Source organism: Leuciscus leuciscus, assembly GCF_965113295.1.
Source record: "Leuciscus leuciscus genome assembly, chromosome: 10".
NCBI lineage: Eukaryota > Metazoa > Chordata > Actinopteri > Cypriniformes > Leuciscidae > Leuciscus > Leuciscus leuciscus.
In genome coordinates, this window is record NC_138734.1 from 43,439,169 (window position 1) to 43,563,743 (window position 124,575).

Sequence of the window (124,575 nt, forward strand, 5' to 3'; positions counted from 1 at the left end):
CATCTCTTATGATTGTGCCAATGTAGTTTAGAAACAGTGATAACACACTTTGAATTAAATATAGCCTAATATTTTTGTTTGATTTTTACAGCTGTTTGGGGATTATTTAATGGCGCCAAATCTCTTTTTTACTTTACAGTAGGCTACCGAAAGGCTTAATATATAGCCTAATGTCTACTTCTAATGTATTATTTTAACAGTTAAGCTAATCAAAAGCAAAATAAAAATATGAGTGTGTGTGTGTGTGTGTGTGTGTGTGTGTGTGTGTGTGTGTGTGTGTGTGTGTGTGTGTGTGTGTGTGTGTGTGTGTGTATATTACATGATACAAATGTTGTATTTTTGACCAATTTGACCAAAGTTTTACTGCATTTTCTTCCTGGAATCCACCTTGAAATCCTACCCCTGTTGGGATCAGGATAATCCTGTTTTTTTTGGATCAAAGTTATCCAAATCCTACTGACAATTTTTGAACAACACAAACTGAAGGTTTGATCCAGATTAAAACTAGGATTGGATTCCATGATCTAATCTGATTTCAGATTCCTTCTTTCCCTTTTGAACAACCCATTTTCAAGATTTGATCCAATCCGATAACCAAAATCCGATCAGCTTACCTTTGAACAACTGGCCCTTCAACAGTCACAAAAATGGGATTGATGAAACATCTGCATTACTGTAGACAGATTGTCCTGCATCAGTACAGTAAAGCTGAAATACACCATGGCGTACAGTAACTGTTCTCATTCTGAATAAGCCTGAGAGATGCCATCGTGTTTCGACTCAGAATGTGTTGAACCCTTCGTCCAGCCTCTCTACAGGACAAGCCATGATTGATCACATGGTCAATAATAATGTGCCTTTGGCCTCTATGATCCATGCTTGCAAATATCAAGCATCTTTTATCGATGACTGAGGACTGATTAATGATTGAAGAGTTGAAGTTTCACACAGGTGCATTAGAGATTCATAATTATGCATATACTTTCTATCAGCTGTGAATAGATGCTTTCCTTTTGTTCAAGTTCATCCAATAGAGTTTGGGGTCTTTCAGTGAGATCTGTGATAAATGTTTTGACAAAAGGGTGTGAAAAATGTGTGAAACAAATGAAAAAGTGTTAAGACATTTGCCAGGGAAGACTTCTGCTGTGTTAAGAATGTGAGGATGAAGTTCAAGTGGATCCCAGTTTCATTAAGCGAGTCTTAGCAAATGAGAAAAACTGTAAGCTTTTTTGCAGGACACCCCAGTGACAGGATATGATGTCACACTGTATCCATCCATCCGTGTCAGTGTAGTTTTATTATGTACTTATTTTACACAACAGCTATTAGTAATAGTGTATTACTAAATAATAGTCTATTACTAACACAACATGTGAAAACAAGCATTTATTTAATATGATATCAATATTAATATGATACTTCATACTGAGATAGTCCTGTAGAGTTTCCCTCTGGGACAACTAGCCCCGGTCTCATAATATTTTGATAATGTTCTTATGTTTTTTTTAATCGCAAGTTCCTTATGTATTACCTCTTGATAGAGTGATGCAATCCATGTAAATAAAAAGTGACACAGTAAAAATATTTTACATGCAGATTTTGAACAGATGCACAAAGTATATGGTGGAATTAATCCAGGTAATCCAAGATAAACACTTTAATAATAATGAGAAAAGGAAGAAACTCTTACCACTACAGATGACGATGAGAAATGACAAACGAATGAACAAAACAGGAAGTCCTTTACACAGAGAACTGATCTATACATGTGGGAATACTTAAGAGAATTTAGTAACTATAGGAACGAACTGAACAAAGGAAACATTGGAACATGAACACAAACACAATGAAACATAACCTATCTGCAATATACATGTATTGTTCTGTTATAGTTTTCTGTTCCTGAGTTCATTGTAAAAATAAAACCTAAACTGCTGCGTTTTGATCCTTTACTCATTATTTATTTAAATCTCACTGTGACACTGATTCACGATGGGTCACTGTATGTTATACATGACCATTAATACAAAATGCCAGAGACATGAAGGATCAGATGTTAGAAGTATGACTGAAAGGGAAGAAAGGAGACACAGAAGCATCCAGATGTTCTCTTCAGAGTTTATAGACGAGACCGTCTGCATGTTCTGCTCTTCAGACCTCCGGTGGACGCAGACACCATGGATACATGTAACTTGAGAAATTAATCTAATCACTAGGGGATAATCCCTAGAGTTTATAAGTGTGAGCTGGTTAATAACAGGTTTAAACAGGAGCTTCACAATCCTCAAACACCTGCGCAGACTAGAAATGGCAACAGGAGTAGTCAGACACATGTATGACAATTTTCAATTTAGAGAAAGACAAGGAGAATATATAACAGAAAGAACAAACAGGGAAAAAAGAGAAAGAAAAGCACACAGAGAACTACAGCTGAACCAACACCCAAATATTCTCTTCCAAATTTTTTGTGAAGAACATCTGCATGTTCTGCTCTTCAGACCCACGAATGACAGCTGGTGGATAAGAATACTTCGATATCATTATCCTGGCATCTCTTCTCAGTGGACTTTCAAACATGTGGTTAACCAGCCGATTCGGCATGTGATGAATCTCTCTGGTATAGCGGATTTATTGGGAAGATTCTGTGATCAGTTTCAACTAAATCTGGATGGCGATGCCATGGGGGAAGATGAAGCGCTGATTGCAAGAATGACAGATCTTCAATTAGAAAACAGAAGACTCAGACAACAACGTCAAGAGCTGAGACAAACATTAGGTACAACATTCAATACAATCATATTCTTTCAAAACAGCAAATATTGTAGAAATGGTTCAAAATCTTCATAAAATAATCGTATTCATATCAGACAAATATGAATTAAGTGTTAAGTGGTGTTTGTTTGGTTTATCTGTTATCTGTCCATATTAAAAGTGTCTCTAAAAGTTGTTCTCCCCACTCAAACTTTAGTCACAAATTAACAAAATGTGGTTTTGCCACCATGCACCAGAAATATTCAAGAAGTTAAATGAATGCTGAGAAAACTCACATCATACTTAAAGAAGACTAAGTTCTGTATGAATCACTGTTATTAATGTGTACGAGTTATTTCATAAAAACAGCTGTTCTGTTTTACTGAGAAGTGGTTTATTTGTTTAATCTCTTCCAAACAGAGCTCGTATTTTCACCTGACGAGAACCCTTGAAGACCTCAAGATCTGACGCTTTTGAACAGATTTAAAGCAGACCAAATATACATTTCTTGTATTTCTCTTTTCTGTTATATTCAAGATAGACAACTGTGACAAAACTGTGAAATCGGTCACACTTTATACTACAATGAATATTTTCCATGGTGTGTATGCTTGAAAAAAAATTCCTTGTGGAAGTTTTGCATTTGGTGACCTGATAAAATATTAAAACTCAAATCAATATTTTGTGTACAGTTATTTAATTATATCCAGGGGCCAGTTGCGTAAAAAAAAGCCATTATGTTAAGACTGTGTCTTACAGTTTTTCTCGATTGCTTAAACACATTTCTTGAAACTATGCCTCATATTCTCAAAACAGTAAACACAAATCCATAACGTCTCACCCAATTCCCCAAACATCCTATTTTCAGGTCAAAATGAAGCTCTACACTCAAAACCATTCACTCTTGCTGAAAAACCCAACTTTGCCCTCAGACAGGACACACAAGCCCTCAAAATCACACACACTACAACATAGTCTAACTCTAACACACTGGTGCAATAAATTCAAAACAACATTTCCAAAACTGGTAAGTTATGTTGCTTGTGGTTCCCCCATCACAAACCTTTTCACATGATGAACACAAAAGACACAACCAATGGATACATTGACACATTTTTAATCATACACATAAAACACACACACACAAATTTTTTATTTATTTTTTCCTGTTTTACTCTTTTTTTTTTTTTTACTCTCTCCTCTACATTTTTTTTTATATTTACTTATAGTAAGATGTGTGTGACCAACCAACACAATCTCATGAAAGTGCGTATCTAGCACGAATGATAATTCTCGTATAATTTATACGCCAAAACGAGTTTTAGCGTTCAAATGATACGCACTGCTTGCAAACCCCTTGGGTAGGATTAGGGGTGAGGAGGGCGTGCATATTACACGCCATAAAGTGCGTATCATATGCACGCGAAAACTGCGTACCATATTTACGCTAAAACTCGTTTTGGCGTATAAATGATACGAGATATTATCATTTGTGCTATAGATACGCACTTTCATGAGATCGGCTCGACCAACATATGACAGTAAAAGAGCACACACAAACCTTTTTCTAATATGGTATTCAAATTGTATTGGAATGGTAAAGAGTGTTGGGACGTAACAGGAGGGCCTCCACTCAAGGATACAATATGATGGACACGTCTAAGAGTTGCAATGTTCCACATATGGTTGAAATACCATCATTTGCCTAGAAAGATAACATTCTGGGAGTCAAGACTATAAAGGAGAAAGGATGCCCTCCCTTCACTGTCACACTGCAGCCACACTGTCTGACTGTACGACTGCTGGCCTTTTCTTGCAAGAAAATAAACCTCATCAAAGACTATTGGAAATGTTTGTCTCTTATTCAGTGATAGAATTTTGTTTGCCACCACACCTCCCTGAAGGCTCTCGAGGCGACGGTAAAGCGACTCAAATTTGGCCTTACTCGTAGCCCAGCCTCCCTCATAGTCATACCATTGATAAAGGTATGGTGGTGGCGCAATGGATAAGACACATGCCTTTGGTGTGAGAGACCCGGGTTCGAATCCACTGTGAGACACCAATGTGTCCCTGAGCAAGACACTTAACCCCTAGTTGCTCCAGAGGCGTGCGACCTCTGACATATATAGCAATTGTAAGTCGCTTTGTATAAAAGCGTCAGCTAAATGAATAAATGTAAATGTAAATAAAGACATGGGCAACTAGAGTGGCTTGAATTTCATCTGAGACTGCTTGTCTTCTTGTCCTTGCCCTTCCTCCTCCTCATTCTTATCCCTCTTCCTTCATGTCTTTCTGGATCCATTGTTCCAAAACTCAATAAACTGATTTGGGCCCTTTTATATATCTATTGAAGGTTCTGATTGATGTGTGTTAAATTTTGACTCTTAGTGTTTCCATCTGGATAATTGTGTCTAACTGAGCTGAAGCTGTGCTGACTTGAGTGAACAGTATTGAATGCTAGTGCTTTCTAAATGACAACATGGTCTAAGCAATTTGTGTGTAGAGTTTTGCAGTGACAGTTCAACAAATCTGACTCATGTGTCAAAACAGGGAATAGTGTTTATAGTTTAGTGAAATGGGTGTGCTTTTTGATAAATGGCATTATGGTTTTGAAATTTTAGTTCAAAGGCCTGGTTATAGTGTTTAAGCAATCGAGAAAAACTGTAATCCCAGTAATCCAAGATAAACACTTTAATAATAATGAGAATACACAAAGGAAGAAACTCTTACCACTATGACGATGAGAAACAACAAACGAATGAACTTTTATACAGAGAACTGAACTATACATGTGGGAATAATTAAATGTGGGAACAAAGAGAATTTAGTAACTATAGGAACGAACTGAACAAAAGGAAACACATGAACACAAACACAATGAAACATAACCTATCTCCAATATACATGTATTGTTCTGTGAGTTCATTGTAAAATAAAACCTAAACTGCTGCATTTTCAACCTTTACTCATCATTTATTTCACTGTGACACTGATTCACGATGGGTCACTGTATTTTATACTTGACCATTATTGAAAGCCACAATCTTTAATTACACATTACAAGTATTTTATTTAAGCTCAGACATTTTGATGAACTTTTATTTGTCAGTTTAAATACATACAAACTGCCTCAAAAGCTTGTGTCTGTTGCTTTAGTAAATACATACTTATATCAAATGATTTTGAGAATTGAATACATAAGTAGGCTATATGTGACCTAATGAAAGTAAAGGGAATGCATTGGAATGAATGTGGGGGTTTTATGCTAAAACTGCCTATTTGTCTTTGTGTTGTTTAAATGGCATGAACACAAATGTGATTCATCTTGTCCAGGGTTTGAAATTAACACCCGCCGAATTCAGGTAAAAATCAGCGGTGGCAGGAAACGCTGTCAAATCACAGGCCATTTTGGCGTGTTACTTATATATACTCACTTTGCTGGGGAAGTTCCTGTAAGACAAATCTGCGCAGATTAAGCGCAAATACTCAACTCGTGAGTCCTCATGATATATTAAATACAGCGCATGCGCAGAATCTGCTCATATCTGGCGTACTTGAACACACACGTCACTACACAACAAATAACGGCGCGCTTGTTCATTTGTGTTGAAGCAATAGCGAAGATTAAAAGGCATTTGGTTAACAGAAAATATATTATTTTCCTATATTTTTTACGTTCTTTGTACTGTATTGATCTGTCCAGCTAAAACACATTTTTGGTGAATAGGATCAGGATGAAAGAGGAAGGAAGGAGATGCTGGATGACAAAATATATAATATTTTATATTTATATTTATATTTGTATAAAGATAGATAGATAGATAGATAGATAGATAGATAGATAGATAGATAGATAGATAGATAGATAGATAGATAGATAAGCTGTGATTTAATCTGGTTTATTTATTTATTTATTTTTGGCTAGTAGAAGTTCTGAATGGCCAGTAACTTAAAAATTTAGTAGCCAAATTGGCCTTTTTAAAAAGTTCATTTCAAACTTGAAATTGAAATGTATAAAATGGATTTTGTCCATTTCCTCTTTCAATCAATCAATATCTGGGACTTTCAGACAAACTCAAAACAAATCCAGGATTCATTAACCCATTTAAACCCCATGCAGAATAAAGACTGAACAGTGAGAAACATGAAAAAGTTTAGATGGGTTTAGAATGTCTCGGGTTAACGTGTGTAAAAAGCCTATCCTATCCTCCTATAATTGTCCTATTGCAGTGCTTTGGATTACTGTAGATGACATGAATGTTTTTGGTTATCATTTTGTGGCAAATACAGTATTAAAACACCATGGTATTACATATGCACCATGGTTTCAGTTTCAGAATCATGTGGACAACCAGTCCAGACAGACACGTGTAGATCTGGGCAATGAATCAAATATGTGCTGGACTGAACAACAGTTTCTGTCGTCTTCTGTTCGGTTTGCGCAATCACTAGGGTTTATGTGAGCTGGTGAACAAGAGGTTTAAACAGGAGCTTCACAATCCTCACACACCAGCGCAGACTAGAGATGGCAAGAGAAATCAGAAACATGTATGACGGGATGACATTTGTAGAATACCCAGAAGAAAGTGCGGAACAAAGAAAGAAAAGGGAAAAAAAAGAAAAAAAAGAGATACAGAGAACAACAGTTGGAGCGACACCCAGATATTGTCTTCAAATGTTTTCAAGAGGAACGTCTGAGTTGTCTGGTCTTCAGATCCACGAATGAAGGCTTTTGGATGAGAATACTTCGAGAATTTTATCGAAACATCTCTGTTCAGTGGAATTACAAACATGAAGATAAAAAGTATATACTGAGTCTCTCTGGTGATGAAACTGAACTGAACAGATTCTGTGATGAGTTTCGGGAAAATCTGCATGTCGATGTAGAAGTGGGAGAGGAAGTTGATGTGATGAATGCAGGAATAGCAGATCTTCAACTAGAAGGTAAAGTTTGTAGACAAACTTTAAGTTGGCTTAAAAAAGCCTGGCCAGAAATTTTGAAACTTTGAAAGTTTAAAGTTTTAAAGTTCTAGCATGGTTTAACATAATTTACCATGTTTCTATATGGTTTACCACATTGCTATGATTTAGCATGTTTTAACATGACCATAGATGGATGGATGGATGGATGGATGGATGGATGGATGGATGGATGGATCATCAAGATTAGTTATAAAGAAAGAAAGACAGATAGATAGAAAGAAAGATTTGTTAGAAAGATTTGTTTGAAAGAAATTAGATTAGATAGTTAGATGGTTAGATTCACTTGATGGAGATTTACGAATTTACATCAATTCATAAGTGGTCCTTCCTTTAACTTCACATAATTTTGCTAATAATTTTGTTGATGATTCGTAAATATATCATATTATACGCTATGATTGTATGCATATAAATCATACATTATACATACAGTATATATGTGTCTCAGGTGCGCATTGAGGATGATATCGCTGTGACGGCTGACGGCGTGGAGCTTCTGACCTGCGTTCCTCGAACCGTGGAGGAGATTGAGGCGTTCATGGCCGAGGAAACTTCCAAACCCTTCAGTCCCATCAGCAGCCAGAAATTCTGAGATTATGATAATGATGATGATGATTATAATAAAGACACTCCTTTTCTTCAACATATCAGACTTTAAACTTTACGTAAATGAGCATCTTTGATATTTGATTCTATAAAGGGAAACACACAACATGTGACCGCTTCTGTATGACTTCACTTATGAAAATCAGTGTGAAAAATTAATAACCGGATCATTTATGCTTTCATGTAGCAGCCGTGCAACATTTTCAGAGTTTGATTCTTAATAAAAGCAGCTCTGAACTTTATTTAGCCTGACTTAAACTTTACTCAATTCATTTGTATTTTATCCTCTACACTTTTTGCAAGTTTGTAAGAAAATGCAATGCTTATTTTTAATAAATCTCAGCACACAGTTTTGGAGATTGTCTTTCCTCATTCCAGTAGATTAGCTGTACTTGTTTCCACACCTGTAAAGCAATAGTTTGAGGCTGTTACTGCACTAAGATTGCTGTTGAGTCTCCTGACTTCTCTTTAATGAACTTTACAGTAAATCAGCTGAAAGGGAGCTACTCTTCATGAGGGTATGAAACTCATCTGAATGTTGTTGTGCCGGTTTCCATCATTAATTGTGTTCATATCAACTTTATTTGTTTGTCTGCATCCAGAGAAATGAGTTGAAAATGTTGAAAGCTTTTTGATTTTTTTCTCTCTTCTAACTTGAAAGTTATCACAACGAAGGTGACAGATTTCCTGAAACAACAAACAATTTTTCTTACATCTTACAACAAATTATCTTTTTTTGTTTAGAAGTCGGTTTAAAGACATTTCCTATAAATTCTATTTATAAAAAAGAAATGCTCTTGCTTCATGTAGCCTCGCTTCAAGTGTGAACTCGTGAAATCAAACAAATGGCTGAAAAACTCATGGGAACAGGATGATTATTGCGCGCGGTCAAGATATTTTAACATGTTTTTTCTTTGTCTATATACTGTACAGTGGCATTACCACAGTACTCTTTGAAGTGCTTTGGATTATAGTTCACATGATAGATGAATATGATTATCATTCACTACTATAGTACTATTGTATTACCATAATCACTATGGTTTCAGTTTTAGAGTTAAGTGGCCAAACCATAGTGACATGTTGATCTGGAAACCGAATCAAATATGTGCTGGACTGAACAATAGTTGCTATCGTCTTCTGTTTGGCTTGTGCAATCACTGGGGTTTATAAGTGTGAGCTGGTGAATAAGAGGTTTAAACAGGAGCTTCACAATCCTCAAACACCAGCGCAGACTAGAGATGGCAGCACAACCTCTGGTCAGAAAAATTTACCTTAAGAGGGAACTTACATTGACTGATCAAGAACTAGAACAAATCAGAGAACATAGGCTGCACACAAATCCAGATGTTCTCTTCAAATTGTATTTGCCAAGAGGTCAACAAACAATGATGTATCTACACAGCCTGGTCTTCAGACCCACTGTAGATGTCAACTACTGGATAAGTTTGATTAGAGAGGGATATGGAAACCTCAGAGCTGATTCGACTCCAAGAGAAACACAGCCACCAAGATTTGAGATTACCATCGAGGGGACTTGGCAGAATTTGAGAGAATTTATGAGAGATTTTCCAGATAAACTGCATGAGATTAATACCATTGATGACACTGATGACGAAACTCAATCAGAACAGATGGCAGCACAACGTCTGGTCAGAAAAATGTACCTAAGGAGGGAACTTACATTGACTGATCAAGAACTAATACAAATCAGAGAAGATAATCTGCTCAACAATCCAGATGTTCTCTTCAAATTGTATGATCCAAGAAATGAACAAACAATGATGTATCTACACAGCCTGGTCTTCAGAGTCACTGCAGATGTCAACGACTGGATAAGATTGATTAGAGAGGCATATGGAAACCTCAGCCCTGATTGGATTCGAAAAGAAACACAGCCACCAAGATTTGAGATTACCATTGAGGGGACTTTCCAAGATTTTCCAGATAATCTGCATGATATTAATGACACTGATGATGACGATGATGATGAAGCGCTGCCAAATTTGCAAAATCTCCATATGTGAAAAGACACAAGAAGAGCAGCTATAACCATAAGGTACAAAAAATATTGTACAAATTATTCATAATGTCATGCATTAATCAGTTTTTCCAGACAGTGAGTTTAGTTGTTTGTTTGGTTTTTCTGTTTGCTGCTTCCATTTTAAGGAAGTCTTACTTATCACTGTGCTAAATAACCCAACTTTAGTCATGAATAAACAAAATGTAGGAAAAATATTGACTTTTTTTATATATATATATTCATGTTTATGTTCATGTAAGAGTTGTGATTAATCCTCTAATAACATTCATCATCTAATAATTCAAATATTCAGTTTTTCTGTATATTTCCATTAATGTTTACTCTATAATAATATGAGATCATGACTATAATTTTATTACTTTCATCTCTTCCACTCAGAGACCATGTTTTCATCAGGAGTCCATGAAGACCTCAAGATCTGACCAGATTTAAAGCAGACAAAATATGAATATCTTCTCTATCACTAAACCAACTTTCACACTTTATACTCTAGATTATATTTCTCTGGGTGTGTTTATAAAAAGTACATTTCTGTATTAGCTTGTATTTCTATATAATTTCTACATATAAATGCCTATATAAACCTTAAAGTCTTGATTACAAAAACAAATCTAACTATCTAACAAATATAATCCTGTGTGTGTGTGTGTGTGTGTGTGTGTGTGTGTGTGTGTGTGTGTGTGTGTGTGTGTGTGTGTGTGTGTGTGTGTGTGTGTGTGTGTGTGTGTGTGTGTGTGTGTGTGTGTTCACGTGTTTAGTTAAAAGATATTAGTAATAGCCTATTACTAAAATAACCTAAAATAAACCTGAAATTTTAGTATTGAGGACAGAATTCATTAAAAAAAACTGATCCCAACATGGTAGCATTTTACAATAAAGGTACATGAAAAATCATGTACCAGTACCTGAAATAATACTTACTTCAACATGAACTCATGATTAGTGAAGATATGAACTAATCATGAACAAATGAAGCGCCCTTAACTACGACTGGACTGGAGTCATATGGAATTCAGTTCCATTCACATTTATTTGTATAGCGCTTTACACAATACATATAGACATATACATATACAAATAACACAGTTAGCTAACAATGTAATTTGTAATTGATATGGAACTTAATAAGTAGCCAGTGTGGAGATGATAGAATTGGTGTAATATGTTCATATTTTCTTGACCCAGTAAGAACTCTAGCGGCGGCATTTTGGACTAACTGTCGCTTGTTTATTGAGGATGCAGGACAACCAGCTAGTAAAGCATTACAGTAATCTAGTCTAGAGGTCATGAAAGCATGAACTACCTTTCCTGCATCAGAAACTGAGTGAATGTTCCGGAGCTTAGCAATGTTACTGAGGTGGAAGAAGGCTGTTCTTGTAACATATGAAATATGATTTTCGAAAAAAAAGTTGCTGTCTAATATAACTCGCAGGTCTTTAACTGTAGAGGACGGATTATATTCTAAGAGATTCTGTGTACAGGTTTTTGGTTCAATATGTAATACGTCAGTCTTATCTGAATTTATTAGAAGAAATTACAGGTCATCCAATATTTTAAATCTTTAACCAGAGGTGGAAGGAACTAAATTACATTTACTTGCGTTACTGTAATTGAGTAGTTTGTGTGTGTGTGTGTGTGTGTGTGTGTGTGTGTGTGTGTGTGTGTGTGTGTGTGTGTGTGTGTGTGTGTGTGTGTGTGTGTGTGTGTGTGCTTCTACTTCTTTAAGTGGATTTTAAAATCTCTAATTTTACATTTAATAATTTTTTTTTTAAAGTAATATAAATGTTAAGATATTCTTTTGATTACCACTGTTTTTGATAATATATTTATTTGTATTAAATCATAAAAAGAAATGAATTATCTTAAACATTTTAATAAATTAATGATAAAAATAAGATGTTAATCTAATTCATAATCAATTATTGAAATTAGTTGATTAGATGTATTATTGATTTTTTAATAAACAAAACAAACAATTAGTTTCAAGTTTGTTATAATAAAGCATTTGTTCAACCAAAACACCTGTTTTCATTCATTTTCACTGTCATTCTGATAATAATAACCATAGTTTAATAATGCCGTTTCTTTATTTAATAATTGTTTAAGACCGTATACGTGATGTCGTGAAACCGTGATATTTTCTGAGACTGTTATTATGCCGTGAGAAACTTCAGAGTAACTTTTACTCTGAGTAAATTTTAAATGAGATACTTTTTACTTTTACTTGAGTAGATTTTTAGACCAGTAATTTTACTTGTACTTAAGTAAAATTTCATTGAAGTAATAGTACTTTTACTTGAGTAGAATATTTTATTACCCTTTCCATCTCTATCTTTAACACACTCTGTCAACTTAGATAATTTAGAGAATGAATCTGGTCGTGATGAAATATATAACTGAGTATCATCGGCATAACAGTGGAAACTAGTTCCATGTTTTCTTATAATATTTCCAAGTGGCAGCATTTATATTAAAAATAGCAGAGGGCCTAACACAGATCCTTGAGGCACTCCATAATTTACTGACATTATCTCAGATTTTTCCCCATTTAAGTAGACAAAATGGTAACTGTCTGATATATACAATCTAAACCACCTTAATGTCTTTTGTCCTTGAATACCAGTGTAATTTTGTAGTCGATCTAAGAGTATTTTATGATCTATATAGTGTCGAACGCAGCACTAAGATCAAGTAAAACTATTGAGATAAAGCCTTGGTCAGAAGCTAGAAGAAAGTCATTAGTAATTTTAACAAGCGCAGTTTCTTTGCTATGATGGGACCTGAATCCAGACTGAAATTTTTCATATCATATCATTATTTCATATCATATCATTATATTATGACATGGTCAAGAAAGGGATAAAATTAGATTGTAACAGTTGCGCAGTCTCTTTTACTCTCTGGCTCTTTCTCTCTCCTCTTCTCTATCCTTTGACGATGAGAAACGACAAAGGAATGAACAAAACAGGAAGTACTTATACACAGATACATGTGGGATTAATTAAATGTGGGTTCAAAGAGAAATGACAAATAAACCAGGAACATGAACACAAACACAATAAAACATATAACATAACAGTTTCAGAGTTATGTGGACAAACGAACCATGAGACACGTGTTGACCCAGAAAAAGAATAAGAAGGACTACTGAAGATATAATGTGAAACATTTAATTGAATAGCATACGAATAATAATAAATAAATAAATAATCATATAAAGGTCAAGAAATCCAGAAAAAATGTTTAACAAAATTACAAAAATAAGGATAAATTATGTTTGACAGGGAACGCATCTCAAGGTCGCATGTTGCAGTTGGAGCAGTCATCACCGAACAACAGGCACATAAAATATTAAGCTAATTAAAGTTAGAAAAGTTCAGTGAGTGATTTTCTTTTTCTTTTGTTCTCTGATCAACATTAATGGTAGCAGCGAGTATATGCTGTCAGTGCACTGATTCAATAGACATAGGCTTAGGCTACTGTTTTTCTTTCTCAACCATTTAAAGAAAGAAAGGTTGGTGGTTCAATCCCCGGTTCCACTTGACCAAGTGTCGAGGTGTCCATGAGCAAGACGACGAGCTGGCTGGCGCCTTGCATGGCTGACACCGCCGTCGGTGTATGAATGAGTGAGTGAATGGGTGAATGTGAGGCAATGTGTAAAGCGCTTTGGTGGCCATAGGTCTGTGAAAGCGCTATATAAATGCAGTCCATTTACCATTTACCATTTACCATTTAAGACAGGACTGTTTACGGGGATATTTGAACTTGAAAAAAGGTTGAATTTCCGTGGTTGAAACAACAATCCTTTTAATGTTTATTCATGTTTATTTGATGCTATAAATTACCTAGAAGGATAATTCACGAGTTCACACTTACAAATAAGTCAGATAGAATAAAAGCGTATTTGGCGTGCTGTCCGAGGAGAGGGCTCCGGGCTCGGTATTCGGCCCGAACCCAGAGAACTCCCCCCGTATTCCTGGCTGTAAAAGAATGAGCCAAGAGTGAGGAGTCGGGGTGGTGGAGGGATGCTGAAAAACTGTCAAGGAATGTTAGGTGAGCGCTTCTTGTCATGCTGATTAGAGTAGACGTAATTGTTTGATGACAAGTAGATTGGATTGATTATCTGAACGTGCTCCTCCCGAACTTTGTTTATAAAACATCATTTATGAGATATAATTGTGTATGTCAAGTCAAGTCAAGTCAAGTTTATTTGTATAGCGCTTTTCACAATACAGATTGTATCAAAGCAGCTTCACAGTATTAAATTAAAATAATACAATAAAGTTTGTTTCAAGAGGAATTTATTGATTGATAAAATTAAATTAAATATCCCCAAAATATCCCCAACTGAGCAAGCCAAAGGCAACAGTGGCAAGGAACCGAAAAACTTCATCAAGTGACCTAATGGTGTCCTAAAACTCCATCAGGTGACCTAATGGAGAAAAAAAACCTTGGGAGAACCCAGGCTCAGTCGGGGGCCAGTTCTCCTCTGGCATTTATGAGCTAGAGGCCGGATTGTAGTTTGAACTGTAGGATTATATGAATGCCTGGCTGAAGAGATGCGACTTTAATCTAGTTTTAAACTGGGAGAGCGAGTCTGAGCAACGAACAGTATCAGGAAGACTATTCCAGAGTTTTGGAGCCAAATGTGAGAATGCTCTCCCTCCTTTGGTGGATCTGGATATCCTAGGTATGACCAAAAGCCTTGAATTTAGTGATCTTAAAGAGCGCGATGGATTATAGGGTGATAAAAGATCCGTTAAATAGACTGGAGCTAAGCCGTTTAGGGCTTTATAAGTCAGTAGCAATACCTTATAATTAATACGGAACTTTATAGGTAACCAATGCAGTGATGATAAAATCGGTGTTATATGATCATATTTTCTTGATCTAGTAAGAACTCTAGCGGCGGCATTTTGGACTAACTGTAGCTTGTTTATTGAGGATGCAGGACAACCAGCTAGTAAAGCATTACAGTAATCCAGTCTCGAGGTCATGAATGCATGAACTAACTTTTCTGCATCAGAAACTGATAGCATATTACGTAGCTTAGCAATGTTTCTAAGGTGGAAAAAGGCTGTTTTTGTAACATATGAAATATGATTTTCAAAAGACAGGTTGCAATCGAGTATAACACCCAGGTCTTTTACTGTAGAGGATAAAGTAACAGGACATCCTATGATGTTAAAGTTGTATTGTGCGAGGTTTTGTGGGCGGTTTTTTGAACCGATAAGTATTACCTCTGTCTTGTCTGGATTTAATAAAAGAAAATTACGGGTCATCCAATCTTTTATATCTTTAACACACTCTGTCAATTTGGAAAATTTTGCGTTTTCATCCGGCCGTGATGAAATATATATTTGAGTGTCATCAGCATAACAATGGAAACTAATTCCATGTTTCCTTATAATATTTCCAAGTGGCATCATATATATTGAAAATAACAGAGGGCCTAATACAGATCCCTGCGGCACTCCATAGTTTACTGGAGTTATGATCGATTTTTCTCCATTTAAATAGACAAAATGGTAGCGGTCAGATAGGTATGATTTGAACCAGCTTAGTGCTTGTCCTTGAACACCAGTATAATTTTGTAGTCGATCTAAGAGTAATGTATGATCTATAGTATCGAACGCAGCACTAAGATCAAGTAAAACTAGTATTGAGATACAGCCTTGGTCAGAAGCTAAAAGTAAATCATTTGTGATTTTAACGAGCGCAGTATGTGTCCGTGCTCTATATGAGAGGCGGCTCTTTTCGTGCTTTGTGAGTGCGCAGCACAGAAAACAGCGGGCATGCAGACGTGCTCTCTCGCGTCTTGCGCTTGAAGAACACTGTAAAAAATGATTTTTTGGTGAAGTAAATACTACTGAAAAAAAACAATGTCATTTACATGAAAAAGTTAGTTCAGGCAAGAATTTAAAAAACGAAGTAAATTCCATATCAGTACTTAATTCAAGCGAGTAGAAATGAAAGCGTAAATATCTACTCAATAAAATTAAGTAAAAATTACTCAACTTTTCTGATACTGGGGTTCCCATCATGCACTGGACCTTGAATAATTAATGAGGTTCATTTTTCACTGTTTTCCAGCTGTATTTACACTGTTTTATCATTGCTTTTGTTGTCAGGATTAGTAACTTGCCATTTTGTGACATTTCGAGTAAATTTTCTGCTCAAAATGACACAATCAAACACAAAAATGATCCATCAAATGTTACCGTCACTGTGTATTGTCTACCAAGTATTGAGGTCTTTGCATTCATATGAGTCTCAACATCTGACATGATGTAGTATAAGTTACTTAGATAATCTAAGCAAAGCACATACTATAAATGACTGGTATAATTCAATATTATTGTTTGAGTGAAATGTAATGCAAAGGAAATTTCAACCAAATCGATATTAATCAACCTTTTACTAGCCAAGTTAAAATTACTTATTATCTTTGTTACTTTCACTTAACTAGGTTAAGTAAAGTTTACTTAATTCCATATTCCAAGTAAATTTAACTTAAAGATTTCTAATTAAAGCTACTGATAAATATGTTTAGGTTTTTACTTGGCAAACTTTGTAAATTTACTAGCATTTTCTGAGTGAAAAAACTTAGCAAGCTTTTTTCAAGTAAATCCTACTCCAAATTTTTTTCAGTGAATGCTATCAAGAAGAACACCTTTCCTGTCCAGTGACGCAAGATCGGCGGCGTTTGAGGGGCCCCTAATTGGCACGGGGGCCTGGGGCGGCCGCACCCAAGCACCCACGCTATCTCCACTATACTGGTTTATAAGGATGAGCTGGTAAACAAGAGGTTTAAAACAGGAGCTTCACAATCCTCAAACACCAGCGCAGACTAGAAATGGCAGAACGACCTCTGGTCAGAAACATGTACGGGACGCGGGATGTTTCAGGCTTGAGTATCCCTGAACGGAAACTAATTAGAGAAGCTGAGCTGGATGCAAATCCTGATGTTCTCTTCAAAGTGTATAGTCCAGTTTATCCACCTGATTATGAAAAGCTATGTGCTCTGGTCTTCAGACCCACTGCGGATCCCATCAGGTGGATGACATTGCTCAACAGATATAACAACATCACGACTCAGTGGACTCACAGACAATTTACACCACTACCCCGAAATGTGATTAAAATCTCGCGTCGAGGGGATGAAATCAACACAATCTGTGTCGAGTTTCCAAAACATTTGGAGGAGATAAATAACCCTGCCAACGACATTGAAGATCTGGGAGCAAGACTACAACGACTCAAAGTAAACCAGGAATAAACACGGGCTACTGAAGATATAAGGTAAAACATTTAATAAAATCACATTCTATCAATGCAGAAAAAAATATACAAATGCTTCAAAATATCATAATTAAAAAATTGATTTAAAAAATTATGATATCAGACAAATGTGAGTTGTTTGGCTTCTCTGTTTGTAGCTTCCATCTTAAAACATTCTTTAAAAGTCATCTACACATTGTGCATAACTTTACAGTTTTTCTCAATCAATTTGGTACATTTCTCCAAACTCAGGTAACAGCTCTCAAAACAGTTAACACAGCAAACTAAACACACGCTTATGTTGGCGAAACAGTTAAGTATTCACTGCACAATGAAACACAGCATTTTATTCTAGTAATGCATTTATTAAAATTCATTATTACAGTTTTTTACGATTGTTTACACACAAAAATAAAAATTTCCACACAATTTGCAAAATTCTACTCCAAGGAGCAAAACACCTCCACAGATTTGCACAACATTACACACAATGTCTGCTTCACCCTTTTTGCAAAACATTACACACAGTGATTTGTAAAACTCTACACACATTTTCACACCTTAGACACAGATAAGGATTGTGAGGTTACTTCCTTGTCATTACAAAGCACCGGATTGCCAATGACCACACTAATGAATGAATTGGATAAACACAACCACCAGGTGTGGAAGCACACATGTGCTAATTTGAAAACGTGTGCTATAAAAGGTAGCAGGTGAATTCACCTGTCTTCAACGAAGATGGAAGGAGCTAGAAGAAAAAGAAGAGTGAGAATGAGAGGGGGAGCTCAAAGAGGAGATGAAGGAGGTAGAGGAAGAGGAGAAGGAGGTAGAGGAAGAGGCCTAGGTAGAGGAAGAGGTAGGGAAGGACTTATGCCATTGAAGACATAGCCTGTGATGTGGATGAAATCTTATGGCCTGATCCAGCCAGACGGAGAGATGATGAATAGTTACAGTATTCTTGTTGCTTTTACAGTAGTTTTTCTTCAGAGTCGAAGTGTATGTACTTCATGCAGTAATTTTTATTTGTCTACATATTTTATTTTGTTTCATTGATTTCATTGTTGGTTGATTACTGTAACTGATTATGGTAAGAAATACTGTGTAAGTATTGAAATAAATACTTGAAATATTCAGTCACAGCATCAGTGTTGTGCAGTGCTTTGTAAGTTTATAGTAGGCCTATTTGTGTACATTCTCCCTATATCTCAAACTAATCATGAAGAATGTTGTGGGTATGTCACTATTTTTTTTTTGTCATCTAAATTATCCCTTACATAACAATGTCTGGCCAAAAATCTAGCACATGCTATTTCCTAAAATTAGTTTTTTTACAAATGTGTTTTATATTTATCACAGCTGTGTGTAACTGGCTGCAATAGTGTCTGATCATTGAGGACTGTGTTGGTCAAATGAAAACTAATAGCATTTTCACAAATATGTGTTTATGTTTTGACTGAAGTGTGTCATTTTGCAAACAATCTAGGAATTATGCAAATTGAGTGTGGTGTTTGGATAATTGTTATTCTGTTTTGAAAAAAAGAACCCGATTTTCAAAATTGCGTGTAAACAATTGAAAAAAACTGTAACATCAAAACTAAATGTGTGTTCTCTGTTGATTTGATAACAAATTCAGCTGAAGATACACAAAGAAATAAATGAAAATACATGTTTTTCATTAAGTTCTTTAATGAGGAGTTCAGGTGTATAACAATGAGTTGTCACCCCACAAAAAAAAAATAAAAATGATGCAAATAAGTACATAGGTAAATAATAATAATTAAAAAAAAATGTACTGCATTCATTGAATCAATTAATTTATTGATCATGCCTCTCAATTACATCTGGCCAGAGAATTTCATCAACATCACAGCAAATATTTTCACGAGTCATGCATCGTGGGAAAAAAAACGCCTTGAATGCTGTTTCCATCCTTGACATGCTTGTGCCCCAATATCTCCACAGGCCTCTTCCATCAATTGAAGAAGACTTACTTGGTTGTAAGGGTTGCGATCATGTACTTTCCATCTCCAAGAGGAGAAGAATTCCTCAACTGGATTCAGGAAAGGAGAATATGGTGGAAGGAACACCATCCTGAAATGTGGGTGATTCTCAAAATGAAGTTTTATTAACTAAGTTCGGGAGGAGCACATTCAGATAATTAACACGAGTGGAGCACTCACACAGCAATCAATGATAAGAGGGTATATATAGACTCAGCAGTCTTACCTCGATCCATTGACAGTTTGCAGCATCCCCCCACCACCCCTTCTCCACACTTCTAGTTCTAAACACTTACATGCGGGGGGAGTGCTCTGGGTTCGGGCTGAATTCCGAGCTCGGAGCCCTCCCTCCGGACAGCACGCCAAATACGCATTAAATCTTACTCCCTCAAAATTGTATGTAAGTGTGAACTCGTGAACCACTCTCGCACTAGTGCGAACTAGTGAATGGTGGAATTGGACATTGTCCCAAACAACTACAAAATTTCGCACCATTTGCTCCTGATCACCCTGCGGAAAGAGGATTTCATTGAGGAGGTTTAAAAAATGTAGAAGCCATGCTGTGTTGTATGGTCCCAAGATAGCATTGTGTGCCACAACACCAGTTGTAGAAATTGTGGCACAGAGAGTGTTGTTGCCTCCTCGTTGGCCAGGGACATTGACTGGCCAATCACATTTCTCCCTCTTCTCTTCTGATTGCAGTCAAAACTACTGTGAAACTGTTGCTGAAGTTTGAGTTCACACTTTGAAGCAGCAGTATACATAGATATGCCTAAATCTTTTCACTTACAGTGGCATGGAATAGTTTATGGACACATACTTAAAATTCAGGAAAAATATATCTTTGTTTTGACAGTAAAAGTGCAGTAATTGGGTTGCATACACTTGAGCAAACTGGAATCGCAACTCCTTCACTCTAACGGAGTTCCTCTCAAAGGGCACTTTGTATACTTGCTTCATTCGGATTGCATTTCTCCTTAGAACATGATCAATTGTGGAGAGATTGCATTGGTGGATATTGTGGAACAGTTGATTGTCCTGTGTTATTCTTTGCTGAATTTCTTTGAGGCGGAGGGTGTTGTTCTGGACCACCATGTTAACAATGGCATGCTCTTGTTCAATTGAAAGAAGTCTTGTTCGTCCACCTGAATGTTCTCTAACTTCAATTCTGAAAAATGTTTGGACAAGCAGGAACATTTACTGTAGAAATCTAGACCCATGTCAAACATGGACTCTCATTGTAGAAGTAGAATGATATAGTTACTTACAGGTTTATCCCTCTGAAATGTGCGGATAATTGAAGCCACTGTGGATCTGTTTATATTGGGGTGAACTCTCTGCCCAGCTTCTCTCAGTGAGAGACCATGATTTATGACATTGTAAAGGCCCAAAGACGGAATCCAACGGTCTGGGCGAAGGGATAATGCGTGTATGTCTTTTCAGTGCTCCAGTGAAGTTCAGTATTACTTTAGCTCTACGCTTAATCTGACTCCAATTTCAAATCATAATCAAATTTAGATCATGTTTCTTATTAGAAAATAGTCATAAATATTGATTATTAATTAATTTAGATCTTTGATTATTCTGAGTATCCCATACTTTCAATTATTCATTCATTGATCATTCCGATGCCACAAAGAGTCACACGCCCCAGGTTTATGTGGATTTCACGGACACAGCCTCGCCAGTCTGATCTTGGTCAGAGAGTGTAGAGTTTGCTAATGCCTCTTAAGTCGGTTGCCTTCTGCTCACTCATACAAAAAAGTGTCGTTTATTTACTCACTTCCTTACAACTTGCCAAGTCAGTGATAGACAGAAATGAAAAGGTCTTCAGATGACGTGCCTACTGCTCCGTTCATATGCGCCTTTAGTTTGATCTATCCTGGACACAGAGCTGCGGTAGCGCCAGCTTCCTCATAGTCTACTAAAATAATGATTTCAGAAAACTTCAGAATAAATCAAGATGTAACATTTATTTATTATCAGGTAAAAATGTATCATGCCAATTACACAAGTAAATACCTATCAAATTGTTTGGCCCTGAACATTGTGCTTTCCCTTTGTTACAGTTTTTTCCAACTGCTTACACACAAAATCTTTTCATGTCACACGATTTTGGAAACCTCTCACTCAAAGTGCAAAACTTTACAAAATAAGCTATTTCTCAGCCTTTGACTCAGTTTTCAATTGCATTAAACACTTTTTTCAAAACACTACACACAATTCTCTACCTAAAACACAAAAATCTAACAGGAAGTGACTTGCTTTCCTTTTCCAAACACGACCAATCAAAATGCTACACTTATAAAAAGGAGTGTAAGCAGGAAAAAAGGAGACATAGTTTTGAAAACGTGTGTAAGCAGTTGGAAAAAACTGTAACAGCACTGACTGCTCAATAGATTTTGACTGGTTGCAGGTTCATATCAACAAAAAGCAAGAATTACAGTATCACAGAGACAAAGGACAAGTTTGTGAGATGCAGGGTACAGTACTGTAAAAATAGGGTACAAGGAGGAGGAAGAACAAAAACAATTTGCAAAGAGCAAAGCAGAGTAGAAATTTCTGATCAATTTTGAGCTACTGTGATAGAACATGTTTTCGTTCATCAAAAGACAATGACGGAGATTAAATATTTACTTCTCCCTGAGAACTATACAGTGGGTACGGAAAGTATTCAGACCCCCTTACATTTTTCACTCTTTGTTATATTGCAGCCATTTGCTAAAATCATTTAAGTTCTTTTTTTTTCCTCATTATTGTACACACAGCACCCCACATTGACAGAAAAACACAGAATTGTTGACATTTTTGCACATTTATTAAAAAAGAAAAACTGCATGGTCCTAAGTATCCAGACCCTTTGCTGTGACACTCATATATTTAACTCAGGTGCTGTCCATTTCTTCTGATCATCCTTGAGATGGTTCTACACCTTCATTTGAGTCCAGCTGTGTTTGATTATACTGATTGGGCTTGATTAGGAAAGCCACACACCTGTCTATATAAGACCTTACAGCTCACAGTATATGTCAGAGCAAATGAGAATCATGAGGTCAAAGGAACTGCCTGAAGAGCTCAGAGACAGAATTGTGGCAAGGCACAGATCTGGCCAAGGTTACAAAAAAATGTCTGCTGCACTTAAGGTTCCTAAGAGCACAGTGGCCTCCACAATCCTTAAATGGAAGATGTTTGGGACGACCAGAACCCTTCCTAGAGCTGGCCGTCCGGCCAAACTGAGCTATCGGGGGAGAAGAGCCTTGGTGAGAGAGGTAAAGAAGAACCCAAAGATCACTGTGGCTGAGCTCCAGAGATGCAGTCGGGATATGGGAGAAAGTTGTAGTAAGTCAACCATCACTGCAGCCATCCACCAGTCGGGGCTTTATGGCAGAGTGGCCGGACGGAAGCCTCTCCTCAGTGCAAGACACATGAAAGCACACCTGAAGGACTTCAAGATGGTGATAAATAAGATTCTCTGGTCTGATGAGACCAATATAGAACTTTTTGGCCTTAATTCTAAGCGGTATGTGTGGAGAAAACCAGGCACTGCTCATCACCTGTCCAATACACTCTCAACAGTGAAGCATGGTGGTGGCAGCATCATGCTGTGGGGGTGTTTTTCAGCTGCAGGGACAGGACGACTGGTTGCAATCGAGGGAAAGATGAATGCGGCCAAGTACAGGGATATCCTGGACGAAAACCTTCTCCAGAGTGCTCTGGACCTCAGACTGGGCCGAAGGTTCACCTTCCAACAAGACAATGACCCTAAGCACACAGCTAAAATAACTAAGGAGTGGCTTCACAACAACTCCGTGACTGTTCTTGAATGGCCCAGACAGAGCCCTGACTTAAACCCAGTTGAGCATCTCTGGAGAGACCTGAAAATGGCTGTCCACCAACGTTTACCATCCAACCTGACAGAACTGGAGAGGATCTGCAAGGAGGAATGGCAGAGGATACCCAAATCCAGGTGTGAAAAACTTGTTGCATCTTTCCCAAAAAGACTCATGGCTGTATTAGATCAAAAGGGTACTTCTACTAAATACTGAGCAAAGGGTCTGAATACTTAGGACCATGTGATATTTCAGGTTTTCTTTTTTACAGTTTTTCTCAATTGTTTACACACATTTTCTGGTACTTGAGACACAATGACCACAACATGTAACTCATTCACCAACCCCCTGAACCAGTTCTGCTAAACTACAAGCACAATTCCTGCTTTACACTCAAATTGTACTTCTAAAACACACTTTTCTCATAACACTACACACAATTATCTGCTTTTGGCACAATTTTCATGCAGAAAATCTCTTGTTTTCACAAGGAACACACTGCCATTCAAATATGCACACTGACTCATCACATGGGCAAACACCCGTCACACAGTTTTACAATTAGCAATCAGAGCTTTAGCATAAAAGGGCCACAGGTGAGCTCTTCAGTGGAGCAATGGATGCCAACATTGGATTTTTATTTTTATTTATTTTTTACTGTAACTGTATACAGTAAATTCTTCTGTTGTTTTGTATGTAGATCACTGTATGTGCAACTTTGTGTTGGTTGGGATGTACACGGTGTACATTGTTTTTGTGGGGAAAATAAAATATATTTGTTATCATGTATTTGTGTGTTCTGAGTATAAAAAACAATATTCTCAAATATTTTACAACACACTTATGTATGTACTGTCTGTAGTAAGTGTAACACTGAACAAAAAAAAGGCCTAAGTCATTATGATGAATGGAGAAGAAGTGTTTTACATTCATCATAGTGTTTTACACTGAGCACATCAGTGTTCAACTGGTTCTTATAAATGTCTATTCATATGATGGTTTGTGTGTGTCATTTGAAAACAAAATACCATTTTGAGAAGAAATAACATTGTTTTGAATGTAAAGTTTCATTTTGCAGGAGAATTGAGGGGTTTTGCCCATTGTGTGTGTTTTTTTGGATTTGTGTGTAGAGTTCTGAGAATATGAGGCATGCTTTCAGAAAATGTGTGTAAACAATCGAGAAAAACTGTAATAAATGTGCAAAAATGTCAACAATTCTGTGTTTTTCTGTCAATGTGGGGTGCTGTGTGTACAATAATGAGGGAAAAAAATGAACTTAAATGATTTTAGCAAATGGCTGCAATATAACAAAGAGTGAAAAATTTAAGGGGGTCTGAATACTTTCCGTACCCACTGTATGTTTCGAACAATGTGTTTTCTGTTTTTTTGGTGTATTGTTTACTGACTGCTTGATAGTGTATATCATTTTGATCACTTTGTTTATGATTTGAGAGCAGTGTTTGATTTTGAACACCGGTAAAACTGTTCTGAGGCGAAAGTTTCATTTTGCGAGAGGAGTCAGAGGTTTTGTGAATAGTGCTTGAAGATGAGGTTTTGTGTTTAATGTTTTCAGAAAATGGAGCAAGGTTTCAGAAATTGTGTTTTAGCAATTGAGAAAACTGTATTTTATCTCTTCCACACAGAGATCATGTTTTCATCTGACGGGAGACATCGAAGATCTCAAGATCTGCATCTTTTGACCAGATTTAAAGCAGACCAAATATTAAACTCTTGTGTTTCTCTTCGCTGTCACACTTAAGCCAGACAACTGTGATTAAATCTGTCACACTAGTTTATATGTATCTGCATATGCGTGTTTATTGAAAATCAATTTCTGGATAAAGCCTGTATTTCTATATAGTTTCTATATATCACTTTCTATATAAACCATAAATTCTTGCCTACAAAAAAGAAAAATCTTAATATATATTATTGTTCTCTTCTTGTTTTCTGTTCCTGAGATCATTTTAAAAATAAAACCTACACTGCTGCGTTTTGTCATTTTGCTCATCATTTATTTCAACCTGACATTTTAATGAACTTTTATTGATGGTTAAATGTCAGAATAAAAAGCTAGAATTGAATAAACTTTAACAAAAGCGTATGTGACCTAATGAAAGTAATGTATAGCCTATTGAACAAGACAAACAGGCAGTTTGCATAAAAAAAACCCAACCCAGTCACACTAAATGCGTCTCTATAGCACACTGTGTTTATCGTGCAAGTTTTACGCGAACATTAGTTTTTACGTGCATAGGATACGCATGAGTAGGTAAAGGGTAGGTTTAGTAGTGGTGTGGGGTGCGTGTGTATTACACGCAATAAAGTGCGTATCATATGCACGTAAAAACTCATTTCGCGTATAAATTGCAAGACAAACACAATGCGTGCTATAGAGACGCATGAACACAAATGTGATTCATTTTGCCCATTTCCTCTTTTTAGTTTTTCCTGATCCCACCCTCTGTTCTCTCTTCTCTGTTCTCCTGTCTAAACACCTTTGACTATAATGTTGCTACATCCACAAAATCTGATATATTGACACTTTGAGCTTTGTGTTTTGAGGTTTGTACTTTGTTCACTGCGAACGGAGATACTGTTAGTCACGTGACTAAACCCTTCTGGAAAACATGAACATGTTGATTCATTTTCATCTTGGCAAATCTGTGCTGGGTTTCCGCTGAGCAAGTTCCTGCCTTCTTCCCTGACTTGTCATTGTGAAAGAATCTGTCTTGTAATGGAGAAGAACAAATGTCGTAAGGGAAAAGTAGAAGAAATGGCAGCGGTCAGAGACATGTATGAAGGACTGAATGTTGGAAGCATGACTGAAATGGAACAAAAGAGACACAGAGACACCCAGCTGAACCAACATCCAGATGTTCTCTTCAGGGTTTATAGACGAGGCCGTCTGCATGTTCTGCTCTTCAGACCCACGAATGGCTGCCAGTGGATGCAAATGTTCAGAGATGGACATCAAAACCTCTTCGCTCAGTGGAGTATCAGACATGTTTACCAGCAGGTTCGGGATGTGATCAATGTCTCTGGAAGTCTGGAGGAATTGCAAAGATTCTGTGACAGGTTTCCAGATCAGCTGCAGGAGTTTCATGACAGTGAGGAAGAAATTGAAGATCTGAGAGCAAGAATTCAAGACCTTGAATTAGAAAACAGAAGACTTAGAAAAGACATCAATAAAGGTCTGCCAAAGATGTGAGGTAAACAAAATAATAATAAAATTCAAGCTTATTCTTTTTAAACAGCTTAGAAAGTGCATGTTGTGTTTTGTGAATAACGGGAGACTGGAGTTGGTTGGCACAGCTGGTTCATTTCTGATACGATCCGCGGCTGATCGAGTAATAAAAAATAGCATTCCAAAAATCGCGAGTGGATATGAGAGATAAATCATTAATGTGTTGATTTTAATGAAAACATGAACTCGCATTTCAGGTGAAACGCAACGAACGAGCGCGTCACTATTTTACTTTCATTTTCAACAACAACAGCAACGCCGGCTATCTCTCTTCAGGGAAACGATCAAGGAAAATATAATCCTATATTTAAAACCTTCCACACATGCTAGCATGACTAAACGTAGTGTATTTACTAGTTGCCATATCAACAATATAGCCTAGAGAAAGGGGAAAAAATGCGCCAAAGTTAAAAAAAAAAATCTTTGGAAGATATCACTACATTTATTTAGCGTTTATTTAAAATGAGACAAGCTGCTATTATTTTAATCTTATATCTGTTATTTCACAGTTGAGATAGTCCTTTAATGCTGATCTGACCAGGAGAAGACACTCGCAGAGTTTAAATCCCAGTTGTTCAGGCGGGGCATGTTGTCACACTGCGTTACAATGAGCCGCTATTAGAACTATGCTATTCTATTCTACACTTTTATGAATTCTATTGAGAAACCATTAGAAAAGATGAATAAAGACTAAGAGTCAGAAATTATTAATTATTATTATATGTTTTGAACTATGCTGTATAGCTGTGTTTCGCAGTGTATGTTGTCAAACTCAAAAATTACTTTATTTTGAATTAATAAAAATGCCATTAGGCCTATTTTATATGAAAAAAGTTGATGTATTTTATTGAGAAAATATTTTAGTTTGTCTTTAAATTGTATATTTTTTTGATTAGATCAGAAAACATTTTATTCTGTAATATGGTCATGTTATAATATACCCCACCTATGGGGCATGTGTTGTCACATTTCACTTATTCCCTTCTTTCAGGGTAAATCAAGAAAAAAAAGTATAAACCGTATTAATGAAACAAAACCACATAATTGTACTAAACGTGTGAAAGTAATGAGAAAAAAAAAAAAATACTCTGAACCCAAAGTGAATTAACACAAACTGAGAAATTCAGAAAGTGTCAGGTTGTGCCCCGCTCTCCTCTTCCTCCTAGAGGTCATAAAACATAAAGGAACCTATACTTGAAATAATAACTTGACAGCTTTAACTAAATTTTCCATAATTTGGTTTAATTTATGCAAGTTCAACTGAGTTCAAGTCAACGGAAGCAACATAAAGGGCTTCATTTTATTTAGGCTATCATCAGATAATTTGAAGATCAAAGACATCAGCACTGTAATATAATCTTTGCACTAAGTTTAAAAAGGCGATAGATTCTATTTACACTAAGAGAAAATAGTGATAGATTGATCCGTGCATCTCTAGTAACATCTAAATATAGAGGGGGTGGGATGGTTTATTCATTTAAACCATCTTCAAACTGTCTTTTAACGTGCGAGTAACCGGCCACATTTGCCAGAGCTACAGTAAATATGCATTAACAAAGATGAAGTTAAACCAAACGCTCATTCAAGAACACTAATACTAAAACAAAGAGTTCAGTCCTGTAGACCGTATGAGCCAGAGACACGGATGCGCCGCCATCTTTAGAATATTTGTCTTTGAACTTCCGTTTTAGCGGTAGTTCAGTATATCTCTATGGCATCGCTGTGGAAGAGAAATTAGCTGGTGAAGTGGATTTACTTATTGTAGAGTTAACGAGTTATCGCGAGCATTGTGATGTTTAAAGCAGATGTCTTAACATATGTCAGACCGGGAAGATTTTAAAATGGGCAGTTCATTCATAAATTCTTAAAGGGGTCATATAATGGTACATGCACTTTTACAAGTTGATTGTATTGAAATGTGTGTTGGCAGTGCCTGTACACAACCATCATAAAATGATAAAAATCCATCCAGTGTTTTTTTTTTAATCTTCTTATATGTTTTCCCCTCTCTCAAATCAAGCCGTTCGACTGTGTGAGGTCACAAAATCGACGCCCCTCCCACGATTGTTGATTGACAGCAGCGTTTCAACACAGACCCGCCCACGCTCGTGAGCGATCTGTCAATCATAGTCCGCGCGTCATTGTTGATACGCTGGAGCACTGTCTATGAGCAGAATGGCGTCTAAGCGATTGTGGTGTTCTGTTCTTGGGAGTAATAAGGAACACAGCATCATTTTGATGATGTTCCTAAATCCGAACCGCTGAAGACGCAGTGGCTGAGTTTTGTTTTCGAAGGGAATATTCCCCACGATCAACGTCAATGCTGTCATGTTTGCGCGAATCATTTCACACACCAGACTGCTTTACACACAAGGGTCAGTAAAGCTGGTTTTGCTAAGAAGCTGCTCCTGAAAAAAGGATCGGCAACTATTCGTGCTCCTGCTGCACCTCCAGAAGAACTGAAGTGAGTGTACCGTTTTATTAACCTTTATATTAATATTTATATTAATCTTTGCAAATCGCTTGCACGCTTCACATTACGTCATGTTTTCTATGTACAATGTTCTCAATATAATTCATAATCCCACGTTTATAATGAACGACGCGTTATGGTTATTGTGTTATGGTTATAACAAACGGTGTAAGCACAGAACAGAGGGGCGGGGTGAGCAAAGCTCATTATCATTTAAAGACACATGCACTTAAACGGCGTGCTGAAAACAGAGCTGTTTTTGACCAGGTAAAATTAGTGTTTTCTTACAATACTAATGAGAATTTTTAATTAAAGTATATTACAAACTTTTAATTTAGACCCTAAAGAATCATATTAGCTTGTACAAAAATGGCATTAAATGACCCCTTTAAGATCGCTGTGGAAATACAGACCAGAGCGCACTGCTGAAAACGGGCAGGGCTACAGAAGGTCTTACAGATAACACGAGTCAACATGTGCATGTGAAAGCTGTAATTCATCGTCTATTCGCATGCATATTTTCATGCATGTTTACTCTTTAATGATAGACATAAAATAATGAATATATTAGCTGTTGATTTGTTTTAGCTACATCTTCCACACAGAGAGCATGTTAAGAGGAAGGCCTGCTTCATTTCAGCGTTTCTCTGAAGGATCGAAGGGTTTTCAATATCAACCTGTGTTTTACTTTAAGAAAGCAAGCATTACATTGGTGATGTTTCCTTTTCTTTTGAAGGAGTGTGATCTGGAACGGGAACGGCCTACGAACTCCTTGTGAGTCTTGAAGCTGATTTCTGCCTGATGAAACTGCAAACTATCTTCAGTAAAAAAATATCTTCAATTTATTATAATTCTGACTCTAGTCTTATACTGACTGCACTTCTAACTCCTGGTCTTCATTAATCATATCTGGTCCTAGTCTTTAACTGAAAATTCCCTAACACTTTGTTTTATATTTAATTTCATAATCATTTATAATCATTTATCATTTATGTAGTTGTCATTAGATTTATCATTTATTCATATTATCATTATTATTATTATTATTCAGTTTACATCATTTATTAATTTAGTCATATAATCATTTTATTATAATTCATGTATGTCATTTTATGTTTTTATTGGCAGCTGCTATTTGCACTAAGTACAAATAAACTAAAATATAAAAATACAATGGGGCATGTTGTCACAATGGGAAGCTGCCATTAAATTGTCATATTATTATTGTTCATTTGTTTATCAACAAGCTTGTATAACATATGGTGATATTGAAATTTTAGTTTAGTTTCAGACCAAAATTTGTAGTGATATTCTCATTTTCTAATAAAGATTTCCAGTTTTTTAACAACATCATGATCATGCACTCTTCATTACTCTGGACGACAACACTGTAAACTGGTGTATACATATCAAGTATATTAGTGGAAATGGGTTGGGGAGTTCAGGAAGTAATCCAACAATGAATTCCTGTGACTGATTCTGTGTTTGTTTTTGTGACCAGCATGAGTCTGTGGCCACATTTGTTCCTTTGGCACAATATATTACTGTAAAAAGTGTTCAGTTCACTTACTTAAAACAAATGAGTAAACCTGTTGCCTTAAAATTATTAAGTAAATAAACTCAATGCTTAATTGAAAAAATAAGTTATGTGAACTTGACAATTCCACATTTCTGAAGTTTATTTACTTAATAATTTTAAGGCAACGGGTTTACTCCATTTTTTTAAGTTACAGGATGGCTGTAAAGTGACATGAAATAACCAGTAAGAAAGTGATGTGTAAATATAAGGGATCTAAGATGAGAAAGAGGACAGTAGCTGTATTTAGAATGAATAAAAAGAGAAAAAACACTAAAACATGAACACATCATGAAGAAAGATGTCAAAGTTGATGAACTCTCTCACAGCAAGAACATTCACATGCAGAACTTGCACATTTTCCCAGAGAATTTTAAACACACAGTATAGTATGGAGATCAGAAGCATTTATTTTGAATAAAAACATAATTTCAACACTGCAAAGTAATATCATTGTGTTATACAGACCAACGGTAAGTTACGCTGTTCATTTTTTTCATGCATAATGGCTGGTGAAATATTATTTTAGTGATATTACTGATTATTTATTATATGATAATTAAAGAATAGGAATATCATCCTTCCTGTAGCTAATAATGGGACAGTGATCAGATCTCGTGTCTTTCTTTAATATTTTTAATATAACATGTTTGTGCCTGTCAGGTGTCTGTGGAAAAGTGCTGGTGTTTCCATTGAAAGGAACATGGAGACCCTCCTCTAAACTCTAGTATCCAGACATTAGAGTATTTGTAGCTCATGGAGGAACCTATTGAGTTTAGCCATTTATCATGATGTTAAAGTGGTTGGACTGACACTTTTTTAAAGCAATATTACAATCTCAACTAAAAGAGAAGGGCTGCAAAGATACTGTCCTTAAGTGCTGTCAGTGAGGATATCTTTTCTGAAACAGAGCTTATAGAGCCATCCTACAGAACAAGCATGTCTCCTCCACTCCATCAAATCCATTAGACAGCGCCCTCTTCTGGATGGAGTTTGTCATGAAACAGAGGCGCTGCTCACCTCAAATGCCCCGTAGGCAAGGCTTTTTCCTTAACATTGAGTGATTCCATTAATAAAAAAAAAGTAAGCCCTCAATACCATTTGATTGAGGTATGTTTCATGAAGCCAGAATGTTAAGCTATTAAACAAAATATTTTTGTGTCATATCTGTGGTTTGTTTATTTGCAATAGAGTAAAACAATCTGGGTGTACATCCTTTAAGTGTGGTGATTCCAGGTCAAGAAAATATGATCATACAACACCAATTTTATCATCTTTACACTGGTTATCTATTAAGTTCTGTATCAATTATAAAGTATTTTCTACTGACCTATAAGGGCCTAAATGGTTCAGCTCCTGATATTTAACTAATCTTCTATCTACAATCCATCACGCTCTTTAAGATCATAAAAACTCTGTGCTTCTGATAGTACCTAGAATATCTAAGTCCATAAAGGTGGGAGAGCGTTTTCCCATTTGGCTCCTAAACTCTGGAATAGCCTTCTGTCACAGTGTCTGGTTTGTGTTTCCCCGGGTGTCCACTAGAGGTCTCTTTCCCTCACTGTCACCTTTACTTCTGGAACTGCATTTCCCACAATCCTTTGTCTGTTCTCATCACTCATCATTGCACGCAGCTGTTCCTCATTACATCATTAGTTTCTGTGTATTTATACCCTGTCTGGTTAGTATTTGTCACGGAGTCATCATATTGTCACCACACGTCTGAGGTCAGGTTCTTGTTTTGTTTCTTGTTTTGTTTCTTGTTTTGTTTCTTGTTTTGTTTCGCTAACATGGATTTTGAACCTTGCCTGGATGACGACGAATTGGATTACGCTTTAATAAATCATTACCATCACACTGCTTTTGGACCTATTTTCCTGTGTGTCCCCGTGACACCTTCCTGATGATGTTCAAGGCTCAGACTCACTCTCCCAGTTTAAATCTAGATTAAAGACGCATATCTCATACTGTATAATGCATCTCAAAACCGTATACTCCAGATATCAGATCAAATGCACATGATTATCTATGCTTAATGTTATGAACAGCAGTGACGCTAATTATTTTTGACTTGCTTCTGTTTTATCTTGGGATGCCCATCCTGAGGTAACTAGAGAATATGTCAGGTCCAGTTTGGATCCTAACCGTATTATGAAGACTTCAGATGAAGCAAACTCTGAATCAACATGCACCAATGCTATTTTTTTCTATATATCTTAATCAATTGTTAAGATGTATTCCCTGCCTCAATGAGCTCATTGTTTCTGCCTTAAATTAATGCATTGTTTAAATTAATACGTTATTAGCTAACTGTGTGATTTGTATGTACATTTCTTAAATAAATAACTTGGACCGTTGTGCACACCGGATTGCTCCTGTCTGCCTCGCTGCCTGCTGTGAGTGTGTTTGTTTGATTCGGTGCGATAAGCTCCGTCTTAGCCATATATTTCTTTGTTTTGAACCATCATTTACTACCATTTCTAGTTGTTTATACTACTACATTTTACCCAACATCTCAGATTAACCTGACATCGCTAGCTTCTGTTATTAGTACTACTAGCACAAAACGCTAGTAATTCGCTAGCCAGCGAACACGCCACCCGTGCGCTCAGTTATTTTTATTTATTTGTTTTTCTCTCGCGCGTCCGCGCCTTTGAGTTCATAAAAGCTCAGGTGAGTAAGAATCACTCAACAAACACGGTGAGTAATGTCTTGTCCTGTTATTGTCACCTGCACTTCATGTCACATGTTTAGTATAGGCTTCTCTGTCGGCAATATAGGATTTATATGTGATAAATGTAAGGAGACCGTTAGGTTGACAGAGAAGATTTCAGAATTAGAAACACGCATCCAAACTTTAATTGAGGATAGTAAGAGTGCTAGTGCTTTAGATGTTTTGGATGCGCATAGAATAGTGAACACTTTACATGAGTCGGTTCTGGCTGAAGAGCCTGTGCAGCCGGGCAAATGGGTGACAGTGAGGGATCGCTCTAGTCGCGGATCTAAAAACCACTCTTCCGTTCCGATTATCATAACAAATCGATTTGCCCCGCTCAGTGAAACACCCACTGAGAATGATTGTGCCCTAGTTATTGGCGATTCTATTACACGGAACGTGAAGATAGAGACACCAGCCACCATAGTCACATGTTTGCCGGGAGCCAGAGCGCCTGACATCAAAGCAAATTTAAAAGTGCTGGCTAATGCTAATCGTAAATTCTCTAAGATCATTATTCATGTCGGCACTAATGATGTTCGACTCCGCCAGTCGGAGATCACCAAAATTAATTTTAAAGAGGTGTGTGAACTTGCAAGTACGATGTCAAGGACTGTAATTTGCTCTGGCCCCCTGAGATGGTCCTCACTGCAGAGCATAAATTCCGGGGGGAGGAGTTGGATAAAATTCAACTCCTCCCACCTTACATACCTAAACCTACCAATCTCCACCCCCTGATCCCTAAACCCACCCCTAAACCTACCCATCTCCACCCCTAAACCTACCAATCTCCACCCCTTATATAAGATCCGACTCCTCCCCTCGGATCTTGTGTACTGCATTGAGGTGCTACTGGGCCCCCTTCCTGTTCGCAGGAGTGATGAGATAGTCAGTAGATTGTGTTCTCTTAACGGTTGGCTGTCTCGGTGGTGTCCGCAACATAATATAGAATTCATAGACAATTGGAAAAGTTTTTGGGGCAAACCTGACCTGTTGAAAAGAGATGGTATTCATCCCTCCTGGGATGGTGCTGCTCTTCTCTCTAGTAATATGGCTCATAGTCTTAGAGCTCAAACATGACAATCTGGGGCTCAGGTCAGGAAGCAGACAGACTGGCTAAACCGACCGTCTGCTAGCGGCCTCGCGTCACCAAGGTCAGATAAATCAGATAAATCCTATCACATAGAGCCTCTTTCACCTAGCTATCATCATATAGAGACTGTGTCTGTTCCCCGAAATTGGAAATCCAAAAAACGTTTTAACCCATCTAAGGTTAAAAATTTAATTGATGTTCAACAAATAAAAAACAGCTGTAATACAGATGAGCAAATGCTAAAGCTTGGGTTGCTGAATATTCGATCGCTTACTTCAAAAGCACTCATTGTTAATGATATAATTTCAGATAATAATCTAGATGTGCTGTGTTTGACAGAAACCTGGCTAAAACCAAACGATTACATTACTTTAAATGAATCCACCCCGCAAGATTACTGTTATAAACATGAGCCGCGTCTGAAACGCAAAGGGGGAGGTGTTGCTGTAATTTATAGTAATAGTTTCAAAACCACTAAGAAATCAAGTTTTAAATATAATTCTTTTGAAGCATTGGTGCTTAATGTAAATATATATAGTGTAAACGATAAATCACGTTTGAGATTTGTGCTGGCTACTGTATACAGGCCACCAGGGCACCATACAGACTTTATCAAAGAATTTGCGGACTTTCTATCAGAATTAATATTGACTGCAGATAAAGTACTAATTGTTGGTGATTTTAATATACACATCGATAATGAAAAAGGGATTGGCATTTAAAGACATTGTAAATTCAATTGGAGTTAGACAACACGTGTCAGGACCTACTCATCGTCGTAATCATACTCTAGATCTAATATTATCACACGGAATAGATGTGGATGCCGTTGAAATTCTGCAGCAGAGCGATGACATCTCAGATCATTACCTAGTCTCGTGTAAACTTCATTTAGCCAAGGCTGCAAAGCCGACTCCGTGTTTCAAATATGTTAGACCTATCACTTCTGCCACTAAAGATTGCTTTATTAATAATCTTCCTGATCAGTTTCATCATCTCAGCATCCCAGATAGCTTAGAAGAACTAGATATTGCGACAGAAACTCTTAACTCTCTCTTTTCCAGCACTTTAGACACAGTTGCTCTGTTGCGCTTAAAGAAGATTAAAGAAAATAGTCCAACGCCGTGGTACAACGAGCACACTCGGGCCCTTAAGAGAGCAGCCAGAAAAATGGAGCGCAACTGGAAGAAAACAAAACTAGAGGTATTTCGCATTTCATGGAAGGAGAGCTCGATTACTTACAGAGAGGCTTTAAAAGCTGCTAGATCTGCTTATTTTTCATCCCTATTAGAAGAAAATAAACATAATCCTAGGTATTTATTTGAAACGGTGGCTAAACTAACGAAAAATAAAGCTTCAAGCCCAGAAGTTTCCAAGCAACACAGCAGTAATGACTTTATGAACTTCTTCACTTATAAGATTGATAATATCAGGGACAAAATTATAACTATGCAACCGTCTACTACAGTATCGCATCAGGCAGTGCATTGTAGTCTCCCTGAGGAAAAATTTGATTCATTCGTTGCTATAGGAGAGGAAGAATTTACTAAACTCATTAAATCATCTAAATCTACAACATGTATGTTAGACCCTATACCGACTAAGCTACTGAAAGAGATGCTTCCAGAGGTCCTAGATCCTCTTCTTAATATCATTAATTCATCTTTGTCTCTAGGATACGTACCAAAAAAACTTTAAGCTGGCTATGATTAAACCGCTTGTTAAAAAAACGCAACTTGATCCTACAGAATTAGTCAATTACAGGCCGATCTCGAATCTACCTTTTCTGTCAAAGATATTAGAAAAAGCAGTATCTTCACAACTGTGTTCCTTTCTTGAAAGAAATGATATCTGCGAGGATTTCCAGTCAGGATTTAGACCGTACCATAGTACCGAGACAGCTCTCGTTAGAGTCACATTGATTTGCTCCTATCATCCGATCGTGGTTGTATCTCGCTATTAGTGTTACTCGATCTTAGTGCTGCGTTTGACACCATCGACCACAACGTTCTTTTAAATAGATTAGAACATTATGTTGGCATTACGGGAAATGCACTAGCATGGTTTAAATCATACTTATCTGACTGTTATCAGTTTGTAGCAGTAAATGATGAGATGTCTCATCAATCACAAGTTCAGTATGGCGTACCACAAGGCTCAGTACTAGGACCGCTGCTGTTCACTCTGTACATGCTACCATTAGGAGATATCATTAGGAAACATGGCATTAGCTTTCACTGTTATGCTGACGATACTCAGCTCTATATTTCCTCAAAACCTAACGAAACTTATCAATTCACAAAATTAACGGAATGCATAGCGGATATAAAAAAATTGGATGACTCGTAATTTCCTACTTCTAAATTCTGAAAAAACAGAGTTTCTAATTATTGGACAAAAAACGTCTAGAATACTGTCTAACACTTGATGGCTGCTCTGTCAAGTCTTCGTCGTCGGTTATGAACCTGGGTGTGCTCTTTGATACCAATCTTTCATTTGAAAGTCACGTGTCTAGTATCTGTAAAACTGCATTTTTCCATCTTAAAAATATATCTAAATTACGCCATATGCTCTCATTGACAAATGCAGAACAATTAGTTCATGCGTTCATGACCTCAAGGCTAGATTATTGTAATGCTCTACTGGGTGGTTGCCCTGCACGCTTGATAAACAAACTACAGCTAGTTCAAAACGCAGCAGCTCGAGTTCTTACCAGAAGCAGGAAGTATGACCATATTAGCCCGGTTCTGTCAAAACTGCACTGGCTCCCTATTAAACATCGCATACATTTTAAAATATTGCTGATTACTTACAAAGCACTAAATGGTTTAGCCACAGTACTTGAGCGAGCTCTTAACGCATTATAGTCCGTCACGTCTATTGCTCAAAATTCCGGCCAGTTGATAATACCTAGAATATCAAAATCGACTGCTGGCGGTAGATCCTTCTCCTATTTAGCACCAAAACTCTGGAACAGTCTTCCTACCATTGTCCGGGAAGCAGACACATTCTGTCAGTTCAAAGCCAGATTAAAGACACATCTCTTTGACCTAGTATTCACATTATACATTATAGACTTCTATAATTTAATGTTAGGCTGCATAGATTAGGGCTGCGTTTCCCAAAAGCATCGTAAGCCTAAGTTGATCGTAAAAATGATCGTACGACTGATCTTAATATTAAGGTCTGTTTCCCAAAAGCATCGTAGCTTAAGTAGCACTTGAAAATCTTCGTAGATCTACGAGTGCTCTGGAGTAATCGTACATCCTCAAGTTCATCGTAAGAAGACAGATTTATGAGGACACCTGCAGGACAAACGGCAGATTACACCTTTAACTTTATTCAAATGTAGCCTATGTGATTATAATATAAGGTTTTGATTGTACTTTATTGTACACTTTATTACTCTTTTTTTGTTGTTAGTTAAATTAATGTATAAATTAAATAATTAAAAAGGTCAGAAAACAAAACCAAAAAATAGAAATAATTTAATAATTTAATATAATAATAATAATAATTTAATAATTTTTATCAAAATTAAATGAATGAAAAAAAATAAAAGAAAAGAAATCCTTTAAATCTGCTAAAAATTACATCTTTGTTTCGCTCTATCTCCTCTAAAAGGACATTAATTTAATCTTTTTGAAAGGTATCTTTTCGTCTTTTTTTTTTTTTTTTTTTTTGTCATTTTGTCAGTGCCTCCGCCTGTAGGTGCTTTATATAAACTTGTCTTGATTGCTAATCCACAACAGATGACAATTATTAGGTTAAACGTTCAGAATACGATTCCATATAAGGTTATGTTTCAGCACTTCGCGAATGGACAGCGACTCTTAAGTAGCACGTAGAGCGCGTTCTCGCGCGTTCATGTTAAGTGCATTTTTGGGAAACGCTCGTGGAATTGCTGCGAGCGTTCGTAACTTTGCACGTAGAAAGCGCTCTTAAGAGCTAAGATACATCGTTATCGGGAAACCCGGCCCAGGTCAGCCGGAACCGGGAACACTTCCCAAAAATCCTGATGTACTCGTTACATCATGAGAAGAATGGCATCTACGCTAATTTTAGTGTCTGTGTTTATCCCAAGGTTTTCCTGCAGCCTGCCGGATCCAGGCCGTATCCAGATCTGACGAAGGACCTTCGCCTGGACCGATGACAACGCAGTGCTGAAGTGCCAACTAGTCTCTCCCTATGGAGGATCCCACTACCACTCTACAGATAAAGCGTTGTCGGGAAAATTCGTTTCGCGTTCCTACCCCAAAGCAACAAAATAAAAAATAAAATTCTTTATCAAAATTTATAAGGAAAGACAAGTACTTTGTTTAGGCTTGGCTTGTAGGGAATTCCAAACCTGCGTATTTTCAAATGCACATTACTATAGAACCCATTCTAAATGCGCATGTGAACGCCATCAGCGTTTCTCACAGGTTCGCGTTTAAAGTCTGTGTAGAGGGAATGGTGTCGTCTTAGCGGCCCCTAATTTAATAACAAATGATCGTTCCGACGGAAGCAAATCAATCAAAACTAACTTTAGATGGAAAATAACTTAACTCTGCTATAAAGCCAAAACAATCTCTGTTACCTTAAATTATACGCTTATCTCTGTGAAGCTGCTTTGAAACAATCTACGTTGTTAAAAGCGCTATATAAATGAAGATGACTTGACTTGACTTGACTTGACTCAAAGAGCGCTTGATTTGAATTAGTTTACAACAAAGATGACTGCCGCTGGAGAATTGAGATCTCACGAGTTCACACTTACAAATAAGTCAGATAGAATAAATGCGTATATGAGATTTTACGAGTTCACACAAATAAGTCAGATAGAATAAATGCGTATATGACGTGCTGTCCGAGGAGAGGGCTGTGGGCTCGGTAGCCATTTAGCCGAACTTTGTTTATGAAACATGTGTAGATTCCGCCATCGCGTCTGTTATAGAAGATATCCACAGCGCATTCATTTTAAAAGAGGAACAGAGAGCTGCGACTGCGACATTTTGTTGGTTGAAAATATGAACGAAGAACATGCGTCATTTACTCCGTTGCTCTGACTAGAATATGAGTATGACGAAGTCAGGCTAATTAACTGAGTGAAATGAAATCGAATATATCGTCCTGTGGAATCATTCATTCACAGACAGCTTACGAAGATGTTCAACTAATAAAGATCTTCATCGCTGGCAAAAATATGATGCATTTGAAGATTTGCTTTCACTTGACTGTATCCTACTGTAACGTTAGGTCCACGGCCACTTCATCCAACGCTCTTGATGTTCAATCTTCCTGTTACGATTCCGAGTCGAGTGTGAATTGAAATCACTTCAGACGATTCAGTGCGTGCAGGAACTGAACAGGGGTGCGTTTCCAGATAACGATGGATCTTAGCACTTACGAGGATTTTCTGCGAGCGACTTTACGAACGTTCGTGTTCATTTCACGTGCGTTTCACAAATATGCACTTAGCACGATCGTTCGCAGCTGTGCTTTAAGTGCTACTTAAGAGTCGCTGTCCGTTTGTCAAGTGCTGAAATGTCACCTTGTAGAATGGCTTGTAATTGCAGCACACGCTTGCAATTTTAAATGTTTAACCATAACTGTTTTCACCTGATGTGCATTTTCCACGAGGTCAATAATCTATAAAAGCACAAACCTACGAGTGGAGACACCAGCAAAATGGCTGAACCAAAAAAAAAAGAAAATACCTTTTTTTTTTTTTTTTTAAGAGGAGATTAAGGTAATTTTAGAGGAGGTGGAGCTATACAAACATATTATTTTCAGGAGGTTTAAGGGAAGTCATTCAAATAAACAAAAATAAAAAATCTGGGAGGATTTTGCTAGATAACTGACTGTAACTATAGGGGCATTAAAAGATCAGGGAAGGAGGTCAGGAAGAAGTGGGAAGACTTGGAACTTGGACTTGGAGGTCAGGAAGACTTTGCCAGCCTTGCTAAAAGGAAAAGGGCTCTGCAGAGGACAACATTTAATAAAACAGGTGGTGGGACCAATGATGGCCAACCAAGAAATGCCCAATACATGGCTGGTTTTCGTGCATCAATCATTTAATGTTCAATAATTTAATTTTGATTAAAATTATTAGATTAAATTATTTCTATTTTTTTCTATTTTTTTCTTTTTTTAGATTTCTATTTTTCTTTTTTGACCTTTTTAATTGTTTAATTTATACATTCATTTAACCAAAAAAAATAGTAATAAAGTGTACAATAAAGTACATTCATAACCTTATCACATTGCATTTGAATAAAGTTAAAGGTGTAATCTGCCGGTTGTCCTGCAGATTACCTCATAACTCTGTCTTCTTACGATGCACTTACGATTAGCCTACTCTAGAGCACTCGTAGACATACATGCCAACCCTCCCGATTTTTCCGGGAGACTCCCGAATTTCAAAGCCCCTCCCGAAAATCTCCCGGACCGACCTTTCTCCCGAATTTCTCCCGATTTCCACCTGGACAACAATATTGCTACACCATCCGTTAAAATTAAGTTAATTCGGCCAGCGCTCATACCTGTGTTTACATCCTGTTTTCGGTTGAAGTCCAAAGTAGTCGATTGTCGAGTTCACGCGCGTGATCATAGGTAACTAAACATATGCGCGTGAATTCGACAATCACCTACTTTGGACTTCAACCGAAAACAGGATGTAAACACAGGTATGAGCGCTGGCCGAATTAACTTTATTAATATCCTTCACATCTACTGCAGTCAGATTCACCCGTGTTAACTCTAAAGGAATCACTCACATGACCTGTGCACTTGTAATGTAAACTTGCACTTGTAAAAGCAGGTTTAAAATATGGCCCATTGAAGTCAACAGGGTGCACATTTTAAAAAGAGGATTTATGAGACGGTGTAGGCAACACCGATTTTTGTCATTGTTCTCTGTATTGACAGCACTCCAAATTTACAACAAAATGAGCTCAATGTTAAAATTGACCGGAGTTAAAATTGTAAAATGAAATATGACAACAAGTTTTTCAACATTTAATTCAAATAACTTTTCTATCACTGTCACATATATAATTAAAAACAAGCATTATTATTAACATAAACACATAAAAAGACAGAAATAAAAAAAGAAAAATGTACATACAAGAGTTAACCTCAGCTCAAATCAGCTGACACTAAAACACTTTCACTTTCTTTCTTCCGTCACATGAATAAAAAAATAAATAAACAAGACAACAGCATTCCACGTCACAACCTTATAAATAGAGACAGCAGCCAGAGAACATTCACTCGCTCCTAACCGAATTGAAGATACAGAGAGGGAAGACTTCCACACTCAGGTTTGACTTCATTACTCATTATTACCAGTATTACTCATTCATTACTGTGTGTGTGTATATAAATAGTGGGTCATATATCCAATGCTTTTTGAAAACTTAAGGCTTCTTCATAAAACGAGTCGGACATCATCACATTTTTGTATAGGCCTACATTTGTATTTATTTACATTAGTAAGCTACAGGACATCGTCTTTCAAAACATGACCTGCGCGAAAGAGAGAGAAAAAATTAATGCGTCATATATATATAAAGAGTTCAGATGCAAAAGCCATATATTTAAGTTCAGTAATTTCACTTAAATGACAATTAATAGATAATTTGCATTGCCATTTAAGTGAAATTACTGAACTTAAATATACGAGCTTGATAAAAATGATCATTCTAGAAGAAAATTTCAGATGGCACTTAGAGGCTTTTGCATCTGAACTCTTCATATATACCGCATGGGCGTCGGTTTGGTTTGAAATGTGCTGGGTACAATGACGCATTCAAACCGACGCCCATGTATATATATATATATATACAGTAACAGTCAAAAGTTTGGAAACATTACTATTTTTAGTAGTCTCTTATGCTCATCAAGCCTGCAGTTAAAAAAAAAGTAATATTATGAAATATTATTACAATTTAAAATAATGGTTCTCTTTTTTAATATACTTTAAAATGTCATTTATTTTTGTGATGCAAAGCTGAATTTTCATCAGCAAGTACTCCAGTCTTTGGTGTCTTATGATCCTTCAGAAATCATTCTAATATGATGATTTATGATCAATGTTGGAAACAGTTGTGCTGCTTAATATTTTTTTTATAACCTGAGATACTTTTTTCAGGATTATTTGATGAATAAAAAGTTAAAAAGAACTGTATTTATTTAGAATAGAAATCTTTTGTAACAAACAATATACACTACCGTTCAAAAGTTTGGGAACAATAACTATTTTTTTTTTAAGAAATTAGTACTTTAATTCAACAAGGATGCGTTAAATTGATAAAAGGTGATGGTAACGATTTATATTGTTAGAAATGTTTTTATTTTGAATAAATGCTGTTTTTATGAATAAATGCTGTTAACGTTTTACTCATCAATGAATCCTGAAACAAGTATTCCAAAAAAATATATTAAACAGCACAACTGTTTCCATCATTGATAATAACTGAGTATCAAATCATCATATTAGAATGATTTCTGAAGGATCATAAGACACCAAAGACTGGAGTACTTGCTGATGAAAATTCAGCTTTGCATCACAAAAATAAATTACATTTTAAAATATATTAAAAAGAGAACCATTATTTTAAATTGTAATAATATTTCATAATATTACTGTTTTTTTTTTTTGTTTTTTTTTAACTGCAGGCTTGATGAGCATAAGAGACTTCTTTCAAAAACATTAAAAATAGTAATGTTTCCAAACTTTTGACTGGTACTGTCAAAAACCGACGCCCATGCGGTATATAGGCTATAGTCTATATGTGCTGGGTACAATGACGCATTCAAACCGACGCCCATGTATATATATATATTTATTATGTACATAGCCTATATATATATATACATGGGCGTCGGTTTGAATGCGTCATTGTACCCAGCACATATAGACTATAGCCTATATACCGCATGGGCGTCGGTTTGAATGCGTCATTGTACCCAGCACAGGGGCGCTGCCAGGAATTTTGGGCCCCATGACAAAAAAATCTAATTGGGCCCCCTCCGCGCAGCTGTTGTCACCACATCTCTAGGACCTAACTGTCCCATCAAAAGCTTTACATAACCCTAATCAAAGGCTTGCAACTGTTTTGCTTCTTGTAGTTCAATACTAGTACTAGCACAATATTTTATGCTGTGTAAATGCAAGTCTGCATACAGTATGCAGTTCACTATTTGATACAAGATTAAAAGCCAACATAAAAATGTCCTTAAGGCAATCCTTTACAGTCTCAATGTATTTTTATTGTAAAATTAATGACAGATTTAAAAAAAAGAAGAAAAAACTAAACATATATTAACTTTTTAATTAAAATAAACTAACATCATCATATCAAAACAATGAAAACAGCAGATTTTTTAACTTAACTGCACATATAGGCTATGCCAACAACAAAATAAAGTTGACGTGTAAAACGGAATTTCCACACCAGGGTTATTATAGTGCTACAAAACAGATCAAGTGATCACTAAATCAATAGGTTTTGAGGTTTGGAATGATGGGAATAATAAAGTCTGTATCTATAGATGTCATTTAATGGGCAAAATTCAGTCTAAATGAACGCATCAAACTGGATTATTTTAATATTGTCTGTAACACACGCAGGTTGAGGTAAGCTACTCATTGTTTCTAACTGCATCCAGTACAGACAGGAGGTTGTTGTTGTTTTATGTCATAATGGTCATTATGTGAGAAAATAATTTGTGTTTGATTTCTGTCATTAATAAATTTTCATTTTCTTTTTTTGTTATGGTAAAAAGAGCAAGAGAGACAGTCAGGGAACCCCACACAGACTCCCTGGAATGATGCTAAGTCATTACCACAGTGAAAGTGAAAGTGAAAGTGACACGTGATGGCCAAGTATGGTAACCCATACTTGGAATTTGACCTCTGCATTTAACCCATCCAAGTTAATGCACACACATTAGGAGCAGAGTAGTGAGTAGTTAACACACACACACTGCAAACGTGGATACACACACCCAGAGCAGCGGGCAGCCTTTGTGTGGCGCCCAGGGAGCGATAAGGGGTTAGGTGCCTTGCTCAAGGGCACCTCAGTCATTTCCCACCAGTTCTGGAATCGAACCAGCAACCTTTGGGTTACCAGTTCAACTCCCTAACCACTAGGCCATGACTGCCCCCAGTGTTGCTCACCTTCTTCACTGGGACAGGGAGGGGGGGTAGTTATGGGGAGACTGGGGTGCTGCTGACTCGTCTGTTGTTAAGTCTGCAGGGGCATGGACAATGATTTAATATGAATATCTTGCTAAACGTTTCCCTGCACTGATTAAATGTTGATGAAATGTAGGCTAACACTAGCTAGCTTATTTCACTATGTATGGACAACAGGTTAATACCACGCACAGACTAAAGGCTACTCACCTTTCTTGGTGAAAAACTGGGTTACAGATTGACACCCTTTCTTTTGTCTTTCCTTTTTTGAAAACCAGATTTTCTTTTACTATGCAACATTGTGGTCTCTGTGTTGCTGACGCGTCGCATCGACTAAAGCCTGTTTTATGCTTCTGCGTCGAATCGACGGAAAAATTTTAACTACGCGTCGCGGTGACGCAGACCGCAGGGGCTGTGATTGGTCAGATTATACATCATTTCCGGAGTAAAATATATTAAAATAGAAAACAGTCATTTTAAATTGTCATAAAATATGTTTTGTTTTATTGTTTTTTATATACTAAACACAGCCTTGGTGAGCAGAAGAGACTTCTTTTAAAAACATTAAAAATCTTACCGATCTAAAACTTTTGACCGGTAGTGTATATGTATATATTTATATATATTCTTTTCTTTTTTTTGTTGTTGCTAGAAATAAACTTCAATCAATCAAATCAATGTTTGTTTTGAAAAAAAAGTTTGTTGTTTATTTACAATACAATGTTCACGGGTACATCATGGATATCAAGTAATTAACCAAGTCTGCCACGGGACACTACATTATCCTGCCATGGCACCGTGGTCGAACCCATTTTGTAGCCCAACCCGGTGATCTGTTGGTTTGCACCCGAAGATAAAATCTTTAAAGTCACTGCCAGTCTCTGAGCGAGGTCAATAGGCATACTGTGTGTAGTCTGATGCTGTATTAACGGCTTTAAACGATGAACAAGATCGTCAAATCGACCTTTCGACATCCGAAAATACTTAAAGTGCATTTCTTCGTCCAAGTCCCTCAGCGGTCGAACAACCGTAACAAATTCGCCAATCCTTCCCCTGTCTTCGTGCACTGGTCGTACAGACCACCTTCGCTGACGTCTTCTTTTTCTTCTACGATTAAACATTTGCAATAAAATCATTTGTTGTTCAACGTTGATTAGCTCCAGCTGCGACAACACTCTCTCTCTTTCGCTCGCCATTGTCGGAAATGAAAAAGCGGAACCGGCGCATGGAACCAAAACAAACTAGGAAAGAGATTCGCGAACCACACCACCCCCCTAGCGTTCTGGCGGTGAAGTGACGGCGTAGCTACGCCGTGGAGTTGACGCAGAAGCATAATGAGGGCTTAACTGTCTGCAACTACAACTAACTAAACACAAACACCGCGCACGCTAACGCAGGACCAAACCATTTCATGCAGATACAGGGGGGTGGTCGGTCAAAATGAAAGTTTACTTTTTGATCAATGGGGATATTTAACTTTTATTGCCAAAATAAGTAAAATCAAAGACATCATTCATTGTATAATTATTTGAAATATACTTAATGATGATGATTTGTATAGTGTATAATATATATATTTTTTTAAATTAGTTTTTACTTATTTGTTGGGGCCCCTGTCAGTCAGGGACCCTTGGAATCGTCCTAACTTTTCCCCCCTATACGGCGCCCATGACCCAGCACATATAAGGCTTGTTCGACTTCATGCAGCTCTGTGCAGACCGATCGGCGGCTGACTTGAAGCAGTGCATGCCGGTTAGAAATTTTGTCCGACTTGATCCAGCGCCGACGCCACGTGACTGTGACGTATGCCATCAAAGTATCGCGAGAGCGATTCGAGAGTAGCCGGAGAACTCAGCCAGCGCAGCTTCTCAAGAGCGACTGCACTGGGCTGCAGGAGCTCTGATGACGACACAGCTGTTCCACGATTGGCCAAATCCATTGCATGACAACGATCACATGTGTTGCGTGTTTATTCAAACACCTTTAGTTCCTCTAAAGCGCACAAATCAGTTTTTTATAACAGTAAACACTCTTTTCATGTAGTTGTGATGTTATATTGTGTCATGTTTATCAAAGTAAAACTGATTAAAAAACGTAGACTCCACTTCATTTACATTTACATTTATTCATTTAGCTGACGCTTTTATCCAAAGCGACTTACAATTGCTATATATGTCAGAGGTCGCACGCCTCTAGAGCAACTAGGGGTTAAGTGTCTTGCTCAGGGACACATTGGTGTCTCACAGTGGATTCGAACCCGGGTCTCTCACACCAAAGGCATGTGTCTTATCCATTGCGCCACTCCCACCCCTTAATTGATAGTAGCTTTTAACCGACGGTTTCCAAACCGACGCCCATGCGGTATATAGGCTGAAAATGTCTCTGAAACATTATTTGGCAAATATTGCATTTATTTCACTTCAGCTGTGGTAAAGTATGCAAACACCACGTGAGCGGTCACTACGGGAACCAGAAAGTGTCCGACTTCACATCTCCGTTTGCAGCTCCTCCCCGCCTGCACGCGGCTACTCTCGCCGATCGGATACATCCAGCCGCAGCCGATGTCGAACACACCTATAGCCTATATACCGCATGGGCGTCGGTTTGAATGCGTCATTGCACCCAGCACATATAGCCTATAGCCTATATACCGCATGGGCGTCGGTTTGAATGCGTCATTGCACCCAGCACATATCCGATTGTTAAGTCTGACGTCACGCGTGACGTTTAGCCTTTTCCGGGTCCAAGCGCTCCTCTCGTCCAGAAATAACAATGGTGGAACCTGTACATTTATTTACGATCACGTCCTTCTTAGTGAGGCACCCTTGGCGGTCAAAAAGGGTTTAAATTCCTTTAACACCAACAGAATGGTTAGTGTAGCTCATCACTCAGGTGGCATAATTAAGGGTAGAGTCCAGGCATCAATGAAAAAGAAGATTTACGAGGTTGAAGTGAGTTAGCTCGGGACACGGGACACAGCACTGCGGCATTGTAAAAACACTCAATAATAACCAAAACACTAGCGAAAGCGGTAGAGAGGACCTGGACTTTGGACCCGGAAAGAGAATTATCGGAGAGTGGTTACGTCACGACTTAACAACCGAATAGCCTATAGCCTATATACCGCATGGGTGTCGGTTTGGTTTGAAATGTGCTGGGTACAATGACGCATTCATTTTTTTTTCTCTTTCGCGCACATTTCAAACCAAACCGACGCCCATGCGGTATAGGCTATAGGCTATATGTGCTGGGTGCAATGACGCATTCAAACCGACGCCCATGGCTGGGTATATATATATATATATATATATATATATATATATATATATATATATATATATATATACGAGTATATATGAATTCGTTTTGAACGAATCGGTTGACTCAAATATTCAATGATCAATCCATAAACATCTGTCTCAATCAGGAATGACTCAGTCATTTGAACGAATCGTTTGAACGAATGAATCATTGACTCGCTCATTAAGACGGCCGTCTGGCGACACCTATTGGCGGTTTAGTGTTATGTTTAAAAGTATCATTCTTATATATACATGGCGTCTGTTTGAATGCGTCATTGTACCCAGCACTTTTCAAACCAAACCGACGCCCATGCGGTATATGTGCTGGGTACAATGACGCATTCAAACAGACGCCCATGTATATATATATATATATATATATATATATAAAAAATAAAAATAAAAATCTGCCTGCCTCTATGGGAATTTAACATAGGGGTGTCCAAACTTATGCACCCTGTATTTTAAGGAAGAACATTTATTTATTTACGATACATTATTCATTCACAAAGAAAATTGGTGTCCTTAAAGGTTGGATTTTTCCTATTTTTTTAAATTAAGGCATTAAGTTGAGTTTCCAAAAGATGATTTTTTATACCTCTTTTTAGTCAACTTTAGTATGGGTGTCTAAACTTATGCATAGCACTGTATATATATATATATATATTTATATATATATATATATATATGATATACATATTATATATATCAGAAAAAGATTATGCATGTAATAATACATGTTTTAAAACTTTTTTCAGTGTAAATTTGGCGTAATTAACTGTCAGGATCTTCTTCACCTACAAAGTACTGTTATTTTTACAGCTTTCACTGTAAAAAATCATCTGGTAATTGATCTGTAAAATGCTAGCAGCACAGTTGCACTAAATTAAAAGTCAAGTTAATTTGTTTAATTTGCAGGTGAACAGTTTGATTTAGTTGGGCTCTTGTCTTGACCTTTAATTTTATTACATTAGCTTTTTTGTCTGCCGTAAAGTGTTTATAAGACACGTTTGCAAAGGCAAAAAAAAAAGAAAAAAAGTCATTGTAGTCAAAAAACAGTGTAGGTCCTATCAGTCGTTTGTTGTAGTCCTTAAAAACAATTTCTTAAAAGCAAAAATCTCTCTTTGCATTGAACCACTGTCTCATCCGTTATTGAGAGTGTTATGTTGTTAATGCACTTTAAAGGGAGTTCACCTAAAAATGATAATTCTGTCATAATTTACTTACACTAATGTTGTTCCAAACCTGTATGAGAAACTCAGTTAAAGGGATAGTTCACTTTGAAATTAATTTTTGATATGTTTTAGCTTACCTCAAGGGCATCCAAGATGTAGGTGTCTTTTTTTCCGCAGTAGTTTCAATTTTGATATTTTTAGGTCAAACCGTTCTTGTCTGTCAGTCATATAATGCAGGTCGATGGTCACTGGCTCAAAACACAAGCACAGAGTCCAAATTAAAACAATTCCCCATCGTCCAAATGAAACAATTCCCCATCGTAAGTACACATTGATGGCCTAAGACACGAAACGAGCGGTTTGTGTGAGAAAACGAACAGTATTTATATCGTTGTTATCTCTTGAAAACAGCACACGTCTAAATGATCTGACGGCGCGGGCGGGTATAGATATATACATAGATGTCGCCTTGGATGCACCAAGGTGGAGACAGTTCAGTTTGTAACATGAGGCCAGAAGAAGTGACAAGTAAATGAGAGACAGGTACAAGAAAAATACGCACACTTTATACATACATTATATATATGCTGTATATATATATGGTCATGTTTTAGTTTAAATTCCAATAACACTAGTACTCCACTTTACTTAGTGTATGAGGCTGATGATCCTTGGTGTAAGGGAGAGGCAGAGAGGTATTAGGGAAAATGAAGAGAAGGAAAAGGGAAGTGAGTGTACGTTCAAGAGAAAGCCTTTAATTATTTTACACGGCCCCAGCCTAAGGATTTAGACCAATAAATGTAATTTAGGAAAAAATAGGGTTGTCCGTGTTTCTAAATTTTATTTGGGTGCATAGGATGGCCTGGATGGTGCAGAATTTTCTTATCAGGCCACTATGAAGTTGAAATTCAGAGACAATTGTCTAATTCAACCTTTTATAAAAAATTGAGTACAAATCCTGTGATTAATTTTAAAACATCTGTACATAACACTTTAAAATTGTTTGTAGATTCAGGTTTGTTGACGAAAGCTGAATATGAATATATGTGTGTCGAACATCCGATTACACCGGTGTTATATACACTGCCCAAAATTCATAAACCTTATAGTGATATTCCCTCTGGGAGACCTATAGTAGCAGCAATTGGGTCTCTTACAGAAAAAATTTCAGCTTTCGTCGATTTTCATTTACAACCTTTGGTGATGTCTTTGCCTTCTTATATTAGAGACACGATGCATTTTATTGAACTTGTTAACAATGTGAAATTACCGGATTGTCCTGTTCTTCTAGTCACTATGGATGTTGAATCGTTGTATACCAATGTTCCGTTTCAGGGTGGGCTAGAGGCAATTGAATTTTTTCTGAATCAACGGCTTTGTCAAACTCCTAGTACTGTGTGTTTGAGTGATTTGGCAAAATTGGTACTTTCACATAATTATTTCTTGTTTGGGTCTGAGTATTATTTGCAGATTTCGGGGGTCAGTATGGGATCTAAGATGGCCCCAAGTTTTGCATCTTTATTTTGTCGCATGTTTGAACATCAATTTGTGTTTAATCCGGTTAACGATTTTTTAAAGCACATTCTTTTATGGAAAAGATACATTGACGATGTTTTTCTATTGTGGAGTGGCACTGAAGCGGAGCTATTAGAGTTTCACAATTTGGTAAATAATAAATGTACTGCGTTAACATTTACCAATGATTTCCATCAAGAGAAAATGAATTTTTTGGATGTGCTTGTTCTTCATACCACGTCGGGCATGGAGACCACTTTGTATCGGAAACCTACTGATCGTAACACTATCTTGCACGGACAATCCTATCATCCGGTGTCATTAAAACGTTCGTTACCAATTTCTCAATTTAGTCGGATTCGCCGTATCTGTAGCAGTGATGATGATTTCCAACAGCAGTCACATATTTTATCAGAGAGATTTAGACATCGATCGTATAAAGAAGAGTGGATTCAGTCTGCAGCGAGTCGTTTTAAAGATGTGTCACAAAAAGAGAGTCTAGTTAAAAAAAAAAAAAAAAACGGAATGTCGTGTTAATTGTTATATGCAATATTCGCCTGTTACCAAGGATGTTAATAATGTTTTATCTAAACACTGGCATATTGTAGAGAGTGATCCCAATCTTAAAAAATGCTTCGAAAAACCACCTCGTTTAGTGTATAAAAAAACACCTAACCTTCGAAATATTTTAGTTAGAGCGGATTTAAAACCAGCTCCTCACTTCTTGAATAAAATACCTCATGGTAATTATAGATGTGGTAACTGTCAACAGTGTAATTTTACATATACGACATCAACTTTTACACATCCTCATACGGCAAAAACTTTTAAAATTCGAGGCACCATTTCGTGTAAGACGGCCAACATTATTTATATGCTGCGTTGCCCTTGTGGCTTATGTTACATTGGTAAGACTAGTAGACCTTTGAAGAATCGCATTTCTGAACATCGATGTGCAATTAGACACCATGATCCAAAAAGTCCAGTTGCACAGCATTTTGCAGCTTTTAGACATTCAGTTTCTACTCTTCAATACATAGGCATCGAGGTAGTTAAGTATCCACGTCGTGGAGGTGACATTGATAAATTGCTTTTACAGCGTGAGGCTTTTTGGATTTTCACATTAGACATGTTGTCCCCTAGAGGACTTAATGAAGATTTTGATATTCGTCCATTTCTTTGAATTGTCATATAGATGTGTGTGTGTGTGTGTGTATTTCTCTTTTTTATATATATATATATTTGTTTTTCTTTTTTCGTTTTGTATTGTTGTATTGATTAGTAACATGTTTGGACGTGATCACCTGGAGATATAAAGGGTTGCACATCTGTAGTCAATTTGTCTGATGAAGAGCCTGCGTGCTCGAAACGTCACATACGCTATGCGATAGTTGTCTTGAAAATAAATATTTTTGATAATTTTGGAGCTTAGGTGTTGCCGACTTTATACTTTATCTTTTCACTTGTTGTTTTTTAGTCGAGCACCCTTTTGAGACTGATGTGCGTGCTTTTGTTTCATTTTTCTTCATAATTTGTTGATTGCAATAAAATAAACACATAGTTTATTAAATTTAAAAACACCACACATAGTAAAATTGTTGTTATAAAATCAAGGGTCAAGAACCCAACTAAAGCAAACACTGATCACCATCGTGAAACATCAAATGAAACTCAATAAACCATCATCATATAAACCTCTGCTAATTCTCAATAACAACTTTTGTAGACGTCTTACAGAAATAAAGTCAGTCTGGTTAGTAATAAGTAAAGCTGGTAATGCTGTTTGTGGAGTTCTTAAATCCTCCTCTGCTGAGATCTTGAGAGATGTAATGTCTTTTATCTTCAGCTGATTTCATCTAAGGCTGTGGTTGAAGTCAGTTGTAGTTTGTGTTTCTCTTTGCTTCAGTAATTTTGCTCATTAACAGCAGGTGTTCGTCACTAATGCTCAGTCATTACTTAATTAATCACTTAATTTATCACATAATTAATCACTTAACTTCTTGACTGCAATGTATATCTAATATTAAACAAATTAAGGTAATCAGTGTCCTCAAATGAAATGAGTTAGCTTAACTTTTGGGGTTTTTCAGTGTGAGGAAAAATGCATTGTCGATCAGCGCCACCTTGCGTGAATTAGCCGAAGGAGATCTATCGTTTCGCGTTCGGTGTGAAAGCTCCATTCATCAGCGATTCGCCTTGTTGTATTGCGTCAAGTTTAGTGTGAAAGGGCTTTTAAAAGGGATAGGTCACCCAAAAATTAAAATTAGCCTATGATTTACTCACCCTCAAGCCATCCTAGGTGTATATGACATTCTTTTTTCAGACGAATACAATCAGAGTTATATTAAAAAATGTCCTGTCTCTTCCAAGTTTTGTAATGGCAGTGAATGGTTTCTGTTTTGAAGTCCATAAAAGTGCATCTGTCCATCATAAAAGTGCATCTGTCCATCATAAAAGTGCATCTATCCATCATAAAAGTACTCCACATGTCTCCAGGGGGTTAATAAAGACCTTGTGAAGCGAAGCAATGCGTTTGTGTGAGAAAAATATTCATATTTAAAACTTTATCAACTAAAATAACTAGCTTCCGACAGACAGCTGTGTGCATCGATTTACGGCGAAAGACTAACCCTTGAACTTGACGCACAACGTAATGACGAACCCGAAAGTGCAGAGGATAGAGCAAAACAAAACATCAATCACGAATTAGAAGTATAAATCTAGAACTTTTTGAGAGAAATGTCGGAGGAACTTGAGTTTGTTGCCCAGCCCTGCTTGTTTGAACCGCGAGAGGCATCACAGCTTACGCTACTCCTACGACATACATCGCCAAGTGTTACTCTTTTGGCGTGAGTCGACTTGCGTATTTTTCTTACACAAATGTGTCGCTTCACTTCAAGAGTTCTTTATTAACCCCCCAGAGCCGTGTGGAGACCTTTTGTCATGGATGGATGCACTTTTAAAGACTTCAAAACAGAAACCAGCCAAAAATACAAAAGATATAAAAAGAGTTAAGAGCCCAACTAATGTAAACAATAATCAGTTATGGTGACTTCAAATCAAATAGAGTTAAACCTCTCTTAGTTCTCAATAACAACTTTTGTAGACTACTAACAGAAATAAAGTCAGTCTGGTTAGTAATAAGTAAAGCTGGTAATGCTGTTTGTGGAGTTGTTTAATCCTCCTCTGCTGAGATCTTCAGAGATCTTGTGTCACATGGGCACATAACCACTCTGTGGGAGGCAGAATTATTGCTGGTTGGTAGGGGATCAAATACTCAATCAACTGCTAATCATTTTATAACCTTTATATGATGTGTTTTTCTCTGGATTTACTTGTTGATATTTCGTCTCTATCAGTTAAAATAAACCTACCTTAAAAACTATAGACCCTTCCTTTCTTTGTAGGTGGGCAAAATCATCAGGGGATCCAATCACTATTTTCTCCACTGTATATTTGTTCTGTATAAAAGTTATTTCTCTAAATAAATTAAATATTTGCTTAATCAACAGGGGAAACAAGGACTGTGGACAATCAGGAGTCTGTCCTGATCAACACCATCATTACAACAGGAAAATACTGAAAAAGACATGGAAAAAATGAATAATCTACAACAGGAAAATACTGAAAAAGACATGGAAAAAATTAATAATCTGTTTCACAAACTTAATCTTGAAGGCGGGAGTCTTAATAACCTGAGACCAGCAGATGTTCTTCAGATAACTACACATGCTTTACAGTCCAATGAGTCTTGTGCTGAGGAAGAGCTGGTTCAGACTTTCCTTCAAAAACTATTGATGATGAACTACAGAGCAAGATACATCAAAAATAAAGAGACCAGTAAACAGGATCAAACAAAACAGGGAGACTTGTTTGAAGCCAGGAGTGAAAATGTTCATGATGTTTTTGAAATAATGTCTCTGTCAAACAAAGGAACGAATCGATCTGATCGAATTCATCCGATGGATGTTCAGATGGCTGTGTTTCTTTGTGCTGATGATTTCCTGAAGCAGCTGATGGTCACTAAACTATCTCAGTGTCAGTACGCTCTGCCTCTGCTTGTTCCTAATCCATTCACACAACAGATTGAGTTTCCTCTCTGGACATTCAGACAAATCAACAAGAGCTGGAAGACGAGAAACCCCAAAAATGAAACCATCAGTAAAACCCAGCTGATCTACACGGCACAAACTCCAATGGTGTCATTCTTCAGGTTTGACTCTGTGTCTTCATCCAAGTCTGAGCTGATGAACAGTCTGATCAATGAGAAACACAACACATTCTTCCACAGGAACTGCCCAGGCAGCAGCAGATCCAGAGTCCTGATGGATGGAGTGGTGGAGATCGCCTGGTTCTGCCCCTCTGGGAAAAACACGGATCAATTCAATGACTGTGTTGCGTTCTGTAATCTACACGGTGATGCAGGAGACCATGAGAAACAGCGGCTGATCCTCACTGAAATGTCCTCAGTCAATGTTGTCCTTCTAACACAACTTAACAGGAATTCCAGAAGTGCAAAAACAATCCAAAACCTGTACACAAACACGAAGCCACTCATATTTCTTTTCACTGAGGATGAATCTACTATGATTAAGACAGGCAAAGGAAAATACAAGATTGGTATGAAAGATAGAAATCAATCAGAAGTATCTGAAAATCTCAGAAGAGCTATAAATGATTGTCTCTCAGAATCATCTTCCACTTTCAGACTTGAAGATTTGTCCAAACACTCAGACATCAGAGTAGATGAGAAAAATAATGAAGACTGCAGCAGAGGAAGAGAAGCAGCACAGTCGATGATTAGTTTGCTGGTGAAGAAAGATCTGATAGGAATCAAAGAATCAATTCTGCCTCATCAGGGAAAACTGTGGCATCAGTGGAGTCAGAAGAACAAAGAACTACACCGACTTCGAGGAAAGGAAATAGAAATGGAAAACAGTAAAAACCAAACAAAGCTGAAGAAAATCCGTAAACAGCAGCATGAATCCAACATCAGTGAGTTTATGAAGCTCTTCATTAGACAAATGAACTCACATGATAAACATGAGAAGATGTTTTTCATTAAGTGGCTCGGAAACCTCCTGGATGAATATACATCAGCTGATCTTTCTGATATACATCACAAATATGATGAAAAGTGGTCAAAAGTCTTAAAACTGAAAGAGAAACATGATCAATCTAAACAACTCATAGCTGAACAAACTGAACTTGAGAGAATATCTGAGGATCTTCAGGCTGCAGGCTTTGGTTTGGAGCACATCATGAGGGAGATCGGTCAGATCTATGAATCATGTTCATCTGTGAAGGAGAACAAGAAAGGCCTGCAGGTTCACTTCTCTTCTCTCCCGAGTCTTGCAGCAGAGATGATGATCTCTGGATTTCCACTGGAGCTGATGGATGGAGATGCTGCTCATGTTCCTGTGATCTGGATCTCTGCTGTTCTAGATGAACTCGTAAAGAAACTGGGAGACCAGAGGGTCTTTGTGCTGTCAATTTTAGGGATTCAGAGCTCTGGGAAATCCACCATGCTGAACGCCATGTTTGGACTCCAGTTTGCCGTCAGTGCCGGCAGGTGCACCAGAGGAGCGTTCATGCAGCTGGTCAAAGTCTCAGACGAGATGAAAACACAAATGAAATCTGACTATATTCTGGTCGTTGATACTGAAGGTCTTCGTGCTCTAGAACTGGCTGGAAAATCAACAACACATCATGACAATGAATTGGCCACATTTGTTGTAGGTCTTGGACATCTGACCTTGATCAACATCTTTGGAGAAAACCCATATGAGATGCAGGAAGTTCTTCAGATTGTTGTTCAGGCCTTCCTGAGGATGAAGAAGGTCAGACTGAATCCCAGATGTGTGTTTGTGCATCAGAACGTCTCAGACGTCACAGCTGGAGAGAAAAACATGGAGGGAAGAAGACGACTGCAGGAGAAACTGGATGAGATGACTAAACTCGCTGCTAAAGATGAAGTCTATGATGCAGATCGTTTCAGTGATATTATTAGATTTGATGTCCAGAATGATGTGAAGTATTTTGCTCAGCTCTGGGAGGGAAGCCCACCCATGGCACCACCAAACCCAAACTACTGTGAGAATATTCAAGACCTCAAGAAGACTATTATATCTCATGCATCACAATCAGATGGAATAAAGTCTAAAGACTTACAATATCGTATTAACGATCTCTGGGAGGCTTTACTGAATGAACGATTCGTCTTCAGCTTCAGAAATTCTCTGGAGATTTCAGCCTACAGGAAACTGGAGACTGAATACAGCAAGTGGTCCTGGAGTCTTCGCAGCGCCATGATGGACACTGAGAGTAAACTGCACAACCAAATAGAAAATAAAGCAATTGATAAGGTTGAGGAAACTGATCTTCAAAGAGAACTGAAGAAAACAAGTGAAGAAGTGAAAAAATCAATGGCAGAATTCTTTGAGAAAGACCCAGATAAAGATACGCTGATTCAGTGGAAAACATCATTTGAGCTCAAAATCAAGGATGTTCAGGAAAACATTGTAAGAGAAACAAAGAGGAAATTAAATGAGGTTCTCCAGCAGCGAGACCTGAAGAAAGAGATTGATGATAAGAGGAAAAAGCATGAAGACACTCTCTATAAAAAAAGTGAAGAACTTGCCTTAAAATTCAAAGGCAAAGGTAACAATGAAGAAACACTGAAGAAAGAGTTTGATTTGTTTTGGAAAGAGTGGATGGAGATGATCATCACAGACAATCCAAAAATCAAAGACATTGATATAATGAGAGATGTGAGAGAGATGCTCAGTAATGTGTATGAAAGTGCTCCTGTAGACCACTGGAGCGAGAGCAGTGAGAACAACAACATTTTCACTGTGCCAAGTTACTCAGATTATGCTATTTATAAAACGTCCAAAAAAGGAAAGTTTGAGGCTGTAAAGGGTGTTTACAAAGCAGTTAAAGAAACACTTGGATATACTCAAACTCTGTCTCCAGAAGATGAAGCCCAAATAAGATCATTAGTCGCAGATGTTGCTCAGAAGACAAACGAAATGATTAAGTCATTTAAAATTTCCAAGATGGGCTACAACAAGAGCTACATTCAACAAGTTACAGATTACATCAAGGCTAGAATATCAGCCCATGAGAAAGGAGTAAAATATGTGTTCAAGAATGAATTCTTCATGGATTTGTCTTACTGCATCTTTAAGAAAGAAACAGAGATGATCACTGAACAACAGAGAATGTTCAGGGAAGCCAATGATCCTGTTCTCTATTTGGAGAAGAAGAGAGAAGAGTACTATAGTATTTTCCAGAAATACTGCAAGGGATCTACTTCAGCGGCAATTTTTGGTGAGATCATCTGTCAGAAACTTAAAGAGCCCATTGAGCAGAGCGTCTACAAGAAGACCGCCAAAGATCTGACAGATGAAATTAAATCAAACTCTGCAGCACTGAATGGAAACAGATCAAGTCTGGAGAAACATATCCTGAAGGTACTGGCAAAAGAGGAGGATTTTGGCAAATACATTAACTACATTCATAATCCCAGAGATTACTTCAAGAGCTTCATCAGAGATGAAGTCAGTCAGTACATCAAGGATAATTTCAGTGTCAGTGTTTTACCCAAGATGAAGGAGAACATTGAACTCCTGCAGCAGAAAATAATAAAAGCAGCACGTGAATCTACTGAATGTGTTCAAGCGAACAGAGGAGATTTTGGTTTGTGGAAGAAGAATTTCACACAGAAGCTCTCAGCTGAGCTGATCTTCTCTGAACAATACCTCAGTGGAGTGACACATCGTGATGTTGAGGATTTCAACATCCTAAAAGATGTGATAACACAAGAACTTCCTGCTATAATGTCTGACATCAGCAGAAGATTCAACACAAATACATTTCCTGTAAATCTGGACCAAGATTTCAGACCAGAAGAGATTCTGATTAGTCACTTCTGTAAGTGCTGTTGGGCTCAGTGTCCGTTCTGTGAAGCCAACTGCACCAACACCATAGAAAACCATGATGGAGATCACAGTGTTCCTTTCCACAGAGTGTATGGAATAATAGGGGTATGTTTCTGGAAAACAACAAACTTGTCTCCTTGGGTCTGCACATCATGTGTAGCAAGCAACGATCGATCATTTCGCCATGATGCCTCAGATAACACAGTCCTATATAAACAATACAGAACAGCAGGAGGAGAATGTGCAAAGTGGAGCATCACCCCTGATACCTCTGAGCTGCCCTACTGGAAGTGGTTTGTGTGCAGATTTCAGAAAGACCTGGAAAAACACTACGAGAAAACATTTGCAGGGAGTGGTAAGATACCAGATGGATGGAGAACATGCACAAAACAGGAGGCTATTAAGAGTTTGGATACATACATCTAAATGTATAAATGAAAGAAGTTTAAAGGTCTTTGATTTGCAGTTTGAAAAAAATAGTTTGTTCATCACCACAGTGAATATGTCAATACAGTGAATATCAATTCATTATACTTTACAGTAGTTTAAATAGTTTATTTACAACAAAAGTGATAGTTAATATGTGGCACATTTGTTATTTGCAAACTAGTCTTCACTGGTAGTGGTAAACCTGTAACACACCTTTGATAACTGACTGTTTGAAAGACACTTCTGTGGAAAACCAAGTGGCATCATTGAAGACTTTCAGATGCAAAGATAATTTACATGTAAAAAAATAAATAAATTGGACACACTTGCAGCATGTTTTCCAGAATTGTGATGAAGAAGTTGTGAAGTCGGACACTTTCTACTTTCTGTAGAGTCACCTGATCTACATTAAAGTCACACAGTTTGTGTTCATGCAGGCGAAACCAAAAGCCTTTGCTTAACTTTTAAATTGCCGCTACATTTTCTTGCCAATACACAACTGAGCAGAATGTTGTTTCTAAGCTGAATTTGTGCATGTGTGTAAAAATGTGAGCAGTCATGTAATCTACAGAATATTTCATAAAGTATATGAGGATACAGGGTGTGATATACGATCATGTTGTGCATGTAAATGATACCACTTTAGATCTTATATAAATATTATATATTTGATTCTACATGTAGTACAATTGTGTAGTCAGCAGAACTGACTGAAAGGTGTTAGATTAGGAATTATATGTTTAAAGGGGACATATCATGCTAAATGCACTTTTTTAGCCCTTAAATGCATTTTGTTGTATATTTGGAGTGTTTAGAAGTACAGAAAAGATGAAATTATTCTCTTCAGGTGCATCGTTGATATCTTTATATTCTGTTTTGGCCTTATTTTTCAACCTGTTCCGATTTTTCTGTTATCTATGACGTTTTTTGAACTATAACGTCACAGTATTTGCAGCGGAACTGCCAAATAAGGACATTGACTTCCGGCCCAACACTTAGAGCAATCCGCCATTATTATTTCTCGCTGCAATTTTGTAGTCCAAGCTAAAGGATGCAGAAGTTACGAGAGGGTAAGTTAAAATGTTCGGTTGTTGGATGTAGTAACCCACGCGCTTTATTACACCGTCTAATGTAGATGAACTGCCGCGCTTGTGGCGCATGTTTGACTGAAAGAACGAGCAGAGAGAGAGACCCGGTCGCGCGCGCTTGCACTCTCTCTCGGAGCCAGGCGAAAGTGTAAACAAGACATCACCGTCTCCAAACTAGACGCTGTCTTGCTCTCTCTCCCTCGCACATACTAATCAAAATAAATCGACACGGTGGTAAAAGGTCGGAAGACCAAAGTTTCATGTGTAACAGTTAAATACAGTAACACACCATTGCGATACATCCATATGAAGACGTTGTTCTGCAGGTTCGTCGTCTTCATTTTTATCTCGCTCCGGCTCCGACTCTGGCTCGAACATGTAGCACTAAGGCTGGCTGGACAAGTCTTCCGTTGTTGACATTTTGTTAATAACGTGTGAATAAAAAGTTTATGTGCCGCTAGATAATCCTATCTCTGCTATCAGACTACAAAAATGGCCGAACGGGGTGGAGTTGAACCTCTGCAAACTGGAGAGGGGGCGGGGTATGAAGTGTCTCAATTGTATTTAAAGAGACCGCACCAAAACGAGTTGCTCTCAGACACACGTCAGAAAAGGGGTATAAAAGGGGCTTCTGGAGCTATAATAATGAGGAATTCAGACCCAAGCATTGCAGTTCCGCTTTATATAGACTACAAATGTATGATTTATATGTAAAAAGGAACAATTTAAAAGCATGATATGTCTCCTTTAATGGTTGTTGTTAGAGCATTCAAAAACAAAATGTTATCAGGTATCCTATACACTGTTAACCCTTGAGAGTAAAAAAAGGCAAAATTCTGACAGTACCATTTTACATTAAAACAGTAATATACCTTAAAAAGCAATGCATTCTGGGTTATATTTGTTATTTTCAAGAAAATAGCCTACAGGAATATTCTGTGAACTAGATAAAAAAAGTTTCTCGACAAACTTTATGTTGGCATGAAAAAGCTTTGCCAGAAAGTTTGAAGAAGTTTTAAAAGCTTGAAGTTTGAAGGTTTTTAGTTTTAATTAGTTCCAGTTTTAGTTTAGTAGTTTTAAAAGTTTGAAGTTTGAAGGTTTTCAGTTTAGAAATATTGAGAGAATGGAAAATGAGTCAAGTTAAGTCATCTTCATTTATATAGCGCTTTTAACAACGTAGATTGTTTCAAAGCAGCTTCACAGAGATAAGCGTATAATTTAAGGTAACAGAGATTGTTTTGGCTTTATAGCAGAGTTAAGTTATTTTCCATCTAAAGTTAGTTTTGATTGATTTGCTTCCGTCGGAACGATCATTTGTTATTAAATCAGGGGCCGCTAAGACGACACCATTCCCTCTACAAAGACTTTAAACGCGAACCTGTGAGAAACGCTGATGGCGGTCACATGCGCATTTAGAACGGGTTCTATAGTAATGTGCGTTTGAATATATGCAGGTTTGGAATTCCCTACAAGCCAAGCCTAAACAAAGTACTTGTCTTTCCTTATAAATTTTGATAAAGAATTTTATTTTATTTTGTTGCTTTGGGGTAGGAACGCGAAACGAATTTTCCCGACAACGCCTTATCTGTAGAGTGGTAAAAGGATCCTCCATAGGGAAAGACTAGTTGGCACTTCAGCACTGTGTTGTCATCGGTCCAAGCGAAGGTCCTTCATCAGATCTGGATACGGCCCGGATCCGGCAGGCTGCAGGAAAACCTCGGGATAAACACAGACACTAAAATTAGCGTAGATGCCATTCTTCTCATGATGTAACGAGTACATCAGGATTTATGGGAAGTGTTCCCGGTTCCAGCTGACCTAATCTATGCAGCCTAACATTAAATTATAGAAGTCTATAATGTATTATGTGAATGCTAGGTCAAAGAGATGTGTCTTTAATCTGGCTTTGAACTGACAGAATGTGTCTGCTTCCCGGACAATGGTAGGAAGACTGTTCCAGAGTTTTGGTGCTAAATAGGAGAAGGATCTACCGCCAGCAGTCGATTTTGATATTCTAGGTATTATCAACTGGCCGGAATTTTGAGATCGCAATAGACGTGACGGACTATAATGCGTTAAGAGCTCGCTCAAGTACTGCGGACCTAAACCATTTAGTGCTTTGTACGTGATCAGCAATATTTTAAAATTTATGCGATGTTTAATAGGGAGCCAATGCAGTTTTGACAGAACTGGGCTAATATGGTCATACTTCCTGCTTCTGGTAAGAACTCGAGCTGCTGCGTTTTGAACTAGCTGTAGTTTGTTTATCAAGCGTGCAGGGCAACCACCCAGTAGAGCATTACAATAATCTAGCCTTGAGGTCATGAACGCATGAACTAATTGTTCCGCATTTGTCAATGAGAGCATATGGCGTAATTTAGATATATTTTTAAGATGGAACTTTCAAATGAAAGATTAGTATCAAAGAGCACACCCAGGTTCCTAACCGACGACGAAGACTTAACAGAGCAGCCATCAAGTGTTAGACAGTATTCTAGGTTATTACGTGAGGAAGTTTTTTGTCCAATAATTAGAATCTCTGTTTTTTCAGAATTTAGAAGTAGGAAATTACGAGTCATCCAATTTTTTATATCCGCTATGCATTCCGTTAATTTAGTGAATTGATAAGTTTCGTTAGGTTTTGAAGAAATATACAGCTGAGTATCGTCAGCATAACAGTGAAAACTAATTCCATGTTTCCTAATGATATCTCCTAATGGTAGCATGTACAGAGTGAACAGCAGCGGTCCTAGTACTGAGCCCTGTGGTACGCCATACTGAACTTGTGATCGATGAGACATCTCTTCATTTACTGCTACAAACTGATAACGGTCAGATAAGTATGATTTAAACCATGCTAGTGCATTTCCCGTAATGCCAACATAATGTTCTAATCTATTTAACCCTTGTGTGGTGTTCAGAACCCTAAAACCCCCGGGATCTTCCCGGTCAAAAATGACCGGACTATAAAAAATAGCTTATAAATCTCTCATTATACTATATTTTCACCCAATATTGGATTCAATCTTTTTGCCAACTTGTTCTCTTTCAATTAGGACTGGTTTTATATTTCTATTTGTATCTAATTAATCGTAGGCCTCATTTATTTGACAGTAGGGATCTCATTTTTTGAGTAAAAAAAACATTATTTTTGAATAATTTTGGAAATATTAAATAAAATCTGAAGAAAATTGGCACTGTTTATCACACTAGTCTACTTTAATTTTTCACCAGGAATTTTGTTTTGAAAAACTTTTATTTTGTACAAGATGGCACATTGTCACACTTGTGGTCTTCCCGGTCAAAAATGACCGGCCTACAAAAAATTGCTTATAAATCACTCGTTACGCAATATTATCACCCAATTTTGGATTCAATATTTTTGTCAACTTGTTTTCTTTCAATTAGAACTGGTTTTATATTTCTATTTGCATCTGAATAATCGTAGGCCTCATTTATTTGACAGTAGGGATCTCATTTTTTGAGTAAAAAAAACATTATTTTTGAATAATTTTGGAAATATTAAATAAAATCTGAAGAAAATTGGCACTGTTTATCAGACTAGTCTACTTTAATTTTTCACCAGGAATTTTGTTTTGAAAAACTTTTATTTTGTACAAAATGGCACATTGTCACACTTGTGGTCTTCCCGGTCAAAAATGACCGGCCTACAAAAAATTGCTTATAAATCACTTGTTATGCAATATTATCACCCAATTTTGGATTCAATCTTTTTGTCAACTTGTTTTCTTTCAATTAGGACTGGTTTTATATTTCTATTTGCATCTGATTAATCGTAGGCCTCATTTATTTGACAGTAGGCATCTAATTTTTTGAGTAAAAAAAACATTATTTTTGAATAATTTTGGAAATATTAAATAAAATCTGAAGAAAATTGGCACTGTTGATCACACTAGTCTACTTTAATATTTCACCAGGAATTTTGTTTTGAAAAACTTTTATTTTGTACAAAATGGCACATTGTCACACTTGTGGTCTTCCCGGTCAAAAATGACCGGCCTACACAAAATAGCTTATAAATCACTTGTTATGTTGTATTATCACCCAATATTGGATTCAATCTTTTTGTCAACTTGTTCTCTTTCAATTAGGGCTGGTTTTATATTTCTATTTGCATCTGATTAACCGTAGGCCTCATTTATTTGAGAGTAGGCATCTCATTTTTTTAGTAAAAAAAACATTATTTTTGAATAATTTTGGAAATATTAAATAAAATCTGAAGAAAATTGGCACTGTTGATCACACTAGTCTACTTTAATTTTTCACCAGGAATTTTGTTTTGAAAAACTTTTATTTTGTACAATATGGCACAGAGTTACACTTGTGGTGTTCCACTGGGCCATTGAGGGCCATTGTTTCAATGGGCCATTGAAAGTGAATGGGAGAGACTGAAAAGTTTTCAGGAGCATGTTCATTGTTTATGTACACATATGTGCATGTGATGGATTATGGTGAGTTTGGGCTCTTTTTAATCTTAACAATCTCATGTAAATAATGATGTGCCATTTTTCACAATTTATGCATGCTTCATTGAGTTATGAGTTAAAACGCAACATAAGTGCTAGGCTACATCTATATTCAAGGCTCTGTGAGCGCCTGTGGGGGTTCGTGTGTTACAACTCCATTAGGAATATCTTTAGATCTCAGTGATGGATTATGCTGAGTTTGGGCTCTTTTTAATTGTGATAGTCTACTGAAAATAATGATGTACATTTTTCTACGATCTGTGCATGCTTCGTGAAGTTATGAGCGAAAACCAAACGTGAGAGCTTCATGAGTATATACTTGGCTAGGTGCGTCTGTGGTATTTTTTGTGTTAAAACGCCATGAGGAATATCTTTAGATCTTGTTGATGGAATATATTGAGTTTGGGCTCTTTTTAATCGTGAGCTCCTGCTGTAAATAATGATGTGTCATTTTTCATAATCGATGTATGTTTCATGAATATACGAGTAAAAAGGCCAAGTCTAAGCTACCTTGCTTGGCTATGTGAGTCTTGTGTGTCTGTGGTCTTTTTTGTGTTAGAACTCCATGAGGAATATATTTAGTTCTGTGTGATGGATTATGTTGAGTTTGGACTCATTTTAATTGTAAGCATCTGCTGTAAATAATGATGTGTCATTTTCCAGAATCGGAGCATGTTTCATGAAGTTACGAGCTGAAATGTGTCTAAAAATTCCATCATCCATATATGGTTTACACATGGGTCTCTTGAAGGCTTCTTTTACAAAAACCTCGCTCAAGTTTAGTAAAAAGCCTGAAACAATTATGCTTGCTGTATTCTACTCATTGAGACCTTTCAAATGACATATGACACAGGACTATCTGAGCTGTATGATGTATTTGACATATTGCTGAATGTAGTACAAAAAAGTAGTTTATAAATTATGAATTTGTTTTTTTCTATTTATCAGCAAATAACTCAGCACTACTTAGGAGTTTATCAAATTGGCTACATTCATTGTAAATTTCAGACTCTAAGCTTTCAAATGACACCTATTTTAAGTTGATCAAGGTAATAGTTTTGAAAAATATTATGATTATTTATTTCGCAGCTAGGTGGCGCCTGCGGGTGGTACACTCTGTTTTAGAGTGATAACTCGGCTCTCATTAGGAGTTGATCAAAGTGATTAGATGCATTAAAAAGCTGAGATTCTAAGCTTTAAAATGATACCTATTTTGTGTTGTTCCATTCATTCTTTGCATTGGTCTCTCCCATTCACTTTCAATGGCCCATTGAAACAATGGCCCACAATGGCCCTCAATGGCCCAGTGGAACACCACAAGTGTAACTCTGTGCCATATTGTACAAAATAAAAGTTTTTCAAAACAAAATTCCTGGTGAAAAATTAAAGTACACTAGTGTGATCAACAGTGCCAATTTTCTTCAGATTTTATTTTATTTTTCCAAAATTATTCAAAAATATATTTTTTTTTTACTCAAAAATTGAGATGCCTACTCTCAAATAAATGAGGCCTACAATTAATCAGATGCAAATATAAATATAAAACCAGTCCTAATTGAAAGAGAACAAGTTGACAAAAAGATTGAATCCAATATTGGGTGATAATATTGCATAAAGAGTGATTTATAAGCAATTTTTTGTAGGCCGGTCATTTTTGACCGGGAAGACCACAAGTGTGACAATGTGCCATTTTGTACAAAATAAAAGTTTTTCAAAACAAAATTCCTGGTGAAATATTAAAGTAGACTAGTGTGATCAACAGTGCCAATTTTCTTCAGATTTTATTTAAAATTTCCAAAATTATTCAAAAATAATGTTTTTTTTACTCAAAAAATTAGATGCCTACTGTCAAATAAATGAGGCCTACAAATAATCAGATGCAAATAGAAATATAAAACTAGTCCTAATTGAAAGAGAACAAGTTGACAAAAAGATTGAATCCAATATTGGGTGATAATATTGCATAACAAGTGATTTATAAGCAATTTCTTGTAGTCCGGTCATTTTTGACCGGGAAGACCACAAGTGTAACAAGGTGACAAAATCCCCCCTAAAAAAGTAAGAAAATTGTCAAAAAACATTTGAGAAGTAGTTATACCATCTGTGAATAAAGTCACTAAGTTTCAGTCCAAAGCGATAACATTAACTAGTATTTTTGGGGTAAAAGAAAATTCTCTCCGGGTCAAAATGACCCGAACACCAAGAACGTTGTGGTCAATAGCCGCGTTTCCACTGTCAGGCCAGGGCCGGGCCAGGGCTTTAAACGGGCCGTGCCGGGCTAGTAGCCTCGGGCCAATAGCACCGGGCATGCGTTTCCACTGTCGGGCCAGAAGCTCCACAGCGCTTCACTAAAACACGCCCGTAACACGCCTCTCTGGGACAACGTCACACTAACCCATCATTTCACCAACAAATGGAAGTTTTATCAGAAAACTAATCAGAAATCACTGGAAACAGCGTTGAAAACAAACACGATAAAAGCGTCCGTTTGCTAGCTTTTTTGTTTGTTTGTTTGTTTGTTTGTTTGTTTGTTTAGCAGCTACTTGAATATTTAAAACCCAAGCATCTATGTTTTACCACAGGTTTACAATAAAAAGTGATACATTGATCATAATGAATTAATTTATGTAAAAATTGCACATTAGTCACTCAGAAATAAATTACCGTTAGGTCTATTTCACAAAAGAAAGAGGACACACTTACTTTTTCAGTCGCGTCTGTTTCTTTATCTGGTAACTTAGTTACAGGACATATTTACATCACATTTAGAAAAAAATGATAATTTCTACAAATATATGCCATACGACCTGAGGAGCTTTAGCACTCTCTCGGTGCTAAACAGATATTTTCAGTCAGAGAAACAGAGGAAGCTCCCGAAAAAAAAAGTTACTTTATTTTTTGATAGTCCGGTTTAAAGAGACGAGACGTAGGCTATGACAGATAAAATAAAAACATGACTGTGATAGCCTTTAAGATTGGTCTGATTTCTTCAAGCGTTCGCTATGTTGTTTTTTTTACTATGCGTATCTTCAAGCGTTTACTATGTTTACTATGGTAACGGCTAGCGTGCATAGTCTTTTGCATCACAAACAGAAGGCATTCAAACATGAACGCGATTTAAATTATTTTATTTTTATTATTTTATTTTTAAGTCTTAAATGCTGACAGAATCATCCGGCGCTGCCGTCTCCCAACGGTAAACTCCTCCTCTGTTGGTAACCACTCCTCTAGCCCGAGCTGGCCCGCTTTGGCCCAAGGTATTCGACGGGCCAGAAATCCTGGCCGTTGGCCCCGAGTAAGCCCCGATCAAGCCCCGGAAGTGACAGTGGAAACGCGACTGGCCCTGGCACGCACTAGCACGGCCCGGCCCTGGCCCGACAGTGGAAACGCGGCTAATGGTGTCAAATGCAGCACTAAGATCGAGTAACACTAATAGCGAGATACAACCACGATCGGATGATAAGAGCAAATCATTTGTGACTCTAACGAGAGCTGTCTCAGTACTATGGTACGGTCTAAATCCTGACTGAAAATCCTCGCAGATATCATTTCTTTCAAGAAAGGAACACAGTTGTGAAGATACTGCCTTTTCTAATATCTTTGACAGAAAAGGTAGATTCGAGATTGGCCTGTAATTGACTAATTCTGTAGGATCAAGTTGCGTTTTTTTAACAAGCGGTTTAATCATAGCCAGCTTAAAGTTTTTTTGGTACGTATCCTAGAGACAAAGATGAATTAATGATATTAAGAAGAGGATCTAGGACCTCTGGAAGCATCTCTTTCAGTAGCTTAGTCGGTATAGGGTCTAACATACATGTTGTAGATTTAGATGATTTAATGAGTTTAGTAAATTCTTCCTCTCCTATAGCAACGAATGAATCAAATTTTTCCTCAGGGAGACTACAATGCACTGCCTGATGCGATACTGTAGTAGACGGTTGCATAGTTATAATTTTGTCCCTGATATTATCAATCTTATAAGTGAAGAAGTTCATAAAGTCATTACTGCTGTGTTGCTTGGAAACTTCTGGGCTTGAAGCTTTATTTTTCGTTAGTTTAGCCACCGTTTCAAATAAATACTTAGGATTATGTTTATTTTCTTCTAATAGGGATGAAAAATAAGCAGATCTAGCAGCTTTTAAAGCCTCTCTGTAAGTAATCGAGCTCTCCTTCCATGAAATGCGAAATACCTCTAGTTTTGTTTTCTTCCAGTTGCGCTCCATTTTTCTGGCTGCTCTCTTAAGGGCCTGAGTGTGCTCGTTGTACCACGGCGTTGGACTATTTTCTTTAATCTTCTTTAAGCGCAACGGAGCAACTGTGTCTAAAGTGCTGGAAAAGAGAGAGTTAAACGTTTCTGTTGTAATATCTAGTTCTTCTAAGCTATCCGGGATGCTGAGATGATGAAACTGATCAGGAAGATTATTAATAAAGCAATCTTTAGTGGCAGAAGTGATAGGTCTAACATATTTGTAACACGGAGTCGGCTTTGCAGCCTTGGCTAAATGAAGTTTACACGAGACTAGGTAATGATCTGAGATGTCATCGCTCTGCTGCAGAATTTCAACGGCATCAACATCTATTCCATGTGATAATATTAGATCTAGAGTATGATTACGACGATGAGTAGGTCCTGACACGTGTTGTCTAACTCCAATTGAATTTACAATGTCTTTAAATGCCAAACCCAATGCATCTTTTTCATTATCGATGTGTATATTAAAATCACCAACAATTAGTACTTTATCTGCAGTCAATATTAATTCTGATAGAAAGTCCGCAAATTCTTTGATAAAGTCTGTATGGTGCCCTGGTGGCCTGTATACAGTAGCCAGCACAAATCTCAAACGTGATTTATCGTTTACACTATATGTTTTTACATTAAGCACCAATGCTTCAAAAGAACTATATTTAATACTTGATTTCTTAGTGGTTTTGAAACTATTACTATAAATTACAGCAACACCTCCCCCTTTGCGTTTCAGACGAGGCTCATGTTTATAACAGTAATCTTGCGGGGTGGACTCATTTAAAGTAATGTAATCGTTTGGTTTTAGCCAGGTTTCTGTCAAACACAGCACATCTAGATTATTATCTGAAATCATATCATTAACAATGAGTGCTTTTGAAGTAAGCGATCGAATATTCAGCAACCCAAGCTTTAGCATTTGCTCATCTGTATTATAGCTGTTTTTTATTTGTTGAACATCAATTAAATTTTTAACCTTAGTTGGGTTTAAACGTTTTTTGGATTTCCAAATTCGGGGAACAGACACAGTCTCTATATGATGATAGCTAGGTGAAAGAGGCTCTATGTGATAGGATTTATCTGACCTTGGTGACGCGAGGCCGCTAACAGACAGTCGGTTAAGCCAGTCTGTCTGCTTCCTGACCTGAGCCCCAGATTGTCATGTTTGAGCTCTAAGACTATGAGCCATATTACTAGAGAGAAGAGCAGCACCATCCCAGGAGGGATGAATACCATCTCTTTTCAACAGGTCAGGTTTGCCCCAAAAACTTTTCCAATTGTCTATGAATTCTATATTATTAAGCGGACACCACCGAGACAGCCAACCGTTAAGCGAACATAATCTACTGACTATCTCATCACTCCTGCGAACAGGAAGGGGGCCAGAGCAAATTACAGTCCTTGACATCGTACTTGCAAGTTCACACACCTCTTTAATATTAATTTTGGTGATCTCCGACTGGCGGAGTCGAACATCATTAGTGCCGACATGAATAATGATCTTAGAGAATTTACGATTAGCATTAGCCAGCACTTTTAAATTTGCTTTGGTGTCAGGCGCCCTGGCTCCCGGCAAACATGTGACTATGGTGGTTGGTGTCTCTATTTTCACGTTCCGTGTAATAGAATCGCCAATAACTAGGGCACAATCATTCTCAGTGGGTGTTTCACTGAGCGGGGCAAATCGATTTGTTATGGTAATCGGAACGGAAGAGTGGTTTTTAGATCCGCGACTAGAGCGATCCCTCACTGTCACCCATTTGCCCGGCTGCACAGGCTCTTCAGCCAGAACCGACTCATGTAAAGAGTTCACTATTCTATGCGCATCCAAAACATCTAAAGCTCTAGCACTCTTACTATCCTCAATTAAAGTTTGGATGCGTGTTTCTAATTCTGAAATCTTCTCTGTCAACCTAACTGTCTCCTTACATTTATCACATATAAATCCTATATTGTCGACAGAGAAGCCTATACTAAACATGTGACATGAAGTGCAAGTGACAATAACAGGACAAGACATTACTCACCGTGTTTGTTGAGTGATTCTTACTCACCTGAGCTTTTTATGAACTCAAAGGCGCGGACGCGCGAGAGAAAAATAAATAAATAAAATAGCTGAGCGCACGGGTGGCGCATTAACAGGCTAGCGAATTACTAGCGTGTTGTGCTAGTAGTACTAATAACAGAAGCTAGCGATGTCAGGTTAATCTGAGATGTTGGGTAAAATGTAGTAGTATAAACAACTAGAAATGGTAGTAAAATGATGGTTCAAAACAAAGAAATATATGGCTAAGACGGAGCTTATCGCACCGAATCAAACAAACACACTCACAGCAGGCAGCGAGGCAGACAGGAGCAATCGATCAGACCGATCAGATCATGATCGTGAGATCATGAGACACGTGTTGATCAAAGTAAACCCAGAAAAAGAATAAGAAGGGCTACTGAAGATATAATGTGAAACATTTAATACAATCACATTCTATCAATGCAGCAAAAATTGTACAAATACTTAAAAATGTCATAATTATAACCTTGATGAAAGAAAATGGTGATATCAGTTGTGAGTTCAAGTCAAGTCAAGTCAAATATATTTGTATAGCGCTTTTCACAATACAGATTGTATCAAAGCAGCTTCATAGTATTAAATTAAAATAATACAACAAGGTTTGTTTCTAGTAGAATTTATTGATTGATAAAATTAAATTAAATATCCCCAAAATATCCCCTACTGAGCAAGCCCAAGGCAACAGTGGCAAGGAACCGAAAAACTCCATCAAGTGACCTAATGGTGTCCTAAAACTCCGTCAGGTGACCTAATGGAGAAAAAAAACCTTGGGAGAACCCAGGCTCAGTCGGGGGCCAGTTCTCCTCTGGCATTTATGAGCTAGAGGCCGGATTGTAGTTTGAACTGTAAGATTACAAATATTATATGAATGCCTGGCTGAAGAGATGCGACTTTAATCTAGTTTTAAACTGGGAGAGCGAGTCTGAGCAACGAACACTATCAGGAAGGCTATTCCAGAGTTTTGGAGCTAAATGTGAAAATGCTCTCCCTCCTTTGGTGGATCTGGATATCCTAGGTATGACCAAAAGCCTTGAATTTAGTGATCTTAAAGAGCGTGATGGATTATAGGGCGATAGAAGATCCGTTAAATAGACTGGAGCTAAGCCGTTTAGGGCTTTATAAGTCAGTAGCAATACCTTGTAATTAATACGGAACTTTTTAGGTAACCAATGCAGTGATGATAAAATCGGTGTTATATGATCATATTTTCTTGATCTCGTAAGAACTCTAGCGGCGGCATTTTGGACTAGCTGTAGCTTGTTTATTGAGGATGCAGGACAACCAGCTAATAAAGCTTTACAGTAATCTAGTCTCGAGGTCATGAATGCATGAACTAACTTTTCTGCATCAGAAACTGATAGCATATTACGTAGCTTAGTGTCACAGGTCGGGGCGGGCCAATCAGGCTGCACCCACCCCTGAGACCCGTACCACCCTTGGGGAGTCGGACAGAGGCCAGGCAAGGATGACAGACAGACCAGACTTCAAGTAAACAGTATTTTATTGAGTTTAAAAATGAATAAGGGGATCTAAAATGGGGAGTCTTCTGGGTCTACCCGCCGGAGGCCCACAGAGTGCAGTGTAGGGGGGTACTCTGGTGAGTGGCTTCGCTGTCTTCCAATGGGAGGGGCGAGTCGGGGCTCACGACTGGGAGGAGGCTGCTGTAGGACCGTTCAGGTGTGTATTTCGGGTGACGTACTCCCTTCTTCCCAAGGGGAGGACGGGTCGGAACTTACGACCGGAGGGACTGTGGTGGAACAGTTAAGGTGCGTGTTTCGGGTACGTAATCCTCTTCTTCTAAAGATGACAGACAGAACTTACGGCTGGGGAGCTTCAGGCTGGGGAGCTTCACTGCAAAGCAGTCAGGTAAGTATACAGGCACGTAATCCTCTTCTTGGCTGGGGAGCTTCACTGCAAAGCAGTCAGGTGAGTATACAGGCACGTAATCCTCTTCTTGGCTGGGGAGCTTCACTGCAAAGCAGTCAGGTGAGTATACAGGCACGTAATCCTCTTCTTGGCCGGGGAGCTTCACTGCAAAGCAGTCAGGTGAGTATACAGGCACGTAATCCTCTTCTTGGCTGGGGAGCTTCACTGCAAAGCAGTCAGGTGAGTATTCAGGTATGAAATCCTCTTGAAGGGCTGGCGGACACAGAGCTTACGGCGGGAGAAGTTCAGGGTTGCCAACTCTCACGCATCTCGCGTGACAGTCACGCATTCAGCCTCAATCTCACGCTCTCACGCTCAACAAAGAAATCTCACGCAAAAATAGACATTCTTCTGTGCTCTATTTTTTTTTCACTCATGTGCACTAAATTTCAGAATTACTATAAACAATTCAGGCTCTTAACTACTGGATGGACCACTAGTTATGGCGCAAATTAGTTAAAAATCTCCCAGAACCTAGAGCGAGCACGCGTCCAAACCAACCGATAGCGCGCGCACGCACGGCAGAGAGGGAAAGTCTTACAACTGCGAATTTTATCAGTTGCGGCGCCTTTATCTATAGGCTACACTGCAGCACGACGTATATTCACATCAAATGTTAACGCAGAGGAACGGGACACTGCAGTTCACAAAAGTTCATTATTTCCATGTGCTTTAAAGCCTTGCCGGTTAAACATGTCATTCGCTGCTGATGCGCTGTTCAAACATGCGCTTTACTGAGCGCGTACACTCGACGCGCACATGCACTAAAAGCCTGTTACTGGACTAAGTTATCTTGTGAGTCTAATATTGCGCTAATACTGTCAAATACAGACAATGTTTACATAAACAAAGTTGGTTATGTCTAAAGTGAAAGCAAACAGAGAAAATTAATTAAAATCTGCTTGTCATATATATATGCGTGTATATTAGACGCGTCGTGTGCAGTTCTTAAAGAGACAGTAGCCCTAATAATAAACATGCTGCCGCTTGTTCTTAAAGAGATAGTTCACCCAAAACCAAACAGTTGCTGGTCCCCATTGACATACATAGTAGGAAAAAAATATACTATGGAAGTCACAGGGGTACATCAACTGTTTGGTTACTGACATTCTTTCAAATAACGTTTATTTTCAACAGAAGAAAGAAACTTATTCAGGTTTAAAACAACTTAAGAGAGTCAATTATGACTTTTTGGGGGGAGAACTATGCCGTTAATGTTAATAAAACAACAAAACACACAGAGGAAATCATTCACTGCTCTTGACTGAGAACTTTAAGTCTGTTGTGTTTTATTTTCATATTTGTCCATTTAATTACTTTCTTCAATTCTACTGTTAAATACACCTATAGCTGAAAAAATAAAGCACTGTTTATTTCATTTGTATATTAAGTTGTGTATGTGTAATAGGCTATGTATGTCTGTTCTTAATTTTTAATAACAAAGAAAATAGTGACAAAGATTTTAGCTTCGCCACTTTGACCTAAATGTCTGCCATTCTTTTTTATTTTATATTTTGTTACCTATATTTTGTTATAAGGCTTTGTTTTTAAAATAGGGACATTAGTTTGGCTGTAATGCTCAGTCACATGCAAAATAGTAAAACCAACATGAAAAAGAATCATGATAAAATCGTGATTTTTTCTGAAAAACAAAACAAAAATTGTGATATTATTGCCATATCGCCCACCCCAGGTGTAAAAAAGTGCCTTGATGTGCTTAGATGCTAAAAATGTGTTATTATTGATCATTATATCACACTACAATTAAACATAATGAAACATTCATTTGAATAGAAATTGTTTTATTAGCTTAGCTAATATTATTTATTAGCTTTTTCTAGAGATTGCAGTCATGCATGACATGGTGAAAAATGACTTGAAATAATACTGAAAATAGGTTAAGATGAATGTTAAAGGTGTGCCCCCTAAAAGCACAAGTGGCCCCTGCCTGCCCCCCCAGTCCGATATATTTCCACTAAGCATCTTCGTTACTCGTTACTACAAAATAAAATCAGAAGAAATGTGTGCGACTGCAATAAGGGAGGTTTGGCGAATCACTGCTTCTAGATTGCGCACTAGACGCTCCGCACGGCGCGCGCTCCAGTGTAATGCTTGTTTGTTGCCATGCCAAAGGAGGAGGAAGCACAACTGAAACCGCCATGGAAGCACGAGCACCGATATCTATGCGAGCGCACCTACCTTTTGATTTAATTCAACAGAGAACTCTCAAAGACATGTCCATAATACTGAAACACGCTTGACTGTTTTTGGTATAGCATAACTGCCGGGCCGAATATTTCCTCAGGTAGGCTAATGTTAGACTGAGAAATATTTTTTGAGAACTGCTACGTTAATCAGTGGCAGGTTAGAAAGAAAGTATTAAGGGCTATTCACGTCTTTAAAAGCATCATACGTTTTGTCAAACTTGAGATTTCCTTTTATGTTAATTAACTCAAAACTCAGTGGTTATAGGATAATGTTGGGCTAATGTTGCTGTGTGTGTGTGTGAGATGGTGACCTGGGGAGTAAGCCCTACAAATGCTCATACCATATGACCAAAATATTCTCCCTACTATCAGGCAATTTTTTTAAAAAATTAATTTTTTTTTTTAAAGAAATAGGTTATTATTTATTTTTCATTTTTACCTGAAGTTCATACAAAAGTGAAATTTCTGTTTCAGTTTTTTTTTTCTTTGATGTCAGCTCTAAAAATATGCTGTTTGTTCTTTGAACTTAAGAGAATTGTGCCTGAAAAGTCCTGGAAAAGACTGTGATTTTGATTTGATGAGTGAGATTAAGAAGATATGGGAAGTTGGAACCCTGAATATGCTTTACTATAAGAAAGCCACAATAAAGTTCACAAACCCAAAGTTCTAACCGCTTGCTTTAAAAAAAAAAAAAAAACTTTTTACTTTTACTTCAATTACTTAAGTACATTAAATATCAGAAAATTACTTTTGATACTTAAGTACAGTATATATCAGATACTTTAAGACTTTTACTTAAGTAATATTCTAAAAGGTAACTTTCACTTCTACCAAAGTCTTTTTCTAGTACGATACTTGTACTTTTACTCAAGTATTGCTTTCTAGTACTTTATACAACACTGAGCCTTGGTCAGAAGCTAAAAGTAAATCATTTGTGATTTTAACGAGCGCAGTTTCAGTGCTATGGTGCTATGGTTCAGTGGTTTGTTTGGTTGGTTTCTCTGTTTGTAGCTTCCATCTTAAAACATTCTTTAAAAGTAATTTACACATTGTGAATAACTTTAATCATTGTCACATGCCTGTCCTGTCTTGTGCTGCACATGGGTGTTTTGTTATTTTGGGCCATGTGCTCCTGTCTATTGTCTAGCCCCTCCCATCTTGTTATCTGATTATTGGTTTATTTGTCCCACCTGTCTGTCTCGTTACCTCCTTGTTTGTTCCCCTATTTAGCCTCCCTGTGTTTGTAGTCCTATGCTGGAATTTAACAGTTTTGGATGGGTGGGAAACAGTCAAGCTGAGCAACTGGGACTTGTTGAATTAAATTACAGCTGTACAGTGGCATTACCTGTTATTCCTCCTTGGATATTTCCATTACCAGTTGTGGACCTAGAAATCGCAAAGATGTTAAAACAATACAAGGAATATGGTGTGATAAATGATCTGGTAAAACAATATCTAGGTATCAACTATAATAATAGTATTCAAATATTTACAGACGGATCAAAAGACCCAAGTACAGGAAAGACGGGAGCAGCAGTATATATACCACATTTTCAGAAATCAATTTTAAAAAGAACTTCAGATCATTTAGCAGTGTACACTGTGGAACTTTTAGCTATTTTACTAGCACTCACATGGATAGAGGAGGTTTACTAGCACTCACATGGATGTTCAGACTCAATGGCATCATTAATAAGTATTGCAAACTGCAAATCTGTTTGTAGGCCTGACTTGATTTATGAAATCTTTCATAGTTTATATAGATTAAAGAATCTTAATATTACAGTGTGTTTTATGTGGGTCCCATCTCACGTTGAAATAGAGGGTAATGAGGAAGCTGATCGTTTGGCTAAAAAGACTCTTAAGTCAGACATACAATGGACAGTTCCATTGAGTAAAAAGGAAATTAAATGTATCATTAAAACAAGAATCAATAGATTATGGCAAGAACAATGGGAAAAGGAGACAAAAGGTCGTTTTTTATATAAAATACAGAAACAAGTGAAAACAAGGAGGCAGGGTGGTTGGAAACGAAGGGGGGAATCTGTTATCACAAGGCTAAGAATTGGACACACAGGTCTTAATCATAATCTCAGTCGTTTAGGGAAACACGCAACAGGATTATGCATTAATTGTGACAGGAGAGAAACGGTAGAGCATATATTAATAGAATGTGAAGCATACAGAACAGAACGAATCATACTGTTAGAACAAGTTAAAGAATTAGGTTACACACATTTATCAGTAGAGGGTTTACTTTCCTTTTCTACATCAAAACCATCAGCATGGCCAGCTATCATGAGATACCTTAAAGAAACAGACCTATTTAATCGAATTTAAGAATAACCAAGAATATATATATATATATATTATTTTTTTATTATTTTTTATTTTTTATTATTACATGTTAGTAGGAATCCGCATTGAAGCTCCACACCCCAAACAGTTGGTGGCGGTAATGCACCAAATTGGTATGCCAACCGCCAATAAAAGGAAAGAAGAAGAAGAAGAAGAAGTCCTGTGCTGGTTCGTTTGTCCGAGTTTCTCGTTCCTGGAGTTTCCTGAGTTTTTGTTTTGTACCTTGTCTGAATGTCACTAATAAATTTCCTCTGCATTTGTATCCTTGTCTCATGATCATCTATTCCGTGACAGAACGAACCAGCCAAGAATGTGGATACAGCGGAGTGAGATTTTTCCTCAGGGAGAGGATAAAGGATCTTCAATTTCCTTGTTGGAATATTTTGCTAGGTGCGCTCAAAGGACTATGGAGGAGGAGACCATGGCAGAGGAGACCATGGCAGACGGCGGTCAGCTGAAAGGAGAGCCTTCACCGCTGGTCCCGAAACGGAGGAGAAGGAAGAATCCCTCCGTGACTGTTCCAGTGGACCCAGTTCCGGTGGTCCCAGTTCCGGTGGTCCCGAGTCTGGTGGTCCCAGTTCCGGTGATCCCGAGTCCGGTGGTCCCAATTCCGGTGGTCCCAGTTCCGGTGGTCTCGAGTCCGGTGGTCCGGAGGAGGAGGAAGACTTCCTGCCTTCCCAATGGCCCGGAGGCCATCCCCTCCGAGCAGCCCGCTGTCGTCCCGGAGCCCGCTGTCGTCCCGGAGGCCGTCCCCTCCGAGCAGCCCGCTGTCATCCCTGAGATCGTCTCGGAGCCGCCCACCATCAGTCCTGCCACGGCCAAGAGAGTGGTCTTCCTTTTTTATTTAGTGGCGGTACTGCAGGCGTGGAGGAAGCACATGACGTCTGCCGATCCAGAGACTGTTCCTGAGCCTGTGTCTTCGGACAAGATGGCCGCCGCCGAGCCTGTTCACGTCACGCCTGCCGAGCCTGTGTCTTTGGACAAGATGGCCGCCGCCGAGCCTGTTCACGTCACGCCTGCCGAGCCTGTGTCTTCGGACAAGATGGCCGCCGCCGAGCCTGGGTCTTCGGACAAGATGGCCGCCGCCGAGAGTGTTCACGTCACGTCTGCCGAGCCTGTGTCTTCCGACAAGATGGCCGCCGCCGAGCCTGTTCACGTCACGCCTGCCGAGCCTGGATCTTCGGACAAGATGGCCGCCGCTGAGAGTGTTCACGTCACGTCTGCCGGGCCTGTGTCTTCAGACAAGATGGCCACCACAGAGACTGTTCACGTCACGTCTGCCGAGCCTGTGTCTTCGGACAAGATGGCCGCCGCCGAGCCGGTGGTGTCTGTTCCTGAGCCGGTGGTGTCTGTTCCTGAGCCGGTGGTGTCTGTTCCTGAGCCGGTGGTGTCTGTTCCTGAGCCGGTGGTGTCTGTTCCTGAGCCGGTGGTTCCTGTTCCTGAGCCGGTGGTGTCTGTTCCTGTTCCTGAGCCTGTGTCTTCGGACAAGATGGCCGCCGCCGAGCCTGTTCACGTCACGCCTGCCGAGCCTGTGTCTTTGGACAAGATGGCCGCCGCCGAGCCTGTTCACGTCACGCCTGCCGAGCCTGTGTCTTCGGACAAGATGGCCGCCGCCGAGCCTGGGTCTTCGGACAAGATGGCCGCCGCCGAGAGTGTTCACGTCACGTCTGCCGAGCCTGTGTCTTCCGACAAGATGGCCGCCACCGAGCCTGTTCACGTCACGCCTGCCGAGCCTGGATCTTCGGACAAGATGGCCGCCGCTGAGAGTGTTCACGTCACGTCTGCCGGGCCTATGTCTTCAGACAAGATGGCCACCACAGAGACTGTTCACGTCACGTCTGCCGAGCCTGTGTCTTCGGACAAGATGGCCGCCGCCGAGCCGGTGGTGTCTGTTCCTGAGCCGGTGGTGTCTGTTCCTGAGCCGGTGGTGTCTGTTCCTGAGCCGGTGGTGTCTGTTCCTGAGCCGGTGGTTCCTGTTCCTGAGCCGGTGGTGTCTGTTCCTGTTCCTGAGCCGGTGGTGTCTGTTCCTGTTCCTGAGCCGGTGGTGTCTGTTCCTGTTCCTGAGCCGGTGGTGTCTGTTCCTGTTCCTGAGCCGGTGGTGTCTGTTCCTGAGCCGGTGGTGTCTGTGTCTGTTCCTGAGCCGGTGGTGTCTGTTCCTGTTCCTGAGCCGGTGGTGTCTGTTCCTGTTCCTGAGCCGGTGGTGTCTGTTCCTGTGTCTGTTCCTGTTCCTGTTCCTGAGCGTCTGATGGTGTCTGTTCCAGCGCCTGAGCCGGTGGTGTCTGTTCCAGCGCCGTAGCCGCCAGATGGACTGACATTTCCGCCCTGGCCTCCCGAACTGTCCATTTCCCCTGCCCCACCCTGGTCTGTCCCTCCCTGGTCTGTCCCTCCCTGGTCTGTCCCTCCCGTCTGGTAGCCACTCCGTAGGGAGGGGGTAATGTCACATGCCTGTCCTGTCTTGTGCCGGACATGGGTGTTTTGTTATTTTGGGCCATGTGCTCCTGTCTATTGTCTAGCCCCTCCCATCTTGTTATCTGATTATTGGTTTATTTGTCCCACCTGTCTGTCTCGTTACCTCCTTGTTTGTTCCCCTATTTAGCCTCCCTGTGTTTGTAGTCCTGTGCTGGTTCGTTTGTCCGAGTTTCTTGTTCCTGGAGTTTCCTGAGTTTTTGTTTTGTACCTTGTCTGAATGTCACTAATAAATTTCCTCTGCATTTGTATCCTTGTCTCATGATCATCTATTCCGTGACAATCATGGATCAACAAAATGTAGGAAATATGTTATATTGATTTTTTTTTTTTTATACAGGTTCATGTGTACATATGAGTTGTAATTCATCATCTGACAACAGCTGTTCTGTTTTCCTGAGAAACTCTGTAATAATAGACACGTGTGATCATGAATATACAGGAAGTTTATTGTTTTATCTCTTCCACACAGAGATTATGTTTTCGAAGATCTGCATCTTTTGACCAGATTTAAATCAGACCAAACATGAAATTCTTGTGTTTCTCTTTTCTGTCACACTTAAGCCAGACAACTGTGATTAAATCTGTCATACTATTTTATATGTATCTGCATAGGTGTGTTTATTGAAAATCAATTTCTGGATAAAGCCTGTATTTCTATATAGTTTCTATATATCACTTTCTATATAAACCTTAAATTCTTGCCAACAAAAAAAAAATCTTAATATATATTATTGTCCTCTTCTTGTTTTCTGTTCCTGAGATCATTTTTAAAATAAAACCTAAACTGCTGCGTTTTGATCCTTTGCTCATCATTTATTTCAACCTGACATTTTAATGAACTTTTATTGATGGTTAAATGTCCGAATAAAAAGCTAGAATTGAATAAACTTTAACAAAAGCGAATGTGTGACCTAATTAAAGTAAGCCTATTGGAACAAGACAAACAGGCAGTTTGCATGAAAAAAAACCAACCCGGTCTCACTAAATGCGTCTCTATAGCACACTGTGTTTATCGTGCAAAAATGTGTTTTTACATGCATAGGATACGCATGAGTGGGCAAAGGGTAGGTTTAGTAGTGGTGTGGGGTGCGTGTGTATTACACGCAATAAAGTGCGTATCATATGCACTTAAAAACTCATTTTCGCGTATAAATTGCAAGATAAACACAATGCGTGCTATAGAGACGCATTAACACAAATGTGATTCATTTTGCTCATTTCGTCTTTTTAGTTTCTCCTGATCCCACCCTCTGTTCTCTCTTCTCTGTTCTCCTGTCTAAACACATCTTTGTATTTGACTATAATGTTGCTACATCCACAAAATCTTATATATTGACACTTTGAGCTTGTGTTTTGAGGTTTGTTCACTGAGAACTGAGATTCTGTTAGTCACGTGACTAAACCCTTCTGGAAAACATGAACATCTTGATTCATTTTCATCTTGGCAAATCTGTGCTGGGTTTCCGCTGAGCAAGTTCCTGCCTTCTTCCCTGACTTGTCATTGTGAAAGAATCTGTCTTGTAATGGAGAAGAACAAATGTCGTAAGGGAAAAGTAGAAGAAATGGCAGCGGTCAGAGACATGTATGAAGGACTAAATGTTGGAAGCATGACTGAAATGGAACAAAAGAGACACAGAGACACCCAGCTGAACCAACATCCAGATGTTCTCTTCAGGGTTTATAGACGAGGCCGTCTGCATGTTCTGCTCTTCAGACCCACGAATGGCTGCCAGTGGATGCAAATGTTCAGAGATGGACATCAAAACCTCTTCGCTCAGTGGAGTATCAGACATGTTCACCAGCAGGTTCGGGATGTGATCAATGTCTCTGGAAGTCTGGAGGAATTGCAAAGATTCTGTGACAGGTTTCCAGATCAGCTGCAGGAGTTTCATGACAGTGTTGAAGAAATTGAAGATCTGAGAGCAAGAATTCAAGACCTTGAATTAGAAAACAGAAGACTTAGACAACAATAAAGGTCTGCCAAAGATATGAGGTAAACAAAATAATAATAATAAAATACAAGCTTATTCTTTTAAAACAGCTTAGAAAGTGCCTGTTGTGTGTAGTATAACGGGAATAACGGGAGACTGGTGGTTGGCACAGGGTTCATTTCTGATACGATCCGCGGGTGATCGAGTAATAAAAAATAGCATTCCAAAAATTGTGACTGGATATGAGAGATAAATCATTAATGTGTTGATTTTAATGAAAACATGAACTAGCATTTCAGGAGAAACGAAACGAACGAGCGCGTCACTATTTTACTTTCATTTTCAACAACAACAACATTTGTTTTGATTATTATTATTTTTATCTTATATCTGTTATTTCACAGTTGAGATAGTTGTTTAATGCTGATCTAACCAGCAGAAGACACTCGCAGGGTTTAAACCCAGTTATTCAGACGGGGCATGTTGTCACACTGCGTTACAATGAGCCCCTGTTAGAACTATGCTATTCTATTCTACACTTTTATGAATTCTATTGAGAAACCATTAGAAAAACTGAATAATTATTAATTATTATTATGTTGTGAACTATGCTGTAGCTGTGTTTCGCAGTGTTTGTTGTCAAACTCAAAAATTACTTTATTTTATTGAGGAAATATTTTAGTTTGTCTAGTATATATATATATATATATTTTTTTTTTTTAGATCAGAATTATTCTGTAATATGGTCATGTTACAATGAACCCCACCTATGGGGCATGTTGTCACATTTCACTTATTCCCTTCTTTCAGGGTAAATCAAGAAAAAAAGTATAAACCGTATTAATGAAACAAAACCACATAATTGTACTAGACGTGTGAAATTAATGTGAGAAAAAAATAAATACTCTGAACCCCAAGAGAATTAACACAAACTGAGAAAGTCAGAAAGTGTCAGGTTGTGCCCCGCTCTCCTCTTCCTCCTAGAGGTCATTATAAAAAACACAAAGGAACCAAATAATAACTTGACAGCTTTAACTAAATTTTTCATAATTTGGTTAAATTTATGCAAGTTCAGCTGAGTTCAAGTCAACGGAAGCAACAGAATGGGCTTCATTTTATTTATCATCAGATCATTTGAAGATCAAAATATAATATAATAATAGTAATATAATCTGGCAGCGGCTTTGCACTAAGTTTAAAAAGGCGATAGATTCTATTTACACTAAGAGAAAATAGTGATAGACTGATCCGTGCATCTCTAGTAACATCTATATATAGAGGGGGTGGGATGGTTTATTAATTTAAACCAATGAATAAATTGTCATAATAGTCATAAAAATAGTCAATCAGACAAATGTGAGTTAAGTGTAGCACAGTTTTCTGTTTGTTGCTTCCCTTTTAAAAGTCTTCAAACTGTCTTTTAACGTGCGAGTAACCGGCCACATTTGCCAGAGCTACAGTAAATATGCATTAACAAAGATGAAGTTAAACCAAACGCTCCTTCAAGAACACTAATACTAAAACAAAGAGTTCAGTCCTGTAGACCGTATGAGCCAGAGACACGGATGCGCCGCCATCTTTAGAATATTTGTCTTTGAACTTCCGTTTTAGTGGTAGCTCAGTATATCTCTATAGCATCGCTGTGGAAGAGTAATTAGCTGGTGAAGGGGATTTACTTATTGTAGAGTAAATGAAAGTTATCACGAGCATTGTGATGTTTAAAGCAGATGACTTAAAGGGATAGTTCACTTTGAAATTAAATGTTGGTATGTTTTAGCTTACCTCAAGGGCATCCAAGATGTAGGTGTCTTTTTTTCCGCAGTAGTTTCAATTTTGATGTTTTTAGGTCAAACCGTTCTTGTCTGTCAGTCATATAATGCAGGTCGATGGTCACTTGTCTCAAACAGCATGCACAGAGTCCAAATTAAAACAATTCCCCATCGTCCAAATTAAACAATTCCCCATCGTAAGTACACATTGATGGCCTAAGACACGAAACGAGCGGTTTGTGTGAGAAAACGAACAGTTTTTATATCGTTTTTACCTCTTGAACTCAGCCACGTCCAAGTGATCTGAGAGCGCGGGCGGGTATAGATATATACACTAGATGTCGCATTGGCTACGGTTAGTAGGTTGAGGTACCCTTGAGGTAAGCTAAAACATACCAAAATTTAATTTCAAAGTGAACTATCCCTTTAACATAGCCTAGTAGACCGGGAAGATTTTCAAATGGGCAGTTCAGACCAGAAGACAGAAGACACCGAGTGCAGCGCTGAAAACGGGCGGAGCTACAGAAGGTCTTATAGATAACACGAGTCAACATGTGCATGTGAAAGCTGTAATTCATCATCTATGACATGGTTCTATTCACATGTGCATGTTTACTCTTTAATGATAGACATAATATAATTAATATATTAGCAGTTGATTTGTTTTAGCTACATCTTCCACACAGAGAGCATGTTAAGAGGAAGGCCTGCTTCATTTCAGCGTTTCTCTGAAGGATCGAAGGGTTTTCAATATCAACCTGTGTTTTACTTTAAGAAAGCAAGCATTACATTGGTGTTGTTTTCTTTTCTTTTGAAGGAGTGTGATCTGGAACGGCCTACGAACACCTTGTGAGTCTTGAAGCTGATTTCTGCCTGATGAAACTGCAAACTATCTTCAGTAAAAATCACTTCTAACTCCTGGTCTTCATTAATCATATCTGGTCCTAGTCTTTAACTGTAAATTAACCCTAACACTTTGTTTTATATTTAATTTCATAATCATTTATAATCATTGATCATTTATGTAGGTGTCATTAGATTTATCATTTATTCATATAATCATTATTATTATTATTATTCGATTTACATCATTTATTCATTTAGTCATATAATCATTTTATTATAATTCATTTATGTCATTTTATGTTTTTTATTGGCAGCTGCTTGCACTAAGTACAAATAAACTACAGTATAAAAAAAACAATGAGGCATGTTGTCACAACAGAAAGCTGCCATTAAAGGTACAATATGTAGGGGGTTTTTTGCTTTAAAAATAGCAAAAATCACTATATCTATGTTATATATTTTTTTTAGTTGTGTACTTACATTATCCCGACTGTTTCCAACAACTTTCAAACCAGGAGAAATTTGTAATTTAATTCGAAGACACGGACCGCTTCTTTATTTCCGTTATCCGCGTTCTCCCTGGTTTCCGCATGTACTGCCATAGTAACCAGAGCCCTCTGATAGTAACCAAGGCGACAGACGTGGACAACCGCTCTACAGTAATTTGAAAGTGATTGCAGTACCAGTTTTGGCCACAATCTTACATACGGCTCCTTTAATTTGTCTAATAAACTGACCTGTGAGTAGTAATTCTGCACTTGCGTGTAGTTCGGTAGAATGAAATGTCCATATTCCTTTTATATCCGCGGGACTCGCGTCGCGTGTGGAGCTGATAGCTGTCTCTCTTAGCAATCCCGAACTGCTTCATATCACAGTCATGATAAAAACATCGATGTATTCAGTCATCCATAAACATTATTAGATCGGTCGGCTTGACCAAAGCCCGTCTACGGAAAGCCTGTTCACTCCAACGCCCTATTAAGTCCTATTGGTTGTAGTTCCAATCAGAGTTCCACTGGGGGCGCTCGCCATGAGTGCAAAATGAATGGGAGTCTATGGGGCTAGACGGCTAAATTTGTCTCTTTCACCCGATTGCCGTTGAGAAATCTCAGATTTGATTGTAGGTTTTGCAAGTTCAACATGGGTTATAGGTCGAAAGTTGAATGAACGAGTACTTATGTCCTTTCGATTTCTTACAGGTTGAGTTGTTGTTGCCCATAACACGCTAGCATTCTGCTAATGAACGCTGATTGGTCAGTGAAGGACTGATTACGACCAGAGATACGGCTTGATGGCATCGTGGCATCCGAAGCGGGACCAGAAACAAACAAAACAAAAACTCTTCTAGCACGTGTAGTTACCTGTGTCAGCTGTGTTGTGTGTTTACCTGTGTCAGCTGTGTTGTGTGTTTACCTGTGTCAGCTGTGTTGTGTGTTTACCTGTGTCAGCTGTGTTGTGTGTTTACCTGTGTCGGCTGTGTTGTGTGTTTACCTGTGTCAGCTGTGTTGTGTGTTTACCTGTGTCAGCTGTGTTGTGTGTTTACCTGTGTGTGTTGTGTGTTTACCTGTGTCAGCTGTGTTGTGTAGTTACCTGTGTCGGCTGTGTTGTGTGTTTACCTGTGTCAGCTGTGTTGTGTGTTTACCTGTGTGTGTTGTGTGTTTACCTGTGTCGGCTGTGTTGTGTGTTTACCTGTGTCAGCTGTGTTGTGTAGTTACCTGTGTCGGCTGTGTTGTGTGTTTACCTGTGTCAGCTGTGTTGTGTGTTTACCTGTGTCAGCTGTGTTGTGTAGTTACCTGTGTCAGCTGTGTTGTGTAGTTACCTGTGTCGGCTGTGTTGTGTAGTTACCTGTGTCGGCTGTGTTGTGTAGTTACCTGTGTCAGCTGTGTTGTGTATTTACCTGTGTCGGCTGTGTTGTGTGTTTACCTGTGTTGGCTGTGTTGTGTGTTTACCTGTGTCGGCTGTGTTGTGTGTTTACCTGTGTCGGCTGTGTTGTGTGTTTACCTGTGTCGGCTGTGTTGTGTGTTTACCTGTGTCGGCTGTGTTGTGTGTTTACCTGTGTCGGCTGTGTTGTGTGTTTACCTGTGTCGGCTGTGTTGTGTGTTTACCTGTGTCGGCTGTGTTGTGTGTTTACCTGTGTCGGCTGTGTTGTGTGTTTACCTGTGTCGGCTGTGTTGTGTGTTTACCTGTGTCGGCTGTGTTGTGTGTTTACCTGTGTCGGCTGTGTTGTGTGTTTACCTGTGTCAGCTGTGTTGTGTGTTTGCCTGTGTCAGCTGTGTTGTGTGTTTACCTGTGTCGGCTGTGTTGTGTGTTTACCTGTGTCAGCTGTGTTGTGTGTTTACCTGTGTCGGCTGTGTTGTGTATTTACCTGTGTCAGCTGTGTTGTGTGTTTACCTGTGTCAGCTGTGTTGTGTGTTTACCTGTGTCAGCTGTGTTGTGTGTTTACCTGTGTCGGCTGTGTTGTGTGTTTACCTGTGTCAGCTGTGTTGTCGATGCCTCGAGAGAAAAGAAAGTGCAGAGCGCAAAAGCACCAAAGTGACTGAAGGATTGCCGTAAAGCAGTATCTCTGGGCGTACGATGTGTATGACGTCATTGACATTTTGAAAGACTTTTTAAAGCAAATAAGTGACTCTAAAAAATCTAACACCCAGCAATGTGTAATTTCTTTGAATACAACATTCAAATTACTAGACAAAAAATTATATCCTGAGAAAAGTGGATTTTGAGGGGTATAGCGCCATAGACCTCCATTCATTCTGCACTCGTCCTGTGAGCGCCCTCATGTGGAACAAGAGTGGAACTGCAACCGGAAGTTTATTGAGTGGCACTTCTCCCCTCATTAGACTTTCTCTGACTTGACGTTGATGACAAGATCCATAATTCTTAGCAAATGTTGCGTCATCAAACTACACCTTTGTTATTGGAAGAGGTTAGCGACCCCTAGCGGTGAAAAAAATTACATATTGTACGTATAAATTGTCATATTATTATTGTTCATTTGTTTATCAACAAGCTTGTATAACATATGGTGATATTGAAATTTTACTTTTGTTTCAGACCAAAATTTGTAGTGATATTCTCATTTTCTAATAAAGCACTCTTCATTTACTCTGGATGACAACACTGTATACTGGTCAAAGTATATTAGTGGAAATGGGTTGGGTAGTTCAGGAAGTAATCCAACAATGAGTTCCTGTGACTGATTTTGTGTTTGTTTTTGTGACCAGCATGACTCTGTGGCCACATTTGTTCCTTAGGCACAATAGATTATGTAGAAAGTGTTCAGTTCACTTACAAAAAAAAAAAAAATTGTAAACCTGTTGCCTTAAAATTATTAAGTAAATAAACTCAATGCTTAATTGAAAAAAATTAGTTATGTGAACTTGACAATTCCACATTTCTTAAAAAAAAATTCTGATTAAGCATGAAGTCACTGCAAGAACATTCACATGCAGAATTTGCACATTTTTTCCAGATAATTTTAAACACACAGTATAGAATGGAGATCAGATGCATCTCTTTTGAATAAAAGCATAATTTCAACACTGCAAAGAAATATTATTGTTATACAGACCAACGGTAAGTTACTCTGTTCATTTTTTTAATGCATAATAGCTGGTGAAATATTATTTTAGTGATATTACTGATTATTTATTATATGATAATTAAAGAATAGGAATATCATCCTTCCTGTAGCTAATAATGGGACAGTGCTCAGATCTCGTGCCTTTCTTTAATATTTTTGAGCATGTTTGTGCCTGTCAGGTGTCTGTAGAAAAGTGCTGGTGTTTCCATTGAAAGGAACATGTAGACCCTCCTCTAAACTCAGACATTAGAGTATTTGTAGCTCATGGAGGAACCAACTGAGTTTAGGAAGCTGTTTATCATGATGTTAAAGTGGTTAAACTGACAATTTTTTAAAGCAATATTACAATCTCAACTAAAAGAGAAGGGCTGCAAAGATACTGTCCTTAAGATGTCAGTGAGAAGATCTTTTCTGAAACAGAGCTTATAGAGCCATCCTACAGAACAAGCATGTCTCCTCCTCTACATCAAATCCATTAGACAGCGCCCTCTTCTGGATGGAGTTTGTCATGAAACAGGCGCTGCTCACCTCAAATGTCCTGCTAGGCAAGGCTTTTTCCTCTTTTTCCTAATTTTTCCATAATTTTTTCCTCTACTTACTCTGGAAAAAGAGATTCCATTAATAAAAAAATTAAGTGGATTTGCTTGAGGTATGTTTCATGAAGCCAGAATGTTAAGCTATTAAACAAAATATTTTTGTGTCATATCTGTGGTTTGTTTATTTGCAATACAGTAAAAAATCTGGGTGTACATCCTTTAAGTGTGGTGATTCCAGGTCAAGAAAATATGATCATGCAACACCAATTTTGTCATCTTTACACTGGTTACCTGTTAAGTTCTGTATCAATTATAAAGTATTTTCTACTGACCTATAAGGGCTTAAATGGTTCAGCTCCTGATATTTAACTAATCTTCTATCTACAATCCATCACGCTCTTTAAGATCACAAAAACCCTGGGCTTCTGATAGTATATCTAAGTCCACTAAAGGAGGGAGAGAGTTTTCCCATTTGGCTCCTAAACTCTGGAATAGCCTTCTGTCACAGTGTCTGGTTTGTGTTTCCCCCGGTGTCCACTAGAGGTCTCTTTCCCTCACTGTCACCTTTACTTCTGGAACTGCATTTCCCACAATCCTTTGTCTGTTCTCATCACTCATCATTGCACGCAGCTGTTCCTCATTACATCATTAGTTTCTGTGTATTTATACCCTGTCTGGTTAGTGTTTGTCATGGAGTCATCATATATTGTCACCACACATCTGAGGTCTGTGTCTTGTCTTGTCTTGTCTTGTCTTGTCTTGTCTTGTCTTGTCTTGTCTTGTCTTGTCTTGTCTTGTCTTGTCTTGTCTTGTCTTGTCTTGTCTTGTCTTGTCTTGTCTTGTCTACATGGATTTTGAACCTTGCCTGGATGACGGCGAATTGGATTTTGAACCTTGCCTGGATGACGGCGAATTGGATTGCGCTTTAATAAATCATTACCATCGCACTGCTTTTGGATCTACCTATTTTCCTATGTGTCCCTGTGACACCTTCCTGATGAGGTTCGAGGCTCAGACTCCAAGCATTCATATAATGCATCTCAAAACCTTATACTCCAGTTATATCAGATCAAATGCACATGATTATCTTTGCTTAATGTTATGAACAGCAGTGACGCTAATTATTTTTGACTTGCTTCTCTGTTTTATCTTGGGATGCCCATCCTGAGGTAACTAGAGAATATGTCAGGTCCAGTTTGGATCCTAACCGTATTATGAAGACTTCAGATGAAGCAAACTCAAAATCAACATCATTCAATGCTTATTTTTTCTATACATCTTAATCAATTGTTAATATGTATTCACTGCCTCAATGAGCTCATTGTTTCTGCCTTAAATTAATGCATTGTTTAAATTAATACGTTATTAGCTAACTGTGTGATTTTTATATGTACATTTCTTAAATAAATAACTTGGACAATGTCACCTCTAATAATAATAGATCACTCTAAATTGTAATGTAGATGCATTTACTGTAAAGCTGCTTTGAAACAATTATGTATTGTGAAAAGCGCTATACAATAAATATGAATTGAATTGAATATATGATGATGATGACTCAGCGTTCGAGAAGCCGCAATCCTCCTTAAATGTACTCCTATCTAGCCTAGCGGTTAACTTTGGTAGTGCCCTTCAAACCCTGAGAATTGTGTAGAACGACATGTATGTTACTATTATATATGTATTTATTGTAATTATTTATTGCAATATGTTATTCATCTGTTCATTTTAGACTACACACAAATACAAAGTAAAGATGAGAATGTTATGAATCCTTTGACTTGTGTTTTGACTGACACCCTGGGACGAGATCAATCTCCTGATCAGCACTTTAGTTCAAACTCCCCTACATTGTAGTCCTTCGAACCGGATGTGTGGTTACCACATTCTTACACTACCTACATTTACAGGATATCACCAGTGTGTGCGTGACGTAGGCCTACACCCGTGACCCCAGCCTCCAGTTTTGCCTTGTCCACTCCAAATACCCACATGGCCACTTGAGAGAGTATCCCATCATGCATTATATTCGGGAACTTATGTGTCGAGGAAAACATTCCACTGTAATTTATAGTAAATTGATTAGATACATACTGTACTTTGGCAGTAAAAACATAAAGTGGTGCAAAGATGAGTATGGTATTTGTAGGCCTATTTTGTATAACATTTGCAACTGTTTTTGTCACTTAATTAGAAGCACCACAATTTTAAATTTACTTAAAGCAACACTAAAGAACATTTTTTACCTTAAATTAATGTTTCCAAAATCGTATCAGTGGTTCATCAAGTCGTAACAGGGTGAACTTCTGCATTCGCTTTGCGGTCCTTTATCTGCTATAACCACACTATGCAAGTTTGCCAAACCGGGTCGCGTTTCTGTAGTTTGAATGAGACATAAGAAAACTAGCTTTACGTCAAGCGTTACAATAATCATTATTTAGTTTTTCTTTGTTTCTGATGTCACAATACATCATACTTTCATGAAATCATGCAACATACTGTACCTTTTCTGTGGACATCGTTCATTCCAAAGCCGGTGCTGGATAAACAGCAAGCGTGCAGCGCCAGATCGCTTTTTATTTAACACAAATGAACAAAATTAATACTCTGTTAGTCAACAAGAGTTGTTTCATTTGTTATAGATATATCTGTACCGCGAACAGTTATAAAAAGACACATTTTTAATGACGTACGACTCGCATTGACAGAATGTAGCCTACGATCTGTCCGCTTACACGGCAGGTCCAAAATGCACATCCAATTCATATCAGATTTATTTCCACATATAAATGACGCCTGAAACCTTCCTTTTTACCGGAGTCTGACACTGCCATTTCTGTTTTATTATTGATAAGTCTGTCTGATACTTTTTTGCCATTTCTGTTTTATTATTTTATATTTTAAGTCCGATCATGTTTTTGCTAATGTTACTCCTGTTTAAGGCTGCTCTTAGCTTTGCTGCACTTATCTGTGTTGTGCTGTTATACAAGTATTATTCTCTTTTAATTTTGTAGTTCTGTAAAGCACTTAGGTCAGTCAGTGGCTGTTATAAAATGTGCTGTATAAATAAAATCAACTTGAACTTGAATCTACCAGTGGGGGTACTATGAAAATAAATATTGATTGAGTTTTGTAAAATATTACAATGTTATGTGAAGTGTGTTCTTGAAATATATTCATAAAATGTATTATTTTATCTTATTATACCAAAAATGTTGTGTGGAAAAAAAGTGTTGTGTTCTTTGTTATATTCATGGGTTTCATCCGGTCCCTTTCCACAGGTGTATAAAATCAAGCACCTAGATTATGAATGCAGACTGCATTGTGCTTGATTAATACGGAATCTTCCACATCCTGTGGAAAGGGACCGGATGAAATCCATGAATAGCCTACTTATGTTATTTATTTATTTTTATCTTATAACATTTTATCTAGATTTAGGATTAATTTTATGTTAGATGAACATTTTGCTAATTTAGGCTAATAGAAACAAATAAATCCAACTCAACACTTGTGGGAGAGTGGAGCAAGTGACTTTTAAATTATCTTCTCCCAAATTTGGTTGGAGAGGATAATCTCAGAGCACATTTGTTATCTTGTTTTTCCTCTAGTGTGGGAAGTCACATGGCTGGTTTTAGAGTACTGACTGTTTCCATTTCATTAAAATAGCTTAATGTATAGCCTATCAAGGTTGAGTCTATCCAACAATATTACATTTCAATTTACAATATAACAAAAAAAAATTACAACTGGCCTGTTGGAGTAGCCTATGCTTTACATTTACATACAAAAAGGGCAGATAGGTAACCTAGTCTTATTTTTTTTTTATTTCATAAATTAATCAGATGATTTTGATTAATTCACAAATAACACATACGTTAATGCCGTGGACATATAAACGGGTGCCAGATAGTAACCTTTCACATTGCCTCACTGTAAAAAATTTCTAACCCTCCCAAATCAAAAATTTCAAGTGACTGATAACATCTAAATTTTTCAATTGGCCCAAGTGAAATTCTTGTTGCAATAGTCTGTTAACATTGGCTCAATGAGAAATAATACGTCAGACTAATTGAAAAATGTAGATGTTATCGGTCACTTGAAATTTTTGACTAGGGGATGCTTTCCAAAGTGGCTTAAAAAAGTGAGGAAAACAACGAAACTGTTCATCGTAATAAAGAAAAAAAAGAATACACAAAAACAAAGTTTCAACAGTTTTTAGAAAAACACACACATAGTGTGAGCAATGTTCTTATTAAGTGTTTACGCGTTTGTCACAGAAACGATAAATAATTCATCATAATCATGACAAATATTAGAGAAAAATACAATATGATGTATGCCAGCATCTTGCCTATCAAAACAAACTTGTCTTTTTATCACGGTTGAACTCGCACTAACATTAACAGGCTTGATATAGCGCGTCATGTTCTGTCCACTAGATCCAGCGAGGGTGAGCTAGAGCTCTAGCTCCTCCCATTTGACGCTGCAGCGAAGCCCCGCCCACTAAATATAGCGAGGTGGAGCTCCAGAAAAGGGGGAGCTCGAGCTCTATCTCGCGCCGTCTCTTCCTCATTGAGTTTCAGCGGAGAATCTTCTCAGGTGAGGAGAGCAGTTCGCGGTATTTCTCATATTTACACAAGCTTCAAACACACTTTATACAGTTTGATTAAGCGACAGGCTCATTTCTGTATTGTTTTCATTTATCACAGCGATACTTTCTGGCGTCTTCCTTCTGAAATAAACATGTAACGTTAGTGCAGCAGCAGCGAGCATGAGGAGAACATGCTGAGTTCATTCAGACCTGAGCGATGTTGTGCTCGTTTGTGTGATTGTCTCGATGTTTGGAGAGAGAACTGTTACTGAATGTCAAGTCAGTTGGTCAAATTTTTTAGTTACTTTACATTAATGAAATTAATTACACCCTATCTACTTTTTGCAAATGAACATATTGATTTGTGCTGCTGTTTATTTTTAAAGGTTTTATGATTATTGTCCGTTTTGATTTAATTTAGTTACAGCAATTAATGTAGTTATTAGAAAGTCAAACTGTATTTCAATTCATGTGCATATTATGATTGTAAGAAATAACAGTATTTTCTTTTTTTTTAGTAGAGCAGTTTTATAGTCTTTTATCATCTATCCTGACTCAAATAATGTGTTTCTAACAGCAAACACTCAGATAAAAAGTGAGATGATATGCTGATGATCCTGAATGACTTGTTGAATGAGTGTTGATAGTCTGAGGCTCATCAATATTAACAGATCTGCTGAAAACACTCTGTAAGTCTTGGAGGTTTACGGTGCAAAAAGAACAAAAAGTTGAAGGAGAATGAGCAGAATTGAGTTATTTATCTGATTCCATTAAAATTATTGCTAATCTTTAACTTCTTATTCTTTAAAGGTAAAAGTCTTTCTTGGAACTAAAACATAGGATTCAGCCAGAATAGTTTAAGTTATAATTACTTTAGCTTTTTTAACATTATCATTAATAAGAGGAAAGATTCTCAAAGCCTTTAAAGCAGGCAGAGTTGTTTATTACTTAAATATACCGACAGAATGGACCAACATACTGTGTAGAAAAACTTTCATTTTCTTCTTATACCCTGAGAAAGGGATTGTTAAACATTATCAGCACTGAAACCTAAAGACCATAAACCTGAAGGCAAATGGCTGGTGATCAAGAGAAGAAGTACATTAACATATTCTCCTCAGTGCATCGTACATTACGATACTTTAATATTTCTATTAAGTTCAACACAATTCTGTTCAGTCTATAAACTGTCAGATGAGACTAAACATGTTAGGACACACACAATAGTGTGTAGTGGGAAGAAGCGTGTTTGTCCTGTGAAGCGAATGGCACAGATGTGTGTTAGAGGAGTAAGAGACACAACAGTCCTCAATCTGCATAATGACGATTCCCAGCATTAGCATACTGTGATGATGAGGCCATTGTCCCTCATTTAATTCACATGAATACTTTTAAAGTGACAACGGCTGTACTTGGGCATTAAATGGCTAGTTATACCTATATTTCACATCAATAGTTCCTGTTTTCACCTCATTGATTATGCTGATGTCTTCAGATCTCCTGTAAATTGACACTTAAAGCTCATTTCATTGGCGTCAACAGACTGAGGGTATTTGTTGGCTACAAATATACATTTATTTCTGTTCATGCAACTATTCAACTATTCTCACCATTATTTATTTTCGAATTGACTTTACATTATTTTTGCTCTTTTCTTTATTTCTAGATGTCTGCCTATGTTTTATATATTTTCTACAGTAGACAGAAAAACAAAAATACATGCGTATGTGTGATATTAAGTATAAAAACAAACTCAGTAACAGATATATTTTTGATTTTGGCAGATCAGCTCCTAACACACAGCAAATACATCATCAGTGAAGGTCCTCCCACATCAATTACATCATCAGTGAAACTCCTCCCATAGCAAATACATCATCAGTGAAGCTCCTCCTACATCAATGCATCATCAGTGAAGCTCCTCCCACAGCAATTCTCCAATAAATGCTGTAAATTCCCATCAGCTACAAGTGAAGACAAGCATCAGAACATCAGGAAGAGCTGAAATCTGCAAAGACTAAGTTTATTAAAGAGGACAGAGAGAACATGAGTGATCCAGAACCCTGCAGAATGAAACACACTGAAGATCCTGAAGAACAAAGAGGTTGGTGTTTATTCCTCATTCATTCATAATGCTGAAGAACATTCATGTTAGAAACATTCAAGCACTTCATCACATTTAGATATGCAGTTAAACTATAAAATGGGTGAAAATGTTCTTGTTTGTTAGTTTTCAACAAATGGTCAGTAATGGGAGGTTTATAAACTTTTATACTGTTTGTCAACATCAGGTCAAACTAAATATTCTAGCTATGTAACACATTTATATCTCGTTCACAATTTATTTGCAACAATGTTGCCAATATCTTTTGACATTTTTCAATATAGTTATCATAATAATATTAGCAATTAACAGAGTAAACAACAAACTACAGTATATCAAGTACCGTATTTTCCGCACTATAAGGCGCACTTAAAAGCCTTTAATTTTTTCAAAAAACGACAGTGCGCCTTATAATCCGGAGCGCCTTATATATGGATCTGGCGCCTTATATTAATGTCTGTAAAACAACCGTTGACTTAAACCTTGTTTATACTTTCGCCAGGCACCGGAGCGCGAGCCTCCGCTGACTGCGCGCGCACCTCCCCAAACAGACGAGGCATTTATACTTGACGCAACTGTTTTGTTTTAGACTGAACACCAGACCATACAACTGATTTAGACGCGCAAACTGGGTGCTGGTGTGATGAGATGTACTAATATCCGTCTGCTCGGGCAGATTCGGCTCAAAGTCGTGCATCTTCGGATGCGGAGGCGCGCGCGCTGTCACAATGACGTCATTTTGCCGCGCGCGCGCCTCCGCATCCGAAGATGCACGACTTTGAGCCGAATCTGCCCGAGCAGACGGATATTAGTTTATTACCTTCGCGCTCATGCGGACGCGTCGAGTATAAACAAGGTTTTACAGCTCAGCCACTTGTTTTTTCATATTTTTTTGCAAGTGGTAGATCTTGGTTTACATTTGGACTTTGGATGTGATCTTAGGCTTGAAAAGGTTGGTGACCACTGCATAACGCAAACCCAGTCAAACGTTTGACTGCAGTATCTTCTATTCTATGCGCCTTATAATCCGGTGCGCCCTATATATGAAAACAGTTCTAAAATAGGCCATTCATTGAAGGTGCGCCTTATAATCCGGTGCGCCTTATAGTGCGGAAAATACGGTAAATGAACTTTCCAGATAAGGTTGCATTTCTTGTAAATAATAGAAGTTACTCATATTCATTGAGATTATTCTTCTTATAATAACTTTGGTAACAGGGTTGATGAATACAGTCAATGCTACTGTTGGTGTAAAAACTGAGACAATGGATTGAGATTATTTCTTGTCTTCCCATCATGCAGTAGAAGGAGCCCAGATGATGTCACTTCCTGAGTGTTACTCTGTTTTTAAAAGCAGGAAAATCATGTCAGGAGTAACAGGGTTGAGTGAAACATGTAGGACAAAGATAATGCTAATAAAAATGGCTCATTTAAAACTAGTTAAAGCCACGGTCAGTGTAGACTTTCAGCATGGCTTGTGTTTCTGGTGTCCCACATTCACATGCATATGATTGGAAGTCGGTGGAACAAAAAAGTCAAGTGTGACCGGCCCTCAGTAATTAAAAAGTCTTAAATAAAATAAATTGAATATCTAAAAGTTGTTGTGAAAATATGGAAGTATTGTATATTTTAATTGTTTCATTGATCAAATGTAATTGATAGTTCTCACTACAGAAATATGGGATTTGTCTGTAATGTTTAAAAAAATTAAATATTCAAGATCGGTGTACCTCATTCATGATAATATTATGTAGCAGTTGTTCTTGCATCATTTGTATGTCCTTTTGATGTACTGAAAATAAAAATTCGATATTTTTTTTCATGTCAGACCTGATGGAAGAGAGTGAAGAACTGAGTGAAGTGGAGGAGGAACATCATGTCAAACCTGGAGAAAAACCTCTGAGTCGCTCAAAGACTAAAAAGACATTTTTAAAGAAAAGAAAAGCCAAGAAATCTTCCACCTGCACTCAGTGTGGAAAAAGTTTCTTAAACACACGTGATCTTGATATTCACATGAGAGTTCACACCGGAGAGAAGCCGTTCACATGTGATCAGTGCGGGAAGAGTTTCACACACAAAAGTAATCTTAATGTTCACATGAGGATCCACACCGGAGAGAAGCCGTTCACATGCACTCAGTGTGGGAAGAGTTTCATATACAAACCCAATCTTGATATTCACATGAGAATTCACACCGGAGAGAAGCCATTCACATGCACTCAGTGTGGGAAGAGTTTCATAAACAAACCCAATCTTGATATTCACATGAGGATCCACACCGGAGAGAAGCCATTCACGTGTGATCAGTGTGGGAAGAGATTCTCCCACAAACATGGTTTCGATCAACACCTGAGAATTCACACCGGAGAGAAGCCGTTCACATGCACTCAGTGTGGGAAGAGTTTCATATACAAATCCAGTCTTGATATTCACATGAGAGTTCACACCGGAGAGAAGCCGTTCGCGTGTGATCAGTGCGGGAAGAGTTTCACACACAAAAGTAATCTTAATGCTCACATGAGGATCCACACCGGAGAGAAGCCGTTCTCGTGTGATCAGTGTGGGAAGAGTTTCATAAACAAACACAATCTTGATATGCACATGAGAGTTCACACCAGAGAGAAGCCGTTCGCGTGTGATCAGTGCGGGAAGAGTTTCACACACAAAAGTAATCTTAATCTTCACATGAGGATCCACACCGGAGAGAAGCCGTTCTCGTGTGATCAATGCGGCAAAACATTTCTCTGTGCAGCAGCCCTGAAGACACACCTGACAGTTCATATGAAGGAGAAGCCGCATTCATGTTCTGTGTGTGGAAAGAGTTTTTCACTCCTGCTATATTTACAAAGACATCAGAAAATTCATACTGATGTAAGAGAGTACATGTGCTTTGAGTGTGAGAAGACTTTTATTACAGCGAACTGTTTAAAACTGCACCAGAGAATTCACACAGGAGAAAAACCTTACAAGTGTTCACACTGTGACAAGAGGTTCAATCGGTCAGAACATCTGAGAACACACGAGAGGATCCACAACAGAGAGAAGCCGCACACGTGTGATTGGTGTGGAAAGAGTTTCTCCATTAAAGGTCAGCTGAAGCTACACATGAAGATCCATACAGTGGAGAAACCAGATCACCGCAGTAGTAATTATGATACGCAAATGTCAAAATGATTAATGACTTTGACCTTTTGACAGGTTGAACTTCCGGTATAGGGGTCAGGGATTAACCTTTGCCCTTCCTCCCCATCGATCATGTGGTTTTGACAGAAGCTTTTGACCTATTGACCCTGCTAGTAGGGCTGGGTAAAAAATATAGATTTCTCGATTTTAATCGATTCTTAAATCCCAAGAATCGATTAGTCATCCTGTGTTCAGTTGATGAATGAATGTAACATGTAGCGCATCCCATCCAATAAATCGCAATAATCTTTGTGCTTTGTTATTATTGATATGAAACCATAGACTGTAAAAAATATGGACGTCTGTGACGTCACCCATAGACTTTCTGAAGAACGGTTTTGAAGCCGTTTATGGGGGGTATGGGCGGCGCCATCTTGGGAAATCCTAACCCCGCCCACCTTCTGGCCAATCCATATATGGGTAAAGGACGCAGCGCGCGTCACTCAGCTCGCTCTGCTACTCCGGTTATCTCTGTATATTTTAGGCAACGAAATATGTTAGAAAACACCACACTGCCTCTTTTCGTTTTCATTTAAAGAAATCTTAAACATTATAGCCACACAAATGTGGCTCAGGCAACGCGTATTGATTATATTCACTGCATATAACGTTTGCCTATTTATAACAAAACGAAATATAAAACACAAACCTGCCTCTTTTCGTTTAAATATAATATAAAAATATTAAACATTTTAATATGGTCCAGGCAATATGTGCATTTGTACTAAACAACAGATGTTGCAGTAAACAACATTACAGATCATCTTCGTTGTATTAAAATTTAAAATGACAAAACTCAACCCAGTCTTTTTTTGTTAAATTTCAGTTTTATCAATATTAGCTATTATAAAAGTATAAGTAAAAGGTACAAGAAGCTATACAAATAAAGCAAACAATTCAGTCAAACATACAAAGTCAGCGCTCTAGTCTAACCATACAACGGTAAAGTTAAATAGCTTATAAAGTAATGAGACTTCGCCTCAGCCAAAACGATTGGCCAGGGATCAAATTATAGATTCATGAGACCAAAAATCGCCCGTTAGATATACACAAGACGAATTACACTGACCTAAAGGATTATTAGGAACACCATACTAATACTGTGTTTGACCCCCTTTCGCCTTCAGAACTGCCTTAATTATACGTGGCATTGATTCAACAAGGTGCTGAAAGCATTCTTTAGAAATGTTGGCCCATATTGATAGGATAGCATCTTGCAGTTGATGGAGATTTGTAGGATGCACATCCAGGGCACGAAGCTCCCGTTCCACCACATCCCAAAGATGCTCTATTGGGTTGAGATCTGGGGCCTCATTTCTAAACGTTGCGTATGCACAAAAGAAGGCGTACGCCACTCTCTACGCAATAATTGGGATTTATAAAAAGCAAACTTGACGGGAAAATGTGCGGTCCTTCACGCAAGCTCTGACCCAGGCGTACGCACAAAAACGAGTGAAATGAGAAATGGCGACACCGTCGGCAGAGGGAAGAAACACGTGAAAGTGTGTTAAACTTTAGACCGTTGTGTAAAAAAATGACAATACTGCCTCTCATAAATAACATGAAGACTTCACAAAGCAAGTCTTACAGCCTACACGAACACCCGTTTGATCGATCTGCAGTGTAAAACAAAAAAAAATCAAATGAAGATTAAACAGAAAATGCATATTAACACATATTTGCAAAAAGAAAAGTGAAATATGTTCTGCAATAACATTGGCATGTTATGAGTTAAGAGGGGTCAGCTCCGGTGTCCCCTTTCCCCCACCCGTGGCAGACACACTCTGGCGATGGAGGGCTAGATGCTTTTTTGCATCGACTTTGATGTCCGACCATTTATTTTTTTATTTTGGCCACGGCCCGAGGTTGTGAGGCTACAGCATTAACGGCGTCTGCAACCTTTTGCCACTCAAGTGCCTTTTTGGCATTAGTAATGCCCACACTGTGCCCCCCAAACAACATTTTACTCCTCTTTTCCACCTCGCCAACGATAATTTCTACTTCACATTGAGTGAAGTTATGTTTCTTGGTTTTCCTCTCTGTGTTTGCCATGATTTCGCAATCGATTGTGATTTGTGATTTATTTAATAATTGATTATTGATAATTGATTGTGATTTATTAAGGGAAAACTGCGTAGGATGTGCGTGCGCACGGTTTTATAAATCCGAATATTTCTGTGCGTACGCACATCCTATGTTTCATCCGTACGCCACTTCTGACGCAAATCCGACGCAAAGTTTTATAAATGAGGCCCCTGGTGACTGTGGGGGCCATTTTAGTACAGTGAACTCATTGTCATGTTCAAGAAACCAATTTGAAATGCTTTGTGACATGGTGCATTATCCTGCTGGAAGTAGCCATCAGAGGATGGGTACATGGTGGTCATAAAGGGATGGACATGGTCAGAAACAATGCTCAGGTAGGCCGTGGCATTTAAACGATGCCCAATTGGCACTAAGGGGCCTAAAGTGTGCCAAGAAAACATCCCCCACACCATTACACCACCACCACCAGCCTGCACAGTGGTAACAAGGCATGATGGATCCATGTTCTCATTCTGTTTACGCCAAATTCTGACTCTACCATCTGAATGTCTCAACAGAAATCAAGACTCATCAGACCAGGCAACATTTTTCCAGTCTTCAACTGTCCAATTTTGGTGAGCTCGTGCAAATTGTAGCCTCTTTTTCCTATTTGTAGTGGAGATGAGTGGTACCCGGTGGGGTCTTCTGCTGTTGTAGCCCATCCGCCTCAAGGTTGTGCGTGTTGTGGCTTCACAAATGCTTTGCTGCATACCTCGGTTGTAACAAGTGGTTATTTCAGTCAAAGTTGCTCTTCTATCAGCTTGAATCAGTCGGCCCATTCTCCTCTGACCTCTAGCATCAACAAGGCATTTTTGCCCACAGGACTGCCGCATACTGGATGTTTTTCCCTTTTCACACCATTCTTTGTAAACCCTAGAAATGGTTGTGCGTGAAAATCCCAGTAACTGAGCAGATTGTGAAATACTCAGACCGGCCCGTCTGGCACCAACAAACATGCCACGCTCAAAATTGCTTAAATCACCTTTCTTTCCCATTCTGACATTCAGTTTGGAATTCAGGAGATTGTCTTGACCAGGACCACACCCCTAAATGCATTGAAGCAACTGACATGTGATTGGTTGATTAGATAATTGCATTAATGAGAAATTGAACAGGTGTTCCTAATAATCCTTTAGGTGAGTGTATATCTCCTGTTTAACCACTACAGAGACGCCAGAGTCAGTGGCAAACGTCAGAACGACTAGCCGAGGAAAGGCGGTTCCAGGCGGGGTACATGAGCGCCCGGTCATCGCTGGATCTCACAACCTGGATAAAATTTTCATAAATCTTTATAAATAAACCACAGATTTGAGCTTTAAACAACTACATTCTCGCCTGAAAAACTCTTAAAACTACATTTAATGATTCAAAAACAGTAGTATTATATTTCAACTGTGTTAAAAAATGGCGCTTCTTATGTTGTCATTCTCCTTGGCGCAGCCTATGCTCGTTATCAGCTGTCAATCAAAGTTAACCACGCCCTTATTTGTCATAAATTTTATATCTAAATACGATCTAAACTAACGAGTTAGAAAAAAATTCACCCCCCTCACAGTTGTCAGGCACTCGGAACCTATCGAAAAATACAATAAAAGTCCATGGGACCAACCTGTAAAAACATGAATTTATGCTGTGAAAACGGACATTTTAACATGGGGTCTATGGACATTTGCTCCCTTTTGGGACCTCCCTCTAGCGGATTTTTGATGTATTGCAGTTTTTCGCACTTCCGGGTAGGCTTCATTTTTCAGATTAGAATGTTGCCGCTTGTATGAAACGAAGTCTCAGATTTCAAATTATGGCCATTTTCTTATGAAATTCAAAAACATATACCGTTTTGTCGCTCTGGCTCAGCTCTAGAGAAGCACATGATCTTCTCTTCCGCATTAATAACACCAGTTACAGCGAAATAAACATGAATGAGCGTCTGAAAGTGTGTTAAAAGATAGAGTACAACTTATCGAAGTCCGTATCATGTGACATGGAGTCGCCCAATCAGTGTTTCAACTGTGGAAAGACGTCAGTAAACAATGACATGTAACGTCACATTTACCTCAGAAAAACCATATCCAGTGACCATAAACTCGTCAGTCAGCTAGAAAAATTAACTCTAGAGAGGATAATTTTTTTAAATTATGCACCATATTACATATTCATTATAATTTGCAATATTCTTCAATATGTAATGCATGTTTGAATAAATCTGGAAAGTTTTTTTATGACCGCCACCATTTAAATTTTTATAGCATTTTATATAACTTTATTATTATAAAAATAAATAAATGTGTATTTTAAGTGTTTGTATACAAATCAGTTAATTTTTACCTTTATATTATATATATTATAGTAGGCTAATGAAGCCTATAGGCTACAACTGACTCCCATAGTTTACAATAATAGTTGCAGAGCCGATCCTTACCTCCCTGGGGCCCTAAGCAAAATTCTGTTTAGGGGCCCTCATACCTGACCCATGAGCCATGAACCATTTGCCATTGCCACACAGTCACACCTGACACCCCAGTGTTCCCACTACAATCCCTCCTTTAACTAGTTCTAGTGAAAATGTAATTCCTGATATCAGAAGACATTGTTACTAGTAAAAAGTTCATTCTTAATATCAAGAATTCACATTTTAAATAGTACAAATTGAATTATTGATATCAAAAATGCATATCCTGTCAATGAATAAAAGCTAAAATGGCGCCATAGCATGTCACTGTGTTTTAAATGATAAAAGTAATTATTGATACTTGATGGTTATTATTTACTGAGGGATGTGCATCCATATTGACCAGAATCTCCAGCCAATCAACATTTTAAATTCAATGGAGCCTATCAATAGTCAATGTCAATACATGGCTTTCATTATTGCATTAGTGCAGAGTTGTAACTAAACCTTGACTGAGCGACTAGATAATCATCGTCTTGTTTTAAAACTATAATCCCGACAGATGTTTCTGCTGGAAAGTACACGTTTCATTTCATGCACGCGCATATGAACGCGTGACGCGGTTATCTTTTCCGAGCTGCAGTTTATAAACAAACACCGTTGTCCTTTGTCGTTTATTAAGCATAATAAATCAACTCACATCAACTTAACTTTAGCCTACTGGTCTTTGCTGACATCAAACTTTGAGAGGAGAGAACACAAGTCTACCTGATAACTGTTGCCGCAATTAACTCTCATGGTGTTTTTTTCTCAGAAGGATAGTTCCGCTTCATTTTGTCATCGATATTGTAAACATTGATTGACGCGCTTTGACACGAGGGGGAGGCGGGGCCTTGAGTAATTTGCGGGGCCCTACGCACCTTGCGTAGTGTGCGTATAGGGCTGATCGGCTCTGAATAGTTGAGAGATTTGTTTTCCTTGAGAAAATTTGCAATGTATTGTACCAGATATCCAAAATAATCAATATTGAATCGAAATCGAATCGAATTGTGAAATTTGTGTCAATACCCAGCCCTACCTGCTAGCCCTAGATCATGTGGTTTTGACAGATGTTTGATCTTTTTAACCCTGCTAGCCGTCAATCATGTAGTTTTGATGTTTGAAGCCGGTGTCAGGTTCGGGTTATATGGGTGTGTGTCTGGTTATATGGTGTGTCACCCCGGCATCACGCTCCCTCCCCCCCCTTCGCATTTCTGAGCAGTGTGATGAAACAACGTCATACAAAACATTCTATCCTTTAAAATAAATATCTTGCAAATTAAACTAAAGTTGAAAAACATTCTGTTCTTTAAAAGTGTATAAAATAAAATAAACTACTGAAACCAATTAATACAGCTTTAGATAAACAAAAGAATAAAAATCATCTTATATTATTCTAGAGAGTTGAAGTAGGTCCTACCATGTATGAAATGGGTTTACAGCTCCATCTGTCGGCCTCTGACTTCAGTGATCAAGATATCAGGTGCTGAAATTATTTCAAAGTTTAAAAGATATCTTTTTAAAAATGTTTTTTAAAATTAAATTAAGTTCAATAAAGTTGTAATACAAAAACACTGTTTTTCCTGAATGTCTCTCCAGCGCACTCAGAGTGGTGCGTGTGTGTGTGTGTGTGTGTGTGTGTGTGTGTGTGTGTGTGTGTGTGTGTGTGTGTGTGTGTGCGTGTGCGTGTGTGTGCGTGTGCGTGTGTGTGCGTGTGCGTGTGCGTGTGTGTGTGTGTGTGTGTGTACGTGTGGAGTATCTGGAATGTCACGAGGCTGTAAAGTCACAGGGAGTCCATGCTCAAATGGGGGTTTTAGAGGGGATTCTCCAAAACAGGGTTTCCTATGTGACTCAAATGTCCCTCTGGGGAGCCACAAAGATGCCATTTTGACCGTTCAGGCAGACTTAGAGGCGCCATGAACAAACTCGTTGTCTAAGGAGACAACGAAGGATGTGTTTGGAGATCAGGATCTACTAATTTGAACAGCATGTGACCGCATGTCATAGTCATTGTCGTTACAGTGTGATGAAACAACGTCATACAAAACATTCTATCCTTTAAAATAAATATCTTGCAAATTAAACTAAAGTTGAAAAACATTCTGTTCTTTAAAAGTGTATAAAATAAAATAAACTACTGAAACCAATTAATACAGCTTTAGATAAACAAAAGAATAAAAATCATCTTATATTATTCTAGAGAGTTGAAGTAGGTCCTACCATGTATGAAATGGGTTTACAGCTCCATCTGTCGGCCTCTGACTTCAGTGATCAAGATATCAGGTGCTGAAATTATTTCAAAGTTTAAAAGATATCTTTTTTTAAATGTTTTTTAAAATTAAATTAAATTCAATAAAGTTGTAATACAAAAACACTGTTTTTCCTGAATGTCTCTCTGTGTGTGTGTGTGTGTGTGTGTGTGTGTGTGTGTGTGTGTGTGTGTGTGTGTGTGTGTGTGTGTGTGTGTGTGTGTGTCTGTGTCTGTGTCTGTGTCTGTGTCTGTGTGTGTGTGTGTGTGTGTGTGTCTGTGCGCGCGCCCTCTGACATGATCCCCCTCCTCCCCATTCCTGAGGTAACAGTGAAAGTGAGAGTTGTCCTGTTTTATATATCACACTAACTAAAGTTGAAAAACATTCTGTTCTTTTTAAAAAAGTATATAAATATATATATGAAATGTTTATAAAATATATCATATAAAATCTACTAAGCTGCGTATTTTAGTTTAGATTATTTAATTACAATATTAAAAGCATTATATAAATGAAGATGAGATAAACAAAAAATAAATAAAATCATCTTACATTTTTTATAGAGTTGAAGAAGCTCATAACACATCAATTTATGAATGAGTTTAAAAGTTGTCATAAACAAAACAGTCCCACAGTGTCTTACTGAAGTGTGTGTGTGTGTGTGTGTGTGTGTGTGTGTGTGTGTGTGTGTGTGTGTGTGTGTGTGTGTGTGTGTGTGTGTGTGTGTGTGTGTGTGTGTGTGTGTGTGTGTGTGTGTGTGTGTGTGTGTGATATACTCGACTCCCCCATCCTACGCATTCCACAACGCATGGAACACATTGCTGGGTTTGTTTTTTTCATGGACTAAAAGTCTTAATAAAAACAATATTCTACATCGTTAGTCTGTGGAAAAACTTGACTTGAACTTAAATTATATTTTTTATTTATCAGGGGTATGTAAAAAATAATAAAAGCGTTATGGGAGAAAAGGGGGAAATAGGAAGCTGTTCCTTTAATTTCGTAAGGACGTGAAATTGTAGTTCATTCGGGAGGGGATTATGGGTGTTGTAGTCCGGAACACGCATGGTCGTGTGTGTGGCTCTGTGTAGGAATTTCTGTGTTATATTCTTTTACAGTCTATGGTTATATTCAGTGGAAATGAACCAAGTATTTATGTTCACTGCCACAGTGAAAGCCGTGTGAATGCATACCGAAGAGATCAATAAAGCAGCATACTCTGGACGCTTCGTCTAACTCATCATTTTTCATGGACTTGAGTAACTAACTTTATAAACTGTTACACGCACACATACGGATGCTGTGACGGAGAGCGCAGTCATCTCACACATGTGAAATGTTCAATCATTCTTTAAAGCTACACTGTGTGATATTTTCCCCCATCTAGCGGTGAAATTGTATATGACTACCCAGTGAATATTAGTTTCTGTTCCTTTCAATTTCGAGGGTGTTTTAACTCCTACGGTGGCCGTATTATTCCAAGATTAACATGGCTTCCAGTTCGACTTCATCCAATTGCGCCATTAAAACTCTCACCTGTGATCCGTCGCAGCACAGATTTATGTTACAAGGTAAACAATACTTTTTCACCATTGACGTGAGGAAAAGTAACGCAAGTTATACTAGAGGTCGTTCTGGCGTTATGCACAACCATGCTATGGTTAGACAAGCAACTATAAAACTTTGAATTTACACAAATAGGCTGGATTACCTGTCGAGAAGAAAGCAGGCAACCTCGGCGTCCGTTTTAAAATCTTTGCTCCTCATGAGCTCTTTCCATCTGGGAAAAGTTACTCCAGTATTGACTTTGGTCTTGCTGATTTGCCTGTCGTGTTGACGTTTTAATTCTCTCTTTCTCTTCCTTGGCGACTCTGTTACATGTCCTCGAGAACAGGCGTGATCCTCCATCAGCAATCTTTCAAATCTGCCGGCAGTCGCGAGTAATCTCCCCCTCGCATTCGTCTCTGTGTCACTGAGTGTAAAGCGCGAAAGGCGAAGCTTGAATTTACAGGTATGTCCCTCTTTGGCTAATGTAGTTTCAAGATGGAGGGGCAACATGGCGACCGGCATTCGAACCCCTCACCCGTATGTACTTTCAATGGCAGATTATAAACTTACGAGAATACTTTATTACTTGAAAGAAGTAAATATACATTAATGAGCACATATATTTTTGAAAGAACTAAGTGTTTTTTTGCTAAGAATCAACTAAAAAAATTACACAGTGTAGCTTTAAGTTGTATCTGTGAAAATCTCCACATAGGGCATAATCGTAAAAGTTTAAATATGATCTTTTAAAATGAAAGATTGATTCAATTAAATCTTTAAAAGTTTGAATACATACATCCTCTATTTATCTTTTAGAAGATTTTGTTTAACGGCGACCTAAAGTATAATTGTTATTAAACAATGTCTGTTCAAAAACTTTAGATTGATGAAAAAACTGTATTTATCGTCTTAAATCTCATTTATATGAAAAGATTCAATCAGCATTTTTGTCCATGCGGGCTTTAAATAGAATTTTTTTTTTTTTTTTTTACATTTTCTACTTTCCACAGCCACGATGATTGTTGTACCTCATAATCTATCCTGTACACCTAAACGTGTATATTTCAAAATGAAATAAATAAATAAATAATTTAATATAATTTGCAAGCTATTTTGCGCGCACACACGGTTCTAAAAATGAACTAATCTCTATTTTTAAATTAAATTATTATAAATTAAATATATAACCAATGAATAAAAGCATATGTTACTAAAATGTAAACATAGTTTTAGCTAAATGAAAATTATTTATAAAAAAAAACGTACATTTTCAGAGCACTGAAGTAGTTGAAATGAGTCCTGCTTCATTTCAGCGTTTCTCTGAAGGATCGAAGGGTTTTCAATATCATCCTGTGTTTTACTTTAAGAAAGCAAGCATTACATTGGTGTTGTTTTCTTTTCTTTTGAAGGAGTGTGTTCTGGAACGGCCTACGAACACCTTGTGAGTCTTGAAGCTGATTTCTGCCTGATGAAACTGCAAACTATCTTCAGTAAAAAAAGAAATTCTTCAATTTATTATAATTCTGATCTTGTCTTATATTGACTGCACTTCTAACTCCTGGTCTTCATTAATCATATCTGGTTCTAGTCTTTAACTGTAAATTCCCTAACACTTTGTTTTATATTTAATTTCATAATCATTTATAATCATTGATCATTTAGTTGTCATTATTTATCATTTATTCATATTATCATTATTATTATTATTCAATTTACATCATTTATTCATTTAGTCATATAATCACAAATAAGTACAAATAAACTACAATATAAAAATACAATGGGGCATGTTGTCACAACGGGAAGCTGCCATTAAATTGTTATATTATTATTGTTCATTTGTTTATCAACAAGCTTGTATAACATATGGTGATATTGAAATTTTTGTTTTGTTTCAAATTTGTAGTGATATTCTCATTTTCTAATAAAGATTTCCAGTTTTTTAACAACATCATAATCATGCACTCTTCATTTACTCTGGATGACAACACTGTAAACTGGTGTATACATATCAAGTATATTAGTGGAAATGGGTTGGGTAGTTCAGGAAGTAATCCAACAATGAGTTCCTGTGACTGATTCTGTGTTTGTTTTTGTGACCAGCATGACTCCACGGCCACATTTGTTCCTTAGGTACAATAGATTATGTAGAAAGTGTTCAGTTCACTTACTAAAAAAAAAAATGTGTAAACCTGTTGCCTTAAAATTATTAAGTAAATAAACTCAATGCTTAATTGAAAAAATTAAGTTATGTGAACTTGACAATTCCACATTTCTGAAGTTTATTTACTTAATAATTTTAAGGCAACAGGTTTACTCAATTTTTTTAAGTTACAGGATGGCTGTAAAGTGACATGAAATAACCAGAAAGAAAGTGATGTGTAAATATAAGGGATCTAAGATGAGAAAGAGGACAGCTGCTGATTTTAGAATTAATAAAAGAAGAAAATCCACTAGAACATGAACACATCATGAAGAAAGATGTCAAAGTTCATGAACTCTCTCACTGCGAGAACATTCACATGCAGAAGTTGCACATTTTCCAGATAATTTTAAACACACAGTATATATGGAGATCAGATGCATCTCTTTTGAATAAAAGCATAATTTCAACACTGCAAAGAAATATCATTGTGTTATACAGACCAACGGTAATGCATACAGTAATAGCTGGTGAAATATTATTTTAGTGATATTACTGATTATTTATTATATGATAATTAAAGAATAGGAATATCATCCTTCCTGTAGCTAATAATGGGACAGTGATCAGATCTCGTGTCTTTCTTTAATATTTTTGAGCATGTTTGTGCCTGTCAGGTGTCTGTGGAAAAGTGCTGGTGTTTCCATTGAAAGGAACATGGAGACCCTCCTCTAAACTCTAGTATCCAGACATTAGAGTTGTTGTAGCTCATGGAGGAACCAACTGAGTTTAGCCATTTATCATGATGGTAGTGGTTGGACTGACACTTTTTTTTTAAAGCAATATTACAATCTCTTTCAACTAAAAGAGAAGGGCTGCAAAGATACTGTCCTTAAGTGCTGTCAGTGAGAAGATCTTTTCTGAAACAGAGCTTATAGAGCCATCCTACAGAACAAACATGCAGAAATGTCCAGTCTCCATATAATCCACATGACAGCGCCCTCTTCTGGACGGAGTGGGTCATGAAGCACAGAGGCGCTGCTCACCTCAAATACCCTGCAGTGTTGAAATCCTGCTGTTTATTGCTTTTAGTTTCTGTGTTTCAGTGTCATTGGTCCGATGGTTGTGTATTAGAATACATGGTAAAAAGTAACAACGAAAACATGAGTGAAAGAAAATATTCTCTGTGGAGAGCTAAATTACAATTTGCACATGTTTTAAAGCACACATATTGTTACGGCCAACAGAAACTGCAAGTAATAAACTGCATGAAATTACAACAAATAAAACACTGTGACAATCTTCAAATTCAAGGTTTCAGTTCAAATCACAGGTTTGTGTAACTGGACATTTGACATTTGACTTTTTATTGAGATATTAACCTCATGACTTCTCTGTGTGACAACTAGCCCCGGTCTCCTTGAGAATTATTAAAGAATAGTTGGAAATAGAATTCTGTTAACAATCAAAATCTACATTTTAACAGTACATGATGATTAATTGAGCAGGGCATTTCATACACCATAAAACCGATGATGACAAGAAAACTGTTTCCTAGATATCACTTCATAGGTTAATATAAATTGTGTGATTTTATCTATCTATCTAGCGTGTTGTATACTATTATTGTGTGCGGAATAAAATAGAAATATAACTCATGAATATTAATGTTAAGGGTAGTCCATCCAGCATGTATATGACGTAGGCCTCGTTAATATTCATGAGCTCCGCCCACCCAAACAGAGGAGCGTGTCTCGAGCTCGCTGCTACACTGTATCACTGTCTGTTCAGCTGGTAAGTTCATCAATTTCATTTGTTAAAAACCATAACAGCTTTTACACACATTCACGGATGGACACGCTCATTTTTGGATAATAAAAATCCTCGAAACATGTATCGTGTCGTCAGAGTCTGAAATGAGCTTCATGCTGTCAGTCGCCAAACAGGATTCAGCGGTTGTGTGTGTGGACTGACATGCTTAATGTTGCATTTGTATGTGTGTGTGTAGCTCTGCACAGTTGAACACACTATGAAGTGTTCAGTGTTTTTACTCCTAAGAGAAAGTCTGCTTGGAGCAGTGAGTGAGAGAGTTGATATTTTACTTCCGGAAATAGATTTCTATTCTCCCTAAAAAACTGACCTCCCTTCATCATTGTGTCTGTCAGTAGCGCTGATGTGCTTGTTTACATCGAGGCTTGGCGAAAAGTGTCTATTTTTAATTATTTTAACTTCAGTTTATTGACAGCTGGGGCAGTTGTGCCTGATACCAACTTACCACAGTTTTATTGAAGTAAATATAATAATTTACAATGTTTTGTAAGCGAGTGCACAGGGTTATAACTACCATCCCGTCTGAGTCTGACAGTTTATTGTCAAATACATCATATTGATCACTTCAAAACATGTCATTTCATATTTTATAGATCAGTAGAATGCAGTAATGTGGCATGCAGTTGATTAAAGAGATGTTTCAGAGATTAATACTAATTTTGCGTGGTTTACAAAATTTTTCACAGTGTTTATAGATTATACATTAATGGCAGATATAAAACTCACCTGTAAACATTAAATAAGGCGTCTAGTCTGACTAAGGTTCACTGCTAGGAACATCTTGGTCTATGATTTACAATGCATCATGGGAAGGTTTGGTGTAAGTATCCCCTGAAATATATTAATCTGTGGTGCGGATGATTGACTTGATGATTTATTTTTGTCTTGGGTTTTCACGTCTCTTTTGTAATGTGGTTGACATGATATTCATACATACGGGAGATTGTGTAACAGATTCAAACGGACTCTTTAGAGATATTTAAACAGTCCAACAGGAAGTGATGTCAGTTAGTTGTTTTGTTCTGAATCTCTGATTACTCAATGACAGGACTTGTGATATGTGGTTGTTTAGAGTTAGACCAAAGCCAGTGACATTTAAAGGGACAGTTCACCCAAACATTTTTAATTCTGTCATAATTTCCTAATTCCCAACCTGTATGAATGTATTTCTTCTGCTGAAAACAAAATAAGATATTTTGAAGGATGTTAGTAACCTGTATGCATATTTATGTAGATGTTTGGTGAAACTTTTATACAAAAATAATACAATGTTCCAAGAGGGACTTTGCAACCCAAAACCCTCTAAAATCACATGAAATGGTGTTTCCTGTGAGACACACACACACACACACACACACACACACACACACACACACACACACACACACACACACACACACACACACACACACACACACACACACATCAAGGTTGTGCAAGAACAGCGTGTCAAAACACAGTCTGTTCGTTTTCATGCCAAAACAAATCAACAATTAACCAGGCAGAGAAACTGCAGCACTGAGTGTCAAAAAAATAATTAATTTGTAATGAAAGATCAGATTCTATTAAAATAGTAACAAATCTGCTGTGCATCCTGGATTTAAAGAGGAATGAATATTGCTCCTAAATTTAGCGTTCTGCCGCCTTGAACCTTCATATAAGATTAAGATCTGCATTTGTTTTACTCTTACTGTTTTAAACTAAGCCAGTCTTTACAGAACATCCCATAGAAATTAATAACCTTGATTTGGATATTATTCTAATGTGGGCTAGAATGAATCGTGACATTGCAACACATTTTATCTGCTGGTTTTCTTTAAAGACATTACATACATAGGCTGTTTCTAACATTTTGGGAAACAATTACTTTTTTCAGTCTCTAGTTAAGTATAATCCATAGTGTGAACCTCTCAGTATTTGTTTTAAGATTAGGATAAGTGTAATAAAAAAATAAAAAAATCCTGTCTAGGTACCTTGTGTCACTATTAAAAGTGTCCTGGCAACAACATTTTACTGTATTTTTGGGTAATTTCTGTAAAATTAAGTTAAACTTTCTGGTACTGTTCTTGTGTCGGTCAAAAATTACAGTTTTTTTTCATTTCAATGAAATGATTGTACTATATTTTAGTTTGATAATGTTTTTTATTTAATATTTTGTGGTAGATCAATTATATTTCTGCAGTAGTTATAATCCATTTATTCACTTTCTGAGCATGGACCTGAAAAATTAATTTCCAACTTAAACTGTCATAAATCTTGAATTCTTTGGATCACTGACTTCAGTTTGGTCTCTTTTTAAAGACGGCACTTGGCAAATTATTACTGAACTGAAAAAAGTTTAAAAAAGTGAACTTGGAAAAAATTTATAAAATGTTACATTTATTGCTATGAAAAATGCACAAAAATACCATTTTCAATTTTTATATAAACTATATCTTTTCCAAAACACATTTTACCCTAAAACTGTGGGAAAATCAAAACCATAAATGTAGACAAGTTATGTTCCAAATTTGAGGTTGATCAAGTATTTATCTAGCACATTTCATACACTATGGCAATTCAAAGTGCTTTACATAGAAAGGAACTAAAATAATCACAAAATAAAAGCAAGGACAATTAAAACAGTTGGTAAAAGAAGTAAGAAATAACAGAACAACACCAGAGAGTAAACGCTATTAAATCCCACAGATTTACATTAGAGAGCAAAAGCTTGTCTGATAAATAATGCACATCAACATCTGTTTGTTTATGTCTTTCAGCCAGACGTTTGTTCTCCTCCCATAACGATGGATTTGATCCTAATCTCAAGCATCATTCTAACCCTCACCCTCCCAGTGCATTGTGGGAAAATCCTGGTGTTTCCTCACGAAGGCAGTCACTGGGTGAACATGAACGTCCTGATCCAGGAGCTTCACTCCAGGGGTCATCAGGTCACCGTGATCCGGGCCCTCGACAGCTGGTACATCTCGGAGACTTCGCCTCACTACATCTCGATGACCGTCCCGTTCTCCCTGGGTGGAGACGACGAGTTTTACACCAGTTTTATATCTAGACAATTACAGATCAAGCGGGAGCGTCAGTCGGCGTGGACCAGATTCAGACTCGACATGGACCTCAAGGACAGGTTCTCCGAAATGCACAGGAAGATTTGCGAAATGGTGATCTATATAATCGAGAGCGATCCTGCGCTGTTGGAACGGATCAAACGAGCCGACTTCGACTTGATGTTGACGGATCCGGCGAACGGAGGAGGAGTCGTTCTCGCTCGATATCTAAATCTCCCTCTCGTCTTTAACGTCCGATGGACGGTTCATGGAGAAGCGCATTTCGCAATCGCCCCGTCTCCGCTATCCTACGTCCCCTTCCCGCTTTCCCAGCTGACCGACGACATGACGTTTCTTCAGAGAACGTATAACGTGTTGTTTTACACTCTTCGGATGTTCCTCTACAGGCGCATCGTCGGTCCTCATTACGCCGCTTTGTGCGACCGCTATTTCGGCCCTGATTTGGATTATTTTGAGTTATTTCAAGCCGCTGATATTTGGCTCATGAGAGTCGATTTTGTGTTTGAGTTTCCTCGTCCGACTATGCCGAATGTTGTTTACATTGGCGGCTTTCAGTGCAAACCTGCAAAAGCGCTTCCGGCTGATCTTGAGGAGTTCGTGCAAAGCTCTGGAGAGCACGGCGTTATCATCATGTCTTTAGGAACGTTAGTCGCACAACTTCCTGGTGATATCGCAGATGAAATAGCCGCTGCGTTCGCTCAGCTTCCCCAAAAAGTGATTTGGAGATACACAGGAGAGCGACCGTCTACTTTAGGCAATAATACTCTACTGGTTAACTGGTTACCACAGAATGATCTCTTAGGACATGCAAAGACTAAGGTTTTTGTGTCTCATGGAGGAACTAATGGTATTTTTGAAGCCATCTACCACGGCGTTCCTCTAGTCGGGTTACCGCTTGTTTTCGATCAGGATGATAACATTTCAAAAATGAGACATAAAGGTGTAGCTAAAGCTGTGGACATCGCCACTATAGATAGAGGGATATTTAAAGATGCATTAGAGGAAGTGATTAATGAGCCGTCGTACAGAACAAACATGCAGAAACTCTCCGTTCTCCACAGAGACACTCCATTAAATCCCTTAGACAGCGCCCTCTTCTGGATGGAGTTTGTCATGAAACACAGAGGCGCCGCTCACCTGCGCACTGACTCTTATAAAATGCCCTGGTACTCGTACTACTGTGTTGATGTCGTGGTGTTTTTAGTGTTGATCGTGTCGTTTGTAGTTTTTATTGTGTTTAAAGTGATCGGATGTTTATGTTGCTGGTTATGTGCAAAAAGAAAACGAGCAAAGCAAGATTAAGTTTGAAGGTGTCTTGTAAGGTTGTGGAGACACTGAAGTGATATTGAGTTTTTTTAACTGTGTGTGTGTGTGTGTGTGTGTGTGTGTGTGTGTGTGTGTGTGTGTGTGTGTATGTGAGAGGGAGAGAGAGTGGGTGAGTGAGTGAGTGTGTGTGTGTGTATGTGTGTTTAAGAGAGTGATTGTGTGTGTGTGTGTGTGTGTGTGTGTGTGTGTGTGTGTGTGTGTGTGTGTGTGTGTGTGTGTGTGTGTGTGTGTGTGTGTGTGTGTGTGTGTGTTTAAGAGAGTGATTATGAGTGTGTGAGAGAGTGATTATGTGTGTGTGTGTGAGAGTGAGTGTGTGTGTGAGAGAGTGAGTGTGTGAGAGAGTGAGTGTGTGAGAGAGTGAGTGTGTGTGTGTGTGTGTGTGTGTGTGTGTGTGTGTGTGTGTGTGTGTGTGTGTGTGTGTGTGTGTGTGTGTGTGTGTGTGTGTGTGTTAAGAGAGTGATTATGAGTGTGTGAGAGAGTGATTATGTGTGTGTGTGAGAGTGAGTGTGTGTGTGAGAGAGAGAGAGTGAGTGTGTGAGAGAGTGAGTGTGTGAGAGAGTGAGTGTGTGAGAGAGTGAGTGTGTGAGAGAGTGAGTGTGTGAGAGAGTGAGTGTGTGAGAGTGTGTGTGTGTGTGTGTGTGTGTGTGTGTGTGTGTGTGTGTGTGTGTGTGTGTGTGTGTGTGTGTGTGTGTGTGTGTGTGTGAGAGAGAGAGAGAGAGAGAGAGAGAGTGGAGTGGGTGGGTGAGTGAATGAGTGAGTGAGTGAGTGAGTGAGTGTGTGTTTAAGAGAGTGATTATGTGTGTGAGAGTGAGAGAAAGAGTGATTTTAAAAGAGTGATTCTGTGTGAGAGTTAGTTTAAGAGAGTGATTGTGTGTGTGTGTGTGTGTGTGTGTGTGTGTGTGTGTGTGTGTGTGTGTGTGTGTGTGTGTGTGTGTGTGTGTGTGTGTGTGTGTGTGTGTGTGTGTGTGTGTACTGGCTGTCAAAAGTTTGGAATGTTCATCATATTAGAAGGATCATGTGACACTGAAGACTGGAGTAATGATGCTGAAAATTCAGCTTTGATCTCAGGAATAAATTACATTCTCAAATATATTCACATAGAAAACACTTATTTTAAAATTAAATATTTCACAGTATTACTGAATTTACTAAATTTTTTATCAAATAAATTCAGCCTTGGTGGGCCGAAGAGACTTCTTTCAAAAACATTTAAAAAAAAAACGTTATTATTCCAAACTTTTGAATGGTAGTGTATATATTACTATTTTGTAAATAACAGCTTTTCTCTCGTTATTTTGCTGATTGAGGATATCAACATGTTTAATTAAATAATAAAATAAAACCCTTTTTAACAGTCAACATGAAACTTCTGTAATGTGATGTATTTCTGGATTGCATATAGACCTGAATGTGAGAATGCATAAACGGCTATTTAGCTTTAGATCAACGTTGAAGCATTTCTACTGAATAATGTGCGCTGATGCATTGTTCACATTGAGACCAGTGATACGAATTAAACAAGTCAATGTGATTTCATGTTGACTTTAAGACTGAAATGATTTCTTCCACTATTCTCCCTTCCAGAAAGCATTAGCTCATGATTAGAGCGTCTGTAATTACAGTGATGTATTACAGTGACCTGCGGGACTCGAGTCTAATAGAAGTGACACTCAGACTACTTACACTGCGGTTACTGCCTGTAATGACTAAAACCACTGTAATATCCCACAGTTTAATCACTGCTGCGTGTCTTCAGAGCAATTACAAGGATAACAGAGCTTTTAAATACAACATAAGTCAATTAAAATGTTTGTTTTTTTATGCATGAGGAAGTACTGAAATTGAATATATATATACTTTTATTTTGTACATCAGAACAAAAGATAATGTCTACAATTATACAACGAGTCTAGTGTAATATTTAAAGGTTGAAACATCACATGGATATGCAGTATAAAAATAAAACAACATGCAAACAAATAATAAGATATTAAAACATACTTTGTGTGACCTTGCTCATATAATGTTGACGGGAGTTACAATTGCATGATGGGAAAGGTGAACTGAGCTGAACATAAAGTGAAATGGGTTGTTTTCAATAACTTACATTTACATAGTCTTTTCTGAATCCTTAAACAAACTGTTGCAACCCTGATTTCTCACGTTGTTCTGCTGATGTATGGATTGTGACTATATACAGTGTTCAATTATTTACTAAAGCACTGCATTATGTTGAGGCGAGGCAGTTGTAATAATGGCAATAATCATGTCAATCAAACTGCTGTTTGAGTAAAGTTGTGTTTCTCTTAATGCTGTTCAGTTTGAACTTCAGTTAGACCGTGATGGCATGTCCATTTATTCATGGATGTAATTTGGGGGAAAAGGACCATTAGTCTTGGTGATAATCATCTGTCCTGATTAAATGAACCTGTTATGCATATAAAACCCTTTAAAATAGTGCAACACTTTACATTACTGGGGCGAAACCCTCAAATGGGAAACTTTTACACCTTATCAAGCCCCAAAGGGTGGAAATATAATGAAGTACAATAGTATTAGTCCTAACAAAATGTATTTACATAGTTGCTCCATGACATTTTAATTGACAGCATCTGTGATATGTTGCTGATTGACACAGATAATTACTTTTTTTTGTTTTGCGTTAATGCACTTGTATTGGAAATCTATGAGCTAGTGTGCTCCAAGTAGTTTAAAAGCAGAAATGTGCAGCTTTTGTTTAGTTAAAACACGTATATTAATTCTTCTGTATGATGTATATGTGCTTGTAAAAGAATGTTCTTGTTTACAGACAAGCGATTCTTATCACCCTCGATGTGTAAATGAATCAAAATGAGTTCACCCAAAAATGAAGAAGTCGTCATAATTTACTTGCCCTCATGTTGTTCCAAACCCATAAGACTTTTGAGCATCTTAGAAACACAAATGAAAATAGTTTTGATCAAATCTGAGAGATTTCTGTCCCCCCAATGACAGTTCATGCAACTATCACTTTGTCGCTTCAAAAAGTTCATAAAGAGATATTAAAGTTCATCAATATCACCAAATTATCTGAAAAGACTATCAGTTTATATGATGAACAGATTTATTTTAGGCTTTTATTCACATATAAACATTCATCAGCGAACATAAACAGAAGCTCAACCGAACCTGCTTGATGCACATGAACAAACCTCATTGGTTCTTCCAGCAACTTAAACGTTCTGCGTAACACGAGAATGAACCTCATTGGTTCTTCCAGAAACTTAAACGTTCTGCGTAACACGAGAATGAACCTCATTGGTTCTTCCAGAAACTTAAACGTTCTGCGTAACACGAGAATGAACCTCATTGGTTCTTCCAGAAACTTAAACGTTCTGCGTAACACGAGAATGAACCTCATTGGTTCTTGCTGAAGCTCAAACGTGCTACGTAACACGAGAACGAACCTCATTGGTTCTTCCAGAAACTTAAACGTTCTGCGTAACACAAGAATGAACCTCATTGGTTCTTGCTGAAGCTCAAACGTGCTACGTAACACGAGAACGAACCTCATTGGTTCTTCCAGAAACTTAAACGTTCTGCGTAACACGAGAATGAACCTCATTGGTTCTTGCTGAAGCTCAGACGTCCTGCGTAACACGAGAACGAACCTCATTGGTTCTTCCAGAAACTTAAACGTTCTGCGTAACACGAGAATGAACCTCATTGGTTCTTCCAGAAACTTAAACGTTCTGCGTAACACGAGAATGAACCTCATTGGTTCTTCCAGAAACTTAAACGTTCTGCGTAACGAGAGAATGAACCTCATTGGTTCTTGCTGAAGCTCAAACGTGCTGCGTAACATGAGAATGATCCTCATTGGTTCTTGCAGAAACGTAAACGTTCTGCGTAACACGAGAATGAACCTCATTAGTTCTTCCAGAAACTTAAACGTTCTGCGTAACGAGAGAATGAACCTCATTGGTTCTTCCAGAAACTTAAACGTTCTGCGTAACACAAGAATGAACCTCATTGGTTCTTGATGAAGCTCAAAAGTGCTACGTAACACGAGAACGAACCTCATTGGTTCTTCCAGAAACTTAAACGTTCTGCGTAACACGATAATGAACCTCATTGGTTCTTCCAGAAACTTAAACGTTCTGCGTAACGAGAGAATGAACCTCATTGGTTCTTCCAGAAACTTAAACGTTCTGCGTAACACGATAATGAACCTCATTGGTTCTTCCAGAAACTTAAACGTTCTGCGTAACGAGAGAACGAACCTCATTGGTTCTTCCAGAAACTTAAACGTTCTGCGTAACACGATAATGAACCTCATTGGTTCTTCCAGAAACTTAAACGTTCTGCGTAACGAGAGAATGAACCTCATTGGTTCTTGCAGAAACTCAAAGGTTCTGCGTAACGAGAAAATGAACCTCATTGGTTCTTGCTGAAGCTCAAACGTGCTGCGTAACATGAGACTGAACCTCATTGGTTCTTCCAGAAACTTAAACGTTCTGCGTAACGAGAGAATGAACCTCATTGGTTCTTGCAGAAACTCAAAGGTTCTGCGTAACGAGAGAATGAACCTCATTGGTTCTTGCTGAAGCTCAAACGTGCTGCGTAACACGAGAACGAACCTCATTGGTTCTCACACATCAAGCGAATACGCTTGATCTTCCGTTTACCACAACTGATGTGCGAGTTGATGAATGTTTATATGTGAATAAAAGCCTAAATTCAATCTGTTCATTATCTAAAATGATCGAGTCTCTTCAGAAAATTTGGAATAAACCGCTCAATTCATAAGGATTCGTTTTACAATCTCTTATGAACTTTTTGAAGCGTCAAAGTGGTAGTTGCGTTGCTGTCAATGGAGGGACAGAATGCTCTCAGATTTCTTCAAAAATATCTTCATTTGTGTTTTGGAAGATGAACGAAAGTCTTACGGGTTTGGAACGACATGAGGGAGAGTAAATGATGACAGAATTTTCATTTTTAGGTGAACTAGCCCTTTAATGGATCACAGATACTGTCAATAGAGCTTAACTTACACTGAACCTGGAAATAATCCTTTAAAGTGTTCGTTCCCTCCAAAAAATTTTCTTTTATGTCATCGTCGACTCTTGTTGATCTAAAGTTGTATGACTTTATTTCTTCCTCAAAGATAATTGTGCTGTTTGTTCTTTTCCATGCAATTTCAATGAACAGAAAAAAAAGTCAAGCTTTTAAAAGGACAAACTGTAAAAGCACCATAAAAGAAGTCCATAAAATGCTATATTTAAAGTTTTTTTGAGGAACGGGCTGAAGTTATTCACTCGCAGTTTAACCCTTGTGATCTGATTCATGGATGAGTCATTCAGCAGCTTCAGTTCTCATTCATTCAGTTGCAGTGAAAAGAGCGACCAGCACAGTCTTCAGAATTTGTCCTTTTCTCCACAGAAGAAAGAAAGTCATACAAGTCTGGCACACTTGAGGGTGAGTAAATGACTGAATCTTCTTTTTCGGGTGAATTATCCCTGTAAGCAAATGTCCTTGTGTGTTACTCACTGCTCTATTACATGAACACTGTAATGCACAGAGTGACTCAAGATGGTTACAGAAAGGCTTGTAACACACGTGTTTTTCTTCAGGCAGATGAGTAATGTGTTCTGCTATCAGCTGGAGCTGAAGAGGGTCATCTCCGCCACATTGGCATCTTCTGTTTCCATCTCCTGCTGGCAGCTTTCTCTGATCACGTACACGACCAGTCCGAAACAGATAAAAATGAGCAGCACTATGCCGATCACCTGTTAATGAGACAGAGAAACAGTGGACGTCTGTAACAGGTAACGAGAAACCACTCTGTAGAAAAAGTAGGTTAAATACAATCAACTTGGCTGTTAAAGTCATTTACATTTACATTAAACTAAAAAATTAGCTGAGACTTATGTATAACTTGTAAAAAAAGCATATGTTGTCATAACTTATTGATCATATACTTTTTTTGTTTCTTTTTTTACAGTGCAATGATTTAATAGGGGTTGATTGCTCGCCTACATGTGTAAAGAGTACTTCGATTTTTTTTTTATCAGTTACATAATGGCATTAACTGAATGTGTCCGGGTCTTATTTCACCATAAAATCTAATTAAATATTTTTCAAGAAAATAAAGCTTCTTTTTTCTAGGATTTGTTTTTGCATTGTGACATTGTTTATTAATATTAACCACATTTCCCTCTAGTTCTCATTACTTTAATACCAAAACAAAAACTATGTTATATTTTATTTAAATTTTAAAGTATTTATGTAACATGGTAATCAATGTTGTACTTTTTTATATGTATTTTGTTAATAAATAAAAAATACTGTAACATTAATTTGATATATTGAAAAATATATAGAATGTAGAATTTTTTATATACTGTAATACACTATTTTTTTATACTTTTACAAAGAATATAGTTTATTTATTGCATTACATTGAAACTCCGTAAAATCAACTTAATTTGTCTTTAAGCACAAAAACAAAACAAAAAGATATTATTTTCATTTTATTTTAAGGTGAAATGTGACCTGGACATGTTTTTGTGAGATTCCTCCATTAAATGGTCATAGACACCGTAACAAAACATCCACTATAATGGACATAAATTAATTGTTGGGTTACAGAAGTAGCAAATGTAATGTCAAAAGTTTCATTGGTTGTTCTCAATAATCTAGTCAAGATTGGAACTAAGCTGTAAATATAGACATTGATAGTATCAGAGTTTTAAAGATGTTCTCTATAGCAACATTCCAGGTATTAATTATCTGCAGAGTTCTACAAATGTGTCACGGTATCTTCAGAGTTCTAAAAATGTATCATTGTATCTACAGAGTTCTAAAAATGTACCTGAAGATATAATGATACTTTTTTTTAGAACTCTGTAGATACAATGATACATTTGTAGAACTCTGAAGAGAAAGATACATTTGTAGAACTCTGAAGAGAAAGATACATTTGTAGAACTCTGAAGATAAAGATACATTTGTAGAATTCTTAAGATACAGAGTTCTACAAATGTATCAGTGTATCTGCAGAGTTCTAAGAAATGTGTCCCTGTCATTTGAAAGCGACACTGAGAGTTAGCAGGAGGTCTACTGGAGCGTGAAGACTCGAGAAGTGTCCTGACGGGTTCCAGGATCTCACCTGAGACTCCACAAACAGTTGCTGTGAGCGCAGCATGAGTTCCTGAGGAGTGACGCTCTCTTCTTGAATGGGCTCGCACCATTTCTGCGGAGCGGCTTTGTCCACGATCACGAACCGGCCGTGCCAGTCTGTCATCGCACAGGCGAAATACTGACCGTCCAGGAAGAGCAGGATCAACCAGACCACGGGGGGAACGAAACTGGACAGAGACACGGTCCTCCTGCACCAGACGTCACACCTGCATCCCTGAATGATCATCATCAGCGCGAAGGCCATGACGGCGGGAATGATGAAGAATGCGGAGGAAAACAACCCGTTCCAGGCCGGATTACACGGACACTCAAACTCCAGCTCCACCAACTTCTCCAGTCCCATCAGGATGAAGCCGAAGGCCACGTTGGACACCAGAGGACTGTTGCTCAGTTCATTCTTCAGTCTCGTAAGCCATTGTTGTCGACTTCCCATACTAACAACACCTGAAAGTCAGAGGAGAGCTGGTGAAATTCCTCCCACACATTTGCAGAAGGTCACTGACGCGAGACTAATTGATCCTGGGGCAAGTTTTCCCCCTCCTGACCTTTACGTTCCCATTGGCTTGGAACAAAGGTGGGTGTGTCGTTCGTCACCTCTCCTGTGAAGGTCATTGGCTCACGGCTGGCGGAAGGTGTGGCTTCCATTTAAATGTGTGTTTCATTGACGTGCTTGAGTAAAGTGGAGGGAAAAGTGTCCGCTCTGTTATTGGGCACGTCAGCGTGACTGCAGATCTCAACGTGCTGTGTCATCAGAATCATTCTCAACTCACTCGCATTGTTTAGGGTCGCCTTTACTCCTGGGAGCTTTTTTAAAAGAATCCTTAGATACGCAAACTCGACCGGTCAAAAGTTTGGACACAACAGGCTGAGTTTGTTACTTGTGACCCTGAAACCTTTAACCTAAAGGCTTCTGCTTACATGCTTTGAGTTAGTTTAATAGACAAATGTAAATTGTGCTTGCATTTGAATTTCTTTAGAAAACAAAAATGGTTTTACACAATTGGGTTGAAGTGGATAGTGAAGGAAAAACTGTCAAAAGTGCAGCCTATACGTTCCTCCTCTATAGTGTTTAAAAGCATACCAGAATGCACCTCATGAATGTTTAATTTTAAAATAATGAAAGAGTAGCGATATTCTAACTATTTTTATACATTAAGATATTCATTAGTTCATCCACATGATGGTGAAAAGCAGATCATATGTGACCCTGGACCACAAAACCAGTCACATACATTTTTTGAAATTGAGATTTATACATCATCTGACAGCTGAATAAATAAGCTTTCCATTGATGTATGGTTTGTTAGGATATGACAATATTTGGTCGAGATACAACTATTGAAAATCTGGAATCTGAGGGTGCAAAAAAATCGAAACATTGAGAAAATCTCCTGTTGTTCATTTATGTTGGCGATTGTGCAGCATTCACTCATAAAAATAAATGTTTTATATGTTTACGGTAGGAAATGTACAAAATATCTTCATGGAACATGATCTTTACTGAATATCCTAATGATTTTTGGCATAAAAGAAAAATCGATAATTTTGACCCATACTATGTATTGTTGTCTATTGCCACAGATATACCCGTGCGACTCGAGACTGGTGACGTGATCCAGGGTCACATATAATAAATGTATTTAATACATTCTTAAATATAAAGGTTCCAAGAGGTGTTTTCTCCCCACAGTGATGCAATATAAAGAGTCCATGGATGTTAAAGTTCTTCATGGGATCATCAATGCCAGTAAAGAACCTTTATTTCGAAGAGTGTATCATCACACTATTCACTGTTTTATTTAATACCACAATACTTAGTTTGATGAAATGAACCCGTGTTAGAGGAAGAAGAGCAGTAACAAGCGAATACCCCACAGCTGGTGTTAGAGAGGATGTGTGTGTTGTATTAGCTGGTTTCTCCATCAGATGGTGCTGTGTGAGTGTGTGTGTGTGTGTGTGTGCGAGTGCAGACAGAGGTCATGATTCTCTTCAGCTCTTAATCCTGACTGACTGTGTGTTAATGACGAGTCCACGACCACGCTGTGTGGATAACATGCTTTCTTGGAGAAAGTCTCAGTAGTGCCCTAGATAAATATTCTCTGGAAGCCTTGAGACATTAATAAAAACCAGTACCATTATACTACCATGCCTATGGTATTCTTTGAAGTATTTAAATT

At 37.9% G+C, this 124,575-nt stretch overlaps 5 protein-coding genes and 2 long non-coding RNA genes across 19 annotated transcripts; 6 read left to right on the top strand and 1 right to left on the bottom strand.

The window, feature by feature from the left end:
• Window positions 1–6,903: 6,903 nt before the first annotated feature.
• On the top strand, window positions 6,904–8,692 carry LOC309507951. Its single transcript, XR_014209310.1, has 2 exons — window positions 6,904–7,695; window positions 8,183–8,692. It is a non-coding gene; the product is annotated as an uncharacterized lncRNA (long non-coding RNA).
• A 1,583-nt stretch (window positions 8,693–10,275) lies between these two features.
• On the top strand, window positions 10,276–12,280 carry LOC309507945. Its single transcript, XR_014209302.1, has 3 exons — window positions 10,276–10,399; window positions 10,763–11,074; window positions 11,143–12,280. It is a non-coding gene; the product is annotated as an uncharacterized lncRNA (long non-coding RNA).
• Window positions 12,281–17,168: 4,888 nt separating this feature from the next.
• LOC309507917 (uncharacterized protein) lies at window positions 17,169–104,787 on the top strand. 4 transcript variants are annotated; one of them, XM_082182373.1, is made up of 6 exons: window positions 17,169–17,686; window positions 25,142–26,710; window positions 29,955–29,992; window positions 95,043–95,362; window positions 97,191–98,450; window positions 101,149–104,787. In XM_082182373.1, the coding sequence occupies exons 4-6, from the start codon at window positions 95,305–95,307 to the stop codon at window positions 101,244–101,246; spliced, it is 1,416 nt and encodes a 471-aa protein (XP_082038499.1). In that variant the 5' UTR covers window positions 17,169–17,686; window positions 25,142–26,710; window positions 29,955–29,992; window positions 95,043–95,304; the 3' UTR covers window positions 101,247–104,787. The 4 variants fall into 4 exon arrangements, 1 of the variants encoding a protein (XP_082038499.1); XR_014209295.1 differs by lacking the exons at window positions 29,955–29,992; window positions 95,043–95,362; window positions 97,191–98,450; window positions 101,149–104,787 and adding an exon at window positions 90,397–91,906 and having other exon boundaries at window positions 17,170–17,686; XR_014209296.1 differs by lacking the exons at window positions 95,043–95,362; window positions 97,191–98,450; window positions 101,149–104,787 and having other exon boundaries at window positions 17,170–17,686; window positions 28,766–30,564.
• LOC309507895 (interferon-induced very large GTPase 1-like) lies at window positions 41,832–59,150 on the top strand. 3 transcript variants are annotated; one of them, XM_082182324.1, is made up of 3 exons: window positions 41,833–41,907; window positions 54,291–54,380; window positions 54,426–59,150. In XM_082182324.1, exons 2-3 carry the CDS (start codon window positions 54,369–54,371, stop codon window positions 59,145–59,147), a joined length of 4,734 nt encoding a protein of 1,577 aa, XP_082038450.1. In that variant the 5' UTR covers window positions 41,833–41,907; window positions 54,291–54,368; the 3' UTR covers window positions 59,148–59,150. The 3 variants fall into 3 exon arrangements, with proteins under 3 accessions (XP_082038448.1, XP_082038450.1, XP_082038449.1); XM_082182323.1 differs by having other exon boundaries at window positions 41,854–41,907; window positions 54,291–54,342; window positions 54,388–59,150; XM_082182322.1 differs by having other exon boundaries at window positions 41,832–41,907; window positions 54,291–59,150.
• LOC309507904 (uncharacterized protein) lies at window positions 77,103–108,355 on the top strand. 3 transcript variants are annotated; one of them, XM_082182343.1, is made up of 3 exons: window positions 77,103–81,992; window positions 84,517–84,548; window positions 108,262–108,355. In XM_082182343.1, exon 1 carries the CDS (start codon window positions 77,841–77,843, stop codon window positions 79,824–79,826), a length of 1,986 nt encoding a protein of 661 aa, XP_082038469.1. In that variant the 5' UTR covers window positions 77,103–77,840; the 3' UTR covers window positions 79,827–81,992; window positions 84,517–84,548; window positions 108,262–108,355. The 3 variants fall into 3 exon arrangements, with proteins under 3 accessions (XP_082038469.1, XP_082038470.1, XP_082038468.1); XM_082182344.1 differs by lacking the exon at window positions 84,517–84,548 and having other exon boundaries at window positions 77,103–78,482; window positions 78,516–81,992; XM_082182342.1 differs by lacking the exon at window positions 84,517–84,548.
• A 2,373-nt stretch (window positions 108,356–110,728) lies between these two features.
• On the top strand, window positions 110,729–116,412 carry ugt5f1 (UDP glucuronosyltransferase 5 family, polypeptide F1). The gene is made up of 2 exons (XM_082182360.1): window positions 110,729–110,789; window positions 113,585–116,412. Exon 2 carries the CDS (start codon window positions 113,612–113,614, stop codon window positions 115,190–115,192), a length of 1,581 nt encoding a protein of 526 aa, XP_082038486.1. The 5' UTR covers window positions 110,729–110,789; window positions 113,585–113,611; the 3' UTR covers window positions 115,193–116,412.
• LOC309507914 (uncharacterized protein) lies at window positions 115,257–121,407 on the bottom strand. Of its 6 annotated transcripts, none has more exons than XM_082182366.1 (2): window positions 119,632–121,407; window positions 115,257–119,427 (listed from the first exon to the last, which is right to left on the bottom strand). In XM_082182366.1, the coding sequence occupies exons 1-2, from the start codon at window positions 119,838–119,840 to the stop codon at window positions 118,320–118,322; spliced, it is 1,317 nt and encodes a 438-aa protein (XP_082038492.1). In that variant the 5' UTR covers window positions 119,841–121,407; the 3' UTR covers window positions 115,257–118,319. The 6 variants fall into 6 exon arrangements, with proteins under 6 accessions (XP_082038492.1, XP_082038493.1, XP_082038490.1 ...); XM_082182367.1 differs by having other exon boundaries at window positions 115,257–119,274; window positions 119,530–121,407; XM_082182364.1 differs by having other exon boundaries at window positions 115,257–119,223; window positions 119,275–121,407.
• Window positions 121,408–124,575: the final 3,168 nt, after the last annotated feature.

Bases quoted from the DNA above. Each gene is read 5' to 3' on its own strand.
- LOC309507917 (XM_082182373.1), top strand. From the start codon at position 95,305: ATGAGTGATCCAGAACCCTGCAGAATGAAACACACTGAAGATCCTGAA. The intron at 95,363-97,190 runs GTTGGTGTTTAT...TTTTCATGTCAG, and splicing joins AGATCCTGAAGAACAAAGAG to ACCTGATGGAAGAGAGTGAA. The intron at 98,451-101,148 runs GTCAGCTGAAGC...ATGTCTCAACAG, and splicing joins AAAGAGTTTCTCCATTAAAG to AAATCAAGACTCATCAGACC.
- LOC309507914 (XM_082182364.1), bottom strand. From the start codon at position 119,840: ATGAGGTTCGTTCTCGTGTTACGCAGCACGTTTGAGCTTCAGCAAGAA. The intron at 119,224-119,274 runs GTTCGTTCTCGT...AGAACCAATGAG, and splicing joins TTTCTGGAAGAACCAATGAG to GTTCATTCTTGTGTTACGCA.
- ugt5f1 (XM_082182360.1), top strand. From the start codon at position 113,612: ATGGATTTGATCCTAATCTCAAGCATCATTCTAACCCTCACCCTCCCA.
- LOC309507904 (XM_082182343.1), top strand. From the start codon at position 77,841: ATGTGGATACAGCGGAGTGAGATTTTTCCTCAGGGAGAGGATAAAGGA.
- LOC309507895 (XM_082182322.1), top strand. From the start codon at position 54,369: ATGGAAAAAATGAATAATCTACAACAGGAAAATACTGAAAAAGACATG.